This window comes from Spea bombifrons, chromosome 8, assembly GCF_027358695.1.
Source record: "Spea bombifrons isolate aSpeBom1 chromosome 8, aSpeBom1.2.pri, whole genome shotgun sequence".
Taxonomy (NCBI): domain Eukaryota; kingdom Metazoa; phylum Chordata; class Amphibia; order Anura; family Pelobatidae; genus Spea; species Spea bombifrons.
The window spans coordinates 4,767,838-4,912,016 of NC_071094.1; the positions used below are offsets into that span (position 1 = coordinate 4,767,838).

General features: G+C 40.5%; 5 protein-coding genes and 1 long non-coding RNA gene across 7 annotated transcripts in view; 2 read left to right on the top strand and 4 right to left on the bottom strand.

The window, feature by feature from the left end:
- Positions 1-7,872: 7,872 nt before the first annotated feature.
- On the bottom strand, positions 7,873-16,554 carry BARHL1 (BarH like homeobox 1). The gene is made up of 3 exons (XM_053472419.1): positions 15,514-16,554; positions 12,493-12,715; positions 7,873-8,314 (listed from the first exon to the last, which is right to left on the bottom strand). Exons 1-3 carry the CDS (start codon positions 15,977-15,979, stop codon positions 8,020-8,022), a joined length of 984 nt encoding a protein of 327 aa, XP_053328394.1. The 5' UTR covers positions 15,980-16,554; the 3' UTR covers positions 7,873-8,019.
- Positions 16,555-26,179: 9,625 nt separating this feature from the next.
- Positions 26,180-77,006, bottom strand: CFAP77 (cilia and flagella associated protein 77). Its single transcript, XM_053472413.1, has 6 exons — positions 76,827-77,006; positions 46,138-46,237; positions 45,164-45,392; positions 34,576-34,681; positions 31,212-31,313; positions 26,180-26,356 (listed from the first exon to the last, which is right to left on the bottom strand). The coding sequence occupies exons 1-6, from the start codon at positions 76,890-76,892 to the stop codon at positions 26,234-26,236; spliced, it is 726 nt and encodes a 241-aa protein (XP_053328388.1). The 5' UTR covers positions 76,893-77,006; the 3' UTR covers positions 26,180-26,233.
- A 668-nt stretch (positions 77,007-77,674) lies between these two features.
- Positions 77,675-85,749, top strand: TTF1 (transcription termination factor 1). The gene is made up of 13 exons (XM_053472400.1): positions 77,675-77,736; positions 78,177-79,090; positions 79,896-80,298; positions 80,777-80,976; positions 81,448-81,633; positions 82,254-82,332; positions 82,879-83,009; positions 83,109-83,316; positions 83,882-83,971; positions 84,319-84,384; positions 84,796-84,881; positions 85,373-85,461; positions 85,570-85,749. Exons 2-13 carry the CDS (start codon positions 78,190-78,192, stop codon positions 85,690-85,692), a joined length of 2,562 nt encoding a protein of 853 aa, XP_053328375.1. The 5' UTR covers positions 77,675-77,736; positions 78,177-78,189; the 3' UTR covers positions 85,693-85,749.
- A 2,345-nt stretch (positions 85,750-88,094) lies between these two features.
- Positions 88,095-106,820, top strand: SETX (senataxin). Of its 2 annotated transcripts, none has more exons than XM_053472385.1 (25): positions 88,095-88,269; positions 89,602-89,785; positions 90,234-90,444; positions 90,728-90,837; positions 91,202-91,418; positions 91,526-91,645; positions 91,836-92,010; positions 92,250-92,343; positions 92,645-96,487; positions 97,000-97,108; positions 97,399-97,578; positions 97,949-98,178; positions 98,608-98,775; positions 100,299-100,455; positions 100,718-100,819; positions 100,928-101,034; positions 101,342-101,413; positions 102,304-102,453; positions 102,816-102,923; positions 103,106-103,278; positions 103,361-103,453; positions 103,773-103,940; positions 104,658-104,756; positions 104,842-104,929; positions 105,382-106,820. In XM_053472385.1, exons 2-25 carry the CDS (start codon positions 89,606-89,608, stop codon positions 106,006-106,008), a joined length of 7,581 nt encoding a protein of 2,526 aa, XP_053328360.1. In that variant the 5' UTR covers positions 88,095-88,269; positions 89,602-89,605; the 3' UTR covers positions 106,009-106,820. The 2 variants fall into 2 exon arrangements, with proteins under 2 accessions (XP_053328360.1, XP_053328361.1); XM_053472386.1 differs by having other exon boundaries at positions 91,836-92,005; positions 92,248-92,343.
- Positions 106,821-109,245: 2,425 nt separating this feature from the next.
- Positions 109,246-140,246, bottom strand: NTNG2 (netrin G2). Its single transcript, XM_053472406.1, has 7 exons — positions 139,849-140,246; positions 130,354-130,997; positions 124,731-124,903; positions 122,451-122,477; positions 113,748-113,915; positions 111,436-111,570; positions 109,246-110,205 (listed from the first exon to the last, which is right to left on the bottom strand). The coding sequence occupies exons 1-7, from the start codon at positions 140,059-140,061 to the stop codon at positions 109,991-109,993; spliced, it is 1,575 nt and encodes a 524-aa protein (XP_053328381.1). The 5' UTR covers positions 140,062-140,246; the 3' UTR covers positions 109,246-109,990.
- Positions 140,247-140,594: 348 nt separating this feature from the next.
- LOC128502584 (uncharacterized) overlaps positions 140,595-144,179 on the bottom strand; it is a 7,080-nt gene continuing 3,495 nt past the window's right edge. The window contains exon 2 of the long non-coding RNA XR_008355151.1: positions 140,595-140,632. This is a non-coding gene — a long non-coding RNA (uncharacterized LOC128502584). The remainder of the gene's footprint in view (positions 140,633-144,179) is intronic.

The following is a 144,179-nucleotide window of genomic DNA, read 5'->3' on the forward strand; positions in this document are numbered from 1 at the left end:
TCTGGTTAATGCAGCCGTGCCAGTGATACCTCGTGATTTCTTGACCATGACCCCCAGCTCTTTAAAATGTGATTATGCTGTATACAGTGATATAACCCCCCCCCAGCACTGTATACAGTGATATAACCCCCCCCCAGCACTGTATACGGTGATATACCCCCACCATGGACTGGATACAGTAATATAACCCCCCCCCCCAGCGCTGTATACACTAATGTCGGTCGGTGTTGATAAAAACTCATTTTGTTCCAATAAACTCCCTTTGTCTACAGACCCGGAGGCCGCCATTGTTGTCAGTCATGTGATATTTTGGGTTTCCCTGTTCAGATACCACACTGAGCTGATGCTTTACAGTAATGCTAATGAAGTCCCTTCCTCCATAGACTTCCATTAGTCAGAGAGTCCTGCTGGGTAAACAAGACTGAGTCTTTCTATTGCTTCCCACAGGCAGTATGATGAGAGAGAGTAAAAACTCATACAAATGGCTAAAATGCAGCTGCCTGAAAATAATATATTATAGGGCAAAAACTACAACTACAAAAAAAGAGACCTGTAATATTTTTTAAGCTGTTTTAAGTATTTTTAATCTGATAGTAGGTGGGATTCCCCTTTTTCTTCAGTGGCGTTTCCTATAAACTCCAAGACAGACCATTAATGAACTGAATACCTGCATGGAATTAATAAAACCAGCAAGTCGGGGGTCCTTATATAAACACATTCTGATAAATTCCCTGCGGATAGAACGTTGCGTTTCGTTTCTGTTTCGGGCAGGATCTCTCCGAGGCTCCGGGAAGAATTCAATATCGGAGAAACTGATTCTGATTCCCAATTTTTTGGCCGGCTGCGTTCTGCCCATCCCAGAAAAAAAACCACAAGCCCTCTTTTACTTGAACTTTCCTTTTGATAGGTTTTTAATATGTTTTAAAGAGTTTTGTTTTGTCTCATTCTTATTCAATGAGATTAATCTAAATCACTTATCCCCTGGGTTTAAGTCAATCCGTGTTGGATGTTGCATGGGTTTGCTTCGCGGAGCCGAGGGGTTTTTTTTTTGGGGTTTTTTTTGTTTGCAAGCTGCTATATACTCCATTCTTACTTCATTAACCTGATCTATTCACAATCCTTCTGCCAACCGCAGTCCTAGTGAAGGGTTTATCCGTCCTTTTCACATGCAAAGCCCGAGCCGGCCACAAAGGAGCGAGCCTTATTGACTTAATTAGCTGGCTGCGCATTTTGCAAAAATTGTATTAATGCCCTTTAGCCACATTAATGCCGAGCAAAAGGAAACCACGATGGGTTAATAGATCTGGCAGCCGTTAGAAAAAGTGTTCATTTATATTTTACGCTATTTGCTATGAAATGTTTGGATTTCCGTAAAATGTTATTAAATTAACTGCATTTGTGAATTTTTATTTTAAAAAAAATCCTTCTAGGTGTTTCTATATTGGCCAGACCTGTTTTATATCAATAAAAAACATCTATAAGTGACACTTCCTTGATAATAGATATTTTAACCTTCGTTCTTCAGCTTTATTGTGTATTCACATCAGATTTGGCAGCACTGGATACGGAAGGGGGACTCAGAAACGGGGACAACCGATACCCCAAATAAGGTATTTCCAAGCGGCATACTCGCTAATTGATAAAGTTCTTCATTCTGTTATCTTTTACCCCATCTATCAGCTGCCCCCTCAGTGTTTATCTCAGGGAGACCCCTCTTCTTTTGCTACAGTGGGGGGCCATTCACCGGTGAGCCAACATGCTTGGTCAACGTTCACCAAACATCTCAGAGCTCGTGAGTTGAGTTGAGTTCTTTGGGGGCGCTTGCAGAACTCGACCCGGGGAGCTGTGGGCCAAGCGACTCGAAGAGGCTTCTGTTAACGGTTAGTTCTGGGCTGCTTCTAGACGCTGAGAGTCTCCTCTTGTCCTTGAGATGGACCAAAGCTGCCATAGCAAGGGCTTGGCGGATGGTGAAAGATGGGAATTCTTTGGAAGACTCCCCACTGGCCACCTTCGCATGGAGTCAAGTCCTCCAGAGCAAATATAACTCCAAACACTCAGACTACAGAGCCTGAATGTTCACTGATTTGTCTCCCGCTAAGTTATAATTTAAGTGAAAATGTTTCACCGGCAGGAGCCGTACGTTTCGGGGCGATGCGGCTCAAACCTCTTTATAAAGGAGACAGAGAGGAGATCTCGCCTTCCACGCAGACTCCCAAAGACACTCAATGCGAACTTTGGTTATTGAATAAAACATTTTACTTAAAATACATATTACTTATGGACAACAATTAATAGTATTTATTAATTTTAAGTCTCCTGTGTAATATATATATTAATAAATGTGTTCTTTTTATTTTTTTAAATTGTGTTTGAAGAATTTGTTGTCTTTTTTTTTAGATTTTTTCTGATTATTTAGAGCCGTAATGCTCCAAATTCTAAACCGCTGTTAAAAAGCCAAGATCAGTTAAAACATTTTCTTGTTGTTGATGGAGTAGAATCAAGCTCTGCACGTGCCAGCGGGTGGCCACACGTTGGTCTCGTCTTAGATTCAGGAGCCGTATGTCTATCCCGCGCATGTTTAATCCCCTCGCTGTATTCATGAAACAGGTTTAATAGGCAGCATCCCTTTAACTTGATTGGGATCGGAATAGTCTGGCTTCCCGGACGTTACATTGTATGGGGCCGTTGCGGTGGAAACTTTCCTCTAAAATATATGGCGTTAATCATGGGGCATACATGCGCCACCGCAAAGGTTCAATGGACCAGATCATCCCTTGAATGCTACGCGCTTATGAAAAATGCATGTTGCAGGCGTCGTAGGTGGCGAAGAGACCTGTGAAATGAAAAATTAATAAGCGCTCCGCATGAAGCAGTCTCTGTGTTATTGATATCATACGTGTGACGGTTCAAAAGAGTCCTGGGATGAAGACAATGGGCATCGTGGATATAAGGATGTGGAATGCGCATGCACAACGCATTAACGTTGCACTGGAGACCTGGTGACGTTGCCAGCCTACGGGTCACCGTAGCTAACTTTGGCCACAAAAACAAGACATTCATACACGCGATGTGTGGTTTTTGGGGGATTGTGAGCCGTTCCATTCACCTTTCCATTCAAAAGGTTGTCCTAATCCCAGTTTTGCGCCTTTATCACCTCTATTGTCTCTGTTAAAGCTATAAACTTCTAGAATATTAAATAATAACGCTCGCTAGCCTAATTCTTGCAACATTTTGTTTGCTCGTGTGTTGTTTTTTTTTTCTTCTTCTCGACCCAACAGAATGTTTAGGCCGGGCGATAATGCCCCCCCGGCGTGAGATGACCGCGGGACGGAGGACTCGCCGTGAAACCACTTTATTAAAAAGAAGTCAAAACACAATAGAAACAAAAGCGTCTTCAAAGAAGGCTCATCTTACACGCTGTAACTCTTGACACCCTTAATTCAAGGACTGACTTATCCCGGGAACGTCATTCAAAGAGGACTTTTGTCTCTGGTGAAACAGACCTGGACTTTTTTTCTTGTGTGCGTGGAAGCAGACAGCGGCGGGGTCATTCAGGACCCCTCGATCTCGGGGCTGAGAGACAATGGAGGTCCTCAGCCTCCCAGTATGCGTTAATGGGCTGCAGAATGAAGAGGGTACACGGGGATAAGCCTCGCAGTCCATCTGTTGGATGCCTCCACCGGTAGCCGCTTCCAGTCTGTCCTTAGTCACCAGCTGCTGGCTAGCTGGCTGTCACCGATCCAGCCACGCTCAAAAGGACTGGAAACAATTCATCCAGCAAGGCGATCGTTTAAAACACTTAAGCGATTATACACTCGCGCTTAGCATTAATAATTGAGCGGGATTTTTGTTATTAAGACAGAGGTGTGAGCGGCGTCTGTTAGGAGGGGGGGGTTAGGCCAGGTTGGCCGCAGGATAATGGCTTCTATGGTCGACCACATGCCAGCACTTTGTCTTCACCGAATTTGGGGCGGCATACGAGAAATCGGGCTCCCAAAACAGAGGTTCTGAATATGATGAGCAGGGATATGAAACATTCTATTATTAAAGCTTCTGTTCCACTTCGTCTGCTGAATTTAACACTTTTTGAAACTAAATGTGGCATCAGAAGCATCATTTTCCCGATACTCATAAATGACAAAGCCCTTCCCTCAAATGTGGATTTTTTGGGGGATGCTTAATTATCATGTGACCTAAAAGAGGCTTTTGGTTTTTGCAATGCAAATTACAAAAAAAAAGTTTTCTTTGAAGGTTTTATGCTGTTTTTATGTGATAAATCAGAAAGCGACAGAAGTAATACGGTGTGTTTGCTTAACAAGCTAGAGACCCAAAATACATTGTCAATGTGAACTAAAAATATTGGGGGCCCGGGGGGGCCATTAAGTTGATGCAGGGGACAGACCATGGGGGGGGGTAAACATGTATCTCTATATCACGATGGGTTAATGTATTATTGTATTTGTGGGCCCAGATGTAAATAATTTACCAATTTCAGGTGTCCAAATCGGGACACCTGTGTTGGGGGGTGCGGCAAGAGACAGTGGGCGGAGTTAGAGGTGTGGCCACTCACCCACCTTCCACACAACGCTAGTGTCGCAAGGTGGCCACGTGGGGGCTACAGCGAAGCAATGTGTTTACCATTGGTGATGCCCCAGGTCTGACCCAGGACAGCGCCACGCTGCCCACAACTGCGGGACTGAGCCCAAAAACCTGGACTGTTGTGATATATGCCTCCAAATCACGTGTCCGTGGTATGTATAGGGCAGACTTGCATGTATTAGAGTGCGAGGGGATGTATACAGGCGAGTGTGTGCGCATGTATGAGTGCAAGCATGTGCTAGTAAGCCCCACCCCCAATGAAGCCACGCCCAGTGTCCCAAAATCCCTAAAAATGAATGTGGCCCCCAGGTTTCGCATTATAAGAACCATTGAGGAAATCCTATGCTCCCATACCCATTAAATCGCTTAAAGACGACGCCAAGTCCCGATATATTTTATTATAAAAGTTTATTTCGGTTTTTGAGGGAAGAAACATAATTTTAAGAATCTCTGTATGGAGAAATAACTTTGCTGTTATTTTGGTTCCGCAAAACCCATCAGATAAAATAAAAACCCGCTTTCCCCACAAATAAATAATATCTCCGGTTATTTACATTCTATGACATATAGAACGGGTGGCGATTTTCACCCATAGAATGCGTTTCTGCCAGATGTCTTTTCCGTCGGCTTTTTAAGCAGCTTACTGACGCCGGCAGCTGAGAATTTATTTTCAAACTTATTAAACTTTATTGCACCGAGGACATTACCACAAAAAGTATCAGCTTCCATTCCTAGAAGACTAGAAGGTCTCATCCCTTGGCATGATAAAAATGCATACCGGTGCGCGGTATATATGCGCATCTTTATCTTTACAATATTTTACATTATTATTACTATTATTATTATTATTATTATTATTATCTTTTATTTATAGGGTTGATTCTTAGGAATAAATCACGTCAGTAAAGCTGGTATTTTTAAGCCCTTTTTCTTGGAAAACAGGCCAACAGCAAATGTAGAAACATAGAACCTGCAGGCAGATCGGCCCCATTCGGCCCCCTGTCTAGTTGCCCAGTTTTCCTGCTTTAAAGGCTCAATCCTTAATCAGTCGTTGGTCTCGTCTTAGATTCAGGAGCCGTATGTCTATGCATGTTTAAACTCCCTCACTGTATTAGCCTCTGCCACTTCTGCTGGGTGGCTGTTCCACTTATCTACCAGCCTCTCTGTAAAGTAACACTGCCACATTGCAAGAACATTAAATAATTAATCCAATTGTGATGTCACATTTGATCACACACATGCTGTAAATTAATTAAAAAATGTAGATGGTCCAATATTTTGTAGTACCATTAGGGGTTAAAAAAAATAGGTTAAAACCCTTATGATAAAGTTATTAATAGGGTTGCCATGTGGCCATATCAGACACTTAAAGTGAATATCATTAAAAAAACATTTTGGGGCCATAAAAAGCATTTTTTCAGCAAATACTGAGGTTCTTGGTAATTGTCATCAGCACAATAAAAAAAAAATGAATCCGTTTTTTTCTGTTTAATTTTATTTGTTATTTTTATTTGTTTATTCCGTGTTGTCAATAAATAATAAATACATTTAAAAATGGATGTGTTTGTATTATTTTTGGCTGTTACAAAATGTATATACATTCCTTGAATATTTTTTGATTAACCACTTTTGTGCCAGAGGATTTACAAGATCAGACATTCACATTTTCCCACCCATAAATGAATACCTTTAACACTCTGTGTGCCAGAGTGCTGTGAAAAAAATATATATTTATGTATCTGGGTAGTATAGCGCTAATCGGAATTTAAAATCAGAATGTAAAATGTTTACAAGAACGTGGCACATAAGAGGTTAACTAACAATCACCAGTTTGTTTTTCAGAAATTCCGATACGATAGCCAATCATTTTTGTTGGATTAACGGTATTTTTTTTTATAAATAGGTAGACAACAATATTTATAATTTACAAACAAATATGTACAGTATTTAAAAGTCCGTCCATTTTCTTTTTAACCAATTCTGTAACAATTAAAGCAACAATATTCAATTTTATCAATGAAAATAATTTAATTTGCAATTTACTCAAGAGGGAATTCAAAAAAAAAAATCAGTTTTCTTAATAAATAAGGTCGGGTCTTCCCATTATTTGTTTAATTCCCATGGCGTTCCACCAACATTGCTAAGTTTAACCCTTTTGTAACTAAACGCAGCATTGAAAACAATATATTTAGTACTGTTGAATTTCCAAACCTTTCCTAGAAATAATTTTGTCTCATTATTCATGATTTTTCCCGGGAACACTTAATTGTCATGTGTCACAAAGGCAGGAATTAATAGGTTTTTGAATTAGAAACTTAAAATGCTTTTAAAAAGTTTCTGTGTTTTTTTGAATGTGACCTTCAGGGAAAAAACAGTCAAATGAACCAAACAGCTAAGATTTATCATGTAGAGAGTATGAGGAATAAAATCATATTTTTATCTATTATTTAAATTCTTATTTCTGAACAAATTCTTAATTATTTTCTTTCATTGTTTTTTTTTCCAATTTATTTATTTATTTTAGGAAGTGACCTCAATGATAAGCATTTTATTATAGTAAATTTTTAATTTATGGTGAGGCTGTCCACATCCAGTTTCTTGGTGATGCTCTGAATGAATGGAGTAATTGCATGTAAATGAAAGGAATAGAGGGTTTGGGCTTCTGTATAACTAAATATATCGAATTATTTTAAATATGCGTAACTCTAAACGTCCAAAGGTCTCATTTTAAAGGTTGCGATGCTGGGTTCTTCCTAAAATAAATAGATTGCAATCAAACATTTGATGAGATCTTCCCAACCCTGGCCTAGGTGCCATCACACACTGCTAATTCATTCGCTTAGTCTTCGTAAAGGACAGATCCACCAGCTCTGGTTGTGGAGCCACCTGGCATGGGACGAGGATGTCCTGAAAACATGGGATCTTTGGGCACTTAGGGATGGGAAACTTTGTATCATGGGAGCCATTGTTCCTTAAAATGTGAAGTTTCAGGGTTCTAAGAAGTTATTTGGCTCTTAAGGAGCTCATATCCCAACAGATAGCCCATTGTATGGAGCTAATGGTTTGGAGCTCTCTAGATGGGGTCAACTAGGGACCGATAGGTTGAAATTAAAATATAAATGTACCCATATTCACATAATGTCTTTTTCTGCATTTAGATAATATACCATTTCTGAAAAGCAAAGGTTAGGGCTTGGTCACATTGTGTTGAGTATCTTCTCTTTACTCATGAGAGTTCTACAAAATTGTCTTCTCTTGGGCAATGGAAGGTCACTTTGTATCAGAGACTGGAGCGATTCTCCGCACCTAAAATGTTCATATATATACAGTTTATCCTGCTGGTACTTCCATGTCTCCTCTGGTGCTGTCGGTGAATCTCTGTTTTTGGCACCTGGGATGCTGGTCAGATATAGGTGGCATTCATCGTGGCTGTGTGGCCCTGGGCAGGACTCCCGTTAGAGGAGGCAGAGCTGGCGGAGGTTCGTTGCCCCCCTGAAGTCCATGAATGAGAATCCTTGGAACCAGCGGTCTTTGCAAAGCAGGGGGTGGTGCTGTTGGACCCCTATATAAATAAAGGGCCGCTCCTGGATCCAAGTTGGAGACAAGACTTTGGGGATAGAAGTATGGAGAGGGAAACATTCTTTGAAGGGCAGAGTAATTACCAGCCTCTGCCAGAAGTTCAAGTCCAACTGCAGTTTGTCTTTTCCACTTTGTCCTGTGTAGAGAAGGGAAAAAGTCAGATCCTCTACTCCAGATATCAAGAGAAACATAGAATTTGCCAGCAGATCAGACTCATTCGGCCCAATCTAGTCTTAAACCCAAGAGGTTGTTGTAAATTGGAGGACATCCACCATTTCTCAGGCATCTCCCAGATTCTTGAGGGAACCCATATGACATTATTATTATTATTATAGCACCACCATATTCAGTAGCAGTGTACAATGAGTAAACAGAACACAACAAGTAGTGCCATCGCATAACAAAAGGTGAGAAGAGTCTGGCTCAAAGGAGCTCACAATCTACGGTTCAGTAAGACTTCTAAATTAATCCCAAACTATATTAACTCAAGAGCAAAACAGACCGCGTTAGAACTTTAATAAATTACACTCAGGATATCCAGCTGCACAAATAGGATTCATTAATAACCGCCGGAACATATAATAATCAGTACAAATCTGCATGTGTTACAATTAAAAAAACATACAGATCAAGTCAAGAAATGCAGAAATGTATCATTTTTTTAACAATCTAAACATGTAGCATATCTCTATGGTGCGAATATATTGTGCAATAAAATGTGTTGTGTACCCTAAGTATTCCTATTACACTATGCATTCACCTCAACGTGCAATTTCAAATATTAGGGGCAATATTTATATTTATATATATATATATATAAATCATATCTAGTATATAAATATATATATATGAAAATATATAAATATGTATGTACATAAATATATATATATATATATATATATATATATATATATATATATATATATATAATGTGTGTGTGTGTGTGTGTGTGTGTATAATTTGTGTATACAGAAAAAGGAAAGGAAGGAAACCACACAAGTAGTATTTTAGGGTGCAAACACTCAATTGAACACTTTTGTAACTAAATTCAGCATTAGAAATATCATCTATCCTATTGCCTAAATGTCCACAGCCTTCCCAGTAACAATTTTGCCCAGTTCATAATTTTTTGCTGGAATTCTTAATTGTCACGTGACTCAAACACAGGCACTGATAGGTTGTTCCCAATGAAACAAAAAAAAAATATTTTCAATTTCTGGGGTTTCTGTTTTCTTTTTATATGACTAAACTTTTGTAGGAAACGATATGACAGATCTGCTTTGGTTAATTTACTTAACATACTAGAGAATGGATCATAATCATAATATATCTAATAATGTAATAAAAAATTATTTGTCATTTAATAACGTACTTTTATGCACTAAACCCAGCATTATTTGTAATCTTTCTGATACAAAAAGACCAAAAGAGACAAAATGCCCTTGCCCTGATAATTTAAAGTATTAATACATCTTAAATAATAATGTGCCTTATATATTTAACTATTATATAAATAATTAATCTATTATTTAATTCCATTATTATTTTCAAAATACTACTAAGATGTTAAATGTCTTGCAACATGTTTTTTTTTTATTTTTATTTAAATACAGCAAATGGGATAGTTTACATTTTCCAATAGAGTGTAATGCTTTTGTGAGCAAGCTCCATTCTATCTCCTATAGGGTCTCCAATTGTCCCTCATTTATCTATATAGCACTGAAGAATAAATTGATTCATTAATAAAGAACGAATCATCAATTGATATATCATATTAATTGATATATCATATCAGCTTCTTCTCAGATAATGTTAATTAATCATAGCTCAGGATACAATAAATATAAATATATATAATGTATATATATAATGTATATATATATATATATATATATATATATATATATATATATAAAATGTATATAAATATAATGTAATTTTAAGATTTCAAACAGATGAATGGATCAATTATTGTATCATTAACTTCTAAATCAAACACTATATTTATAATAAACACAAGATCGGATATGCTATAATTTATTAAAGTATTAAAGAGTATATAGAAGTATACAGGGAATTTTCAGATTGAAATTTGAAAATTTCATTTGGGATCATTTGTTTTTTTCAGGAGTAGATTTATGGTCAAATATTTTATAATATGATATTAACTCTTTTTTGTGAAATAGGGACTGTAAAAAAACGAAATCAGAAAAAAAGGAAGAAAAGATAAAAATGGGAAAATATCTGGAAAAAAGAAAACTAATTAAAAAAATACTAAAAATGTATGGAAAAAATACAAGGAATACATAAATATGATATTTTCTAAGTCGGTGGGATCCCCTTAGGACACCTTGCTGGGAATGTCAAAATCTATTGTACCTAGACTTTAATAAATCAATTTAATATGCTACATTGGAAGGCTCAGATATTCCCAACATCCCCTTCCCTCGATTTCCTAAGAAATAGCCCTATTTTCAAACTTAAATTATTCATAATTCATAATTATAATAATTGTGTAATTACTCGAACGGGCTTTTAATTATTGATGCCCAAAGCAGTAATTGGTATTTATAATTAATGTGTCAATGTGTTGCACCCTTGTGTTTATTTAAAGTAGCATTTTGTTGGTTTTCCAGGGACTGTTTGACTGGTTTTTATCAAAAACCAGGTCACTGGGAAAGAGATGGAACCATTACAGGACAATTCACACCATCTCATTTCAGCAGGGAAATGGTTAATGTATGTTATATGTGAATTATAAGTGCTGCATGTTTGCAAGAAATATATATATATATATCTATATATATAAAACAATTTTAATTATTAAATTATGATAAAATTAGTCTAATAATTAAAATTGTTATATAATACATATACATAAATATATATGGAGAGACAGACAAACAGAGAGGGAGGGAGTGAAATGTAAATTATATACAGTACTATATACACTATATATATATATATATATATATATATATATATATAGATAGATATATCCACAATTCATATTTATTTCTTAGTAATAGTATGTACGTTCAACACGCTTGACGTAATAATTTCATATATATATATATATATAAATCACATATAGTAATATATATATATATATATATATATATATAGATCTATCTCTATCTATATATATCTAAATATATATATATATATATATATATATATATATATAGATATAGATATAGATATATATATATAGATAGATATTTATATAAAGTATACAGTGGAACAAGAGATAATTTTTATATGGATGATAAAATGTAAAGGAAATGTATAGAAACAAAGTAAAAATAAATAATATATTCCTTATTCAGCTTATTAATTAGTATAGATTCTCGGCAAGTAGTTTGTTAAACTATTAGATAAGATGTGGTAGGTAGTACGAAGAAACAAGTTAATTAATATGATTTTTAATTTTGTAAAGACAACTAATTGCAGAGAAACTAAAACAACATTTCTATGAACAAAAACATTTCTGTTGTATCGAAATATAATTAATGACCCAATATTTCAATGTTATTTATATAAATATTAATATATGTATGTAACAGGGCTTCCATGTTAAGAGAGTAGAGGAAACATTTTTATTATATAGTTTTAAGGATGGATAGAAAATAAATATAAAAAAGAATAATAAGAAGTGTCAATAAATTGATCTTAATAGAAAGCCAAGTATTATGATCAGAATATTTTGAAAATAGGATTATTTACATCTGAAAAGTTTGGGAAAACATCTTCAGCTGATGAAGGAGAATTCTGATTTAAATAAATAATAATACAAAAATAATTCACGGATTGCAGCCTCCGTGTTTCATACAAATATTTTTAAATCGAAGAAACGGGAGGGAGGGGAATATCAACGATAGATATTTAAATATGCAAATAACATGACATCATAATTCCTAGAGAGCCTCCTCTGTGACGTCATGTCAGTGTAAAATAAACCCATATTTAGGATATTGTGGTTCTATTTTTTTGTTTAAAGTTTAGATTATCTCTATACAAAATGTTAGTGTTAGTTCTAAATTTTCAGAACCTAATCTTTTACCTTTTTTCAAATTTAAATTTGAGATAAAAGAAATTGAAATTTTCTTGTTAGGTTTTAATAATAAATAAAATCATATATAGTGAAATCATTTACATTTGACATATTTATAAAATGCAATCTGTGAACCTTGCACAAAGCAATGCTGGGGTGTGTGGGAACGTTGCAGGTTGGGGTGCTCCAGTGTTGGGGTGTCTCAGGGTCGCATTGGGGTTTGTTGCCCTGTATGTTAGCACTGGGTGGGGGGTAATTACCTCCTGTTCTGGTACCAGGTCTTGACCTGGGTGTCTGTGAGGTTGAGGGAAGCTGCCAGCTCCATCCTGTCCTGGACACTCAGATACTTCTGCCTTTCAAAGCTTCGCTCCAGCTGAGCCAGCTGATGGTCAGTGAACGCGGTGCGGGCTTTCCTGGGCTTCTTCAGCCGAACTGGAGGACTATCCCTGGAGCTTGAAATTTCCCGGTCCCCTTCCTCTTTTACTGCAAAAACAAAGAGGAAAATATCATCACTGAGACCAGAATCGTAATTAGATAAGACATATTAACATTATACTAAATCCAGATCCTGATGAAGACATTTCCTGCAGTGGAAACGTTGTCAGGCATATATTTTTGTATATTTATCAATATTGTTCTAAATATATAACCCTCAACTCTTTAACATCTAACAATCGTATTTAATATGTATATTAAGTTAATATTTAATTCCCTATACTCTTATTAAGTACATATCAAGGCCCCCTTTCGACTAGAATTACAATGCATACGCATTTTCAAATTAATATAGAATTTATAAAATTCATAACGAATAAAGGACAGATAAATAGGGTAAAACATTTCAAATAAATACAGTTAACTCAACAAAAGATCCCAGCAAACACTGTTCAAACATAAAATGCCAATAAAATCCATCATCCTCTTCAAACAATTATACCAACCCCTACTAATATATATATATATATCTATATATATATATAAATATATATATTAATAATAATGTGATACGAATAGTAATACATATAATATAGCATATTTCTTCTTCTATTTTCTTCTTCTTTTTCTTCTTCTTCTTCTTTGTTGTATTATTGTTATCATTTTAGTAATAATAATAATAATCATAATAATAAAAATAATAATAATAATAATCATAATAATAAAAATAATAATAATAATAATCATAATAATAATAATATTGATTATATTCCTTCTGCTTCTTCATGATTATTATTATTGAGATACTAATAATAATTCTATTTTTATTTATGCATGCATGTGGATAATTACTACGATTGATTATTTTTATTAAATACAATATAAGAGCCCGCATTGTATAAAGTGATTACATTTCAGCTTTCCCACACGTTTTATTGGGGAATAATGGGAGATTTTGCTAGTGACAGGGCTAAAGTTGATTTCTCTCTGTAGGAAGACGATAATCCATCTTAATTGAGCCACCGGGGAGTCAAATCCTCAACCAGAACCTCAGGAGCTAATAAACCCAATAGCAGAGGCAAAATAATTATATAGATATTTTTATATACATAGCACCCTGGTGCCCATTGCCCGGTTTTAGAGAAGACAAAATCATGTACAAAATATAGAAAAATCCACTTAAAATTAACTATTGATAATGAAAAAGAGATATAGGTTGCGATCTATTCGGCTAAAATACCTATGCAGTCATTATGATATCTATCTATCTATCTATCTATCTATCTATCTATCTATCTATCTATCTATCTATCTATCTATCTATCTATCTATCTATCTATCATCTATCTATCTATCTATCTATCATCTATCTATCTATATATATATATATATATATATATATATATATATATATATATATATATATATATATATATATATATCTATATATATAAATAACCATGTGTTAAGAGGATAAAATACTCCTTAATTTTGTATTCCACTGAAATATCACTTTGTTGCTACTAATAGGAATCCTGTGACAGATACATTCCAATCTAGTCAAGAATGAATTTGCCAAAACCAAATTGGTGAAATTTGTAAAAAAATAAAATAATAATAAAATAAAATTTAGGCTCAATTTGCTCTGTTATTGCTCTGTTATCTTTCTGGGTGCTTAGAATTTGTCTCCTTCTTGTGCATCTCATGTGTAGATTTAAACACACATGTTATGTCTGAGAATATTTATATAAAAGTCTCAAAATTACATTTCCATCAGTAAATGGTAATAATGATGATAATAGTAATTAATGCTATAGTTTTTTTTGGCTGTTTTAGCTAAAAACACGTGATAAATCTAATATGCTTTTGCCTATTTTTTTCACCTGGGTTTTTTCCTTGTGTAGATTCAATAAAATGACTCAATTTGTTATTTTAAATGCAAGTGTGGGATAAAGATGTTTCTAATAAAATGTATTAAAAGTTGAATTAATTGAATATATTTGTAACTATTTCTTTAGCGATCGGGTCTCAGTTTTTTAAATAAACACCGATCCCGATTAGTTAAATTTATCACTATAACTGCCATTTATACATTTCAAAACATTATTAAAAATTCTCATTATATTTCACTCCGTAGGAAAAATAAATTGTTATACATAAAATAAGGGTTTTTTAATAGTTTTAAATTATTCCAGAAAAATAACAGTCAATTTAAACATATTTTGGATTAAATAATCCATACAAAAACCTAAAACTATATTGTAGATACTTTCTATAGTTTTACGTTTATTTCCATATTAATAAATTAAGTATAATAAATTCCTTAATTCATTAATTCGATTAGAATTAATGACTAATGAACATCAGCTTTTACCTTAATTGGTTCCACATTTATTCTTAATATTTAATTCAGACAAAGAAGCCAAAAAGGGAATTTTGTGATCTTTGGTTATTTCTGTTATTTCTTTTTTATTTATTTATTTTTAAAATATAATTATATTTCTGTATATTACCAATTTTTCCCTTGGTGGTGCTAAAATGTGCGATTTATGGATATATTTTGCGGGTAAAATTATTATGAAAAATTACTTTTTTTTGATCCCATTTTTTTTTCTTTCCTCTTTTCAAGCTTTTATCGCTTGATTTCAGAATGGTGGATTAGGTCGCATTACAAAAAAAAATATAACACCCTGAACTCAATTTCCTTAATAAAAAAAGGATACTTTGTTACTAGTTTAGTGTTTATGGGATGTTTATTATCAGGTAGTGATGACATTTAGTTGCCCAAATGTCAGAGTCTGGAAAGGAATTCTAGGTTAATAGTTTAACCGGTTGGTGGAACTCACCTTTACCTTTGAATTCGGAGTCTGATGAGGTTGAGCTACTGCTTTTGTCCAGTTTGTCCCTAAAGTCTTCTCCATTTTTGGTGGACAAACAATGCCCCAAGTCTTGGGTTGGCTGTCCATTGCTAGAATAGGGGGCACATGTTGCTAAAGGTTTGCAGTCTGCTAATATGTCCCTGATAAGGAAGGATGAGGTGACAGTTCTGGATTGAGAAGGAGCTGAGAGGTGGACACCTTGTTGGAGGTTGGAGTCTATAGCAAGGGGGACTCCTTGCCTGGAGCTGACCGACTCTAAGCACTCCCTAGGTGGGGAGGGTGGGGAGGAACAACCGCTGCTCACTTCAGACCTTGGGCTGAGCTCCAGAGGTGACCTGCTGTCCCCCATCAATGGGTCTCCTTGAACAAGCCCTGGGCTCCCTCCTTGGTGGGACAGGATGGTCTCAATCCCAAATCCTTTAGAGCCTTCCATGCCAGTGACTTTCACAAAAACATTGATTGCAGAACCCACAGGAGATAGTTTTGCAGGACAAAAAATGGGTATCTTTCAACAAATGTAATCTCCCAGTAGATTTTATTTTACAAGGATCCAAATAACTTCATCCAGGACCCCATCAGAGGAAGTTTCCAATTTCCCAGTAAAGCTTATTTGTTTTGTTTAAAAAAAAATCCTGGTTGAGGGTACTGAGATTGGGTGGCCAGGACCCCTCAGGAGAAGTCTACTTGGAAAATCAATATAAGGATTGTGCACCTTAACCAGTCCAATGATGGTAAAATCGATCAGGAGGAAGGCAGAGTGATGTTTGCAAAGCTTCAGCTCTGGTGAAGAAGCTGCTGGATGCCAGGAGCAGAGACAAGACTCTGATCTTTCATCAAACAGAACTGCCAAATCAGGGAGGGGGTCATCCACTGACACTTCCCATCATCACAACGACTCCCTGAGGACCAAGTGGAGACCAGTACCTGCAGGTAGCCTGTCTGTCGGTCTCTCAGCTACTTTCAGCACCTTGCAGAGCATCTGAGCTCATCTTCTGACCCAAATGTCCAGGTCCTCTTGCTCCAAACCTCCTGCCACTGGCTCTGGACTTTACTAACCCCACAGTTCCAATGCCCCTCAAGGAGCTCCCCAGCCTCAGACTACCATCTATGGAGCTTTTGTAGTTTGTGTCCTCTTCTAAAGCCACTCAAAGGGCTCCTGATCCTCAGATCCTCTGCCTTTCAGCTGTGAGTTAGCAGTGACCTGCTCTGCTGACACCCTTTGGTGGTGGTGGTGGTGATGATGGTGGTGGTGGGGAGGGGTGGTCCACAGTCTCAGATCTCCTTACACACTCTGTCACTCCCCCCCCTCTTCTCTCTACAGAACTTGTGTCACTTTGCTATGGCTTACAATGTGTCAGCACACGTGTCACATGAGTCTCCTTTTCGATTGGCTGCTGGGGCTTTTTTCTTTTTTTTTTTTGGCTGATGTCTTGCTATGAAAAGCAACCTGATACCCTTTCAGTTTGATTAAAAGAGACAGTGAATTAATTACAGCAGCTCACAGCCCTGTGTTTACAGGCAATTTCCACCTTGTTTGGTTCCATCTCATCATTCAGGAATCATAGTAATGATGCTATTAACCCATTTTCTGCAACCTCCATGTGTGCAAAACCCCCTGCCATCCCTCTTCTTTGCCCCTACCTGGCACTGAATGGGTTAAGAACACACCCACGTGTTATACACAGTTTTAATTGCAGGATTTCTAGACATTTCCTTATGTTTATTCCATAACCACTTTGTTCTCTTATTTTATTCATTTTCATCATTCTGTTCGGGTTGATCTGTGTTCTTAATTATTCTGAAATCTTTCCCTTCCCTGTCAAGGCATCTCAAATGTGTTGATCTATAGATTATAGATTTAATAATCCCATAAAAAAACTATAATACACCTTTAATATTCTGTATATATAATGTCTATATCTATATCTATATATCTATATCTATCTATCTATCTATCTATCTATCTTTCTATCTATCTATCTATCTATCTATCTATCTTTCTATCTATCTATCTATCTATCTATCTATCTGTCTATCTATCTATCTATATATATATATATATATAGATATATATATATATAGTGAGAGGCTTTCCGCTCTCCTGAAGGAGGAGAATTATATATATATATATATATATATCACTCTCAAATATATATTTATTTATTTATATACACACACATATATATTTATATTGATAGATAGATAGATAGATAGATAGATAGATAGATAGATGATAGATAATAGATAGATAGATAGATAATAGATAGATAGATAGATGATAGATAGATAGATAGATAGATAGATAGATAGATAGATAGATGATAGATAGATATATCATTTAACTATTTATATTATATAGAAAGTAAGCATTTAAAGAAAATTGTAGTGAGGTTTTGCAAAAATATATCTATTTTTTTCTTTATCATTATTTTCGGTGATTTGGGGTTTATTTTATAGAAATAGACTCTAGTAATGGTATGTAATGTAACCGGCTGGATTCTGCGGGGTGACGTAATAAATCAATGTCTGCATCAGTATCAAAGTGATGTCACTCTATAATAAGTGAGATCTGGTTTTTTAGAGTGTCGGAAATCGGGAAATTAAAGATCATAGTATAAATTTATATATAATTAAATTATTATATTATTATAAACTCTTATTTGACAGAACAATAAAGGTAACATTAACAATACAGGACAATAAATGATTCTTATTATTATTATAATTATAATAAATAAATAATAATAATAATAACGATAATACTAATAATAATAATATTTAAAGGGGGTCCCAAACCTGGCCTCTAATTTCTATGGCACTGAGGGGATATATTTGTACACATACATATTTGTGTGGGCTGTATACGTTCTAATAGTCCCCTATTGTTGTGTTTTGTTTTGGGGGCTTGGATTGTGTCATATTGTTACATTGTAGACAGGCCAATTGTGTAATCATGAACACACTGATACACTGTTACAATATGATTACATGGATTTCCTGATCAACAAAAGTGACAGCATGTCCAATGAGGTTTTCTTCCAGCCCTCCCAGCACACAGAGGGTTAAAGAGACTGGGTCCCTGGGCTTGGACCTGGATTCTCCTCTGTTTGATCTGAAACTTGAGAATAAGTGGGAGCTGCAGGGACACCAAGAGACTGCTCAGAGCAGAGAGAGAGCGGTCTCTGGCATCAGCTCTGTCTAATCATTTAAAGAGGGGCTGGGGGCAGTCACAAAGTTTGTGTGTGTGTAAGTGTGTGAGTGTGTGTGTGTGTGCATGTGTGTGAATGTGTGCGTGTGTGTGTGTGCGTGTATGTAAGTGTGTCAGTGTGTGTGCATGTGTGTGTTCATGTGTATGTGTTCCTGTGTGTGTGTGTTTATGTGTATGTGAGTGTTTGTGTGTGTGTGTGTTTGTGTGTGTGTTCACGTGTGTGTGTTTATGTGTGTTTATGTGTGTATGTGTGTGTGTGTGTGTGTGCTATTCACTTACTAATGAGTACAAGTCATGGTGTGTCTGTGTGTTACTTGTGAAGTCTGTGTCAGGTTAACACTTTGATTTTTTTTAAAGCCCAAATGTCTTATTTCTTTTTTCCTTCCCATCTGTCACTTGTGGAAGTCAGGAAGATGTATCCCTGTCTGAGTTATCACAGGTACAATGAGCAGACATCACATGGCTTTATTTCTTCTTTTCTGCAGACATTCTGTTGCTTTAGGTAAATTTGGGGGATTCAGAGGGTTTGGCTTCTCATTAACAACCTTGGTCTTTTAGCTGTGCTTGGTTTTCATGATCCCCCTCCTTGAGTACAGATGGATTTGTCATAAACACAGGTGGATCTGAAACACAGATTTCTATCTATCTATCTATTATCTATCTATCTATCTATCTATCTATCTATCTATCTATCTATCTATCTATCTATCTATCCCTCTATCTATCTATCTATCTATCTATCTATCTATCTATCTATCTATCTATCTATCTATTATCTATCTATCTATCTATCTATCTATCTATCTATCTATCTATCTATCTATCTATCTATAATTACATTTGGAAAGTCAGGAGTGCTGTTATACTGGACTAATATATATATATATAATATATATAATATATAAAATCATCCCCTCCAAAAATGGGTGGAAAATGGCACTTTCAGGCCTGGGGGAAAATCCAAGGTGGGTATTTCATCCAGATATATGAATATAATATAAACTGCATAGTGAGGGGTATTTGGGGTGTGCTACCCATGTAGTCGCATCAAGTAACCCCTAGTGGAACAGAATGCTATAGATCTGCTGGTGGGCTGTTTCTTGAGCAGCAACTCCTTTGATTATATAGGCGGAAGGCTTAATGGGGGGTTGTTGACCCTAAACAAAAAATTGTAGAGAACATCCCTAAATCAAGCCCCGGAGTAGAGTAATGTATATTTTATAATATCTCAGCTGTGGTTTTCAGCAGCATCTATGCCTGTTGAGAACTTTGTTGCATTGAATAGGGTAAGGGTCGGTAAGGTACGAGTGGTTGTGTACGGATGGATATATATGTTTGTATATAGGTATATAATATAAAATACGGGGATTCAGAGGCTCATAATCACTTAATACTCATCGTCCCCTCCTGATACAAGAGGGAGGCCTGTGAAACCCTATACCGCTGTGGGTTCTGAGGACCAACGTTTGGAACATATGTCTTTATTCAGTGTTACCCAACAGTGCAGGTTTTTAGGGTATTCCCGAAGGGACACAGGTGGGATAATGAATGACTCAAACCTTTTCATAGGTACACCTGGGATTAAACCGAAAGTCTGTCCTGTTAGGAGGTGATGGAACATTAACGTTGGGAATGATGTCTCCATTCGTGGTCTGCTACAGTTTGGTCAAACAAAGGATCCCAAGCACATGTCGGGTCCAGCATCATTAAAACCCTCATTTCATGGCCGGAGATGTCTAGCTTTCTCCTTCCGCGGTGGGTTTCTTCTAGGAATTGCTTGTTGGACATCAACGGGACTCTTAGATTAGAGGAGAAACTCACTTGGCAAAGATGAAGACTATTAAGATGATTCTCATCAACGGTGAGCAACCTCACTCAATAAACAAGGTCAAACAGGAGCAAAGGGGAACGCGGAGAGAACGTCCCCAAAGTCCAAGCTAAGGGCGAAAAATAGGGGCTTTTATTCCAGGGTATGATGCGGAAAACCAGACGGTGATCACACCTAATGGGTTCATTCTAGGGCCTGTCCATGGCATCGATTAGGAGCAGAGGCCACCATTTGTCATGTAATCCAGGGGAAGAAGCATCGACGGCCCTCAACGACAACGCTTTCATATTAGGAAAAAACTAAAATCTAAACAAAATGTATTGAATATTTTATTGTTTGGACTTGAAATGCAGACAAAGAATAATAGAAGCACAATTAGAAAACTGAGGGAGTCTTGGCCAAAGTTTCTAAAAGTAAAAGAATAAGAATAAAAAATCTCCATTCTTTCTTCTGAAGACCGCGTTAGACGGTTGTTGCCCTGCTTGATACAATTTGTTACGTGTCTCTGGTTAAGCAGGGCATCTGGTCAGCCCATTTCTGGGGAAGTGCTCCTTGAAGACAAACATATATCAATGTTGGTCATGGGTTTTTAGGACACACCAGCAGGGCAGTTGTGGCTGATTTGCCCTCCCTTGTCTCCGACCCTCCCTCGGCCCCCCCCTCCTTTTGGTTTCCAGCAGCTTGCAAGCGGTCATCAACCCCTGACCAAGTCCTCCATCTTCTCCCAGGGGGGTCCAAGACCGGTTGCAAGCTGTCACTGGGACGAGTCAAGGCGTAGCACCTCCACCATTCGTGTGAACACAGAGAGGGTCCTCTCCTAGTTTAGGATTCCCCCTTCAGGGTTTGTTAAACAGACAAACGCATGCGCCCTCCCTGCAACGAGCAGATCTGCATATGAATAGAAAGTCAACCGACCCATATACTGTGATATCTCTATTGTATGCTGTAATTCAAGCTTTACTGAGAGGGTGGTAGATAAGTGCAACAGCCTCCCAGCAGAAGTGGTAGAGGGTAATACAGTGAGGGTATTAAACATGCATGGGATAGACATACGGCTCCTGAATCTACAGCAGGAGAAACGGGCAGACTAGACGGGGGCCGGATGGGGGCCGATCTGACAGACGATTCTCTGTTTCTATGGTGAACTTTGCATTGAAATATGTCTCTGCTGCACATAAAATTAACCCTTTCGGTGTCAGCGCACACTACGTCGCAGTCTCTGTAAATTATTATTTTTGTGAAGCTTTTCCAGACTTTAGATTTGGGACAGGGGGGTCTCTGCCCCTCGGCCTCACTGTGGTTGACGACGAGCGTCTCATGCTCTGACACCTTGTATTTTCTGCTCTTTTTATGCGGTGCTTGAGTAAGCAGACGGACCCCCTGAACACAGGGATAGGGAGACCCTCCTTTTTCTGTCTGGCTCATGAAAAACCCACGAACACTGACCTATGACATCATAACCCAACACACTCAGTGTCCAAGCAGAAGAAGATCTAGTTGCCCCTTTATTCCGTTTCCCGCGATATAATACACGTTCAATCGATAGAAAAATATTTCACTCGACATTTTTATATCTTTTTCTATTTTAACCCATCCAGTGCTGGTGAGGGTTTACCTTGCATTGCGAGAATTTTGTTCATTTTTAGAGCTATTTACACATAGAAACATTGAATTTGCCAGCAGATCAGACCCATGTTTAAATTCCCTCATTATATTCGCCTCTACCACTTCTGCTGGGAGACTGTTCCGTTTATCTACCACCTTCTCAGGAGAATAAAACATCCTTGTGTTACATAGAAGTTCTAAAAGTATATTAGTGGGGTAGATTCAATGACAAAAGGCATGCAGAGCGTTGGATTTTGCTCCAATCTCAGGGTCTCGGGGTGAAGGGGCAGATTCTCAGGGTCACACATTCTGGAACTGACTCCTTCCTATCCATATATATATCATATATAAGACTCCCAATTGGTGTTTTTGCTACTAGTATATTACGGTTGGTATCCCTGCTTGACTGCAGGTGGATGGATTTTTTCAAGTTTCCATGAGGACCGATATTAGAGCCATTTGATGAGCCGCTACATGGAATCTGCGTGATTGGGCAATTAAAGGGTTAATATTTAAAGAGTAGTGGGTCGCCTCTTTTTATAAAGGTTCTCAAGTATAGTTATTGCATCACAGGTTTGGACTATCGTACGAGTAACGAATAAAGAAATCTGCTGGTTCTATTTGGCGATTAAAACTTCTAAAATTCTATTTCCTTGTCCCAAAACAGCTGTCCCTTTAATTAGCGCACGAGGATCTGTCAAAATGACGGCGTCACTGATTGATCCACCTGTGCTCATGTCAAGAGATCCGAAAAGCCGGAACTGGCGTAGAGTCCTGAGTCTAAGCCTTTAATATCAGCCTGTTGCGCGTTCCCTTTAGACCTATTTAAATACCACTAACCCTCGCTAATTAAAGGGACCTGGACATCCGGCAGATGTGCGGAAAACTAAGAGAGAGAACCATTTATGTATCTCTTTTGTTAAATGAAGCCAGGTTCGTGGCTTACGGATAGGATCTCCACCGGTGACGGAAAGGATCTCCACCGGTGACGGAAAGGATCTCCACCGGTGACGGAAAAGATCTCCCCCGGTGACGGAAAAGATCTCCACCGGTGACGGAAAAGATCTCCACCGGTGACGGAAAAGATCTCCACTGATGACGTTAAAGCTCTCCACCAATGATGGAAAAGATCTCCACCGAAGGACAATATTTGATCCATACATCGTTTTAGAATTTTGGAACACACTTAAAGAACGCAATTAGAATGTTCATATTGGAACCATACTTTGGAATACCTGATAAGGCCGTATAACCTCATCATAGTGTCTATCATCACTCGGTTGTCTACAGGAGGAGATACTTGGTGGCATTGGTGTCCAGACTGCAAGAAGCGGTCACGGGGAGCGGTGCTACTACAAGTGACCAGTTGGTGGCAGCGCTGGACAGCATGCCGTGGCAGCGAAATCCGTGATGTCTTGAGCCAAATTTTATTAACCCATGTCTTCAAGGACCATTCATGGGTCATAGATGAATATATCTCTCTGCCTGTACACAGCTGGGCTTATTGATGGATTAGTCAGATAAACAAGCCCACCTGTGCTCAAGCAGAAAAATCCAGAATGCTGATCCTGTGGGGCTTTGAGAATATTCATCCATGTGCTGTGCAGCAACTTTTCACCTAAATAGCATTTACGTACTTTTATACCACAAAAAAGCAATCGGCCTAAGTCTAAGAGAAATAACTAATTTATTTAACAAAATGTTATTGTTTTAGTGTGATCTATAGATTTATCTCAGATTTATGGCGTCCAGGAGGACTGGGTGCGCAGGTGAAGACTCAAAGCATGGTCTACCAAGATGCTTGGCTCGGAGTTATGGGAAAATCCCAAGCCAGAGCTGAGATAGAACTAGCAACTGGTGATCATTGTGAGGTCCTCCTTCTGGTTCAGGAATCTCTTCAGTTCCAGAAGGGTCTTGGTTGTTGCGTTGGCTCCTCTAGAACATCGTTGGCTTGTCCTGTTTTCTCCACATGCCCACCACTAGCATTGAGAGGTTGTACGAAGCGTTAGTCCTGCTAGTTGGTGATGACCTGATGGGAGCTCAAGTGGAATCATCATTTTGCCTCTTCTGCTTGATTATAATGGGATATGAATACATTTCAGCTGAGGATCTGGAATCAGTCTGGAAAACAATTGACCTGGTCACTCGTCATGATGGTCTTGAGCAACTGCCCTTGCCCATTCATCCCTTAGTCTGAATTGGAAAGGGCAGCTGCTCTTCATTGGTTGATGCCAGACGAGCCCCCTGCCGGCGACCAATAGAGTCGCTCTTACGGACCTTTAAATCCTGGCGCCAAAGCCGGGGTTTTCCGCTTAGTGATTCCCCACCCTGATGAAGCCGAGGTGCATCCTGGCGAGACGAGCGGCGGGTTCTCACGCTCTTAGTTTTTTTCGGGTTAGAGTGCTAGGGATACATTTTTCTCACACTATCAGCTTTTTCTCCCTTGTGGATCCCATATTAACCCCTGCTATACTACGGAAGTCTTAAGCTATAAAACAGGCAGAAAACGAAGAGAAAAACGAATATGAAGAGCGTATACGAATATTCGCCCAAAACGATCACCTAGAATACGAAGATCCCCCCCAAAGACCAACATGAAGACTTCACCGGAGCCCAAGTCTACTTTTAACCCATTAATCTGTACAACAGGAGAGACTCACCAAGAAATGTAAAAGCAATTTTAACCAATCGCCCGTCAGCTGCTTCTTGCGGGATTCCATGTTTTTGATAAACATCATGTTCTTTTGGGCCATTTTGTCCCAGTTTTGGAACCCGTGAGATTTGTTCCCCCCCCCAGTAAACACAGCCAAAGGACTTGGTTATAAGACTGATTCGCTCTCTTTATACAGATGTCTCCGGTTCGGTAAATGAAATCCCTTAAGCATTAAGAATGACTGCAATGCGCCGCTTTACAATGCATCGCAGGCCCCCTTAGGCACACAACACAGAGAATAACTTCATAATCCTCCAGGTTTTAAAATCACAACTTCGCAGAAGAAGTTGGGTCTCCTTGACTGATGCTGTAAATCACATCCGCTCAGCTTGTGGCAACAATAAATCTTATTTTGATCTTGGGCACCGCTTTTTGTTTTAATATGATAAACCGGCGCGCTCCGCGGTCATTAATACTTTACGGGGGGCTGGGGTGCTGCGATCAGAACCTATCGGGCTTTTTTTTTTATTTCTCCAAAGCTGTTGGCTGATGCGTCGCAAAGGGCTAAAGAAAATTAACCCCTCGTGAGCCCGGAAGACTCTATATAGCCTTTGGCGGTGAACAAATATTTTATTTGGATAGGTCCAATAACATGAATTTTAGCAAAAGAAAATATAACATTATTAATAATAATAATAATATAATAAAGATATAATAAAAAATATAATAAAGATAATTTAATAATGTTTCCTCTGACATCATTTTGGGTGATTGTGATTCTTTCTTCGGTATTTGAGACGTTGAGGAAGACCGGATTGGATGATGGACATTAACGGGGAACTTTCTAAATGGATGACCCCGAGGCTCTTTAAATATTAACCCTTTACTAGCCCATCTTTCTTCTGATTCCATGGAATTCTGCATCGAGGGGTCTCTCCTTACTACTGGTTAGGATGACATCACCGTCGCCCCTCTACCCTAAGGACTCGTCAGGCTACCGACTGTATTTACGAGCCGTCAGGAGCTTTATATTATTGGGATCCCATTCCTCCCAGTTACAGGAGAGACCCCAGTTTACAAACTCAATAGAGTAAGCATCCTCGTTCAAAGCTGTTAGACAGTTATGATTTATCTCGGACGGGTTAATCAATCACCAGTCATTTTGGAGAGATCTGGGCACTTTGGGCACTTGAAGGTCGATGGAAACCCACTCACTTGGCATCTACAACTTAAATATAATTGAGGCTCAAATCACAGCGGTTTGTCTTCTTCTGAAGCATGTAATTATTGAAATTCATCTAAAAAGGAACGCATAAAATAGCACAATGTAAAAAAGGCCTGAACCCAACCAAAAGCTTTATTTCTTGCAATGGTTTCCAGACGTTTTCGGCTCTCAGCTTATGTTGTATACCCCCTGTCCGCGGAGGCCTCGGTGTGCGATCCCGTCCGAGTGCTGGGCACTAAAGGCTTTTTGACGTGCCGCCTGGTTTGGGAAGGTATCGAGGTGAGGACCGACCTAAAAGAATACAGGGTGACGTTCATTAGTGACGAGAGTTCCATAATATTATTTACATGGCGTAAAAATCTTACAATTTAAATATTTCATCACAGTTCTGTAATCAGGAAGGCTGGATGCTCAAATTACCTACCCCCGCCTGCAGGTGGCCCTGGTGTGTCAATTATACCATCTTTTCTATACTTCCACCACTAGCACACATCCGATTGGCCAGAGAACACAACCAATCACAGACAACCATATGAATGGATTGATAAAAAAAATGTATGGTAAGGAACCTACTACAATGCCTTTAGGACTAATGAAGACCTCTTTGGGGCAACTAGACTCCACTTTGATAATGAAAATATTTACTGCTTCCCTATTACAGGGTAGTTCCAGTCCCATTCAAGACTGGCCATGCCGCTCCAAGGCAGGCCCTCAACTTTCTCCTCGGATGGGGAAGGAGACCTCCAGGGAATGGGGGCTGGAATGATGTTCCATCTTATCCACTGTGGCCTATCCCATGCATGATCAAATTCCTTCACTGTATTACCCTCTACCACCTCTGCCGGGTGTATTCCTTTAATACACATCAACTGAGCGACCATACTCATCTACACACATACGTAAAACAAACATACGGCAAACACGGCCCCATCAACACATGCCGATAACCTCAAAGGCGTAGGACCACACCAAATTCTCTCCAACACACCGAGTGGACTTGCCCATTCCTGCACACATGATGGAGTAGACGCACCATTCGCACACCTACACCCGTGATACACGCGCACACACGCGCAACACATTTAGATGCAAATGATTTTGTGAAGCCGTCACTGTGATGCTTGACAGCGAATAATGAGAAACACTAAATCTTTTATGAGGTCAACATCCTGCCTCGTGAGCAGCTGTCAAACAAGAAAGAATTTAGCAAAGAGCCGAAAAACTTCCATCACCTCATTAAACCCGACAGGCTTGGGCCGCGCGCATTCGCCATCAATACGCCGGCCGTTTTGTGTCAGTAATTTGCGGTGAGAAGAAGAAAAAGGAGAAGTAGAAGGAGGGGAGGAAAAAAAAATTGCATAGACGCTGGGGCCTTGGGGGAGGCTGGGGAATAGAACAGCACTCGGAGAAGCTCAGCTTCTAATTGGAAGCGTTGGGCATTATCAACCAAGGATTTTCCTCGACTCGCTGACAGCTAGCGATACCAGAATGATAGCCCACTTGTCAGTGTAAAAGGCCATTAAAAACAAACAATTTTGATTTAATTGGAGGCGTGCGTTGGGGGCCCAGGTGAGGCGTCTCATCATTCTCTCCTGCCTTCTCTCCTCCTTTCGGTGAATTGATGGGTTTAGAACAATCTGGGATGAAGAGAGGAAAAAGGGAGAAATGGAGAGGAGGGGAGAGATATTCTCGGGAGTGAGTAATGTGTCAGCCGTCGGTGTGACAAGTCTAGGATCTAGTGTTCCTTGTACCAAAAAGGCAAAAGAAAATGGAAACTTTTTTTTATAAGTCAACATGGTGATTTGCAGGCCAAAAGCTGAGGCATGGTGAGGCATTTCACCTAAACGGCTGGCAAAGATGAAAAGAGAGATGTAGGAAACCAGTGCTCTAGGGATCGGTATCACAATCTCATCTAAATGACGAACCAATGAATCATAGCTATATCTAGAAAATGTATTGGGTTCCATAAGTCAAAAAGAGACTATGGAATTGGCCTCCTTTCCACAGCCACACACTGCCTCCTTCCTACCCCCAAAGCCAGCCACACACTACCTTCTTCTCACCTCCAAGGCCGCACAATGCCCCCCCCAACATCCAAGAACACAAGTTACCGTCATCTAATTTCCAAGACCAAACAATGTCTCCTTCTTGACTTCAAGACCACATGCTGCCTCCTTCCCACCTCCAAGACCACATGCGGCCTTCTTCCCATCTCCAAGGCCACATGCATCCTTCTTCCCATCTCCAAGGCCACATGCGGCCTTCTTCCCACCTCCAAGACCACATGTTGCCTCCTTTCCACCACCAAGACTACACGTGGACTCCTATCCATCTACAAAACAACACGCTGCCTCCTTCCCACCTCCAAGACCACACACGGTCTCCTTCCCATTTCCAAGGTCACACGCAGCCTCCTCTCCATCTCCAAGACCAACACGCTGCCTCCTATCCATCTCCAAGGCCACACGTTGCCTCCTTCCCATCTCCAAGGCCACACGCTGCCTACTTTCCACTTCCAGAAATGTTAGTAACCTCTTTCAGACCCCTACAGCATCCCGTTGCCTTCTTATCCTTCCAGGCAGACAAACGGGTTCCAGGAGGCAATATGACGCACGCCCACTGCTAACCGATAACGGCTCATTGTTTCCAGGACACATCTCATAAAATGCTGACCACCACCTATGGTGCTGCTTATAAGTTGGCAACCCTAAGCATGGGAGGTATCACAGACTTATTAAATTAGTACATTTCTGGGTTCTTAAATGAAACACCATTTTTTAGACATGGTAAGACAGGGACACTTGCATTGTAAGAAGAAGCAATGATTTTCCATAAGCATCCTCGGTAAAAGGAGCTTTAAGATTATATATATGTTTTTCCAATGGACCTATTTATTATCCTGTGTGACAGTTGGTGCGTTGGATCTCCTGCCTTTGGGTTTATCGAGCGGTGTATAGCGAATTTCCTTTATCTTGGAAATGTATTTACATGTCTGCATTTCCACTGGTGGCAAAGACGTTGCTTCAACTTCTGAGGATGTCTGGAGCATGCAAAATGAAACGGCGTCGGGATTGACTCGTGTTTATACACTTGTTATCACCCTGCTGCGTCTGTCTATCTGTTGTCAGGGCTGTGTATGAACTGTCAGCAACACACGTGGTGATTGCAATCATTCTCATGCACTCGCGAAACACGCAACAATGTCTGACGCTTAGAAGATGCAAGGAGTCCGTCCACTCCGTCTCCTTCCGCTCAACAATCGAGAGGTGGGGGGGGGACAAGTGTCAGCCCAAAAATCGGAGAGATCTTAAAGGGCAACGGCTTTGGCCGGGCATTACAGAGAATTCTCAACCAGGCTTAGACAAAACATGAAATGGAAAGGAAAAAAAATAAATTTGGACTTAAAAAGTTAATATAATTAGGTGTAAAAAAAAAAAAAACGGAAAAATGTAAAAGATTCTTCGCTTGTATTTTATTTTAAGTCGGTTTTGTTCCTCTGTAACTTTTTTACATATTGTTTGTTTAAATAATAAATAAATGGTTCCAAGGCTCAAGAAAGGGGATGGCGAGACGGCACTGCATCGTATCACCCAAGTGTCTATCTTTATGAGGGGCAGTCCCTCTATAGGACCCAAATTCCCATGTCCCTGTTTCCTCCCCTCTTTTCAAGGAGGTCAGAATGTTTGCTGGGTATGAGGGTATCGCAGGGTTCTACGGCCCTAAAAGCCCCGATAATGTGTATAGAAACAGAAGGAAACGGCTTTATAAATTAAACTGGGTAAATAAAACCCATTATTCCACTTCTAAATGTCACAAAGTCACATAAAAGTCCTGCTTGGCATACAGGTAGCGTGTGCTTAGTGGTTACAAAGGTTTAGTTTATTTTGTGACTGGGGGCACACAGATTGAGATGGTGGCACCAAAGCAGCATTTGCCACATAACCGTAAGTACGATATATCCCGCGCACAACCGCTGGCCGTCCCCAAAACCTTCAATCTTGATGCCAGCGTTTAACTCCGTCCTTCCGTCTGAACCTCAATCATCCCGAAAAGCAAACCGGTACTTTTACAATACCATTTTTCTTTTTGACATTCATCGCCATGATAAATCAGCGTCCACCTTTAGTCTCCTTGTCCTCCTGGTCTCCTCTTTTATCAGATGGATCTCCCCATCCCTACGTCGAAAGGACCAACTGCCCGCATCCGTCCTCGCCTTCCGCGTCCCCAATTGGTCTACCTGTCCTCCTTGACCTTCCTCCCCAGTTTGAGAGACACATCATTACAGCTGCTCCGTACGGGGAGGCGCTCCTCTATGCTCCTCGACACGGTTGTCTTCGATCTCTCTCCCTGCCTGACGCCTTCCAGCAGACAGATTGAGTGCTCGCCTCATCGGCGTGATGTGCAGATGTAAAGGAGTTGGGTCGAGTTTATCTTGGACTGACACCTCACACGCTCCTGCCAGTGTCCCCCCCGCTGTCGGGCTCTGTTCGGAGTGGTACACACAGCAGTGGCGGTGTCTTGTGAGGCTTATAAATAATTACTGACATATGTTAATAGAACGTGTCAAGGTGGTGAACAGCATTGTGCTTTATCAACGCGTAAACTGTTGCCAGATCACAGGAATAATACGCCGAGAGCTCGGTAGAACATCTTCTACTCCTCTTAAGGGGCAGTTGGTTGCTTCGTAGGTTTCCAATCAATATATTTATGGTCTGGACTGAAAAATCACTTAAAGGCCAAACTAGGAACTGGCAGCCAATGTAATATTTAAAGTCAACGACTCGTCTTTGGGATTAACGACTCATTAAATTCTGAAATAGTGCGAGATTTCCAGATAACTTTGCGTCTGTTTGATCACAGATACAATGTGTCTTGGGTTTTGCTACTATTTATATGCCCGGCCTGGGCTCCTCCTACCTCCTGCCAGAACCAATCAGCTTTAGGGGAGAAGTAACGGAACTGTTGATACTTAGCATTTTACCAAATCCCGAACCACCACATTTCATTCTATATGTTATTTGTATGAAGGTCAAAATATGAGTAATATATATATTTGGCAAATAAAGTTGGAGTCTACGCTCCCCCCCGTGTGCCAGAAATGGTTAATTGAGAAAAAAAAGCCCCACATATTGATTTTTGAAGTTACCTTCTGAAAACGAGGTAATTGCCACAATGGCGCGGGATCTTCTGGTGGTTGGTACCTCCTTAGGATCGTTGTCCGTGTGTCTTGCACTCTCTCCTTCTTGATCTGTAAGTCGAAAAAAAATATTCTTAGAATGATCCATTTATTAAAAAAAAAAGAAATTGTTATTTTCTGTATTTATTAAAAATGACTGCAGGCCCGACAGCGACACAGAGCAAACGTACACGGAATCCACACGGAACAAACCACACGGAGAACCCGCACCAGACAAATAATCCATCTCACTACGGAGGGCCAACTTAATCCTCGCTGCAGGTGAAGGTCATTCATAACTCAAGGTCAGTACAGTGAGACGACATATTTAACCCAGCAGAACTCATTGTTTAGTAGATAAACCCCAGAGCCATTTAAAGTGGTAGATCTTGGGGCGGATGGGCAGATTCTCGGCCTGGAGATGGCTTCTTCAGATTCTACTCTAATTTCATGACACCTGAGCATCCCAACGGGTGCTCTTCTCAGTTCTCACCGCTGTATCTCACCTTAAACTCCTGCTTGAGTACAGGTGACTTACTAACACGACGAATAATGCTCGAAATAGCTTAGCAAATGAATACAGCGTAATTGATAGGTTCTTCAAGCAGGTTGGGTACCATACAAGTAGCGCTGAGGACTATCTATAGCCCACGGCTTGCCACGTAGACATGATTGTCCATCCCCTTTCATGTTATTATGTCATCGTGCAAGGAGCGATGCTCTGAATAGATTAACAAAGTAACACAGCATCATTTTTAGGTTCTTCAAGCAGGTTGGGTACCAGTCAACTAGCGTTGAGGACTACGTTTGGCCCACGGATTGTCACGAGGATGTGTGATGGCGCAGAGTTGTCAAAAACTCAAATATTTAATCTAACCGGATATTTCTTTTTTTAGAGCGATGTGCCGGTTTATGTAGAATTCTGACCCTCTGATGATTAGCAGAAGAACGAATGATAAAGACGATGCCGATGTGTTTCATGTCCTTATCAGACGTGGCCTGCCTCCTTTGGATGGAAATTGATTGGCGTGATACATATTTAGAACGCCACGGCTTATGAATTAGTAATTAGAGCGGAGAACAGATTGGAACGGCTGAATCGAGCCCAAAAGTGACAGGCGTATTTATGTTAGGAATCATGCTCGCTAAAATCCCGTTAATGGAGGATGCGGATGTAATAAGAGAGTCTTCCTTCCCACCTGAAAACGTGGGAGGAAAGACTGAGTCACTGGTATAGTGTAAGGGGGTTGTCTTCGGCTTACGGGACCAAAGATTTCGGTTTTACCTGTAGGGGGTTAGTACATCGTTAACACTTTCCGTGCCGTAAATTTTTGTAAAAAAGCTGTGGTTTGTCGGAGAATGTCGAGCGATTGTCGGCGGGAAGAGAAGCTGGAAGTAATGGTGATCTAAAAAAGAATGTTTGAAGAATACTTTGCTTGTTAAGAGTGCTGCCGTTTGAAGAAAGTGTTTTCTGACCCATTTCGTCGGCGACAGAGCGCCATTTTATTGGAGCTCTGTAAAGCTCCTCCCCTTTTCTTGACGCAGAGAGTCCCTGAACCAATCGGCTCAGTTTGCCGTTGATGGTGGGGAAAGTGACATCCGGCCTTTAGCCAATAGTTACACTTTTTGTTTAGAGGCAGTTAAGGAGAACCTTATCTCAACATCTTAAAGGTCCACCACTTGGGCCATCAATGCCCTTCAATACTTTAGGCTCTAGGTATCTCCTCGTTGTAGAAGACGCCGTTCAATAAGTCACTCCTCTGACAGGGTCAACCTTTTGTGAATAAAAGGACAAACTAAGGATTTTTGAGGGGATTCTAAAAACCCTACGCTGTTGGGTCTCTTTCAGGTTCAGAATTGACGTCTATTGTCCTAAATGATGGTCGGATCCTTTTGAAAAGAATGTCTTGATTTTTGGTTTCGAAAAGATTCAATTTAAAGATTTTTTTTCCATTGTGTTTTAGGTTATTTATTCCTTTCAGGGTTGTAAATGGAATTGCCAGATGGAGCAACATAGCAGATATTGTTGTGTATATATATTCATATATTAATATTTAAGAGTGTCCATATTATGTTTGAATCTAGGGGTAATTTTTTCCTAGCCTAAGAAAAATCTAGATGCCGAAGCCCACCTACTCTCAACGTCGGTATTCACTAAAATAAAATTTCCAATGAGGACGCTGAATTTCGCAATTCGGACAATTCCAGGTGGTCCCCTGAACTCAGCAGGGGCTCGTCGGGCAAAAACAAAGAAAGAAAAGTTGTACTCCTCAAGAACGGGAATCGCTGACACCCTCATCGAGGGGTAATCACAAAAAATTGGGTGTTTACTTTTTGCTGGCGCTCTAATAGTTACCCCCTAGCATTATGTGCTTGTCACGATAAAAAAAAAAAAATTCCTGGCGGCCATAAGTAATCTTCTGACGCACGAGCTGTAAAAAAAGAAGCTAATTAAACAAACGGCGCGTTCCTGCACTTACATCGTAAAACACGGAGCGAGAAGCCTATAAACCCCCCAAGAAAACGCTCATTACCATATTAACTCCACTTTTCCAGACGCCATTATCATATAAAGCAGCCATTGGCCGGCGTTAAATGTTACTTAAACATTACCAAACACTTTGCTTTTGTGTCCGCGTAAAATATATATTTTCTCCTTGCAGTCCCGCCGCGGACTCCTTCTTCTGAAATGGATTTCCTTTTAAGTGAGCGAATATTCTCATTATTTTCTATTCCTCCTCTTATTATCTTTTATTATTCGCGTCGGAGCGCTGATTTGCGATTATTGCTCGAGCTATTCCGTATTTAAACTTTTTTTTTTTGCGTTTAATAATGAGCCCGGGTTTTTTTTTTTTATAATTTAGGAATGAGAGACGGGGGTGGGATGGGGGGGTAAATGGTTTTCAGGAGATATAAAGGATTCTTTATTAGAAGGAGAAAGGCAGCTAATTACATTTTTTTTTTATTTCGGAGAAATAAATCCACAAGTTATCCAAATTATTGAAGTAGCTGTTTGAAGGCGGCTTGGTCTGATTCAGAGACATCTACTACTGGGGCTCTACGAATCTGTGGTCATATGTCCCAAGTGTCTCTGGTTGAGAAGGCCAGTCTCTGTTTGGAACCAGAATCCTGGTCTTTCTTTCCTCCCCTGATGTCCATTTGTCTTCTACAACCTCAGTTTGTTTGAGGGTCAAAGCTCTGCCTGTAGCAAGGGGGCTCTACATGAGACTATGGGGTTGTAGAGACCGCATTGTATGTTTTGTGTTGTTGTTTATATGTTAATTCAGCCATAGTAACCCGTACATGGATCCCATTGTACAGAAGCCCATTGTACCTTTTCCTGTGACTTGAGTTTGAGTGCCTCACTCGCCTCTCTCTGCTGCTGGATCCAGACGTATTGGTATTTGTTCTCCAGAAGATCATAGATGGGTGTCGAGGGTCTGAAAAGAAAACAAAAACCAGTTATGCTTTGAGGAGCCAACGTATTCAAACATTAACCATTTCACTGGCAACTACAAAGATTCAATTGCAATGACTGTGAGTTCTAAGATTGGTCTTCATGAAAATCATGAATGGTCAGCAGATGAAGATACTCTGAATGAAGTCACCTGTGATCAAGCAGGGATTTCAGCTTCGGTATAGCAGTGGTCAGATATCAAAGTCCAAATATGATGATGACGAGTCAGCTCCAGACTGTGTGACCCTGAGAATTTGCCCCTTTACCCTAAGATTGGGGGAAGGGGGTACAGGGAGAATCCCTGGGTACATGCATAGCTGCCAACAGTCTAGAATTCACCAGAAAAGTCTGCTGCATCCTGATTATCAGCAGGTACACCTTTACCTCCTGGCAAGCCATGATTTTCATAAGGATTGTCATTAGAGCCACTTGGCTGCCACCAAAAGCGAGTCCCTGAGACAGAACCTTTATGAAGGACAATTAAAGGTAACCTTTTCAAGGACTTCAGGGTCAGAAAGTTCCTAAGTATCGCTATGACATTTCCCTACTAGACGTGTGGAACCGTAAAGTAGTCTACACAGAGAGCAGCGCTAGGCAGGTTCACTTTGATTTTGTTTTCCATCCGTAGACTGAATTAGCCATTTTCTGCAGCAGAATCGTTGACGCGCATGCAAACAACACAGCTTCTCACTAGCGGGTTGCCTTACCCCTGCCGTGACTTTTATTACTTAATTATTGGACGCCGCATGCAACAGAGGCTTCCTAATCTACACCTGCGTTGTTCTAATGATGCGGGGAAGGGGGGCACCAGCACACGCAGAACCCCCCCCCCGAGGGCTTTTTCTAGATCAGATGAGACCTTCTTCTCTCTCGAAAAGCCCACCGCATGCCCCACACCGTCTCAAAACTTCAGGGTTTTAGCAAGAAAAAAGAAAAGAATGCAGAGAAAGATGCTCTGTGTCATTGATTTTGGGTAACCAGATATCACCGAATATCAAGGGATGGTAAGCCAAGATGTTTTCAATACTTTCAAAGTTCCTCTTCCATGTGATGATTGAGTATTTATCCCAATGAGTAGCGCCGGGTCATGCTGGTGTACACAAAGTTTTGTAGGAACGCTGGCGATGTCAAAAAAACCTAAAATTCTATTCAATCCATTAAAAGAATTCAATGTAAGTCCAACGTACAACACATATTACCCGTTTTGGTCGTTAAGTATAGGGAATCAATATGTGTGATTGCAAACGCGTTCCTTTCAGGTATGAAGGCTGCTTTATTACTGGGTCACCTGGCTGGAATTGCCCCCCGGGCTGAATGCTACCAGCATGTCCACAGCCAAGCAAGACGTTGGTTGACTATCTTATCTGGGAGAAGTCGTCCATCATTGGGACTCTATTTTTATTGAAGCCGCGATGTACCATTACTGGAGGTAGGTAGGCTGGGGTTGCCTCCAATCTGCCAGTTGGACAATGCTCACCAAGAACCATGCACGTGCCATAAAACGATGCTTTACAAATATCCGAACTAGCCATTTCTTGGGTCTAGACTGGCCAACTAGCCTGGTGGGCCGCCAGCGTACTTATCTCTACTGTCACTTCGGCAGGAGATCCATTCCCGCAGTGCGTGGCGCTCTATAAAAGAGTAATGTGCAGCACATACGTCATTAAGCGGCAGCTGGCCTTAAAGCGACAGAGACCTTGTTTGCCCCCAGTCCAGGCTTGCCTTTAATTAGGGCAGAATCCCACAGGTATATATTTCTGAACACACAGAGACAAAAATAACCTTATTATGTTTTTTAATCATTAGTACCATTACCAGGTACTCATTTCTCTAATCGTGGAGCTCAAATTCGAATAAATTCCCCAAACTTGTCTAAAATATGTTATAGTTGACTTAACATATCTCTAGCGGCCAGCTTTTTTAAATATCTCAGTAGGACGATGCAGCGCAATAGAAGACGGAGACCATGTAGATGGGTTCTGCCCGATAGGAAGCCCTACTAAAAAAAAAAAGTCCAATAGAATATTTTGCGGCTGTCCGCGGACGCCAAAGGGTTAAGCTGAGCTCCGGCGTGAGATAGCAGCTATATCATGGATAGCATCCAGCCGGAGCGTGCTGGAAGGGGAAAAGCACAAGAGACCCTCCATAAAATGGAAATTATAATCCGAGAAAGTATTAAACTGACACCTTCCTTACGAGCGTGCGCGCGTGGTGTGTGTATGAAACCTGACACTTCGGATTCCTGCGTTAGCTCGCCTCCTTGCCAAATAAAGGCCCACCGAGAATAGAAAGGGGCTCCTTTTATGGCAGGTCATCATCATATCCGCCAGCTCATTAAAACTTTCCGATGGAAAAAAAAAACCACAAAAAACACAAAAAAACCAAAAAAGTTCCGGAAAGGCAGGGAGCCATCAGAGGCTTCGGAGGGAGGGTAGCTACACGCGCCTTGAAAGGTGTTTGAGAAGGAAGCCTTGGGTCTGACAAACTGGATTTTTAGTATGTCTTTCCGTTCACTGTGGGCAAAAATAATTGGTCATCAGTGACTACTAATTCGGTTCAGTAGCCGGAGGCGATTTTTTTCTTCCGAGGAAATCAATGACAGCACTGAGTCCTTTTCAACGCGATTCAGCTCGAGAGCGGGCCTTATTTAGCGCTTGATAAGCATTCCATTCCAGACAGCTATTTTGTTAAAATAACATTTGAATATCTATATATGCATGCGAAGGGGATATACATTTTTTTTTCTCTCCCAGGGTGACACGATGGTTTAGAGTCTCTGGTCACCGGTATCGGATCTTCTTGCAGGTCCTACACATCGTTAAACCAGCGTATTGATTTATAACGGCCAAAAGAATATATTTTCCACAAAGTGTTCTAATTTTTTTTTTTATCTGTGTTCCGCTATAGGTCTCTGTTTTAGGGTCATTTTGTAGTTTTTGTTCAGTATTTCTTGTTGTTTTAGTGAAATTGTGATTGATCTGCTGCTGGAGCGGCAGGCTGGGGAGGGCGTGGCTCTGGCGGCCATTGGCCCAATTGGCATTTGCCTGTTGTGTCAGATGGCCAGTCCGGGGCCTTGTCCTCTTGCCTCCATATCTATCTTCCTACTAGAAGGGAACTGTCAATGACTGACATTCATAAATATTTGTGTTAACACGTTCATCTCTTCTCATTCCATGAAATCTGCTATTTTTGGCTTGTGTACTTGATTATGAGCCACTTGCCCTCTTATAACTCTATAGTAGGTCTTCTTCATAAATTGGTGACCATTGATGTTCAGCAGCCTTACAAATCTAGGGGACTATCGATGTTATTAAAAAAATCCAAACTGGTAGCCCTTTGGGACTTTTGGTGCCATAACTGTCTCTCCGATAACAAGGTTTAGCCCCTGACTACAAAGACATTTTGGACAATGTTCAGCTTCCAACTTTGTGGGACCAGTTTGGGGAAGACCCTTTTCTATTCCAGCATGACTGTGCCCCAGGATCACAAAGCAGGGTCCATAAAAACATGGCTGGATGAGTTTGGGGTGGAGGAACTTAACCGGTCGGACCTCAACCCCATCGAATACCTTAGGGATGAACTGGAATGGAGATTGCGAACGGGGTCTTCTCGTTCAACATCAGTGTCTGACCTCAAAAATGCTCTACTGGATGAACGGGCAAAATTCCCACAGAAACCCTTCCCAGAAGAGTGGGGGATGTTATAGCTGCAAAGGGGGCACCAACTTCATATTAATGTCTATGTATTTAGAATGTCACCAAAGTGCCCGCTGGTGTTATGGTCAGGTGTCCCATTACTTTTGCCCATATAGTGTTTATATGCTCCATCCATTTACCATGAATGCCTGCAAAGAAAAATTCAGGATACCCTACTTTTGCCATAGTGGACAAACCGGATAAAATGAATAAGATTTTGTGCCATTAGTATTCTTTGGATCCATCTAGCTAATGATTATATATCATTCACAAACTGACATGTGCCATCTCCCTAAATCACGCGTGTTTGAAAAGATTGTCTTCTCTCTCTTTTTTTTTTTAGAATCACTGGTTTTATGCATCCGTTTCGCGGAGAAGATACCTGTTAATATTCAGACCTGTCAAATTTCACCCGTCAGAATCACGAGTCAATCACTCCCAAGATTAACCAAATTCCATCAGTCTTCTTCTCCCAAATACATACATTAAACTTTCTTATGGCCAAAGTATTGCTTCCACTTCATATCCCTAAGGGCGATGGTCTGTAGATGTTTGGGGCCAAAGATGGCATGACAACCAAAACGGTGAAGAAAAAAAAAAAAGAAGATACATTTCTAATAAAGTCGCGGTTCTAAAGAATCCTATGTAACTAGTAAATACTACATAATAAAATCTATGCTCTTACTAACAGGCCAACTGTTCTATGTCCTGATCTCTAGCGCTAGAAGCCCAAGCGCGGTCAACTGGTAGAGTCCAGCAAGTGGGTCACAACGTCTTCCATTGATGGTTTCGATGTTGGATTCTATTCTCCGCTGTTTCCCTTTAAAACATGGATCCCATCCACAGACAGATATTTTTTTCTGTCCCATGTATCTCCTACATCTTTATTTTTTAAATCTTTAATCATCCAACTATAAATAACAATAAGTACGCCTTCTGTCTGTCCCCCAGCCCCATAATGTCCCTGTTTAGCCCAGCAGGGAACTATAGGGGATGATTACAGCCCAGGTAGAGACATCCGTTCTCACCTGCAATGTGCGCCGTGCCCCCACCATTTAATTGTTCCCATTTGGCAGGTTGATCTGTCTGTTCTAACAAAAGAGCGAGCTCGGAGAAGTAACTAGACGACCTATCTGCATTCAAGTTGACTCCGGCAGCTAATTAGCAAAGAGGACCATTGGGTTTTCTTTGGAGACGTCTGTGACTTTGTGCATTATTAATTATTTTTTTTGTCTTGTAATTGTTTGAAATGCATGCGTAAGGAAGCCTAACTAATGTAGAGGGAGCTGCACTTATCTGCAAGGCCTCCTTATGGTATTTGTGCAAAGAAAAGGTCACACGTACCGTCGGTTATTCGTGTTTTTTCCTACGCCGGTATCTATTACCATTTCAGTTTGATTTGTTAGAAGATATCGGGGTTGAGGTTAAGAAGTATGTAGTTGTAAGAAGACTCCTGCAGAAAACACAGACTGAATATTTCCCTGTATCCAGATGAGAAAGATGTCTTCTCCAGACTAAAGAAATGGGTCAACAGGTTATTTTCTGCCATCATTGGCATCTATCTATTAACTGTTTTTTTTGTGTGTTTTTTTTTTAGAATAAATGGGTAGTTTCTAAGGGTCTCGCTAGAACCTCATGGGTTTTTCTCCAATCTTGGGGTCTTGGGAAGAAGAAGTAGATTTTAGTCAACAAAGAACCAACCTCTCCACTGATTGGGTGTGACTAGTAAAGGATGAGCAAACTACCCCAAACATTAACTTTTTTTTCCAGTTAGCACCTCCTTTAGATATTAAGTAGGTTCCAACGTTCCGTCTGATAGATCTAAGCCGGCTTCAAATAATATATTTTTATTTGTATGGATTTGGCACAATCTCAGCTATTGGAAGACCTCGCCCTGTCCGAGGCATCCGGGTTCTCGTTCATTGAAAGTTTGTTGAAAAGTCTACCAGATATTCTGATTTCTGAGCCGTTGACATTCAGGGTCTACTGAAAAGACTCCATGTCTCCATGTGTTAAGGTTCTAAGATTAGATTGTCATTCAGTCATAAAAATTGTTCCCATTCTCACCGTATAAAATGTTCACCATGAGCAGAAAACCAGGTTTGAAGAATGGAAGTTACTGAGATGTTCGAACACGCTGGTCTAGGTTTTATTCATTCTATGTTTGTTAGACCAAGGATCTCTCACCCACCATGAGGACACCTGCCCTCTTTTCTGCCTCACAAGACTCCTTTAATTAATTTATTGGTACCACCTAGAAGAAAGCTATGGTTTTCTGACAGTTCTAAACTTCATTTCATGTTTTTTTCTCCTTCTTTCCCCTCTCCTGTGCCTAGTTATTTTTTCTAGTCATCTCTTTAACCTATTGTGAACACTTTCTTCATAGACACATGATCCTGTATGTAGACGTATCACAAGAATCAAGTGCTTTCCGGTGTTAAATGCTTGGTTTCAGATACTGGTTATATATCACATAGGAAAGAATTCACGGGATGCAGCTTTGAAATAAAAAATTAGGTTTGTATGTGGTTTTTTTATATTAAAATTCAATAAAAAGCTACATTTGGATATCCAGAAGACCCCCACATGAAGTTTCATGCCCTTGATAGGTTTCTTCTATGGGATGTCGTAAAAAGGTGGTAGGATTTGGATTTTTTGCCGCTGTTCCGGGATTCTGCTCCGTCCTCGGCATCCGCTGTCACATTCCCTCTTTTCGCGAAACTTAGCCCTTGTGAGGATCCGACCCGGGACCTCGAATCCAAGAATGCTGATTGGAGTAGTCCCTGTAGGGAAATCCAGGACACTGGCACATGCTCGTTAGTGCTGACCTTGGCATGGGTTCTCGTGGCTGATGGATTGGGTACCCAGCCGGACAAAGCTCTCGGGACCCCTCAACGTATCCATTAATGTCCTATCAGCGCCTCCCATGACCCCCTCCCCAGCTCGGAACGCCACGGGCATCAGGAAGAGTATAAATCTATGTCTGATTGAGGAGGGAGAGGACACGAGATGAAAAATGGGATTTTTATGGCTTACAACAAAAGCGGCACGGAGAAGGAAGGATGCTTTTTGTTGTTGTTGTTGTAGGAGGAGGAGGTGTCGATCTTATAGTACATCGAACTAGGAAACAAAATGCCAAATTAACCCTTTAAAAACAAAAAAAATCACAGCTTTTCTTCTCCCAAAGCCAGAACCTCAAGGACTGGAAGCAGGATATAATATTTTTATATCAAGCAATCCGATAGCAATAAAAAAAAGACCTTTTCGACAAAGGCGCTTAATCCTTCCACGCAGTGGGTTGGTTTTCATATATTTTCTTAGTAAAAAATAAATATTTATATATTTTATTTATTTGGTAATTGGCTCAGTTTTTGTTAGCAATGATGGATGATATATTATTATAATTAACCATACGAAGAGTTTCCTTTGTATCTGTGATCCCTATTAGATCTCTCCTTTACATCGTTTCTCCCAATGGTTTATTATTATTATATAGCGCCATCATACTCCGCAGCGCTGTACAACGGGATCCTAACGGATTCGAATTGTATTATTGTTACTACAGGTTCAGTAAATTCCTATGATGATAATCGTTACGGTCGCTTGCTTAGTATCATAGTAATGAGTTCTAGGAAGTCTTCGCGTTTATCTTCCGTCGTGTTAAGCGGAAACTCTGATTTGAAATAAGAATGACATGTTTCCCCGTTACATAAAATAGGTTTGACTCGGATGACAATTCCGATAGGTGTTAGTAGTGCAGCGGCGTTACTGACGCGATTACAGAAGGATTTCTAGTTTGATAGGATATCTTCCGTTCTTTAATTCATCAGGATCCCCATATATATATATATATAATATATATATATATATATATCCTATCCATCTGTAATTGTCATTAGGATAACCATACATACTAATTAAGTGCCCGCTCTGATTGAGTGTGTTGTCATACACCGTAAAGGGACACTCCAGCCATCATATGCACTTTAACTTGAGAGGTCCTATTAAATGTACTTGGTATCCCCCTTGAAAATCCATGGGGGGATTTCGCAGATCCCCCATAGGCATTTGCCCCGTTCCCACCCCCCAAGCTATTTGCCGTGCAGTAGATGGGTCACCTCCAGTGCTGGTCCCGGGAATGTTTCAGGGGGTCTAATAAGAACCCCCCCATATTCGTAAAAAGCTGTACGCAGCCAATTAGCGACGCGATACATCAGACCATGGAGGAGGCTGTGAATCGCAGCTGTCTCCTGATGGTAAGCGATTCATTTTGTTAGCTTTAGTGAATGCACATTAAAGTACATACCGGGTACTTTAATAAGCATTCTTTGTTGAGGATCCTGCCTGGGACAGCGGGGCGTCCCTTTAAATGCCAGAAGGGCTGTAATATCTAAATGGTGTCACTACGGCTGGGTGAGCCATCGTGGGTTCGGGACGACTAAAGCCGAACCACTCATCAGTGCCGCACTGCAGTACGTGTGATGTATTAACTCGCTGTACATGCGCCGGGGTCAGTAACGGGTGATTTTTTCCGAGGCCATGTTGCAATTCTTTTTTCGAGTCCCGCCACTTTACGCCAAGACTGCCGAAACTCAGCCGGATCTCCACTGTAGCCATTTAACCTCCATTTACCAAGAAATAAAGCAAAATTGATGTTGATTTGGGTCTGCTCGGGGGATACTTTTGATCCATAAAAGGCCACTTTGCTTGCAATTTGCGGTGCTGTGCTGTCACGTCGTAGAGGCTCTGGCCGGATAATGATAAAGCTTTATGGCCGGGGTATTTGCTTCTAACAGCAAAGTAATGTAACATTTTCATTTGGCCGCAATTAATGTTAATGTCTGCTATGAAAATTGTCATTAAATACCATTTTAAAATCCATTCGATTTGCATATGCAAACCCAATTTGCCATCAGGTGAAATACGCACAACGTTGTGTCTGATTACCCAATCTCAAGGCATTTAGTGCTTGGCTGTCCCCCCGTTAACCCTGTGTCTTCTAGAGAGAGAGGGTCTCACTTCCTTGGGGTTAAATGGGAATGAATGGGTCGGACTGAAATTCCGCCTCTTGCGCCACCTAGTGGTGCAATATAAAATAGCAAATAGGTTGGACTTTAGTCCAAGAGATGAAAGGGTTAACTAAATAAAAAATATATAACGTTTATTCTTTATTTAAAATAAAATAAATTAAGATTATAAATATATATATATATATATATATATATATATATATATACACACACATACATACATACATACATACATACATATAGTTAACCCTTTCCCGCCAAGTTAAGTTTTCCCGTATAATTTTTTTTTTAGGGTTACCTGCTAAGGAAAGATAGGGCAATAAATCGGGGGAAATTTGCGAAGTCCCTGCAGAGTTGCTGAAATTGGTGCCACAAAAGTGTCCTTTCTTTTGAGCTATACATCTCCTGGTGCCCCTTTTAACTGTTTAAAAGCTCTGAAAGCTGAATGCATCGGGGGCACGGTGCGGATACCCCTATGTCCCTGTCTGGCATCATGGAGGCAATTCCTGCGTCACTAACCCTGCAGCCTTTATTTCTGAAACGATCCTGGAGAAAGGTGACGCAAGCGTACTTTGCTTTGCCTTAAAAACAAATGGGGTACAACGGTCCCTTTAAGAATGTTGGCTGAGCATTGTGAGAGCTGGGTGCCACAGCCATGGGCCATCACTTCCTACGCTCTTCAGACATTGAAGTTGAGTCATGGAAGAGTTGTGTATTTCAAGACTTTTGTGATATCTAAAACATTTTTCCCAAATATGTTATCTTTTCGGCACTTTGCGCTCCGTAGAGGTCTTTCAGCTCCCATCAAAGAAGTCCGGTACCTATAAGAGCCATTATTACAACGCGTGAATCAAATGACTCCCTCCTCACAATATGTACATCTCGATCTCAATGCTAGGATATTTCACGCCATGCCCTTCAATCCCTCTTCTATCTTTTAATCCTGCTGTTAGCCCATTTTTTGTTTTTTTTGGTGCCATTTTTGGCCGGAGTCTTGCCGTTTGCCCCCCGACCGGCTGTCGTTCCAAGTGCTTCGTTTTGCCGAGCTGACGATTTCAAATGGCCAATTTACAGATTTAAGAGCCCACCTTCGTAGGCTCTTAGCTAAAGTGCATGGCTATGTTTCCTAAGAGTACGGACAGCCGGGTCCCTTTTTGCCCCGACAACCCCTTTTGTAAACGCATAGATTTAAAGCCGTAGAGAAGAATTATCGGTACGCGAGTCCGCAGGGAAAATATAAAGTTAGAAGACTTGCTGGGGTCTCAGGAATTCTAGAACCTTTCACACACGTTGGAAAGATCTTACAAACTGTCGGCTATTAAATACATCATATTTTTTTTTTTTTTTTTTGGCTTTTAGGAGAATGGATAAAGTTCACGTAAAACATACTTCAAACAAAAAAAGTATGGAAGACCGAGTGGGGTTTATTCACTAAACCGTAAGTTTGTAGGAAACATTTCATCTATCTTTGATGAAGGGCCAACCCAGGGAAAGCGTCCAGCTGGCTCTGTGTAATTCACATTTAAATTGCGGGGGGGGGGGGGCATTTAAAACATTGTTGCCGAAGGGTCCTTGTAGCAAAACCAACATCTCCTGCCACAAAACTTACAAAGGCTTCCTGAAGCAATCAACAACAATCAGCAACTTAACAATAGTAGAGAGATAACTTGGGGAGGCTTGGATACCTAAATCCCACTTTAATGATGCTATAGATTTTTATTTATTTTTTTTTGTTTTTACCTTGTGCAGATTCCAAAAGTCATGTCGGGGGGGAATGTCAGACTAGGGCGAGGTCCGTGGCCTTCGTGAAGTGGACACCAGATCTGGTGGGTGTTCCGAAACGTCTGATGTTCGGCCGCGGTGACCAGGCCCGATTTCACGCTCTCGCGATTCAAGGCGATAAAGTTTGGTTGGAGTTTTCTATGACGAACCTTGGATTTCTCGTCTACGACGTCCCAGTGACCTATAGCTGCACAGCGACAGAGGAAGCAACAAAAGGCAATGTGGGCGGAACATATCCTGGATGTGGGCGGGGTATATGCAAAAATAAAACGGAGGGTTGGTCCACAGCCAGGAATGATTGGTGCATAGGTTACTCCTAACCCCTCCCTCTATTGAATACATAGCACCCCTTAAAAAAGGAACCCACGTAAATTGTACAGATCTGGTTTCTTGGAAAACAAGGACATTTCTGGCTGTAACTTAATTGCAAAAATGGTTTTCTAACCATTATCCTTTTAAACTTAAACTTGGATCAGCGAACACAACGTGCCATTGGAACACAGGAGTGATGGGAGTGATAAAGGGCCATTGGAACACAGGAGTGATGGGAGTGATAAAGGGCCATTGGAACACAGGAGTGATGGGAGTGATAAAGGGCCATTGGAACCCAGGAGTGATAAAGGACCATTAGAACACAGGAGTGATAGGAGTGATAAATAGTGATGAGCGCCTATGAAGAGATTCCATTAAAAAGCCGCCATTTCCAGCTACAATAGTAATTTACAACATTAACCCTGCCTGCGCTGGATTTCTGATCTATTTCATGTTATTGGAATGGACAAAATGTGCTTTTCTTTTCCAAAACAAGAAAACTTCTCCTTGACCCCAAACTTTTAAATGGTTCTGTACATAGAATTACAAACAGAATGGGGAAAAAATGCGCACTTTTGTCAGATCACTACTGGAAAGGTTAATACTTTTTATAACGTTACCTGTAGCAACGCCGCCCTCCTTTACAAAACTGCTCTGTCCGTACGTAAAATTTGGTCCCGGTAAAGTGTAGCATCTTCTCTTAATTCTTCCAAATTCAGCCTGTGAAGACATACAAGTAGAAGTTACTCCTCTTACCTAAAGGAGATCAATTCTGTAGGACCGTAATAATGCGATCGTCAAGAGTTTATAATTCTTATCTCCCCAAGTTATTTTCACTTTAATCTGTGCAAAAACAATAATATATTCCATAAATAATAACAGATTCCATATTCCAAAACTTGGCCATTATGCAAAATTACCTTTTTTTTTTTTGCCCAAAAATATATTACAGGCTTCTAAGCTCTGTTGAAGCCAAGCCATAAAAAGAGGGCAAACTGTAATGTTTAGTAAGAAAAAGCAGATAACGTTCATATAATTAGTTAAAAGTCAACTAGAAAGGATGAGTAAATTTAATAGATTTCTTTTGGGGGGGGGTGTAGCGTCTCTTTAAGGCCAATATAGGTTTTTTCCACCCCAATACTAGACGTGGTCGATATACGGGTGACACCGCTATCATCGTTAAAGGTAATGAAAAGTTAAACACTCGCTCGGTTTGTATGATTCTAACCTAGCGGTGTTTAACAGTTGTAGACATATAATGGAAATTACCCAGTGTCCTTTGAGACGAAAATCTTTAATTAAATTTGTCTTTCGTCGGAGATTTCCCTTGGGTTTGGGAGTTTTTTAATCTTTCCAGTTTCCGTTGGCTACAATGCGATAAGAAAAATACGGCTAAATAAATAGCTAAATAAATATACCTTGAAAAGCTGAACATTGGATAATTCCAGCTGCACCAAATATTAGATGGTTGGCGCTAACGAGAGGGAACGATTATTATGGGCCAAGTAATCAATATCATTGTAGGAATATCCCGGACGCATATTATATAATGAGCAAAGAAACAAGCCACATATTTCCCAATTAGCTGCCGTAATCCAAATTAGTGTTTCTCTTCCAGAAAGACCACAGGAAGGAAGTTTAATGACCTTGGGGATATGGGGGGGGGGCAGGAAAAATGGCAGGTGGGGCTTCTTTATGGTTGGATTCTCCATTAGGTAAGCTAGAACTGCCTACAGTTTTTATGGCATTATTAAAAGAAGGTAGCTGATAGCCCCCCCATGAAACTAGTTCTGGATCTGCTATATGGACTTGTCCCACTTGTGGAATTTGGGGCTCCAGAACCACTTCTAATAGTTAATTCCGCAAGTTGTCATCATGGTGTCTAGGGTAACTTCCACCAAGGTTCCTAAAGAGGAATTCCTACCTCCCCTCCACCCCAACGCAGGGTACCTAGCAATGAACGCTAAGTAGGTTTCTGTTACTCGAAGCAGAAGAGCAAGAAAGGGCCATAAAGTTTTGCAGGGTGCCCCGGATACAGTTATGTGTTGATTTTGCCAACTGGACTTTGGACGAAGACTGGCCATTTGACGCAACAGGCAAATGCCCAGTGGGCCGCTGCTCGACATTGCTCCGTATGCACCCAACAGATCTAGGGGCAGATCCAGGGCTGTAACGTCCGTTCATATCCAGCCGTCGGACGATGTCCGACACCATTAGGCATCTGCTGGCCTTAAAGTGGCAGGGCCGCCTCGTTGACTAAGAACGCCCAACATCGCCTGTGTCAGAAACATATAAGCAATCACGCCGCGTCACGTGTGCTGCATTCGATGCCGTGTTCCAGTCTACAAGAGGTTTCCAAGTTTCACGAGAACAAACTTCACACATAACAGAGGTTTACAGGTAGAAGAGTATTCACGGTAAACATTATTGAACAATAAACGGACTATTTATGAGACTTTTGCGACAAACAATACATATATATATCTTAGAACCATAGGACGATAACGTACGGATATAAAATTATGGCGGGACTAGATCATTCCTATCGTAAGGTTTGGGCTCAAAGTGTAGTTTTTCGGCTGCCGCATTATTGGGTCGGAAGACAAGTGTGGGTGAAATGAATTCTGCTGACAACAGAACGCTTATGTTGTGATTTTGTTTCTCAGTTCGATGGATTTAATTCCATTTTTTCTCTAATTTATGCACATTTAGTTTGAAACTCATTATACGTTAGGGAATTTCTGCCATGACATATTAAATTGCCTTTCTCCTGATTTCTGTACAAAAAGTATACTAGAAAATAAAAAAAAAAACTACACAAATGCAATCAGGTTTATGATGATAAATTCTGTATTATGTTTTACACCCTGGAGACAGATAATGCGAATGAGCGTTTGTAATTCGAAATATCTTTAACTGCTCTCATATCTAGAACTGGCGTTTCACTTTTTTTAAAAAGAATATTAACCCAACACGTAGCCTAAATAGATGCGATTTTTTTAATTTCAACTTTTTTTTTTAAGCTAAAAAAAAACCCAACATAACATTTTACAGATTAGTGATTCATTTAAAAAAAAAAAAATACTAAAAAAACAAACATTTTCTTAAATAAAAATTTATTTTTCACAGGTTTTTAATTTAAATATTAAATTATTTTTAATTTTAAAATATTTTTCTTTTTTAAAAAAAAGGAAATAATTCTCCCTTTATCATAATTAACTTTTAATATTTTAATCAAAATGTAAAGTATACATTTAAAAAAAAAATATTTTAAGGTTTTATCTTTTTTCCCCTTTTTAACCATTTCAGTTTTTGTTGTTCGGATTCATCCTTTACCCCCTCTTTCTTAACTGCATCAGATTACTGAGTTTTGGATCAAAAGAGCCATGCTGGAAAAAAAAAAAAATCTTAAGTAAGAATGGAACAGAATAGTATTAAGATCAAATGAGTACAAATTAATTGGATTGCAAATTAAGTCCATGTTTTAAACATCTGGGAGGTGACAACACAAGCCACCCTGGGAATGGCCAATAATCCTTTATCGATCAATGGGATGTGAGAAGGGAGATCCTCTGTACGGGTATTTATTGCTTTAAGATCTTCACACCAACATGGCAACAAGGGGAGACAATCGCTGCCTCTTTATTTGGGTTTTCCGAATGAACTCTTTGTCTACTGCTGTGTGTTTCACTTGTGTTCTATCGGTGGGATTAACTACGCTCAGTTCATCACTGTCTTAGCATATCATCACCATGGTGAGGTCTTTAGGGGACTGGCATTGTCCCAAAACCATAAGGGATGCAGGGACCGGTGCTGGGACCTGCTTGGGATTCCTTTCATGTAGAAGACTTGACTAGGTTCAACGGCCAAATTGATAGAGATTTATGGGCTTGGATTCCAAAGATGTATTAATAATGGATTGACCGACTTTAATGAGTGAATCTCCGAAGACTATCACGTAGACTTTGATGTTATCCACCGTTGAGTAAGACTCATCATGAATAAGTGTGTCTTCACGATTCACGTACAGAGACCCCAGTTCCATTCATAACTCCTTCTGTGTCCTCTTGGCCCATTTATAATGCATGCAAAATATGTTGAGAATATCTATCACAAACTTCTCCTTTTTCTTTTGGCAAACAGGAGTGGATGAGCGTCTTTCTAGGGCGATTCTTTAACATTCCATTGGCTTTATTATAGTTTTATGGACAGGTGTGTTACTGTGTTTATTTTACTTTTTAGAAAGTTTGCCACCAGAGATAGAAAGAACATTAGAACATCTCGTAGAAACAATCACTTTGTTACAGTAACGGTTCTAAAAGTCGTTAATGAGATTTTGGATGGTTTTAGATTTAGATTTTTTAGATCAAGTGCAGCTCAGAGGACCATGAAAGGCATACTTGGTGGTGGCTAGAGCACCATACATATATAATAAATGATATCTACATACTAATATAACATTCCCAGTGACCAAAGAGGGGCATTTTTGTTACAGGAGGTCTTGGTAGAGGTGCGGCTGGAGGATGGGGCTTTAACAAGAATTTTGATTTGGCTCCGAGACCTATTCATGGTAGTTCATGTAGCTTTTAGGTCTATAGACACCTGTGATATCCTCATAGCCAGCAAAACATTCTAAGCTCCTAGAACAGAAGGACATCAGGGTAGGAAAGAGGGACACAGGGCCCAAAGAGGGACTATCTACGGTGAGATACATAGATGTTATACGAACAAGGGAGTGCTGTAGTCTTGTGTGTTTTGTCTTCTAAGCATGCCCAAAATGCGGGCATATCCATAGCATGTTACATGGTAGATAAGAGCATTGTGGCTGAAACATGGCGTGGTGGGTGGTGGTCCTGAACTACCCATCACGCAATAGTGCACACTTGCCTGAAGATTTTAAACAGTCATAAGGCTACCTATCTGGAATACAGAGCAGAGTGACAGCTGTTTCCATATATATGCACAGCTTCGTTAAACCTCGTTACGATGTCATCTCTGCGCCTCGATATCCTGCATCTCTGCTATAATTAAAATTAGCTTGTGCTGCCTACCCAGCCGATCCCCTTAGATTTTATTTTTCTAGGCACCATATGGAAATCATCTCTTTTTTTTTTTTTTTTTTTTTTTTTTTTTTTTAACGGCTCAGGCAAGGAATAAACATTGGGCTTCTTCAGTTTTATTTATGGTAACTGCTTCTAAAAAAAAATACATCAAGATTTCAGGAAATGCCCTTATGCAAATCACATTAGCCGATTATTGCCAGAATGGGCTACTCGGATTTATTTAAAGACTGCGGTTCTACGGTATTATTATTTTTTTTTTAATATTTTAACACTTTAAATATTTTATAGATTATTACGTTTGATAATGGCAGAACCAAGTGTAACAGTTAAGTGGATCCTTAAGTGGATCCAAGTTGGCACCATGAAAGATGATGTCATTAGCATGGTAGTGCCAAGTGATGTTGGATTAAATTGCTGTATTTCAGAATGTAGGGCTAGAGAAATCTTTGTAGAATTAAGGGGAATAAACAATGGTTTTAGACTAAAGCTTGATTTCTTTTTTGGTACAAGGAAGGCTTTACAGTTGAATCTCTGGTTCCCTATAATATCTCGGTGGTTTGGGTTCCAACAAGGATGGGCCGTCTCCCCTCCCGAGACAGAATGAAATCCCGATCTCATTAGCATTTACATGATCTTGCTGTTCTGCGTTTGAGATGGGAAGATTTATTTTGCCACTTGGCTTGAAGTTTCATTAATCTGCTCTCTGAACATAGGGAGACAAGAGATATTCAGGGGGTGCTGAGAGAGGGAGAAGAAAGAAGTCCATTATTCAGGAGGACGATCTTGGAAAAAAAAACTGCGGGGTCCAGTGGCCACGTGACATGTGTTTTGTGACTTTAATAGGAAAATAAGACAGCGTGATTACAATGTGTTTTTGTGAAGAAGCCAGGTAGACTTTGATTATACAAGAGTGTGGTGATACAACATAGAACGACCAATGGGGGGATACACTAAAGGCACTGTTTGTGTTGGGTATCAGTGGGCATCTCTTATCTGTCGAGGGTTTGTACACACATTCTGGCATCCCCAAGACCTAACTACTTAATAACATAAAGAAGACTCAAGGCTTGTTGGCTAATAATATGCATGTTATCATGTTGGACTGTGTGCTGTTACGGGGAACATCAGACGTTGACTCTTTTTTGGAAAGGGTAAAGATCTGCGTGAGTTGGGCAGGGTTGGGAAAACCAGTAGACCAATAAAGTTCCCAACCAAGAGGCTCCCATCCGACTGTGTTCAGGGAATACAATATGATCCCTGGTCCCTTCTAGGTATGTAGGTCATTGTCATTAGTTCCCCGTTACTACAACATAATCCAAGCAATGCCATCACACCTAATAGCCTTCAACTGGTCTTCAAGCTAAGGCAGAACAAACAAAGATGGCTGCTTCCAGCACCTAAACCAAGATAACATTATTAATATACATCAGGAAGTTCTGCAGACATCAATAACACTAATACAGGTAAACACAACATACTTAAGAGTATTACTGTATATAATCATCAGTTCCGAGTATAATATTTATAAGATACTAAGGAATATATATAGGAATATATCTGAAATATATAAATCTGGCATGCGATGTGTATCCCGCGGAGGCACAGGTAAAAGTAAATAGTTTATTATGTTCCTGGTCTACCCTTAATATTGTTTTGGCATTTCGAAAACGCAAAGACCTTGCAGCATGCGCAGGCCTCTAATAGACACCTCCTTTCATTAATTTAGAAAGTCCTTCCTAAAGGCTAGAACCAAATTAAATCTCTCTCGTGTGATTAATTAGAACATTTAGAAAAAAAATCCAAAGTAGGTTTAAAAACTAGTTTGTGAAGTAAAGAGGCCCAGGACTTTTACAATATGGAGGGGATTTAAAAACGGAACCAGATTGTACCCTGTAGAAAATTAACCTAGAAATTTCCAGATCCAAATAAGCTTCCTCAAAACAGAAAATCATTCACACCGTTTTTTTATGTACACGATATTATTATTATTATAGTCTGTACTTTAAGTTATTCCTTTATTTTTTCTATGTTTCTCTTTAGAACATATTGACGAAGCTAGCTTATGACGTTACATTTGGTGTGAAGTAGTGACAACACAACCGCCAGACTGGGAGGCTGTTCCACTTATCTACAACGCTTTCAGTAAAGTAAAACTTCCTAACATTCCATCTCAGCCTCGGACCCTCTAATTTTAGATGCTGGTCTCTTGTTCTAACATTTCTCCTCCTTTTAAATTAACTCCCCTCCTGTACTTTGTATTTAAATGTTTCTCTCCCATCTCCTCTCTCTCGTCTCTCTTATCCCCCCCTCTGTCTCTTCTTTTCTATCCCCTCTCTCTCTTCTCTTCCATCCCCTCTCTCTCTCTTCTCTTCCATCCCCTCTCTCTCTTCTCTTACATCCCCTCTCTCTCTTCTTTTCCATCCCCTCTCTCTCTTCTCTTCCTTCCCCTCTCTCTCTTCTCTTCCACCCCCCTCTCTCTTCTCTTCCACCCCCTCTCTATCTTCCCTTCCATCCCCCTCCCTCTCTTCCCTTCCATCCCCTCTCTCTCTTTTCTTTCATTCATTCTCTCTTCTCTTCCATCCCCTCTCTATTCTCATTCCCTCTCTCTCTTCTCTTCCATCCTCTCTCTTTCTCTCTCTCTTCTCTTCCATCCCCCCTCTCTCTCTCTTCTCTTCCATCCCCTCTCTCTCTTCTATCTCATTCCCTCTCTCTCTTCTCTTCCATCCTTTCTCTCTTTCTCTCCCTCTCCTCTTCCATCCCCCCTCTCTCTTCTCTTCTATCCCCCCCCCTCTCTCTCTCTCTCTTCTCTTCCATCCCCTCTCTTCTCTCCCATCCCCTCTCTCTTGTCTCATCCAAGCCATTCATTTTGAGATCCCTTCGTCTTTCCTGATACTTTTTATCCTGCAAACCAATCATCATTTAAATCGCTCTCCTCTGAAATCTGCCCAGAACGTCAACATCCCCTAAAACCTCGCATTAGTCCAGGGTTCTATAGAATGACATCGGAACCCAAACCTACCTTTTTTATCCTTAACTGAAAGAGTTCACCCAACACATGTAGGTGATAATTAATAGTATCTTGTGTTTTTTTTAAAGACACCTGTCTGCTCTGATCTGAGGCAAAGCCCGTAATTCATAGCCAGTCGTTCTCCAAATACTCTCCTAATAACCTGCGGTCAATTATAGTTCTATTTTTTTTTCACTGAGACGGCTGCAGATTCGATAAAAAGCAAAGCCCTCGGGAGCAACGGCACACCTCTCCGATTCCCCAAAGAAATCAATTCTAATCCCTTCTAAGAAGCTTTAAATAATTTGGAGCTGCCATATTGACTTATTAAAATACAGCTTAAAAAGAGCTCTCCTGGCAATCCTTTTACATGGAAGCCGGATATAAACCTGCGCGAGGAAGAATAATAGAAAGGTAGAGCAAAAGACAGGTAAAACAATATTTTGGGCGCGCTCTTACGATAACTTTGTCTGTAAGGAGTGTGGAATGCTAATAAAACAAACCTAAAATAATCAATACAACAAAAATTTGGACCTAGTTGTGAAGATTTTGATGCAATTGAGCCTCAAATCTCACGTGTTTTGCAACTTTTTAAAAAACTTTTTTCAAAAATTTTAAAAACTCTTAAAAAAAAAAAAAGCAGCCAATCAGGAGGAGGGAGGTCAACTGCATGCTGGGATACATCATGGGCGGAAGAACCGTTTGTTTGCAACAAATGTATCGAAAACTGCCATATCGACTGTTGGAAAATATTAATAAAATATTTTATTACATATAATAATTATAAAATATTAATAAAGAATTTTTATATTTTTCTTGTTAATGTGTATTAATAGATCACACGTAGAAAAATAAAGATTGGGCCATATGTAGTTCACAAAAAACTGTTAATGCCCTCTGCCTATCGGAAAATTCCTTTAGGTTGTAAGAAAACATAGGATAATTTATAATTGCATATGAACAATAATAATATATTTTTTAAAAAAACAAAATAAATTTAGTTTTTAATATATATATATATATATATAATATATATATATATATATAATATATATTTTTTTTTATAAAAAAAGGTTGGGTCAAATAATTTTTTTTTAGATTTATTCCATTATGGCACCATCATTCTTTAAAAAATATAGGGCATAGTGGAATCCTATGCTATCTCCATAAGTATGATGGCCTACTTTAGCTTTGCTCTATCAATAATGAATATAAATGGCCGACGAGCACAGTAAGCATGAGGCAGTACGCTAAAATAAATCTGCAATTCCATCATCAAAAACAAAAGCCTGGTTGACCAATGGGAGCTTGTAATGTCAAGGGGATTATATGATGATGTAATCATTTTTTTTTAGATTTTTTTTTTTAACAGAATATTTTTTTAAGAAGATTAATTATTTAAATCGACTGCAATGAGCACTTAAAAAAGTAAATGTTAAATTATATTTTAGTGTATTTAAAAAAATAAAAATAATTTGACAAAAGTAGAAAAAAAATATATATATATATATATATATATATATATATATATATATATATATATAAAGAGAGAGAGAAAAATGGGGGAAAAAATCTATATTTTTTTTACACTCCAGTAAATACATGTCAATATATCCTTTGTTCTATTAAACTTTTGTCTCATTCATCGCCTACTCCCCATTCAGCATCCTAATGATTGAATGAACAAGGTGATATTTTGTCAGTGTCAGTATTAGGGGCTGGTCCTGCGGTTTTACAAGCTTGTTTCATCCTGCCCTTTGACACCTCTATGCAGGGGTGACATTAACGGGGTTGGGTGTGCAGTTTGGAAACAATCCATAATATTTATCCCAGTTACACGTGTCACATCTGTGCTGCCATCTTCCCCCGAGAGGAGCCAAACATCTGACAAAATATTATCAATGGGCTGTATGGAAAGAATGACGGTAAACGAGACATTGATTAATAGAGCCAAAACGCTATTCACTATAAATAAAGAAAAAGTTAGCGATAACAACATAAATATAGGATGTAACGTAGAAATTAAAGTTCTTAGACCAATTTAAATATCCGGGTCCAGTAAAAAAAAAATAAAAAAATATCAACAATAATTTTAGCTTCATGCTTTTAGTTTTTTAATGTAAAGATCTAAAATTCAAAAAGATATTCTATTTTACATTCCTTATTTGTTAAATTATTCTTCAAGAGAAAAAATAAAAAATACTTAGTAGACACTGCAGCTCTGCTACTGCAGCTACCCTCCTCCTTCTCATTGGTCTGCCCATTCATGGCACTTATTGGCTACTTGAAGCAGCCAATCAGAGGCAGGAAATTGCTCTGATTGAAGGCAATGGGAGCATTTTCTGTGCATGAAGACAGAAGTCGCTCTCCTTTTGTGAATATACCCTTTAGGGCTGAAAGAACGACTGCTCTTCCTAATCGGAGACTCCAAGGAAATATGGAAAATAAAGCCTTTTTGGTAAAAAAAACAAAAACAAAAAAAAAAAACAGATATATTTTACACCTAAAAAATGGTTGTTGCTCCAATAACTGATCTTTAATATCAATTTTCCTTCTGATCCCCCAAACAGAATTGGGGGGAAGCCCCCCATATCGTCCTTGTAGAGGCTCAGCTGCCGGGATATTTCCCTTCATTACAGAGATCCGATTGTAAACCTCTCTAATTTTCGACATCACGGCTATTTATTTAAATGCTAACTCGCATTATGAAGCGATAATCCTCGTGCACAGGAGATAATTTATGAGGTATTTAAATTAAGAGGAGCAGCTAATTGGGAGCATGTGTCTTGGTAAGCCCTGCAAATGCTCGCAAACTACAAATGAGGAAAGAAATGGCAGATTATTTTAAATTCTGCTTTATTTCTCTCTCCCGGCTGAGCAAATGAGAGGAACGATTATTTGATTATAAGCGGCTCTTCTGGCGCAAGCAGAAAACCACCTAAAACGTGATTATATATATAAATAAATATATATGGACCAAATTACTGATTTTTCAAGCAATTTAAAAAAAATATTATGTGTTAAAAAATCTAACTTTGAAAATTATTAATTTTCGGAGCAATCAGGTAAACAGTCAAACCCTGACGATGGATCTATATCAGAGAATATAGTTTGTCCGAGTTGGGAAAGGTTCTGTCCAAGGAAGGCCCTCGGGCTGGAGAGGTGCTCAGGTCTCTCTCCCTTGGTGATAGCTTCTATAGATGGGTTCGCTCTGGATGACCTCACAGACGTGTCCAATTTTTCAGCTTTGGGTCTAAACACCTTTTAACGCCAACGTTCCAAGAGAAAAAGTAAAGGTGAGAGGCCAGGTAACACAATGGTGCCTGCAATGTATACATATTCCAGGGCAGAGACCGGAACCCCATGTCCTAACGGGCCGGTGGTGACTGATGCCAGGGGGAGTAAATAATGACCATTAACTATTGTGCTACTTCTTGAAAGTCTTCTCCAGTTATAATATTGTACAAATAATGGGGTATAAAATAACCAGGATGGTGATAGCCCAACATTCATCCGATGTGGCCAGGAGAGACTATCCAAACACTCGTCGGCAATACGGTGACCAATCGGCACCACAGGGTCACGGCCGCTCATACCGATCCATGTTCCAGGTCTGGGGCCGAAGGACATAGAAGGGAAATGGCACTGAGCCTACGTCTGAGGTCCATGTGACCCATTGGCGATTTCTTTTCTTTCCATGCCAAGGCGTTTTTGTTGACCCGAGTCTGGGCCCTTCACGTTTGCAATAATTAAGCACTAAGGCACCACCGAGTCTTTATTAATATTATTTTTTGCAGCGAGTTCGTTTCTGCAAATACCCCGGAGCTTCCGCGTGTCAAGTTACGGCCTTTTACTCCTAACACAGCAACATAGGAGGATTCTCGTAGTCGCTGACATAGGGGAGATCGCAGGCATGGCCGTGGCCCCTGGGAGCCGAGCAAGCAACATCACACAACCTATGTTACAGAATGGCCACGGAGGACCAACAACTCCATACCAACAACGAAGAAGAACTAATTGTAAAATATCTCGGCAAGTTCACCAAAAATGGGTGGAAATCCTCAGTTTTTGTTTTAAGTCACAAAATTTTTTTTAAACAATAATTTTATTATTATCCTGAATCATTTTGGGTTCTCTGATCTCTCTAATTACCCTCCGCATTAACGTACATCTCCCCGTTGACAAGTTGCTGACTGTTGCAGATTGACTCCATGCAGCCTTTGGAAAGGACTATTCAGTAGCTAGCAGGACAGTTAGCAGGCATGACATTTATCAGCTTCCAAAATATAAAATAGGCCCTTTCAAGGCAAAAAGTTCCCGAACGATAAGAACGATTAAGTCATTTAAATAAACGAGTTTAGTGCCACCAAACTTTGTACAGGTAACTGATCTCCTTTAAGAGGCTTAGCTTTGAATCGTTTCCTGTGCTGCACCGACATTACGAGTGCAGAGTTATTTATCATCGCTGGAAAACTTGTAGTAAAATATAATGCGTCGCTTGGGTTCATTCCAGCGCCGTATGATCCAGAAAACCGTGACGATATCTGGGCCGGATTTCACGAGATTCTGCTGTATTTTCCGCGGCCCCCCCACTCCGGTAAGCTGTCTGCGTTGGCCTCGCCGCGAAAGAAATGAAGTATTAGCAACTTGGAGTATAAAGTACTCTCCGGGGCTCTACCCCCGATGGCACGTGTGCGCACATAAAAAACCAAACATACGCTATCTGTAACCTGTCGTCGTGGCCAGTCCCTGCGTCGAGAGTCTTCCTCCCTGCTGGGGTTGTTACCTGCAATACATTTTCTCCTGCACTAAGCACCGTGTATCCTGGGCTAGCATTAGAGTGATTTATAAACCCCATTTCTGCAGTGAAACTAATATATCAAGGCGAGGAAAGGGAGAGAGAGAGCGCGAGAGAGAGAGCGAGAGAGAGAGAGAAGTATAAGCAGCTGGAGGAAAATATCGAAAGATCACACAAAAAAAAAAAAACCCACAGATGATAAACTACTTAGTGATACGTCGGCCGATATACAGAAATCGATAATTCACTCTGTATCGGGAATGCCGTTTCTTCCCGTTAAGGTTAGCTTTACCCATATAGTCATTTTCACGCTGCGGGATCGTCTCGGGTGTTTTACCGGCTAAGATCTCTCCCGGCGGACATATTTATCGAGAGATTATATTTAAATGTTATTATATAATTGCCGGTAAAGTAGCGCGGGGGTAGTCTGGTTTAATTAAAGTCATTATTTGTTCTTTAATGCATGCTATGGCTTTGTGGTCCCTTTAAATTGTCATGGTGTTGCTTTTGCAAATGTATTAGGAGATTCTGCAGAATCCCCCCCGTTATGCGTTTGCCCCTTCCCCTGACCCCCCAGGTATCTTCTATCCCTGCATGCGATATACTTATCCCCAGTCAGCTCCTGTGCTCGTTCGGGGTAGGGGTCTCTACAGACCCTATAGGTGGAAAACGCTCCCATTGACTTCAATAGGAGCTCTTTTTTGCCACCGATTGGCTGCTGCAAGCACTTTTACACTGATGGCACATCGTACCTAATGCCTGCAGCGGCTCCACGGCTAACGTACTCGGCGCAGAGGGTCTTTAAAATGCAGTGAAGTCAAATCCCAGCGCCCGGTGGTGGGTGTTCGTACCCCAATTAATGCCTGGGCACTTCGTTCAAGGGGTGCTCCTACCTGTCGGAAAGGGGGTAAGAGCCACCAGATAATTGGTACCCGAGTTAATCAAAGCTCTTTATGAAAACATTTACGATCCTCAGTGGCTCCTACACACACACACACACACTCTACCACACTCCACTAATCATGTGACCCTGTTGCCTCCTGGCTACATTGACCTCCTGCTGGTGGCATTAGTGCCATAGGGGCCCTCAAAGCTTGTGCCTAGTGTATAATCCTCCACTAACCTCCTTTCTTAGTGATGCCTGGGTGAAAAAAATCTGCCCCTTTAATTTACCCCTTTACCAGATACTTACCATCATCCCCAACACGTTCCTCCAACCAACAACTATACAACTCACTGCGTTGGTACTTAAGGTCGACAAATGTCTCCGCTGTCACAATGTATCGAAGGACCTCTGCTAAAAAGGTCAAGAAGGTCAACATTTTGGCATAAACTCTTAAAGGGTCTTCTTCTTCTCCGTCTTCTCCTTCGGATGGGCTCTACGGTTGCAGAATAAGACACAGAACTCTTAAGATTCTATTCTATGTAAACAAGGCGACTGGAACCTTTCCAAATAAAAAAAAAATGTGTCATTTCGAGATAGCTGAAAGGAGACATTTAGGTCCTATCACTAGCTACATTAATAATGCTTTAGGTCAAGACGTTTGTTAGCCGGGGAGGAAAAAAAAAGAAAGAAAGACTGTTCTTTTTTTTTTTTTCTTCTTCTTCTTCTCAAAAGGGCCTGTGCTCAGCGTTCCAGAAATACTACTGATTCCCCAGGCGGCCTAATTTGTTATCTTCTCGGTTGTTAAATGCCAGAACAATAGAGCAAAATCTATTGTTAGCTCTAAAGAGCCAGGTGATTTGCATCTGGTCATGGGTTACAATTTGACGGCGGCGTTCATTTAGGCTGAGCAAGCCGGATCATCGTCGGAGAAAAAGATCCTCTTCTCCCTTGGGTAATCCGGGAGAAAAACCCCACCTTGAGTCGTCGAGAGACGGAGGTTATTTCTACCAAACCCATAAAACAGCTGCACTCGGCTAAATTGGTTTGCGAGATAAACCCGGATAATTTATGATACCTCTTAATTCGCATAAACTTACGCGTATATTATTCAATTCATTCTCCGGGCAGGAGGGACGGTGCTGGTTTTGCAGTTCTTCCTTGTAACCTACTTATTAGCGTCGTAATTTACGACTGCGCGCCGATTGGCTGCCGCTTACAAAAGGAGCGAAAAAGACAAGACAATAAAGCCCGGAGAATGCTTCACCTATACATATATATATATATGTATTCTTTATTTTCAGCGTCAAGTAGGCAAATCTGGGCTCCGTAACGTATAAGACATGGAACTGAAACCTTGGTGGAGAGGTCAAGAAAGCTATACCCAAAGCGTTACCTTTACATTAATGTATAGAAAGCACTACCTTTACACTAACATATAGAAAGCGTAAAGTTTACAATAACATATAGAAAGTGTAAAGTTTACAATAACGTATAGAAAGCACTACCTTTACACTAACGTATAGAAAACGTAAACTTTACAATAACGTATAGAAAGCGTAAAGTTTACAATAACATATAGAAAGCGTAAAGTTTACAATAACATATAGAAAGCATAAAGTTTACAATAACGTATAGAAAGGGTAAACTTTACACTAATGTATAGAAAGCGTAAACTTTACACTAACGTACAGAAAGCGTAAACTCTACAATAACATATAAAAAGCGTAAACTTTACAATAATGTATAGAAAGCGCTACCTTTACAACCCTTTAGAGCCCCTCGTCCTTTACTCTAAATTTGGGACATGTATACCAATTTTAGCTATTTTTAGTTAGTTGGAATAATCAATGGTTTATGGGCTTTGCGTCTTACACATAGACGGCCAATTTATTAATCAACATTTTTTTATGTTTTCTTACATTTTTTAGGGTTTTCCGAAAGCCTCCGGGTAAATGTCAGTTAAACGTGGTAGCAGACGCGGCACGTGTAAAACTGAGCGTTTGGGGAATGCGACACACTTTGTGATGTCATCATCATACCTGGGAACTCTCCGGGTTTGACCCAGAGATTGCCTGGTGAAGCACTGCTCCTCTGGATCGCGGGGTCTTGACACGTCCCGCTCCCCACCCATTTCCCCTTTAAATGGGGGTGTTTCCCACTGACGTCACGGGACCGCCCACTGACATCAGTGGGCAGTCCTGGTCGCGTCCCGCAAGGGAAGTCTCCCTGTAGTCGGAGCCCAGAAGTCAGCTCACCTGGGAACTTTCTAAATGAGCTGACCCTAAGTGAATATTAACCCTTTAAAAGCCAATCGTGAAGATTCGTAGCGACTCTCAAAATGTGTTACCTGTTATTTCATGATACTTAACTAAGTCACCTGCGTTCAAGCAAGGATATCAACCATAACATACTGGGAGAAAAAGCACCAACTGGGAGTCTTATATATAAGACTAGAAAGAAGGAGTCAGTGCTAGACTGCGTGACCCTGAGCATCTGCCCCTCCTCCCCGAGATTGGGGCAAGAACCCAGAGAGTTCCCAGGTATAGGTATCAGGCAAAACACAACATGATGGGAAAAGCAAGAATGTTTCATGCCACATGTTCACAATTTCTTATATTGCTGGGATGAGGTTTTGCCATCCGCCCCCCTTTATAATGGCGGAAAGAACAGGGCAGAAAAAAAGAAAGAGAAAAACAGTGGAAAAAAAAATTTATTCAAATTATTTTATTTATGACGATCACATTAAAACAGAAAAAACTAATTCAATATTTTCCGATTTCGTAAATTAAGCAGAATTCTAATTGGCTATGAGGATTTTCAACATTAAGGTTGATTCTTAGAAATGGGGAATTATTAATAAAACATATTCAAAAGAAATTATTAATAATAAGTTATTTGCGTTATTTTCACAGTATTTTAAAAAAATTGGGAGTAGTAAAAAAAAAACAAAAAAACAAGAAATGTTTTTTTTTATAGAGATATTTTGTTAGTTTTACATTTCACATTTTTTAGGGTTTTCCGAAAGCCTCCGGGTAAATGTCAGTTAAACGTGGTAGCAGACGCGGCACGTGTAAAACTGAGCGTTTGGGGAATGCGACACACTTTGTGATGTCATCATCATACCTGGGAACTCTCCGGGTTTGACCCAGAGATTGCCTGGTGAAGCACTGCTCCTCTGGATCGCGGGGTCTTGACACGTCCCGCTCCCCACCCATTTCCCCTTTAAATGGGGGTGTTTCCCACTGACGTCACGGGACCGCCCACTGACATCAGTGGGCAGTCCTGGTCGCGTCCCGCAAGGGAAGTCTCCCTGTAGTCGGAGCCCAGAAGTCAGCTCACCTGGGAACTTTCTAAATGAGCTGACCCTAAGTGAATATTAACCCTTTAAAAGCCAATCGTGAAGATTCGTAGCGACTCTCAAAATGTGTTACCTGTTATTTCATGATACTTAACTAAGTCACCTGCGTTCAAGCAAGGATATCAACCATAACATACTGGGAGAAAAAGCACCAACTGGGAGTCTTATATATAAGACTAGAAAGAAGGAGTCAGTGCTAGACTGCGTGACCCTGAGCATCTGCCCCTCCTCCCCGAGATTGGGGCAAGAACCCAGAGAGTTCCCAGGTATAGGTATCAGGCAAAACACAACATGATGGGAAAAGCAAGAATGTTTCATGCCACATGTTCACAATTTCTTATATTGCTGGGATGAGGTTTTGCCATCCGCCCCCCTTTATAATGGCGGAAAGAACAGGGCAGAAAAAAAGAAAGAGAAAAACAGTGGAAAAAAAAATTTATTCAAATTATTTTATTTATGACGATCACATTAAAACAGAAAAAACTAATTCAATATTTTCCGATTTCGTAAATTAAGCAGAATTCTAATTGGCTATGAGGATTTTCAACATTAAGGTTGATTCTTAGAAATGGGGAATTATTAATAAAACATATTCAAAAGAAATTATTAATAATAAGTTATTTGCGTTATTTTCACAGTATTTTAAAAAAATTGGGAGTAGTAAAAAAAAAACAAAAAAACAAGAAATGTTTTTTTTTATAGAGATATTTTGTTAGTTTTACATTTCACATTTTTTAGGGTTTTCCGAAAGCCTCCGGGTAAATGTCAGTTAAACGTGGTAGCAGACGCGGCACGTGTAAAACTGAGCGTTTGGGGAATGCGACACACTTTGTGATGTCATCATCATACCTGGGAACTCTCCGGGTTTGACCCAGAGATTGCCTGGTGAAGCACTGCTCCTCTGGATCGCGGGGTCTTGACACGTCCCGCTCCCCACCCATTTCCCCTTTAAATGGGGGTGTTTCCCACTGACGTCACGGGACCGCCCACTGACATCAGTGGGCAGTCCTGGTCGCGTCCCGCAAGGGAAGTCTCCCTGTAGTCGGAGCCCAGAAGTCAGCTCACCTGGGAACTTTCTAAATGAGCTGACCCTAAGTGAATATTAACCCTTTAAAAGCCAATCGTGAAGATTCGTAGCGACTCTCAAAATGTGTTACCTGTTATTTCATGATACTTAACTAAGTCACCTGCGTTCAAGCAAGGATATCAACCATAACATACTGGGAGAAAAAGCACCAACTGGGAGTCTTATATATAAGACTAGAAAGAAGGAGTCAGTGCTAGACTGCGTGACCCTGAGCATCTGCCCCTCCTCCCCGAGATTGGGGCAAGAACCCAGAGAGTTCCCAGGTATAGGTATCAGGCAAAACACAACATGATGGGAAAAGCAAGAATGTTTCATGCCACATGTTCACAATTTCTTATATTGCTGGGATGAGGTTTTGCCATCCGACCCCCTTTATAATGGCGGAAAGAACAGGACAGAAAAAAAGAAAGAGAAAAACAGTGAAAAAAATAAATGTATTATAATTATTTTATTTATGACGATCACATTAAAACAGAAAAAAATAATTGGCTATGAGGATTTTCCCATTAAATTCGATTTTTTAGCATACATTAATGTTGATTCTTAGAAACGGGGAATTATTAATTTCGAAAGAAATGGGGAAATATTAAAAATATGTTTTTTGCGTTATTTTCACAGTATTTAAAAAAACAAATTGGGAGTAGTAAAAAAAAAAACAAGAAATGTTGGGTTTTTTGTAGAGATATTTTGTTAGTTTTACATTTCACGTAGACCATTATCATTCTTTATTATTATTTATTGATTTATATGGCGCCATCGTATTCCGCGGCGCTGTGATTTATGGAAATCATATTGAGATAAATGAACAAAAGAAAAACAAGGTCGCAGATCACGGAAATTAATGTTCTTGACCTAATTTTGGTTTATTTTGGTCTCCCCCTCGCCGCACCGAACTAATTATAATGTTCTTGTGTGTAGTCTTAATACATTGTCCTAGGCGTACGGCGGATTATAAGTTAAGAGACGTCTTTATGGGCGATGGACAGCGCGTGACAGCGGCCTACGCGGTCCGAAAGAGCGTAAGACTATGTCGGGTAATTTTGTGTCGGGCAAAATGACCATTTATTGTGCATCTGACATTGGAGGGCTTGCGTGTGACACGTCGCGGTGTAAATACTGCGGTTTAATAGGACGCTATGACCTAAGATCTCTAAATACCATCAAGTATCAAGCTATGGTGCGGATATAAAGCAAACTCAGCCCTCGGGGTGAAAATACATTAGTATTACGCTACTAGAGTCCAGAAAAACAATACACGGGGATGAGTTTTAAATCCCTCTTATCATCCTTTTGTTACCAGTCTATATGATTTGTAGAGCTGGCTGCGTTGGGGAGAAAAAAAAAAATAAAAACACACACAAAAAAATAACAAACATTATAAAAGCGCAATAAACACGAGTCACGTGTGGCGGGGGAGACAATAGAAACAGCGACGCGGGAAGAAAAATAATATATATTATTGGAAGAAAAAGGGCTGGCTTATAGAAAAGATCCCATATATCACTGGAAATGAGATCGTGGGGTACTGCAGAGATGATTGGAGCTTTTGTTTTGCTGTGTATTAACCCTTAGAGTAGACTGGGGTAATTAAGCATTTAGAATTGTTAATACCGGTATATCAAACGTTCTAAAAATAGGAAAATTGTAGATCGGCCCCATTCGGCCCCCGTCTAGTCGTCCTTTTCTCCTGCTGTAAAGACTCAAACCTTAATCAGTCGTTGGTCTCGTCTTAGATTCAGGAGCCGTATGTCTATCCCATGCATGTTTAATCCCCTCACTGTATTCCCCTCTACCACTTCTGCTGGGAGGCTGTTCCTCGCATCTACCACCCTCTCTGTAAAGCTAAATGTCCTTACATTACATGGGAGGAACGATGGGGGGGGGGGAATTATAGACTCCCACTCACAGGCCCTCCAAAGAAATAGTTTAGGTCTACAAATCTTGCCGGGACCCTCTATTCATTCCCATTGAGCTCCCGGCAGGAGCCTAGGGGTTAATGAAGCCCTAATGCCCGGTGCAATATGACAGCATGTAGGTTTTAAGAATAAGAGACATTAAAACATTTTGGGTTGATTTCTGTGTGTTTCTCCCCTATTATACTATTCTATCAGCTACTGATTGCTTGACCTACACCTAACTATTTAGGAAAACTCCCCAAAAAATTTGATCTGATATTTGTTATATTTTCTGTTCTAATATAACAGAAAAAAATGGAAAATGCTTCTATTCCTTATTTAAACAGATTTCTAGAAAATAATGAAAACAAAAAGAAGCCTTTTTTTTATAAATAAACAATTTCAAGCTTAGAACACACATATATATATATATATAAATAAATCTTATTTACAGATGTATGTGGAAGTTTAGCAGATTTCCTAACCTATTTTAAATACTATTTCTATTACCACGAATACTAACACTACTAATAACATCTAAAATATATTAGAAAAAATAAAATAATTATATGTCTTTGCTAAATAGAGTACATTTCTATTATTACAAGAAATAAGAACATTTAAAAATAATACAAAAATAAAATGCTGAAATTATGTATATAAAACACACAGTGTATAATTCCAGAGCCTCTGTTATAATATCAAAACAGGTCATTTGTCTAAGAAGAAAACAACATATAGTCTAAAGGGGAAAAAAAAGAGAATTATAATTGTTAATAAATATATACAGAAAAATAATCAAATAAATAAATATTAACATAATAAATAACATCCCAGGATATATATATATATATATATATATAACCTTGGATGGTATTTATATATATATATATATATATATATATATATATATATCTTGATATCTTGAGGTTGGTGTGCTCTTTTATTTTTGTACATAATATATTTCCATTTGTTATCATTATATTTAAAATACATGAATAAAATGTATTTCGAAATATATTAAAAAATATATATAAATTAAATATTGATGATAAAAAAAAAACCCCTAAAGATTTTATTGCAAAGACGTCTACGACGGTGTTACAGCAAGGAGGTAGGACAGATCTGATGTGTACCACGGCATGTATACATGATGGAGATCAAAGGACACCATTAAAAAGGACAAGGAAGGAAGAAAGAAAAAGGATAAACTGAAAAGGCAACAATTTCATTAACCCTCCTGTGTCATTAGCAGTCACAGGGTGAGAAAGGATTGCTTTTAATTAGTAGCTTTCAAAGCTTTATTAAAGGACAATCGCCTCTCCTGCTGCTGCACAGAATACCACGCCGGCTTATGAACACAATGGCCGATCGTTGGAGCTTGAGATGGGCTTGGAAGAACAAGAACCCATTTTGGGTCCTATTTCAAGTTCTTTTCAAGCTTTCCCTTTTTTTTCTATTCATATGTAATCGAAGCATAAGATTGAGATGTACACGACAAGCGGCTGTCTCTTTCCTAAGTCTTTATTTGGAGTTGAAGACATGCGTTCATGGAACTTTAGAGAAAGACAAGAGGAAAAGTGAAAAGGAATTAAGGATGAGAAGAAGACGAAGAAGAAGATCAACTCTCTGGAAAAGAGCTGCATTCAAGATCCTCCAAGCATGAAACAAATATTTAGGCACGACAATAAAATGGCTATTGTCATCATCGAGAAACTTTGCATCATTGGGGTAGTCTTTTGGGGGTAAAGTCATCAAGGGCACGAAAAAAACCCCTGGTATTAATTCACTCAACTATTAAGATTTTATAATAATAATAATAATAACTGATGGAAAGATTAGCCAAAAAGGAATTATCTCAATAAAAATAAACAGTTTATATGAATTATTAGTTTATTAAATTATAAAAATGTAGACCCCCCCAACCTTAAACTAATAGGGGAAAAAAATCACATAAAATGCACTGAAATATTAGGATTCGGACAAAAGAACTTAAAATGCGGCTGTGTTATATACTGATACTAGAAGAGTATATGGTAGATCAGATCAGCATGAAGTAAAATTGATTTAAAAAAAATAACATTATATGATATTTCATTAAAGCACAATTTTTTTTAATTTTAAACCAATTTTGGTTTTGGTTTCAAACAGCGGTGTCCGAAGGAAAAAAAACTTTAAACAATAATTAAAAAAAAGCACAAAAAGTACAATAGTGATAGTAAGTAGTAATAAAACATTTTTTTAAAGAGCTGAGATGGTCACAGAGCCAAGCATTTGCTTGAGAGAAGTTCTTCAGCATTCCTGAACAATCCTGCTTAGAGCTGTGTGAGTGCGCCCCTTGTGGTGAAATGTGGGTATTACACTAGATACACTTAAAGAGTTGAAAAGTACAAGGAGCTGTCAGAGCCAGCAGAATCCTACTTTTTAGAGTTCTACACACTAAATAAACCCTTGTGTTTACAGATTACGCTAGTAAATCTCCTAGATAATCAAGACACAGTGGATAGGATGATGATTCTTACATATGAAAAATCTCTTTGTAAGAAACATGGGGGTATAAACAGTTTTTCTAGAGGGATAGGGCAAATAATTAAAATCCAAAATATAAAAAAAAATTACTCATGGGTTAGGAAACTGAGGGACAAAAAAATAAGTTATTGTCTTGAGAAGAAAGAGTGTCTGGAAGAAAGGGGTTTATGAGATCCAATCAGAATACAGAGTTTCAATTGGATTGCACGCCAGAATTGGATACTTTGAAAACAATGCAATGATGTACTGCATTACTCACTTAGTTACCCAAGTCTGTCTTATTATAGAGATATGGGACACCTATATCAGGTGTTGTTAGAGGCAGGAAGGGGAGGGGTCAGAGTTGGCTGGGCCAGAGCAGGGAGTGGCCAGAATCAGCGGCATGGCCACTCGTCCACCTTAGCTGCGGAGCGCCACAAGGAGGCCATGTGGGAGATGTCTTGAAGGTCTGTCTCAAGGGAGACCAAAGGACCCCCCTAACTTGCCCATTATCCCTACTGCCCACAAAAGTGGGGCAGCTATCCAGGACAGCAGGGACAGTACTTGAAAAGTCAGGACTGTCCCATAAAAACTCGGACCCTTGGTATGTCACTTTGTTTAATCTCCTACAACTGTCAGCTGATGTATATAGCTCCAAACAATCCCATAAACCGAGCACTGGCTGAGGATGAAGTGAGTTGTAGAACATACCAGCTGGAGTGCCATAATTATCCCACATTACAAAGTATCTCAGACTTCTATGTTTCTGCACCCTTTAACTATGAATTCCAAAACAGACCCGCGTTTTACACTATTAAAGGAAGTTACCATTTTTATTTTGTTATTTTAAGAGGGGTGACGCTCTCCTTGCCTCCACATGGAAAGAAAATGGAGCAGCTGACATCTCTAAGTAATATGACATTTTCAAATACGGCTGTCCAAGTATTTGGGTATCAAAATGCTATACGTTAAAGAGCGCCTGGTGAAACATGACATCATAATTCATTAGCAAAAGCTGCCCCATTTAAGACAATGATTTATAGGGCATGACGGTTTTTGGATATAATATATGCAGGTTTATTTTTATCTGCGTGCAAGGTACTCTGGGTAAATTGTTCACCGTGGAGAGATTCTGGTGGCCCCATAACTACTGTAGAGTGAGAAGATGTCAGATTTTACCTCTAGGTAAGTCTAAAATAGAATATGACATCAACGTTCCATACTCTTTTTCCTCCCTCGACGTCCCTCTGTTCTGGGAGCTCAGACTGTTTGCTGGGCATGAGGGTTCTACATCCGTGTGAATAAAATGCATCAGATCCAGACAGGCCATCTGGCGCACCGGGCAAATGGCCCAACATCCCTCCTTACGCACATGATCTGCCACTCCAGCCGCACATTGGGTGTTGTAGTGTTCAGCCAGCAGCTGGATATGCCTGGCCGCCAGCTACGTGAGCATTAAAACGTCATACCCAGCCGCCATTAGGCGTCCGCTGGCCTTAAAGTTCCAGGACCACCTCTTTATCGCCAGCCTGGCCCTGAAATCATTCTTTACTCTCCGTCTCAATTAGGTGAATAGATATCAATAGGTCACTTAAGTCACATAAAACGTCTTCATAAAGTATCTAATCAAACAAATGGCTGTTAATGATTGAAAGTGGTTGAGGCACACGTTGAACGGTCATCATCAACCCCCTCTATTTGTCCTTCAGCAGCACCCCTTAAAAATGGGGCTCTGGCCACATGTTCTATGGGAACAGTCTTAGGGTTAATTAAGAAATGTCCTAAAGGAGAAGTTGCTTGCCCCCCTGTCTGCTTGCAGTCCCATAAAGTAGGACCACTTACATTAGGTCTTCATACATTGGGAAGTCCTTTTGACCAAGACTTCTTCTGATCTTAATCTGCCCATCCATAGGTCTTCTCGACATGTTCGCTCATCACAGCGTCATATCAGCCTATCCAGCTTTTAATTTAGCACCAAATAAAACCCAAACCAAAAAAAAATGTCTACTATTTCTCCTCGGCTTCATCGCCTCGAGACCGTTATATATCTCAACAATACACAGTCACGCAGCATTGTCGGACTATGGTACCTTCAGAACATCGTGAAAAAAATATCTTCTTTTATATCCATTCTTCAACACCGAGATGTAATTTGACATCCCCTCCCAAAACAAAACAAAACAAAAAAAAACAGAAAATGACTCCCGTGGCAAACAAATCATACTCTGCATTTGTGATTTGATTATTTCTACAATTTTCTGGAGAGCTCTTGTGAAAATAAAACATTTTTTTTATTATCTTGATGCAAAACAAGTCTGTCCTATAAATGATGACTGTTCATTGTAGTGATAAATGATTTCATCTCCCGACTTCCGTACTTTAGAAAGTACCGTCCCAGGAAAATGAACGCTGTCCCCCCCCCTCCTCCCACATCGCCTTGTTTCTGTCTTCTGACACCACAAGAGATAATTTTTGGCGGCGGTGGCGGCAGATGAGACGGCACTGACAGCCCAAAAAAAAATTAAATTTTTTTTAAAAAAAAAATGAAATAAATGTGTTTGCTTTTGTTCTCATTTTCTTTAGAAAACAGGGAATATCTATCAGCCGGCGCTCGCGTCTACCCAGCGCTATAAATAACAGACCGTATCTCGCTTACGGGAAAGTCGGAATTTTTACTGTCTTTTCCGGCGGTCCCTGAAATCAGTTCTGATGTACCGCCTGTAAACCAGTAATTATTCATGCAACCAAATAGGCCAATGTACGGAGCCTAATAAAGGGCACTAGGGCTCTCATTTTTGTGCCACCGACTGTAGTGCTTGCTCGAACATACAGAGTGTCCTGTTTCAACAGGACAGTCCCTTTTTGGGACAGAAATCCATGTGTCCATCTTCCCTTTCCTGATGCTCCTTTTTTTCTAGTAGCTTAGAATGTTTGCTTTGTATGAGCGTATCTAAGAATTCTCTGGGTTTAACCTGGAGTCTCCTGGTGAAGCTCTGCTTCCCCGGGTCTCCGGGTAAGTATCTTTTTTCTCTGGGCAGAGGGAGCAGCGTTTGGCCAGGACTGCTCCCCTGTCCACTTCCTGCCGACTGCCACCCACTTCAGTCTCCGTTTGGTCCATTAAAGCCTGTTTGGAGGTAGCTTTGCCCCTACACATGGCTAACCCTACCCGTATGTATGTATGAGATCTCCCCAACCAGCCCATTCATATCATGGAGGCTCCATCCGGTGCTTTAAAAGACACTTTGCTCCTTTAAGTTATGGAGCGCTGGGATATGATGTCATATCATGTCATATCCTGGCGTTCCACTGTGAGGATGGAGGGGGCGCTTGGGGGTGCTGTCCTGGGTCACTATGAGAACGACTCTGGCATTTTGGGTCTACTGCCTGTTAAAATCCAAAAGTCCTTATGGAAGTGTCCGTAGTCAACAACACAAATATAACACAATCTCTGCCTAATGAGATACATCAACGTAACATGAAATAAGCCAAACCCCCTTTATTTATTTTTAAATATACCATTAAATGCATATTTTAGCTCGGAGCATAGATCGGTCAGCCAGGAACATACAACATTTTTTGTGATCTGAAACCAGGGATTCTATTTTTTCTTAATCCTTCTTAATGCGATGAAAAGCAAAAAAGATTCGCAAAGGATTATACGGACGTGATAATAGTAATTATAATGGTAATTCTTGCTTGTTTTCTACAAAATCATACACATAAAAAAAATCACGTGCTATTATTCGCCGAGATGATAGGTTAAGGCTGTAGAAAAACTTTGAACGCATCATCGGATTTACAATTTAAAAAATATATATTTTTAACTAAATTCACAAACTGTAGTTCCAATAATTGATCACAAGACACAAAGTCCTCAAAGCCTGTGAACTGATATATATATCGATAAATGATGTTAATCTCCTGACAAGTCATGGCTTTCATGACCATTATTGGAACGGATAGGACCTCTGCGATGGATGTCAGTTCAAGTAGAACATACCCAGGTACGATAATGGCTTCAGGTGACCTCTAGCTTCATCTACAGAGGATTCCGTGAAGACCAAGTGTTCTCCTGCTTTATTCAAACCAATACAGTATTTCTCAAGATGAGATAGTTTGGTAATAACGGTCCTGTTCCTATTGGCTTTGAAAAAAAATGGAAAATTCCCCCAAAAAACCCAAATGGAGACACGAATCAGATGATTTGGTACATTAATAACATTTTTAGCCTACTGGAATTGTTCCCATCATGCAAAATTTGAAGACAACCACCGACAACTTGCCCGCCATGGCCGAGCTGTCGGCGGCAGTGGAGTCTTCACATTTAAAGGGTGTGAAACAAAAGGACACAAAAAATGGCCACTCTTCTGGTCATTCGCTGAAGCGCCAACTGTCAAGTAGTAGTTTATAGGATCTCATTAACCTCTATGATGCCAAAACAAAAATATCCATTGCTAAACAAAATCAGCAGGGGAAATATGGACATAGAATGAGCTGAACTTCCAGGAATTTGATCCGAACGTGTTACAAACCTTTTATTTTTCTATTAAAAATGACGACTGACTGATAAGAGATGTTCACCATCTAAGAATTGCTTCCCATGTCTCCAAGGGGTTGAAAACGAAATTAAACGGGGGTCTGGATGCATTGTACCGACCGCCGAATTAGAAAGTAGAAAAAGGCCTTAAAAACAGGGGGTTTTGAGCAGGGATGCGTGGAATCGAGCAGAACGAAACAGGCATGAAACTCAAATTGAACTTCCAAACCTCTGCTGGGCATTAGTTTTGTTTGTTCTGCTAAGAAAAATTAACCTCAATCTCTGCACAAGGTCCCCTGATTGATTATCATAGTTATTTAAATGCTGTAATCTTATTTTCAGCATGAGGTGATAGAACGAAGAAGAAGTGGGGGGGGGGAGAGAAAGAGAAGAAGACGGGCAGAAATATATAAAAAAAAAAAAGGAGAGACGGAATAAATTATCTAACAAAAGAGATAAAGCGGCTTGGCAGCTTACAAAGCCTATTTCAGATCATTCCACTCCACTGCAGAAGTTGATGAAGTTTAAATGAAGCACTGAATTAGAAGCTCGGAGACGTGAGAGGCGACAGGGGCCCGAGAAGGAATCGTTCAATGACTGCCGGCGAGAGAGAGAGAGAGAGTCTAAATGCTGTAATCTTCAATCGCATCTAACATCGGCACGGACAAGGGAGGGTAATGAGATGAGGCCGGATCAGGCGTGTTGGTTAAAGAAATTAATCCTTCTTGCGGCTCCGCGGGTTCATCCTTGATGCCTGATCCAAGGACCTGTGTCCTCCTAGTCCATCTAAATGCTAACTAACTGCCAGTGGGATGATCGGGGCTCGGGCTCTTTTTGAGGGCTAATCTGGAGACCATTGTGACTCCGTGTTTATGGACTTCCAAGTTGGAGCTGGAAACAATGGCTCTGGTGGAATGTTAATTCGGTGGGAGATATGATTCCCTTTAAAAAGGCCGATGTTGTACAATAGATATTGGACATTCCAAAGCGGTTTAAGATGTACAATCACACACGGGATAGAATTTACCGGCAGATCGGCCCCATTCGGCCCCCTTCTAGTCGCCCGTTTCTCCTGCTGTAAAGACTCAAACCTTAATCAGCCGTTGGTCTCGTCTTAGATTGAGGAGCCGTATGTCTATCCCATGCATGTTTACATTCCCTCACTGTACTAGGCTTATGCTGGGAGGCTGTTCTACTTACCCACCACTTTCTCAGTAGAGTAAAAAGAGATCTTCTACTCTGCACATATAAAACATCATATAATGTAATGAAAAACATCAGCCATATGACATGAGTAATAATTTTACAAGCAGAACTGTCTCGCTGACGGCATTTCGGATAAAACGTTTCAGACCGTAGCACGAGACGTTCCCTCAACTCTACATGCTATGAACACAGAAGACTAAAAGACTGGTTCGGAGGGTAGGAAATTATTTATAATCTAAATATTGAATTAACTCCAGCTGAGAGCGAAAAACACTTAAAGGGACGGAGCAAAAACGCAGGGATCCCATTCAAATGAACAGAAATTGCCCTAAACACGTACATTTATCAGATTAATTATTAAGGGGATGAATCCCGCGTTCTTCAATAACACATGATTTATGTAAGCATTTACATCGTTTATTTGAGTTTAGATTTTATAATCATCAAGCATTTTAAGGACTTTTATGTTCCCTGGGTTGACTTGGAACGCAAGTATTAAAAGAATATGTCGGGAGCTTATAGAGTCGGGAATTGCCCAAGATGCCCCAAAGAGCTTCTTGGCTTTACTTGTGTTCCTCTATGTTCAGGTGAATGGAGCTGGCAAGAAGGGGGGGCACGTTCTCAATCTTAGAACCAAGCCATAGCCTGAAAAAAAGTGACCAACGAGAGATCGTAATCTTAAATTAGCGGGTTGGAGGCTAAGCTGGAAGTTTTAATTTACTGGGAGGGTGGCAGATAAGTGGAACAGTCTCCCAGCAGAGGTGGTAGAGGCTAATCCAGTGAGGAGATTTAAACATGCTTGGGATAGGCATACGGCTCCTGACTCTAAAACGAGACCAACGACTGATTAAGGTTTGAGTCGTTACAGCAGGAGAAATGGATAGAGTAGAATCTTGACTCAAAAGCTGTCAGGTTTAAAACCCAACATCTGGCTATCCAACCAGGTGATTTAGGATGGTGCTTTCACGCCGTCTTGAAGCCCAAATAAACATAAAATCGGTCGAGGTGGAAAGATTTACTGTCTTCGAGTTTTGAGCTGAGATTTCTCATTCGGCGTCTTGGGAATGGGTCCTTGCCGCATACCGAGTCACTGGCTGCCTTCTACAGAGCTGCACAAAAACTACAAGGAACAGGCGCTCCGGAAATCAGCTCGAGGTAGAAGCGTTCCCTTCTCACATACGCCGACGGTAACATATTTCAAGAAATCAGATCTGCCTGTTCTCTTGGTGCCCTCCAGTGGCCTTCTTTGACAAAGCAGTCTGCTTTTCCGTAACCAAGAAAACGTATAGTCGTAAAAAATGATATCTACACGGTCGTTCAAAAGTTTGGGGCCACTCAGCTGTTTTCATGGAAAACAAGTTAATTTCTGGCTGTAACATAATCGCATCAATTAGCCTTTTAAACTTAAACTTGGATCAGCGAACACAACGGGCCATTGGAACACAGGAGTGATGGGAGTGATTAAGGGCCATTGGAACACAGGAGTGATGGGAGTGATTAAGGGCCATTGGAAAACAGGAGTGATGGGAGTGATAAAGGGCCATTGGAACACAGGAGTGATGGGAGTGATAAAGAGCCATTGGGACACAGGAGTGATAGGAGTGATAAAGGGCCATTGGGACACAGGAGTGATGGGAGTGATAAAGAGCCAATGGAACACAGGAGTGATGGGAGTGATAAAGGGCCATTGGAACACAGGAGTGATGGGAGTGATAAAGGGCCATTGGAACACAGGAGTGATGGGAGTGATAAAGAGCCATTGGGACACAGGAGTGATAGGAGTGATAAAGGGCCATTGGAACACAGGAGTGATGGGAGTGATAAAGAGCGACCCCTGATGGTTTCTCATCATAAACAAACTGTCTCACTTTTCTCCAGTATAAGGAGACTCCTCAAGAATCTCCATGGGAATAAATATTTTTTAACAAGGTCATCAGGGCAAATTTTTTTACTCGAGTAACTTTCAGAAATGTTTTATGACACCGTAAGGCCGTTGGCCACAGGACGACTATACGAATGGAGATAAACATTTTTATGGAAATCAATAAATAAAAAGAGAGAAATAATACTAAATCGTACTGCCCCCAAGTGAATGACACCGAGTATGTATACCGTATTCATGATCGATGATAGATACCTGTACTGAATATCAGCTTCATAAGTCCCTCCACTTGCTCTATTTATACTTTATTTATACTGCAAATTTAGGAGCCAAACCAGTTTTTATGAGTCAGAAATTAACAACCGGGAAATAATCTATTGTCTACTTTAAATCTTTTTTTTAAGCCCCAAGGTGAGTAAACTGTGCCAAAGCGTCCATTAAGGGCCAAAATGGCAACCCCGGTCTTCATCTTGGGAGGTTGGATCTTCTTGGCTCCTCTCGTTCCCCTGCCAACTAAACAAATCTTCAGGGGATCCGGCTCCGCTGTGGACATTTAAGATAGAGTTTTATAAAATGGCTAATGAACGATCCATGGATTATCTCAGGATTAGGTATTCAGATTTTACGTGATGTTGGTACCACATTATTGATCATTCCAAGGATGTAAGGAGTATAACTTTCAGTAGGGTTTGTAACTTTTGTGGTGGGGTTGGCGTCTTCAGGCGGTGAGCCAGCCAGGTGAGCCAGCCAGGTGAACATGGGCGGCTAAGTCGATTCACAGATGCTTTATTCACTAAACCGTGAGTTCTATATTATTCTTCTATGTATATAAGATATTTCATCCCATTGACGTAAACATACATCATGAAGAACCACTCCTATTGAGCTTCTCGAGATATATTAACGACATGATGAAGTTCTGAAAATCTCACCATGCAATACAGAGCGCCAACATGGCGGCCGTGCCTGCGCAGCAACATTAGAAAAAATAACTTTTTGGTACAGTTGATGTCAAAATGGGGACGTCACCTTAACTGTGCTTAATATTATTTCGTACTCACGTACACTCAGGGTGTCCTTACCTTTTGCAGCAGCTGATTATTCTTCATTGAGTCTCTTATCACCCCAAATCTCTCATTCTCCATCATGCTGGCTCTCTATTAGCTGCCTCTCTGCCCTTGATGTTTTGGGGGATCTCTTGTCGCTCTTGTAACTTGGTCACTTTTAATTACCCCTCAGGCCTCACAAGTTGCCCCTAGTTTCTCATCTCCTTGTCCCTTCTCTGCCTCCAGGCAACAAGGTGGCTTAAACTGCCCACCAGCACAACCCATGCCAGCCCTGTAGGGGGGTACTAAAAATGGAAGTCATAATTCACAACATCTTATTCATGTCTTTTAATATTAAAATTGCTCTCGGTGGTATTTTAACAATTAAAAAATACAAAAGGATCAAAACGTGTATGTCTGCGCCCCACAATCATATATAGAACAGGCTAAAAATAAATGGGAACCCCCACAGCGAGGAATGGACGCTCCCGTTGTCATGGCAACGGGACGCTAACAGGAAGCACAATAGAGACGCATGCTTTATGATTGAATTGACTAGATAAATATTGATAGATAAATCGATGATGGTATAAATAGAAAGTTAGACAGATAAAAAGTTAAATTCCTAGATATTTTCCATTCAAGCTTTATCAAAATAAACATTTTTATTACAGGTGCATATATTAAAGTCATATTTATTTTTAAATGAGCTACCTGCTACTTTTTAGAATGTGTAAAATAAGATGAAACGTATGGGAATAATATTCGATATAGATTTAAATGATTCGGGTGATTGTGGTTGGTATGTCTGTTTCTAATAAAGTTGGATAGAAAAAAAAAGTTTGTGAGCGGATGTTGCCGTGGTGTTGCGTTCTTTTGCCTTTGACCCCGTCTGTGTTCACTTCCGGTTACAGATTCAAAACGTGTGGGGACTGTCATTCTGTAGGTATGTGGCGAGAGCTTTATTGAAATAATTTTTAAGGGTTTAAGTTTTCATTTAAGTTAATTTTTCTTCGATGCTTTTCTTAAGAGGGTTTGAATGAGTGTTATTATTATTACATAGCGTATCTAGAGGACTCTGTTTTTGTTTGGGTCGTTATACTAAATAAAGAGTGATATATATATATATATATATATATATATATAAATGGTTATTTTTTTTTATTTTATTTTATTTTTTAAATTTGCAGTCAATACATGAGGAGAGAGGAGAATTACCCAATGAGTCCTTTCTTGGTATAGCCCTAGTCTCTTGGGGTAAAACTTTTTTTTAAGTGAGTCGCTTATACTCCGGTTCTCCAGGCAATTCCCACTAGCCAAATCTTAACTAAAGCACGGTATGAAAGATTTTTTTTTTTTTAACCCTTCTCGTGTTCTTTTTTCCAGCAATAGAGCCCTAATGGAAGACTCAACCCTGGATTATAACAGCCAAGATGTGGATAGGAAACGCGTAAAGAAAAAGACAAAGAAAAAGGACAGGATTCATGCTTTATCGGGTCCAGAGACTGGCGGCGAGGCAGAAGTGGAGGAAGCCGAAACACGAAAGAGAAAAGAGAAACCCTTTGACGCGCAGGAAAACAAAATGCATAGGAAGAAGAAAGAGAAGCAATTTTTAATAAAAGAAGAAGAAGAAGATGGAGAGAATGAGAGAGAAAATGTAGAATGTTTACAAATTAACAGTGAGGATGTCATGAGGAAACCCCAAAAACATAAGAAAAAGAGAAAAGAGAAACTGGTAGCTGAAGAGGAAAGCGGAGAGAATCAAAATGAAGAGAACGACACCGCTGCTGTAGATCAATTGGAAATTATCAAGGAGGCGGATGTACAGGAAAGCAAAACCCCCAAGAAAAAGAAGAAAAATAAAAACCTAGAGGCAGAAGACAGAGATACGCGTGACGAGCAGGTCTTGGAGCTTGTGACCCCCAGTGATCAGACAGATGTCGAGTATACCCAGGAACATAAAGCGAGGCGGAGGAAAAGGAAGAAGGGACATGTCCAAGAAGAGGAGAACGGAGAGCATCAAAATGAAGAGAACGACACCGCTGCTGTAGATCAATTGGAAATGATCAGGGAGGCGGAAGTACAGGGAAGCAAAACCCCCAAGAAAAAGAAGAAAAAGAAAATCCTGGAGGCAGAAGACAGAGATACGCGTGACGAGCAGGTCTTGGAGCTTGTGACCCAGAGTGATCAGACAGATGTCGATTATACCCAGGAACATAAAGCGAGGCGGAGGAAAAGGAAGAAGGGACATGTCCAAGAAGAGGATTCATCTATTTCCGATCCGACGACCTCTTGTATAGGTGAGCAGGAGCCTTGCATAGTCAAGACATTTTGGTAAATCCCCACAAAAAAAAAAAAAAGCTACAACTTGTGTGACAGCGGCTATCTAGTCATTCAAAATGAATTATCATCCATTTACCATTATTGACTGTATTCAGTCTATTAAAATACATATTTTATGCATGTGCCTGTATGCTACCATTTTATGGTGAAAATACCAATTGCCCTTTCAACATCACAGCACATTTATTTGTATAGCGCCAGCATATTCCGTAGTGCTGTTACAACAAGGAGCAGTCACAATAATTTAAAATCCCGCACATAAGGGAAAGCAGGCCCTGCTCTTGGGAGCTTATGATCTAGTCGGGGGGGGGGTAACAGTAGGATAGGGCTGCATGGATAGAGATAAGTTGAATGACTCGAGGATGATCTGTAGTAATTGTTGATTGGATTGAAGATCTGTAAGGGGTTGTTGAGAGAAGGCAGAAGACACCAGAGATTTGAATATTAGAGTTTTGAACCCCAACTTGGCTTTTTGAACAAAAATGTGACATGGCTCAAAGGTCTTTCTACTTACATTTCCTGTCTTTTGTACCAAGAATATATCCCTAGATGTATCTTACTTACCTGTATTATCTCCTGACCGGTAGCTTTGCATTTAGCAGATACAGAAATTAGGACTAGGGTCAAATTAAATATGCACCTGAAAATGTTAAAATATATATATATATAAATATACTAGCGGTGTAGGGTTGTCTCTTATGGAATTACTAGCATATTGTCTCTTATTGAAAAATAAAGGTCATTCATGCTTTATGTTGACAGGGGAGACTACTATCAGCGAGAATACAGATTCTGAGGTTTTTGTCTCTTTGAAGAAAAAGAAAAAAAAACGCATAACTGATGCCCTCCAAGCGGATGCCGACTCGGAGATCCAATCTGCTTCAAAATCCCCTGGAAGAAATGAGCAACTTCAGGACTCGCTACAAGTCATGGAGACTGGAAGTGACTGTGAACCCCAGCTCGGGGAGAGTCCAAGAAAAAGGAAGAAGAAGAAGAAAAGACATTCCCAGCACGGTCACGACGAGCAACCAGAGTCAAGTTACGTAGTGACGGAACATGACAATTCACAAGTTTCTGCTTCGGAAACCAGACCGGAATCTCCTGACAATGATCCTTCTGTCAATGTTGTAGAAGCTCAGCTGACAAAGGGGGATGATGACGACAGGTGAGAGTCAAATGTGTATCTGTAAAGACTTTTAAAAATCACCCAAGACTTGGGTGATCTCAGCTTCTGTAGCCTGGATAAAAAAGGGTGAGGGTGTGTGATAGAAACATTTTAATACGTAAATTTCAAGGGGAAAAAGTAATCTTGGCCTAAAACTAGATGGTCAGAGGCTTAGATGTAAATTAAGGAGATGTGGGTGTTGTAGGTGTGGAGCAGCCTTCCAACAGAGGTAGTCGACGTTAGTACAGTAAGGGCCAATAAAGTTTTAGGTTAAGTCCTGACCTCCTAGACCTTCCGTAACCAGATAGAGTGTAAGACGGATTTACCCCAACGTGGTAGGAACGCGTATATATGGAAAGTCCTATTTAAATGCCTTCTGTTCATCAGTTTGAAGATATCCTTAGCCACGTTCTCTACTCCATTAAGAATAATTTGTTAACATTTCATTTTAATATTGATTATTTTGTGTGTTTCGTAGTACGATTGTTCCAAAGGAAGAAGCTGTTCCGTCCAAGCCAGTCTCTAAGAAGAGAGCACACAAAGCTCTGATCAATGTTCGCAAAAGAGATCTTGGACTTTTAAAGGAGTACTTTCCAAACCTGTCCTCATTCTCTAAAAAAAGAGTAAATAACCTGATTTCTTGTGAACTGGAGAGAGTGAAAGAGGCGAAACAAAGAGGTAAATTAGCAAAATGTTAAAAATGAAAACAGCAGGGGAGGGCTGATACCTACTGGCCTGGAGGGACAGGTAAAGACCCCCCCAGTAACTTGCATATGCACTGCCACTTTTGTGGCACACACACTGACACTTACACAAACTTACACACTCAAGCTAATGCACACTGTCTCATGCATACACTTACACATTCATGCTAAAAGACATACTTACAGATACTCTCTCAAGCCATCATACACTCATACATACGCCCTCCTTTACAAAAACAAAAAAATGTGTCCAATAAACAAACACAAATAGGTGGCGCAAATAAAGAACTAAGAGTATAAACCATTCCCTTGTGGTAATCACGTTCTCATATGGAAGCAGTCCTCCTCATCAAACCGTATTTCCAAGATTGTCGTTCCCTTGTGCCGAGGAAATTTTCTATTCGTTTTAACAACTTTGGTTTTACCGACTGTTTTACTGTTCCAGGAGTCCTTTTTAACAGAGGCAGGTTCACCGATGAAGAAAACAAACAACTCACGGAAAACGTGAAAAGCTTCTTGAAGCTCAGTGGGATAAAGAATGAAGAAATGCTATTTCACAGCTATCGGTATCCAGAGAAGAAGAAGATTATAGAGGAGATTAAAAAAAAATTCAACTTCCGCCTGAGAATTTGTAAGGATTTTTTTTTATAGTTCTTCTACGTTTAGAGTGAGGACTTTATCTGAGAACTTGGCTGGTTTCTCATGGAGTCTTCAAGCGAAACGCCGCTTCCCCCGGGGCTATCACAAAATCTGGACAGAGAAGTGACATTTGGCTACATTCAATGTTCTAGCCGCATTCTGACCACTCTCTGACCATTTAAAGTGTACCTGGGGCTAGCCGTGTCTTTTATTGGAGTCATACCTCCGAGATGTAGGAGGTTCCCAGGTATGGTGGCAACCTGATAAAACCTACCATTTCTTTAAACCTGGGACTAATTTCCCTATGGCAAAGAAACACTAAAACCCGTAAAAACACCCAATGGCGCTAACAAAAATTAGTATATAAATACTGTAATGAAAAGCTCGCCAATGTTCAAATAATACATTATACATTGGAGAACTTTTCATTACGGTACTGATGTATTTGATTAGCACCATAGGGTTTTGAGTGTTTCTTTGTGTTACTCTTTCTCTACTAGTAGGATGTTGTGTTCTATTTTCACCATAGCGGTCTAGTTTCTCTTGTTTGATTGGCCTTTTCTTATACTTTTTATTGACTCATTTTGCTATCCCCAAATATTTCTATTACAGCAGAGGGGATACCTCGGACAGTGGAGGACATCTGCCACAGGGGCGTCAAGTTGTTTGACTTTTCCGGAAACAAGGGAAGGTCAGTATCTGAAGCAAATTCCCAAAAGCGACTATTCATTCTAAGGGAAGTTACATGGCAACTGCTGGGGAAACCTGGCATAACAAGGAGTTTGATGCTCCTGAATACTCTACGTTCTCCTTGTGCCACCCATAGTAAAAACTGCCACCAATGAGGGCAGGTGTAACTTCATACAGTGCTGTTATATATATATATATAATTATACATACACTTTCTGATCCACTGATCTCATGATAACAAAACCATAACCAAGCTGTAGTTCTAGGTAGATCGGAGGCAAAACATGGTCATATGATTAACAGGAAGGTGGAAAAGATGTTGATTAATTTTAAATACTATATGTTTTGCACTTCTGTCTTTATAGATCATTATAAAATTTTTAAACGGGGCTAGCTAACAGTTTTATGGTTGCCGTGGAATGTTGGCACCAGTGATCCACTGCAAGGCTATCTATTAGCTGGCTCCTTCTAAACCAGTCAATATCCTCAGAACCATACATACCGTTGCTCAGTAAAGATGTCTCCCATGCTTCCTCTCATTATACAGGTTCACCGATGAAGAGGTGAAGCAGTTAAAGAAGAACTGGAAGATACACGGGAACAATTGGATTGCAGTTGGGGCTTTAATGGGAAGAAATAACATTAAACTCCAGTTAAAGGCCTCACAGCTCAGACGAAGTAATTTTGGTTCCAAATGAAGGACTATAGTCTTTTAATGTTTGGTTATTCTGTCACTGGTTGTATTTTAAGATTTTTTTTTTATTATTTATTTTTAAGAAGTCAATAAGGGCGCCTGGAGCGTAGAGGAAACCAACCTACTGATCAGTGCTGTGAAAGAATATATTCTGAGCTTGGAAGAGCATGCCACAAGCGGAAACGAGTCTGATATCATCATCCAGAAGCCAAAACTCTACAAAGGCATCCCGTGGGTTCAAATCGAAGAAAAGGTCAAAACCCGAAACTGGACACAGTGTAAAACTAAGTGGTAAATCTTCTAAAGTGCTAACTTCAAGCCAAATTATGTTAAAAAGGAAATTTTAAATGTAAGTTTCCAGGGGGGTACAGTAATAACCCCCCCGTTCTGTGTAAAGTAACAACCCCCCTGCGCTGTGTACAGTAATAACCCCCCTGTGCTGTGTACAGTAATATAGGTCAGAATTGACAAGAAAACTTTTCTTTAATCTGATTTCTGTTCCAATAAACTCCCTTTATCTGCTTACCTGGAGGGCGCCATTGATATTTTGGGTGACTTTCCCAGCTCAATCACCACACTGATGCTTTATAGCAATGCTGACGAAGTCTGTTCCTCTATAGACTTTCGGTAGCCCACACGTCCCCCTGGGTGATTTAAGAGCCATTCTGCCGTTTCTGACAGCCAGTAGGATAACGAGTCTAGTAGATCGGATAACAAAGCAAGAAAATATACAAATGACTAACATACAGCTGCCTGATACTAGAGCTGTTTTTTTATTATTATTATTATTTTTAAAGAAAACTGCACAATTTTAATGAAAGCTTAATTTTATCTGATATTTTTTATTTTTTTTCAGGACGGAAATTCTCTTTTTGAGAATGAATAATGGGGTTAGCATGTTTGAAGGGATTTCAGGTGTGGAGTCACAAATGAAAATCATTCAATGGTAATTATTCTAGAAAGTATCATGATAGCTTTGTTATAATGTCTTTATATCTTACTGCTGTATTATGTTATAACTTGCTGCTGGAGATGTTAAGTTTCCTTTGGGGCCAAGGACCATTACGCTGTAATGAAGGGTTGAAGGTGCATGAAGGGAGGCTGCTGAGTGTGTGGAACAATCTGATTTTGGACAAATCGGTATAAAATTTAGGAGCCAGTTTAGTACAAAATGTCGTGTCTCAACTATAACTTTTTGTTGTATTTTTTTTATGGATTTTTGCCTTCCAAGGTGTGGCCAACACCACCTATGTGTAAATTAACATCATTGTCTCCATGGGCTGATTTTCACAGGCTATATGAAAGTGGACCAAAAGAAAGCGGACAAGTAAACTGGGAAGAATTGGCTGACCATATTGGGTAATTTTTTTCCCCCCTTTTTATTGTATTAATACCAAAGAAGTCCTGAAAGAATTCCATATATGTGTGTGTGTGTATATGTGTATATGTGTGTGTATGTATGTATATATATATATATATATATATATATATATATATATATATATATATATATATATATATATATATATATATATATATATATATATATATATAAGCAGCTCTGCTGTGAGGTTAGGAAGGTAAAGTAAAAAAAAAAAACATGAGAATACTAAAACGACGAAGTTTTATTCATACATCAATTTATTTTTGTAACACTTTTTAGATGAAAAGGCATACCTCCTTTTTTTAGATCAACGTAGAGAGATGTATTTTCTCGTTTGTTTGTTTGTTGCTGATCCGTCTAAAAATGTATGAATTTTGACCCCCCAGGAATGTCCCACCAATGATCCTTCAAATCAAATATTATAACTTGAAAACTTCGCATGTCCCAGACTGGCAGAAATTGAGTTTTAAAGGTAAAAATACATGTTTTATTACCAATGTTGATGGTTGCCATGAATTTTGTATTTATTTATTGTGGAACTTTTTAGTACCCTGAAGACACCTTTTTTGTCTCATTATTGTCCTTCCCAGGCTGCCTGTGCTGAAAGCAGGAAGTGTACCTAAGTATACTTCCTGCAAATGCTATGTCTCACTCCCATGCAAGGCATTGGTCATTGCAGCAGCCAATCACAGCAGCCCATCCCGTCACTCCTTACTCCCATTGATTTCTGTAGTATCTCTACAGATCATGTGTATTATTACCCAACGATAAATGTAACATTATAGGTAATGTAAAGAATTACACTTTTTTAATCCACACATTTGCTAGCGATTAACATCACATGATGCTGATATCAAATTGTCTGCGTTCTCCTTTATTTTTGCCTGATGTGCACTTTTCATGCATTGTACCCTATGCTTGTTATTTGTTCCCATATAACTTTTTTTGTGTTTGTTTTTAAAGAAATTGTGAATTATCTGTACACCGAGGTGGTACCAATGTTTGCAGAAAAGCTAAACGCGAATCATGGCAGACAGACAAAACATGCCGAGGTAAATATGGATTTGGGGCTGTTTCATAATTTTCATTTTTGAATCTGCTCCAGTTTGTGTGTGTGGGGGGGCTGACATTGACCAATGCTTTACTTTATGCTTTTACAGGCATTTGAGAAGAGAGATGACTATTCAGTTAGCGAAATATTCTTTGAATATACTGATAAAGAGAACGTAGGCTCTGAAAAAGTTAAAAGAAAAAAATCAACCAAGAAATTTTATTCGATGTGAAGAAAAATTGACACGGCATCCACCGTATTTTCTCCTTTGCTTTTTAACTCTGTCTTTTGGCTCTCGTTTCAGAAATATATATTTTTGTTACATTTGTTTCAAGAACAAAAAAATGGTAAATAGGGAAACCCCCCCCTTTTTTTTTTTTTTTACATTGTCAATTAAATATCTTTAACAAGGAAATGTATAGATCGAGCAAAGGATTTCATATTTGGTTTTGTCAGATTTTATGCAAAAAAAGTACACAAAAATATTCTGCCCTGGGCCAATTTTATCTGATTTACAACATATAGATTTATGTAAAGAAAAATGTTAAATATTTTTTTATTATGTTGTATCCATTGGGATTTATTTCTGCTAGCGAGATGTATAGTGGTTTTATGCTATGCTGTTATACAGTGTCTTTTAAACACTTTTGCTATGTAAATATATGAATTCTTGGGAAGAAAACAAAGATGAGAATGATCAATAACGTTTGATACAGCATGAACGGTACAAAAAATTCTAGTTTTAAGTCCATCACATGGTAGAATGTGGAGGATCTTATCTTTCCATTGAGGAAAATTCAGAGAAGCCTCCTACGTGTTTCTCAGGTATGAAAAGCTTTTATCAGAAGTATTTATTCCTGTTTATGAGCCTTCTCTGCTGGACTTCAAACCTAGAATTCCATTCGCTTCCAAACCTGTTCAATAAAGGTTTCTTTGTTTTTTCTTCAATGTGCTCTTTCCTTCTTGGTGCGCTTATGTAGAGGATCCAGGGATTCTGGGTATGGAATAACTATAAAACTATCAATCAAGGTACCTCTGCAGAACATTCCATTTATAGAATATCTCAAAAGGAGACTCGGAGTCTCCTGATAAAGCACTCAATACGGGTCTCTGGGGCAGATCTAATATACCTCGCCGGTCGTCGCTTAAGATGCATAACCCACTCAGTTTAATATCAAAGAAAAGAAGATTTATAATAAAGGTGATAGATCATTTCAACACCGATGAAACTGGACTACCTGTGGCATGTTACCAGAACACAAGAGTATCTGTTTCTTGATGTTTTTCAAGGGTGGGTGAGATTCTGATTCTTTTCCTGGACTATGTCATTCATCTCTCACCACATTCTTCTCGCATGGATTTAATCGGTCTGTTAAACGTCTGACCCACGAGTTACTCTGTTGAGCATTGCTTCTCCAAAACTTGTCATAAAGCTTTTGGTCCAAAAGAGACTCCGCTGACCAGCGTACCGAACGGCAAAATAGATTTTAGGTCTGTGCTTTGCGGTTCCCACGTGACCAACGTTTGGTGCATTGAGGGCCACAAGGTTGGCGGACGGCATACTCGGGATCGATCCGGTGTCTCAAAGTCAGGATGCTGCTTCCATGAGTCTCAGGTTAGCAGTGGGTGACCACGCCCACATTCTGCCTCCTACACGCCCACATTCTGCCTCCCCTGCTAAAGACTGACCCTAGCCCCACCCTTACACAAAGCCACACCCCCAAGAAGAGAGGGTGCTCCGAGGGGGCTCTGTCAGATATTTTATCCCGGCTGATCTGTATATCATAACATATTATATGTCACGGAAAAACAAAAAGGAACCGGAGCCATTTGGTTTCCTCTAAAATGACAATAAATTGTTACATTCTTTCTTATACGAAGAACAAAGAAGTTCTTGTTGAAACTTGATGTCCTAATTAAATGCATGACCTATTCACTCCAGACTATTATCAGTTTTTATATACTTGCATGTATTTAACAATAATAATATAATTTATTTTCTTATTGAATAATAAATAATTGTATATACGTGCAGATAATATAATAGCATTTATTATATAATAAATAGTGTATACTTGCATATAATAACAATAATAATAATGCATTTCTTAAATAATAAATAGTGTATGCTTGCATTTATTAAATAATATAATTGCATTTATTTCATAATAAATAATAGTGTATATCTGCATATAATAACACATTTATTAAATAATAATAAATAGTGTATACTTGCATAATAATAATAATGCATTTCTTAGATAATAAATAGTGTATGCTTGCATTTATTAAATAATAATATAATTGTATGTATTTTATAATAATAAATAATAGTGTATACTTGCATATAATAATGCATTTCTTAAATAATAAATAGTGTATGCTTGCATTTATTAAATAATTGCATTTATTTCATAATAATAAATAATAGTATATACTTGCATATAATAACACATTTATTAAATAATAATAAATAATAGTGTATACTTGCATATAATAATAATAATAATAATAATAATAATAATACCACCTGACAGGTTCTCTTTTAGACACAGATGCGGTAGCAGACACGGACCCCTGGGACAGTCCCCGCGGCGGGGAGGGATTAGCAGGGCGCACACAGCAGAGTAAACAGAGCGCCCGCTCTTTACGTCACTTCCAGGTGGGAGGCGCTGGAGGGAATCGTTGTGCGGGCAGTGTGCACGGGTTGTTGTTAAAATTAAACGCGAGTCTCCGGCTCCAGTTGCCGGGGTAGGCCGCCAAATCACGAGAGTGGAAGTCATGCCAGAGGCGGGCAGCCAAGAAAAAGGTGACCGGGGAGACGGGGGAATATGGCAGCTGGCGCCACACATTTATTACCTCAGGGGGTTTGACAGGAGCTGTTGGGGCATGGCGGTCACGTGATTAGAGACTCACTCACTGTGAGGTGTAAATAAAGGCTTGTCTCGGGGTATATATACATATATATTTTTATATATATACATGGCATGGAGTGTGAAGTCACGGGGCAGGGATGTACGTGTGTGAGGTTAGGGCAAGAGTTTAATGCGGGGCATTGTGAGGGGGGCAGGGGCATGATAATCCCCCCACAGTGCACTCATGTTAAAAGGGACTGGTGATCATAGCCTAAAGGTGTCAGGGAGAGCTGGGGGCGATACAGTCTGAGGTAGGAGGTTTGTGGCAAATGACAAACTTTAATGCATTTGAATAAAGCTCAAAATGCTTCAAGGAGATAGGGTGAATTGAAGAAAGACGCGTGTAGCTGTGGGTAGAAACAGGGACATGGGGCACAGTCTGTAACTGTGTTTATTAGTACAAAAGAAGAGAGCTTATTATATGTTGGGGTAACTTGGCTAGTAAGGGGGCAACTTAATTCATGACTATGAACATAATTCATCTATGTTTTACTAACCGCACAGATATCTGGCTAGCATCTCGCACTCCGTTACAGAAAATTACCCAACGTTTGTTTGTAACCGTTTTCTGCCTATTTCCGCATAGTTTCAGGATTAACCAATTAATATACTTTACCTAACCTGACGTCCCTCTTTCCGGACACTATATAACCTATAACATAAACGTAATTAAACAGAGTGATTTTGGACCTGACCCAGAGTGTATTGTGTGTCTAATTTCTCTCTCCGTGCACGTACATTTATATTCACATAATTTGGAGCAGTTCAACAATTGAAGAAAGGCTTCATTGGAAAGCATCTAAAACATTCCAATGGCCCTTTATCACTCCCATCACTCCTGTGTTCCAATGGCACGTTGTGTTCATTGATCCAAGTTTAAGTTTAAAAGGATCATTGATGGTTAGAAAACCCTTTTGCAATTATGTTACAGCCAGAAATGTCCTTGTTTTCGATGAAAATAGCTGTGACCTCAGACTTTTGAACAAGTGTGTGTATAGTATGGTTCCATAAATTATAATTCCCTATTTTTAATTTTAATCCCTTTCTGTGACTTTTCTCTTTTTTTTTTTTTTTTTTTTACTTTTTTGGTAATATATAATTTTTCTTATTTTCCATAAGCTTTGTTTTTACATCCAGTAGAGTTACAAGCAGACTTCTATACCGTCGCAAGGATGTCTTGAGAAGCGACTGTGTACTAATGTAGTGTTTTTATTGTTTGCGAGCAGGACAATGAGTACGTGCCGTTGGTGCACGCCTGGTGGTTCTGCTGCCACCGATCTTCTCAGGGGTTATGCTGCCGGAGAGCTACACATACAGGACGTCCATGAAGCCAACGATGACCTCAGTTACTGCATGGAGTGTGTGTTGGAGTACCACCGAGCTCGGGATGAGGTTCCGCAGCTCCACAAGGTGCGTTTAAGGATTCCAGGTTTACCTTTTACATTTTTACAGGGACCCTCCAGCCATTATATGTACTTTAATTCACACTAATTCAATTCTATTTGCAAATGCAGTGCATATTTATAATGTCTTCCCATTGGGAGCACTTTCATTGATTGGCTGTTTATGCTGTCTATCAGGGACAGGAACCTACTCCCATTGATTTCATTGGCAGTATGTTGGCTGCTTAATCTGTCAGTAGTAGTAATCAGTGGCAAGAAATGTCAGATCGTGGAAGAAGATTTTGCAGAAGTGTCGTGGACAGTCTGTACAAAAAACATGGAGTGAACCAAGTGTTCTCTTTTTAATTGTGGGATGCATCAAATGTTGGTTTTCTAGCATAGGGAGAATAAAAGGAGGATAGGGCTAGAATATTAATTTGGAATTAGCACTGTTAAGAGCATTTTTTTTTTGGCAGGCACTGTGGGAGATGGAAACATCCCGCATCATTGCCTGGCTTGAAAAGTCCTTGCAAGAAGAAATAGAGGAAGACGATGAGCTCTTTTTGATTGAAGAAGATGGAGAGAAACCGCTGTTTGGCTACACAGATCCCAACTTTGAGAGCAAAGTTCGCGTACCACTTTTAGAATCCCTCAAGTACCCATATTTACTCCTCAACCAACGAGTCAGTAAGTGTCCCATGTCTTCGTATATTGTATAGAAGGAAAGAGTTGGCTATGAAGAGAATTTAAGTGGCATTTTTTGGGGACAACCAGGTTCCTTTTTATGCAAGAACCCTTGTAACCCTCTAACCAGTGCAGTGCTGTATCTTGACTGCTTTCCATGTCAGTAAACGGCATTGGTAAAAGTCACAGCTCAGTGTTTACAGTTTAAATAGATGGTATAAATCTTCAGAAATCTGTGAGCTGTTTGTGTTGTAGGATACTCGTTTATGTGTATTTTGATCCGTAGGCCAGCTTTGTGCTGATGCATTGTGCAAGATGGAACAAGTGAACAATTCCTTTCAGGTGTACGAGAAACTTCCCGGGGTATATCTCCTGCTAGTGCATCCCAATGAAACTGTAAGTTTTTTTTCTTAATGCTTTTTTCTCTCTCACTTTTTAACTCAACCACAAATAGCAATGATCATAGTGTGGGTAGGTGAGGCTGCTAGCCGTTCGTCCTGCATCATGATGCCTTCTGACAGAGTGCTTCTGGTGCCTGTGAGAAGATCCCTTTTCTAGACTTTATGTAAGATGTTGTTTATATTATATTAGAGGCTGGGGAAAAATATTTGTTAATGCATGATGGATACACTTTAATTCTTCGAAAAGCTCATTTGGTGACAGATGTGCTTTCGGTTTCTTTGACAAATGACATGCTCTCTGCTTGGGCTTATGACGTTCTTTGTGCATTGATTAATGTTTCTCATCTCCCCTTTTTCAGGTCAGACGTTGGGCCATCTTGACCGCAAAAGCTCAGGGAAAGGTAGACAGAGATGACTATTATGAGCTGCAGGAGGTCTTCACTTGTCTGTTTAAGGTTATTGAGCTTGGCTTGTTTGAAAACCCTGATCTCTACAGTACAGAATTGGAGGAAGGGAAGCTAATCCTTCTGCCTTCACACCTGTATGATACAACCAACTACAAGAATTACTGGCTAGGTGAGCCTCGACGTGTCTGCTTGCGTTTTTTTTTTTCTGTGTCTCATTCTGTATTCTGTTTTGGATCGTGACATGTGTCTTAAAGTGGTCCTGTTTCTCTCGTGTAGGAATTTGCATGCTTTTGACTGTCCTTGAAGAACAAGCCATGGATTCATTGCTGCTAGGTCCGGACAAGCAGAATGATTTAATGCAGTCTATCCTTCACATTATGGAAAAGTATACTGAAGGTATTGGTATTATAGATCCGTCTGATTGTTCCTCCTTATTGGAAACCTTTGTGAGAGTGGTGTGAGGAGACTATATAGGACTTCACGATAGGGAATCGTCATGTTGTTTTTAGCACCTTACTCAGCTTCCACTGTTTGGACGGATGCTGTTGTGTTCACGTCAGCATAATCCTCTGGTTGTACATTTCAGATGAAAGCCTTAACCCCTTCTGGCCTGCTCTTCATTGCTTCATGATGATCCTTGACCGTTTGGGCTCTAAAGTCTGGGGGCAACTGATTGATCCCATACAGGCATTTCAAACCATCATCGCCAGCCCAAGTTACAACAGAGAGATTGAAAGTGTCCGGAAAAGCTGCATGATGAGGTCTGCATCTACGCCATCCACGTTCATCCACAGTGCATGAGCTCACTTTACAAACCCATTTGCGCACACACATACATTCTTGGGCAATGATATAATTTCTATTTGAGCAGGACATCCCTATTAATTCAGTATTATTAAATATATAAGTATTATTTTACTTTGCTTATGGTGTGCTCTTGTGGTGGTTTGTCCAATGACGTTTTTTTTTATTTTTTTATTATTTTGTTGCTTTCTGGAAGGCCGAGCAAAACTGAGCCAGACCCTAGTGATGACGATGACCTTGTGACATGCAGCCAGATTGTTTACAGCATTAATACAGAGAAGAAAAAAAAAGTACGTAAAGAAAAAAGTAATCTTATTATGATGGAAGTTTCTTTCCCAGGTATGCTGTATTAATTTTTTTTCCAGATTCTGTCTCCTTGCCTGTCTACTTGTTGGTGAATAGACCTTTTTAAGGTCTGTGTCCTTCTAAGTTAAACCCATTTGCATGAGGCAGAAATTCCATGTTTGTTTCTCATTAGACTTTAAATCTATGTCCATGTTTAGATGTGTTCAATTTCACTGATGTCCCAAATTATTCCATTTTTTTTTTAGTTTTTATTTAATATTTTGTATTTTTTGTTTTTTTTTGTAGGACACAGGATGGAGGAATGCAATCTGTCCTGACTACTGCCCCAACATGTATGAAGAAATGCAGTGTCTTGCAAGTATCCTTCAGTCTGATATTGGTCAAGACATGCGGGTCCACGACAGCACCTTCTTGTGGTTTGTCCCATACGTTCAGTCTGTGATGGACCTGAAAGATTTAGGGGTCGCCTACATCATTGAAGTGATTCACCACCTGTATTCTGAAATAAAGGATGTTTTCAATCAGCGGACCCCACAGTGTGATAAGGTTACAGAACTTTTCATTTTGGTCTTGGTTTCAATCATTGAATTACACAGAAATAAAAAGTGCCTTCATATGCTCTGGGTGAGCTCACACAAATGGGTTGAAGCCATTGTGAAATGTGCTTTGCTTCCAGCCAAAGACCAGCAACTCAGGAGTAATCCTAGAACAGCCACGAACTATTCCTTGTCTTCCTCCCCCAACTCGCAGACTGGTGGTTCTGTCCAAAGTGCTTGCATCCAGCTAATTCGAAGCCTCTTGCGAGAAGGTTACCAGCTCGGACAGCAAGGCACTTGTAAGCCGTACCTGGACAAACTCAACTTCATCATCAGAGGCAATGTATGTCGAAATCTAGAACTCAGCAAAACGGAAACTCAAGGTTTGCAAACATGTTTGACGCAGATTATTAAAAGTGTCAAGGATAAAGCATTATCTGCCCCAAGTTCTACTTTGGAGCAAAGTTCAACAAGTAAAACACAGTCTGTGCCCTTCATAAAAATTGAAAGAATGGACGATGATGACGACATGTGGTATGGCTCCAACTGCACGTCTCCGCTTTCCTCTGTAGATACTAAAGCTGGCGCAGCATTAAGCTCATCTTTTGGCGTGGAAGGCTGGAGTGTACCTACTGTTAAAAGTGAACCTCAGGAGACACGAATTTCAGAGCTGAATCCCTCTGCTCTTGGGTGTAGCTCCAGTGCCAAGACGTTTAAAAAAGATCTTTCTGCAGGCAAAGGATGCGCGTCATCTGCCGACACTGTGCTGGACGCAGCTGTGGAGCTGAATCCAAAACCCAAAAAGGAGCTAACGGGTTGGCAATCCAAGCTATCAAAGGTAATGGAGAAATCATCAAGCCGGAAAATTAGAAGAGAAAGTTCAGTCTCTAGAAGAAATATTAGTGACGGTGATCTCGGCAAGGGCTTTACTATGGAAACCAAAGCTGGGTCAATTAAGACTGAGCCATGTGACCCAGGGCTTAGCGAAGTCAATGGTAATTCTGTTCCTTTATCGGGTCTCAAAAGAAAACTCAAAGAAGAAACTTCTGAGAACCTTCCAGTAGCTAGACAGCTAGAAAGGCTTTCTTTAGAAAATGAGCATCCAGAAGCTAAGGGACTTCTTAAACCTCATTTAGATGAAGAAACGAGTGGTGCAAATAGTTATGTTAAAATTGATGAAGAGCCAGAGGATGACGATGACCTTCCTTTGACTGAGATTAGAAAGAGATTGTTAAAGCAAAGTGCGCGGCGTGCAAACCTTACCAATTCTCAGGTTGATCGTGATCTTGACGGTTTGTCTTTGGCTGCCCATGCTAAGTACCTTTGCTTTTCTGAGGACTCTAGCCAGGACAAGGTTGCTCCGCCAGAGCCCTGCCTAATTGAGAGGAAGGTGAAAGGTTCAAAGAGATCTTCCGTCTTTGAGAGTTCATCGTCTGACACAGAGATGTCCTCGGATCAGATCATAACAATCTCGGACTCCTCTTCAGACGAGGAAATTAAGCCAGTCCTTAAACATTTAAAACCTGAGAAACTTGAAATTCGCAAAGAGGACCCACCGTCCACGTCTTCCTCCCCTTCCAAACCAACGAATGAAGTTCAGATAAAACCCGAGAGATCTCCTCAGACATGTGATCAATACGATTCACAGTTATTTGAGTTTGAAACAGCTGATGATGTGTTTTCAGTTTGGCAAGACTCTTGGGTTGATGAGAAGAAGCCCTCTCCTGACCAGGCACAAAAAAATGAAAGTTCTAAAGTGGAAGCTGATGATAAAAAATGTAATGACTTTGAATCGGACAATGACTTTGACCAGTGGGGTTACGACACGGATTACATTTGCGATGATGCCATTGAAAAAGCAGCACAGGATGCCGAGAAACAGTTTCGATTGTCTATGCCTCACCAAAAAGATCTTAAAGAGAAAAGCCATAGTCGTTCAAATGAAAGCTTAAGTTCTGAAAAGTTTTATGGTAAAAAATCAAAAACCTCTTCCGAAAAGAGTAGTAAACTGTCTGTAACGAGTAAGACCTCAACCGTGCCAAAGAAAACACCGTTATCCTCCTCAAAGACCGCTTTAAACAAGAAAACAGAGACTGCCGCCGGTCAAAAAATCTCATTGAAGTCAAAAATAAGCAGAACAAAAAGTCCAGTGAGAGCATATACTGAAAATAAAAAGCACAACAGTCCCCGTAAACCATCGCTTGCTGTGGTTCCTCCGAAGAAGATTCGTGTCTGTCCCGAGCTACCTTCCACCGTGGAGAAACTTGGCCTTAAAAAAGCCCCCCGCAAAGCATTCGACTTGTCACAACGTTCTCTAGACAGCTTAGCAGAACTGCGTAACTATGGCAAATCCGCTGGGAAGGTAGAGCCTAACAAACAAAAGACAAAGCTGATTTCGCCACAGTCGTTACTGGTAAAAGGGAACAAAAGGCTTCTGGCTTGTCAGGACCGGCAGTTTTACCGTCAGTCGAGACCCAAAGAGAAAAGTGCCGAGCACTCAGAGAGTCGCAAAAGAAAATTGGAGACCTCAAAGCACCCTGGAAAGGAAGAGGAAAAGAACGTGTCGCTTTCAGGACAGAACAAACACACTCGTAAGAGCAGCTCTGACGTAAGTCCAAGTAGTTCTAGCAGAGAAGAACCAACGTATATGCCTTCTGAAGCGGTTAAGTCATCTGAACAATCTTCATCTACTGCTAATGGTGAGAGTTCTGCTGGGAAGGTAGCTTGTGCTTCTTCACCCGTTGAGAGTACCATCAGGTCTCCGTCAACCGTAGTAAAAGAATCTAGTAATAATGAAGAGGTTGATGACGATGACGGTGATTTATTCTTAACCCAGTCAGATCCAGTTGACATGGAAGAATGTTCTCAGATACAACATGCCATTCAAATTGGGGCCCCAGAAGACGGTAGCACACCCAACACTGTGCATTCCTCTCCATCGCTCCCAGAAAAAGTCGAGCACTCAGTGTGTAAGTATAGCGGCTGTTCGGAGACCGTTAGTGGCAACGGAGAACATTGTGCAAAGCATTCTGTACCAGAAAAACCAAGCGATCACTTGTTTGCGAAACCCGGTCTGCCGCCTTCTCTTCAGAAACCCATCAAACCTTCCACGGCCAAAGTTTTTGGTTCTGGTAACATTTCAAGGACTGCTGCTCTTACTAAAGATCTGGAAAACGTACCAAAGATCCACGGTGTTTCTAAAGCTAAAGTCCAGCCACCCAAGCCTGCGTTCCAGAGACCAGCCATGTCCTCAACCGGCCAAAATAAGCCTTCAGTTCCACAGGTTACAAACAGCGTACTGCAGCCGCTTATCAACCAAAATAATATCCCATTACAGACTGGTTCTTCTCCTGTATTTCAGAAAGGAAACTTTCCTCATCATCAAATGGGCCTTTCCCAAATGCGTGACCCAGGTTGGCTAATGAGGGAGGTTCTGAAGTGGAGATATGAAATGTTTAATAATGTTTCTCAGTTTGGACCTCCTAGGGACCTCTGCGAATTACCTCTAATGAAGGTTCCTCTCAGGTTTTCTGGATACGATGAATATTTCAATGCTTTCTTCCCCCTGATGTTACTAAATAGCTTTGAATCGGTAAGTGGGGTCATTTTCAAGTTACATACAAACTTCTTGCAGATGTTATCCAATACGTAGAATACATATGCATAGTTCAGTAATTATTACTCAAGTTTTGATAACCACGCCAAAAAAACGTTGGCACTTAGCTCAAAACTAAGAGCTGAAAGAGGTAAAGAGAAACTTTTTGTCTGGGGAAAGAGCGACAACAGGGAACTAGACGCTGGCTCAAAACTAGTAACTTTAGAAGTGGTAGCGAGAGAGTGAATAACTGTAGGATTTGTCTTGTAAAATAAAATACCGGTGTAATATATATATATATATATATATATATATATATATATATATATATATATATATATATATATATATATATATATATATATATATATATATATATATATGGTAACTAAGCATGAAACGTTTGGTTTTGTCTTTTCATCTGTTCTGGCATAAATGCAAAAATACATAATAACCTAACTAATGACCGCTCCACCTGTATAATTTTTATTTTTATTTTTTTTCAACAGTTGGCTCAGGATTGGTCAACTAAACAACAGACGATAAATTCCCATCTATGCAGGCTGCAGTTACAGAATTTTTGCATCGACAGTCAAGTAAACCGGGGAGAATTTCAAGGTCAGTTCATGGAGATAAAGCCCGGTCTTTGTCTTAAGGCAGTGAGATGATTTCACTTGAAAGACGAGGTTGCTAGCTGTCCAACATGAATTTGCTACTACATAGTTATTTTAAATATGTTCTAGGCCTTCATGATAGTAACCATGGTTTTCTGCAAATGTTTTTTCAATGACTATTTCATAGAAAAAAAAATTGCGGAAGGATTCACACTACTCTTGCGTTATTGGTTGTGGAAAATGTGCATGCCTTGTTTTCTGTGTTTGTAACAATTATTTTGCGTGCTCCTGCAGCTTGGTTTAGGGATGCAGATTTTAACAAGCAGCGCCATCCCAAGGAAGATGACTTGGTGTTTCTACTTACGCCAGAGTCGCATAACAGCATGACAGGGGAGGAAGGGGAACAGCCAACTTCCCTAGTGTATCACACGGGATACATGTCGCGTTTTATTCGTTCCCAGCGCACACAGATCCGTAAGTCCCTACCGTTTAGTAGAATCCGTATTACATCATGTGGGCCAAGGTTTGTGTGATCGCTAAGGTTTAAATTGAACCTGCCTCATCTGGGCACCCCATGGGTGATGAGTCAAAACCCTTCCCATGAAGGGGCCTTGATGGCAGATGAGAGTATGAACTTTGGCTAAAATATGGAACTCTAAAGCCTTATTTTTGTGTTATATCTACATTTGCAGGTTTGCTGGAGATGTGTTTTTTTATTTCTCTTTAAATGCTGCATTTCATGTAAATCCCTATGGGTGACATGATGTGGCGCGTTGAACCAATTAGAGTCCCCGGTTTGGTATGCCATTTTAATATCAAATCTGCATTGTTATTTTCTCTCTAGAGGACAAGGAGCAATATACGCTGTGTGACTTTTGTATCCACACCTACGGAAACCTTTCTGGAAGCCGCAATCGGCAAGTGCAGTGCGTGGTGGTGGGCAGTCTGATTACTACGCAAAGGCAATACAAAGCGTTGCTTAATCTGCCAAAGTCACCGCTCTTCAAGCCCATCATCCATCCCAGTCCCTCACATTTCCTGCCAAGGGATAACCTAAGAAGCGAGATCAACTTGGTAGGTGGATTTCAAGATTCCTATAACTCTTAGATGTCCGATGAGATAATACCAAACCAGATGTTTTCATTTGTGTCCACCCTGTCTGCAATTTTCTACCACGCTCGGTGAGTAGCAGTTTGCGTATTCGTTTGGCGCTTACCGTGCACCTTGTAAATCTGTTCATTATTCTCATGTAAGGCAGTGACCCGAGTATATTTACCTTGATGCAACATGACAAAATAATTTACATTTTGTCTATGTAATTGGAATAAGACGTAGACATTAACACACATGAGTTCAGTAAAAATGCATGTTTTGTTTCATTTAAAAAATAAAAAATTCTTAGAAACCGGAAAATATCTTCTAGAACTTTCTTGCATAGGCCATGTCTGCTTTTCAAGGTGTTGGATGCACAAACACTGTGAAAAGTTTCTTTCTGCATCTCAGTTCCACAGCCTGAAGGAGTATAACAGCGATCAGAAGAATGCCATCGAAAAAGCTTATGCTATGGTGAAACAGCACCCCAAATTACCCAGAATCTGCATGATCCACGGCCCGCCGGGGACCGGAAAGTCCAAGACAATAGTGGGCTTTCTTTATCGAATTCTTATGGAGGTAAGAGAACGGTCTGTGAGCGTTCCTGACAATGAATGTTAAAATGATTTAATCACGTTTTCTGGTTTTTTGTTACGATTTCAGTTGGAAGGAAGTGTCCTGGATCTCTCTTATACTGATAAAAAGGTCATGTTATGGGAATTGGAGAAGATTTAAGTTAACTCCTCCACGTTTCTCTTTGGAAACGAGTTAGTATGCAGTGTTTGTCCATGAAACAAAGATAAGCTCTGTAGATACAAAAATAGCTTCGAATATCTTTAAAGGCAGGGCAACGATACTGTACGATGTGTTACAGGACACGGGTTTACTGAGAAAGGCCTGTGAAAAATAGCACAGGGCTGCATGTGGTTGTTGGGGACCATAAGTTTGTGTAAAGGGTTAAGTCATAGGGGTCAGGGAAAGGACAGCAAGGTTTTTTTTCCAGAATGCGCCGCTTAGTCTTGCCCGCCTTTTTGTGTTTTTGCGCTCGTGAGCAGCTTGCGCCGCTTAGTTACCCGCCCCTTTTGCATTCCAGTTGCGCTCGCGGACAGCTCGCGCTATACTTTAGGCGGGATTCTAGGCTATTTAAGGGATGTCTCTGAGGTACTTATTTCACTACCCGGGCTAGCGTTAACCGACTGCACTGACCTTTCGAGTCTGGTGAGCGGCGGTTCTCAGCAAAGCTTCGGGGGCAGCATGGAAGAGCTGCTGAACTGTCTCCCGCCCTCCCTCCCTGTATCATTTTATGTTTTTTATAAAAAAAAAAAAAAGAAAAAAAAAAAATTGTTTTTTATTTCATGTCGTGGCTTTTATTGGGGCAAGTTGCTCTCTTAATAGGGAGTGAACATTGGGGGTTTTGTTCAGTGTCAGGCTGACAGGCTGTTGGGGCAGTCGGCCTTGATTTAAATTATTTTATAACTCTGTGGTTTGGACCAAGAGTTGTGGTTTGTTCTAGTTTTGATACAAAGTTGTTTGTTTATGGTTGGAAATTTGTGATAAGCTAAATAAAAGACCACGGCCTTTGTTCATCCAAAAAATGGTTTCGTTGTCTTTATTATGTATCGTTCAGTTGGTTACAATCTTTGCACCATACAACCACATGTATTCTAGCTTTATCGCATAAGCACAACTAATTGATATTTTAATTTTGAGTTTTATGCAGAACCAGCCTGTACCTGTGCCTGGTCGTAATTCACAAAGTCCATCTATTCGTTTGACACGATTGTCTGCTTTGCGCATTTTATGTTGGATTCTAATTACTTTTTTTTGTTTGTTTTTAATACGTTTTGTATAACTATTCATAAAATTAACGATTCCAGCTGTCTAACCCGCCCGTTTGAATGTCTACCAAGAATCTTCTGCAAATTTGTTATGGTGGATTAACGATTTGGTATGAGACGCTGGTGCAATAAATTCTAAAGCAAATTAGATTTAAATCACTTTACTTGTACTCCTTTTTGTAAACTTGATTTGCTTTATTTGTATCACATTTATACAGTTCGTAGCTCTTGGTATATTGGTGAACGTTTTGTTCTAACCCGCAGAAGAGCAGCAGCAATGTTCCAGATCAAAACTTCAATGTCAAAAACAAGAGGAACAGAGTTTTGGTTTGCGCCCCGTCCAACGCAGCTATCGATGACCTCATGAAGAAGATCATACTAGAATTCAAAGAGAAATGCCACGACAAGAACAACCCCGTCGGTGTGTGTTGGATTTAGTATACGGCTTTATTCATTATGCAATTAAATGTTTATTAGTATTGCGTAATATGTCTAGCCGGTAATGTAGCTTTAAAAAGTAGCACCAAGGCAGAAAGACAACTAAAAAGCTTATTTTTCATACCAGTTTGCCTTATACTACTTACTGTCTTTGATTATGGGCAGTTTCTTATAATTGTTACATAAGTGTGTATTAAATATGATGATTATTTTCTGTGATTGAGATGTTTTTGCTTCACACGCAGGGAACTGCGGAGACATAAATCTGGTTCGCCTGGGAGCGGAGAAAAGCATTTCCAGCGATGTTATAAAGTTTAGCCTGGACTGTCAAGTAAACTACAGAATGAGTGAGTGTGACCCAGCTGTTTATGTAATAAAAGGGTTTTGGGGAAAATAACTTTAGAGCGGTATGTTGGCGTCTGCCTCGCCTACTGAATTATGAACTTGATTTATAGATCGCGCGCAGCAGGATCATAACATGATCAAACAGAAAGAAGCTTTGGATAGGCAGCTGGACGAGCTGTCCCGCCAGCGAGCCATGGAGAGATGCAACAAGAATACGGTAAGAGGAGCAGTTAACTACCATGACTAAATGGTTAATACTGTTCCTGAATGTTCATGAAAATGTATTCCAGCTCTGCTTTCTTGTATAATACCATAAAACTGAGTATTACCTTAAACTGTGGAATAATGCCTCTTAACATTTTTTTCTTAACACTGTAAGAGATCACATTGTTGGAAGAATGGCTGTTGGTCTTGTGAGCTATTTGATCGTACTGTAAACCTTCATAAGGATCTAATGAGTTTGAATGTCTTTATATTCCATCTTGGTGAAAATGCTAATCTGCTGTATCGCTTTCCTCTGTCAGTGTGAACAATTGGAAGAGAAGATTGCCAAACTGTCCAACGAAAGACAGCTTTTGGCACATCGCCTAAAAGAGGTAAGGGATCTAAGCATTACAAACGGAATGCTTTTTCTTCAGCCATCATATGCACTTTAAAGATCCCTTTAGATTTTCATATAGTTTACTCTCCAATTGCATGGGGGGATTCAACAGAGTCACCCTAAATGTATTTGCCCCTTTCCCCAGCTAAATGTCCTGCCGGAGGTGCATTTGGCTGACGGCATCTCCTTCCACACGATGTACTCGCCTCTTATCAGCTCCGCATTGGCTCTGCAGAACACTCCATGCAGGGGCCGGCTTAGTCCCCGATGCGCATGTGTAAGATCTTCCCTCCTATTTCAAATAGGGAGAACATTCCTGCCACTAATTGGCTACTCAAGCCAGCCAGTGGCAGGACATGTTCCCGTTGGTTTTATTGGACGGGCTTACTGCCACTGAGTGACAGCTTAAGCAGCCAATCAATGGTAAGATCATGGGGCATACAGCTGCTGCTGCTACAAGACACTCTCTCTAGTGAGTCAGGTGAGAACATTAATTGAACGCATATTAAAGTACACAGAGTTAGGGTCGCTGACATAGTACTTTAATATGCATTGTTCTATAGTAGTCAGGGAAATTAGCCTGTCCCTTTAAGTTTGTTGGCAGACATATAAACAGTTTCTATCTGAGATTGATGAAATATTATTGCACGCAGCGTTGCTGGTCTTGCGTGGTAGAGCAATGTGTGGTTTTGTAGCTTGAAGTAAGTTAAATTGCTCGTAAACCTGATGCGTCTTTAGCCTTCACGTACGGAACTTAAATATATCCGAATAAGAGATTTCCGCAGCTTTCAGGCGGTGGAATAACTTGTGAAATGACATATCCTCGTAGCTAAATCGTATCGGCGTCCCGGAGTCTGTTTTTAAATTTTGTGATGTCACTGAAAGTTCCGCAGGCGTCCGCAAGAGGTTCAACGCAACATTATCCTGGAGTCCCATGTCATCTGCTGCACGCTGAGCACAAGCGGGGGGTTCCTGCTGGAGTCTGCCTTCCGACAACTAGGACAGGAGCCTTTTAGCTGCGTCATTGTGGATGAGGTCAGTGATTTGTAAACTGCTGGAAATGGTCATTTTGCTAAATTGTTTAGCCAGATAGTGGAGGTTTTTGTTGTGTCAACCTGGATGGGGAAATAAATAATTTAACTAAAGGCACGAGAACGACCGTAAAGTTATACTGAATTGTTCAGATCCTTTACGACAGTAAACGGGATTCATGGAATATCCTAAAGGATGGCCTCCTCTTCTAAGACTCTGTCCATGAATTCTAATTTGCTGTTCAATTTGAAATAAATACTACTTTTTGGGGGATTATAAGCAATGCATTCTTGTAAGGTGGTACGGCTGATATGGTAAATGTATTGATTGATGTATTGTTTTTTCTTTTCATATCTTCTGCTCAGGCTGGACAGTCCTGTGAAGTGGAGAACCTTATTCCTCTTCTCCACCAATGTTCTAAACTGGTGCTTGTTGGGGACCCGGAGCAGTTGCCTCCAACAGTTATCTCACTGGTAAGAAGCCTCGCCAAGGAAGCCATGCAATTTATTCTATCTAGGGAAAATAAAGCATTTAGGTACTTTACTGGCTTATTTCAGACTATCTTCTATAACTGTAAATGCTGGTGGATTTTTATGTATTTGGGTAGACACTGATGTACTAAAGACTCACTGCCATATTTTATTTTTATCTCCAGAAAGCTGGGGATCTTGGCTTTGGGCAATCACTGATGTCCAGGCTTTGCCGGTATTTGGAAACCGTAACGGCCGACTCCCCGGTTCTTCAGCTGACTGTACAATACCGCATGCATCCTGACATCTGCCTCTTCCCATCAAATTACTTCTACCGGCGCATGCTGAAGACAGATAGGTAGTTATTGTTATGAAAATGTAAGTCCGCCGGGCGTGTAGAATATTCTTGGAGCTCAGGGTCTTCCTTGTGCGTTCTGCAGGGTAACAGAAGAGGTCCGCTGTTCCTCAGACTGGCCTTTCCAGCCGTACATGGTGTTTGATGTGTCGGATGGATACGAGAAGAAAGAAAGGGAGTACGTATCTTCCTTTAAAAAATGAATGTAGCCGGTTATAGCGCTTTATTAGACGTGTTGGAGATTTTAACTGCAGCGAACTATAATTCAGCATATTAGACTCTGAAACCTTGCAGAAATTCTCAGCTAAGCTTTCACTGTCACATTTTTTTTTTAGTGTAAACGGTTACTTTTTTAGGTTTTTGAGGCTGGTGTAAGGACTGTGGTTTACAATGACTTTGCGGCAAACTTTTTTTTTTGGTTCTGATTATCTGGAACTCTCTCACCCAGTGCTTGTTGTATGTTAAATGTTGTTGATTTCTTTTCTTTTTCTTTCCAGATCATTTTTCAACCCCCAGGAAATTAAAGTCGTTCTGGCTCTCATAAAGCTCATTAAAAGCAAGAAAAAAGAGTTCTGCTTTAGAAATATTGGAATTATCACTCCATATCGTGCTCAGAAGGTGATGATTATTGATGCACTTAGAAAAGCATTTGGAAACGATAACAAGTAAGGACAAGTCACTGAATTTTAACTAACCTTTTTGTTTTCCTTCTGTAAATGTCATTATCATCCAGTTTTTATTGCGGGGGATAATTAGTGATACACAACTTTGTCTCTGTGCTATCCAAACGGATAGAACGTTTGCAGACCACAAGTGAGCGTCTTTGGAAGTAATTTAAATCAGCACGAGGGTCCGTTACAGGCTTACTCACAGTCTCGCTATTCTCTTTGCATGTAGTCTTGGTGCGCTGTAGCTTTTCTGCGGTTTGCAGCGTGTAGCTTAAAACTCTTTTGAACATTTTTTGCAAAAAACGACACCAAAACAGGAAGAAGGTGGTTTTGAGAGGCTGCCCATACTCGTTACTAAAACATATTCAGAATTTTTCTATTTTTTTTTTTTCTTTTGAGAATGTAGAATGTAATAGATGCTGTAGTTTAGATTTTGGTTACAGCAAAGAAGATGTGTTTTATATTTCTAAATCCTCTTTTATCCAAGGTCAAATTCTTTGCAGTATTACAAGCCGGTGCGTAATAACACTGCGTATTCTTATGTACAGCAACCACGCGTTATCTTATGCTGTATTGAGCCACACAGGCCACTTGGTGCCAGTAAAGTCCCACAAGCACAAGGGTGATTTTAGTTTAGAATGGTCTCTAACCACTTGGATTTGTTGCACCGTATTTAAAACTAATCCATCATCTGCTTAATATTGTCTCTTCCAGGCCAGGGGAAGTGGACACAGTAGATGGTTTTCAGGGTCGTCAGAAGGATTGCATTATTGTTACGTGTGTCCGTGCCAACGCCGCACAGGGTTCCATCGGGTAAGCCAAGTCTCATTAGACTTTTAATCAGTTATTGGTCTGTTTGTTTGTTTTTTAATTGTGTTTCTCGTTCGTTTTATTTTAGATTTCTTGCAAGTCGACAGCGCATGAACGTGACGATCACCAGAGCCAAGTTTAGTCTCTTTATCTTGGGAAACCTCAGAACCCTTATGGTAAGAAGAACATTTAAGTTCCAACTTTTCTGTGACTCTAAGTAGGACTTAATTACCAGAGATATTCCAGTAACATTAGCTCTTGCGAGAAAATTGACGGATTTTACTGATGTTTCTAGACTGTTCCCCAATGCCGCCCTATGATACGTGCAGCTGGAGGTTTATTTTACACAGTTATGTTTCATACACCCATTGAGATCCTATTAAGGAAAATCCTGAAAACTGTGGCAGGTCTTAAAATATAGTTAATAGTTGATAGAAGTATAAATACAAATTTAAGGCAAGACAAGTGGATTTGGAGTTGTAAATACCCAGCAGTCTCCTGTTTCTTATGCTTCAGTGTAGACTTCTTGCGGTTTTCTGAAGACCCCCATTACCGGTGTAGTGCGTACTTTACACGCCTGAAGCGTGTTTGGGCTTGCTTAACAATACTTTTTATGTCTTGGGTACAGGAGAACAACGATTGGAACCACTTAATCCAAGATGCCCAAAAAAGGGGAGCTCTTATTAAGACAAAAGAGGACAACTACCAAAATGATGTCAGTAAGATCCTGAAGCTTAAGCCCGTAGCACAACGCACCGCTCACATTCCTAGTGGAAGAGCAGATGAGAGGCATAGGGATAGTTCCCATAATCCGCCCCAGAGTAAGGTTTCAAGGGAGTCTGCTAAGCCGTATGGAGGTACTGCCCCGACACCTTCACGGCCTGTGGTGCCTCCACCTGACGATTCCAGAAGGGATTCCTCTAAAAACTTAGTGAGCCCCTCTACAGCGTCTTCTGCGCCCCGAGAGAAGTTAAAGGACCCCAGGTTAGCTCGTCGACTGGAGAGCACAAAGGAACCACAAGGACCCAGTCCAACATCTGGACCTTCCCAGCACCGATTCATTCTAAATCGGGGACAGAACAGCAGCCATCGACCTCTGTCCATAATACATTTCACGGCTGACGTTCGACAGCCTCCGCAACCAACCCCGGGCTCTCTCAATAGGAGACCAACAAGTAGCTTTCTCAGCGACAAAGATCGGGCTGGTAAGCCAGCTTCGGAAGGAGACCATGAAGCAAAGAAGAGGAAAGTTTGATGAGAACTCCATTGTGCTTCTGTTAACAGGTGGAACGCTGCAGGCAGATGGAACAGTCCTATTCTGTACAGGCCTTGGAAACCGTACCTTTTTTTTGTATTTAAAACATACTATGCAAGATTCACTCACACAAATCCCTGTGCTGATCAAAGGATGGCTACTACCTGTTGATATGGCAAAAAGGGGGTCATTATATAATACATGTATCTAGTAGTGTAAGATAGTTGTGTTGATACTGTGAACAAACTTATTTTATTATAGACAGAGAAATTTTATAATGGCTAAAAAAGCCAAACCTTTTTTTTTGTTTGTTTGTTTGTCGTATAATTTCTGTTCACTTTGTCTGAATTCATTTTACCATCCTGCATCCGATACGATGGCGCAGTTCTGGTCTGTATGTAACAAAGCCTCAAATATGTTTTTTTCCTAAGTCGCTTGTGTGTGTGGTTAACATTACCTCTTCTTGAGACTAAAAGTAACTTAAAGTAATTTACTTTGACCAGCTGATTCTCAGTTAGATGATGGAATATATATATATATTTGTGGCTGGAAAACATCTGTATTTTACATTAGGCAGGAGGCAGGGAGTAGTATATTCTAACGCTCATTCCTTGGAATTATCAGCTTGGTTCTAATTGTCTTAAAAACCCAAGAACTCAAATGGTTTTGTGAAAACATAATTCAGTTTATACTTTCATTTACTTCTGTTACTTTTTATAAGTGCGGCGGTAGGGGACAAAATGACAACGTTCATGGTTTTTGCATACAAAAACTTCTTTTTTTGTGGTTGTATAAAATATAAAAACCCCTTACGTTAGGATTTTCTCAGATCTGTGGGAGGAAAGAACATGTTTGTACCTAACAGCAAGTTTTACAGGTTATTTGTTATCTCATTTTAGGGTGTTCATTAACTATGCTTTTCTATAAGTCCTGGGTGTCCAATGCATTAGGTTTGCCACTGCTGGGACATAACAGAGAGGTTTCTTTGTGATCCACTGATTCCTGACGCAAAAACAGAATCTGAGCATTACTTGCCCACCATCCAGCTACCTTTATTTGTCTGAAACCAACTGCTTTGAGCAACTTGGCCTGGAAGGAACAGGGATTTAGCCCCATCTCACAAAGGGCAGGACAAGGTACACCTCGTAGCAACTTGGACTGGGAGAGCAATGGCTTTGGCGCAAGGATTGAAAGGTTCATAAGAGCGACTCTATTGGTTGCCTGCAGGGTGCGCATCTGGCACCAACCAATGAAGAGCAGCTGCCCTTCATTGGTTGATGCCAGAAGAGCTCCTTGCTGGCGACCAATAGTCGCTCTTACGGACCTTGGCATCCTGGTGTGATCCTATGGATCCTCGCTGACCTCTGCTATACTATGGAAGACTTAGGCTAGAAAACCGGCAGAAAAAAAGAGTAAAACGAAGAAGGTTTACGAATATTCGCCCAAAACGAACACGGGAACGGGGGAATATTTGTAGAATACAAAGTTGTTTTTTTCCTCTTGAAGATGAACACGAAGACTTCGCCGGTGCTCAACACTTCTGGTTACCTGGAAAGGTTTGGACCTCGCAGACACTGAGAAAACTTGGCTTACCCCCTCCGACAGTACGGCCTGAAAATTTTACACATCTAAGGCTGTTTTTTCCTATATCTGTTGCGTCTCCCCCCTTACATTTTGTGGTTCAGCTCAATACATATATGCAGCTGTGATTACAGATTAAAATAAGTATAAATTAGAAACCTCTTCTGTGTATAGAATTCCTTGTTTTCAGCGTCTTCATGGTTATTCCTCCCTGTTAAGCTCTGTCCCCTGTTATTAAGTTACTGATTGTTGTCAGAGAACCTGCTATAGGATAGGGAGAAGGGTGAGAAATTGATCAGGTAATGCTGGTTCTGCCACAGGCTGCCGTCCATCTCGGTAGCCATAAGCTGAACTTCCAACTTACACAGGCTATAGGTAATTTTGTGAAGGTGACGGTGTCCCATAATGCAAAGTTTCCACACTTTTGGTGGCGGAGCCCCAAGGCAGTCTCCAATGGGTAATAGATCTTGTAAAGATTTCGATGAGAAGCTGTTTCGGCCAGCAGAGGGTGCTTTATTTCCTTAATGAAGTGGTTCTTGTCGGGCTGGTTTACTCCTTATTACCGCATCAATCAGGATGAACTATTGAGATTTATTTCTCTCTTGATCTATACATCCGCTTGCAATCCCGCGAGCGTATGAAAATATTTAACACACAGGTTTCATATTATTACATCACGCTTAAAAATAAAAAATAAATGCGTATTTACTTAATTTTATTAATCACTGCATTGCCTTAACGAAAATTTTTTATTAAAGGCGGTGTGCTTAAATTTTGCATTTAGGAATAAGTGAAAGATTTTGGGGGAAAATGCCTTATCATTTTCGCTCAGGGGCCCTACAAGCCCAGAGTCTTGTACGCCTTGTGTAAGAATTCATTGGTCGCCGAAGAGTTAAATATTGGAACGTATAGACATAATTAAGAGCCGTCAGACAAAGAGCATTTGTTAATACACAATTCTTTTTTTTACTTTGATTATTTTTCATCGTTTCCAAGTCTTCTGGATAAAGCCGTCTCTCTGATCCGTAATATAACATTTAAATCGAAACAAAAATAATTCTCTACAAAAGAAAATTTCTTTTCAATATACAATATAATCAATATTTTTTTTATTTTCTGATATAACGTATATATTTCCTCTTTCCCTGCCCTGTGCCTTTAAAGTGAGCGTTTTATATTTGTGCAGTCCCACTTAACACTTTAGTTGCCATAGAGGACTTATGCTTATGATGATTTGGGATATGTCACAGTGAATGTGATTTAAATATTTCATTTTAGTAGAACGTCCAGGAAACAGGGAAAAAATGTATTCTAACGCTTTGTGTCGGAATGCAGAAAATATCCTCAGAAGTGGGAGTTGCTTATATATGTATATATATATATATATATATTTATATATATTCATATACAATATATATATATATATATATATATTATAATATATATATATATTATATATATATATATATATATATATATATATATATTTATATATAATATATATATATTTATAAATAATATATATATATTTATAATATATATATATATATTTATAATATATATATATATATATATTTATTATATATATATATATTTATATATAATATATATATTAATATATAATATTTATTTATTTATTTATTTGGATGAAGCTTGGTGGAGACTAGGAAGTGGGACTGCACATTAAGAAAGAACTCTGTGAAACGTGGTAAATATACCAAATAAGTTAAAAGGCAGCAAATTCCCATCACAGAAACAGTCATAGCCAAAGATTTTTTTAGTTCGGATGCCTGCCTCCGCATGGACGCGCTCAGAATCCCACCGCCGAAATCCTATACGTTTTCTTTCTATATATTTATATGTATATGTGCAGTCCTTGTTTTTGGCACGGGGTCCGGTCTCCACGCTGCGACTCCAATGAGGTGTAGAGATGACCCCCTTTCTTGTTAAGCATTGTCTTTGTCCACCACGTGCCCCCTGTTTATACTAAAGAGAGGTAGGCTTATTATGACCACCTTCTTGCGTAAAAGCATTGACCAGCAGCTGGTGATCGCTCCAACATCCATCTGTCGGAGTCCGTAGATGGGTGTAGGTAGTGCCCTTGGCGGAGCCAGTCCAAAATATAGCTGGCTATCATCACGCCATGAGAGAGGGGGAGAGACTCTTCCACCTGAGGGCCAACTTAATGGCACTGTTTTGCACATGGCCGCCAGTGACGCCAGTGTGCTTTTACAAGCTCTCCCAATGTCCCTTGTAACAAGGCAATAAGGCACTGCAGAAGTTGAGTTACCATCAGACATCAACTGCCCCCCTCTTGACTATCTAGTGCTCTGTAACAGGAAGATTGACTGATACGTAGACACAGCTCCTGCGGTGTGCTCAGCCTATGACATTCAGGGCTTTAACCGTCTACCGTGCTCATCAAAAGTGTGCAAACGAGAAGAAGCGCCGAGCTGACCACAGTGCTGGAGGCGGAGTCACAGTTCCTGTGGGTGGAGTCACATTTAGCATCCTGGCACAGGGCTCCTTTGAAGCCGGCGGGGCAAATACATTTCTGTCCGTGGTGGCAAGTCCCGCCATTGTGGCAGATCAGAAGCTCTTCGTCACATACATTGGCTGGTGGGGGGGGGGAAACAAAAATCGTTAAATCGTCAGTCGTGTGAAGCCGAAAGTTACCAAAAAATTCTATACAACTAAATAAACTTTAAAATCAGTAAAAAAAAATATATATCATTTTAACTTAAAAAAAATTACTCAACATTTTGTTAAAAGAAGGATTTTACAGCTAAACAGAAGAAATTGTGATCATTCCATACAAAATTGCCCCAAATCTCAGCGTCCCCTTTATCATTTTAAATTCACCGTTTTTTAAGTTACTTTAGATATTTTTTTGATTGAAATACTTTATGGTTACATTAATAAATTGAATATGATATTTAATATTTTTTTAACATTTTCTTTTGGGGGGGGGCTGTCTTTAACACATCTGAATATTCTCTCTCCCTCTCCCCACGTACATTAATTCCACCTTCTTTTTGTAATTTATCTCCCGGTTTCGCTCTGTTCCTGGAATCTATTATACTACAGGCTGAACGGCGTCCTATTTAAAATCCGTTAATTTAGGCGAAAGTAATTCAAATGCTCCTTACGTACCCAGAGCAAAGGTCATCCTGAAATCTGGGCAGATTTAATGTGCCTGCATTATTTAATCATTCGGCAGTAAAAGTCGCTTCTCCAATCTTTTAACTCAGAAGGAAGGAGGGCGTTGCGTATAAAGCACTTGTATTTATATCTTCGCGTTCACCGGATCTTTTACACATTGACAGATCTACGTCTATCTTCAGAATAATGTATATAGGGCAGCCGTATTTATCATTTTGCTCCTTGGATTCATGCCAATTATCAACCTCGGAGAAAGGATTACAGGTCGAAACGCGTCGGGGCAGCTACGCTTTACATGCCGTAATATGATCTAACTATCTGAGATGGGGGATTAGATTGACTACCCGATCTGGTCTGGCCGTAGCCCAGAAAGACCAAACATCCAGTAGACCCTTCCATGATGTGACACGGATCACTGACTGACAGCTTGACCGTCATGGGGCAAGAGTGATAATTCTCTGCTCTGGCCCTATCTCTGAGGTTCCTTTTATCTTTATGTAGGAGCCTGAGCTTTATCATTCTTTCATCATCAACTACAGATTGGGGGGGGATCACTTGGCCCCCAATCTTGTTCTCCTTCTCCTTCCATCCCTGGCAAACGAGGAAAAGTCTGATCTTTTTTGGTCCACGCTGGAAGTTGGAGCCAAAAGGTCACCTTGCCTCCCCCACCGCGTTCCTACTCACGTTTGCAGCCCTGTTTCCAGTGGTACCCAGGCAGGCAATCGTCACACTTGGGCCCGGCGGATCCCGTTCTGCACTCGCAGTGGCCCGTATCGTTGCATCGATCGTGCAGAGATCCCAGCTGGTTGCAATTACATTCTGCAAGGACATTCAAGGTCACTCAAGGCAGCTTCACTTTATTACAGATACCGTACATGTCAATGAAGGTCTTCTCTACTTACAGGATATTGATCAGCTTCATCTATATAAAAATAGTTTTTTTTAGCTAGTAAATCAAAGACAAAATTACCGTAATAAAAAAAATCATTTAAAAGCTGAAATATAAGAAAATGTAAAAAGATATTTATATAAATCAGTTTAATGATATGCAGCATTTATTAGAGACATCGTGTCAGCTACACAATTAGACTCATTACCATTTGTTCACTGACAGTATGCAACATTATTGCTTTGCATGACATCATCAGCTCCCGAACTGTAAAATAGCATCACAGATATTGCCTCAGGTCATTGGCTGGCAAGGCAGCCAATTAGAGATCAAGCATGGTTCCAGACAAGAGCAACTGATGGGATTGGAGAGATCAACTGAGTATGTCAAATGAATTTAAGGCTAATACATGCATCATATTAAAACCGAGAAGTTACATTTCTCCCCAACAACCAAAATAATAGATACAAAAGTATCTACTGAATTAGGAGGAGAAATGTTAGAACAAAGGGTCATTATTGAAAAGTAGAAGGTCAGTGGTTTATATATAATGTAAGGAAGATTTACTTTACTAAGAGGGTGGTAGAGAGGTGGAACAGCCCCCCAGCAGAAGTGGGGACAGGCATATGGCTCCTGAATCTAAGACGAGACCAACGACTGATTAAGGTTTGAGTCTTTACAGCAGGAGAAACGGGCAACTAGACGGGGGCCGAATGGGGTAGATCTGCCATCAAATTCCCTTTTTTTTAAAAAATATATATTATTACAGCTAACAATAAAAATGAAATTGGTCAATGGTTTAAAAAAATACTCTTTGGGAAACAAATTGCCCCATTAGCCGCTTTCTGCTAGTGGTGCCAGAAGGATCTGAATCAGCTCGATGGCGCGCCGACCACTAATTCGGTGTAAGGATAATGTATTGAAGTTATATTCAGCTGAACTCCAGTCCATGGAGAGGCTTTGGCAGCAGAGAACAAGCAAATGGTTCATTTTAATCAAATTACCAAAGAATTGTGACCTGTTACTCAGCAGAGTGAGTCTCCGCTCGCCCCGGCGTGATGCGAGGAGTCTAATGCATTTAAGACCTCTCCTCGTACAGTAGTGAGTGAATTACTCCCGGTCCCATGACAGCGGGGACACTTATTAGAACTGACTTAATAATCCGAGTCACGCCGAGCAGGCGGAGGAACCCTATCGCTCTGTCGGAGTTCTCGTGGTTTATTATTTCATACAGCAGCAAGATTCCAAAAATAAACCTGGTTCCAGACGCCTATCGTGAGGAGCGGTGGGGTTTTTTTTTTTTTTTGAGCGGCCAGACACCTCGTCTCTCTAATCTCATGTTTGGAAAATAATCAAAGCAGGGTACACGTTAAATATCATCATTATTAGTATTGCAGGTGACGGTATTTGCCTCTTGTAGAGCAGCCCTGTAGAGTTCTTGGTTTTGGAAGAAGAAGCAGGACGGAGGGTCTGAGTAGGAATATTTGTCTCCCCCACCGCAGCATTCTCCCTATCTCCCCACCTCAATGTCCACGTTCCTTTCCCATCTTTTACCCTTCCGCAACATTCTTTTATTTGCCTAACCCTACGTTCCTCGTATGGACTGGCAGCGGGGGCAATTTTCATTGTAGGCCCAAAAGAAAAGCCTAAACATAACCATTTGGTGAAGCCCTAGATTGTAAGCTCATTTGATCAAGGACCTCCTCAACTGTTGTCTCTGTAAACCAAACTGTTATGTTATAGACTACTTGTTCTGTCCTGTTTGCCCATTGTACAGCGCTACAGAACATGGAGGCGCTACATAAACCAATAAATAATGATAATAAGCTGTGTAATTACACAAAAATGTATCTTCTGCTGTCACCAGGTTCCATCACCAGGCCCTGCTTCTAAACGTAGCAGCTAAAGCTCAATTTTCAGTGATAATCGTGTTTTTATTAAACATGTCCCATCCTCTTGTACTTAGTAAGAGTAGGTCATTGGTAGGATACCCCGAGGCACCCCTTAGGCTGGAGAGGGGGTTATGAAAAGAGCTGGAAGTTGGGCAGGTTGTGTTCCTTCTAAACAAGACCTTTCGTCAAGACCTTAAGGTCTTCTTCTGACTCACCTATGCAGACATTCTCGTCGTCCAGCTCGGCAGAGACATTCCGGTAATAGCCGAGCCGGCAGTACTGACAATGCTGACCTCGAGTGTTGTGTTTGCAGCTGACGCAGGTCACCACATTCAGGAAGTCGATATAACTGCAGCGGTTAGAGTGTCCGTAACACTCGCAGTCTGAGGACGGAGAGAAAACACGTAAGATGGAGAAAAAAAACCCCACCAACTCCATCAACTCCAATCACCCATCTAAAACGCTCCTGATATTCCCGAGCCTCCGCTATCAGGGATATAATGTTGCTTGAAGAGCACCAAGAAATGTTCTTGGAGTTTAGAATCTTCCAATGTATCTCAGAACAGCAACGTTCTCCTCTGGAGAGGCCGGCTACCGGTTCGCGGCCTTGCCGAGGGCTAGGAACAATGTTACCGGCAGAGTGATTTCCTCACTAGTAAGCGTCAATTTCCCACCGGCGTAGCCGGAGGGCAGACTTCTATGTTTAGTAGAGGTCATGGGATCTACAATATATTCAGGAAGACGCTTGATCTCCTCTAGCCTATAAATACATTTCCAGAAGGTATTATATAGAAATGGAGGATCATATATATATTTATAAATCTACATATATGTTATGGTGATAGCTGGATAATTGTAATATAATACTTTATATATTATGCTATAGATTCTAATCCCGATCCTATTTACAAGAGGGACAATAACAAAAGAAATGGATATGGCCATACAGAGAGAAAACGGAGCCGATACCTTTTATGGGACCAACATAGAAAGTTATATGAGCTTTTGTGGCCTCGGAGGTCTCTTCTTCACAAGCTTGTCAATTTTCCCTACCCTAGAATCACCCCCAAGCACTGAGATTGCAGGGCAGATGGACAATGAAAATGAGATGAGATAGCATGCGGAGGACAAGGAGATGATATGGAGTAAAAACATATGACGTTAGTCCTCTAATTCCCAACACTCACCAAATGGGCTGCTTCTTTGTGTTGTTTTTCTTGGAAATTGGATTTTACAAAAAAAATAGCACCGTTAAATATATTCATGGCTGTGTGACAGCTTTATTACTTTTGAAAGGGTAGTAGATACATGGAATAGCCTGAGGAAATGGTATAGGCTAACACAGTTCCAAAATTATCGGCACGCACATAAAACTGTCTAAAAAAAAAATAAGTAAAATAAAATGTTATCCAAAATGGGCTGATTTCAGGATTTTGGCTAGTCTAACGTTCTCTATGTGGACTTTTTAAAATAATAATTATAAAAAGAAATGTCGTCCCCTGAAATATAAAATGATAAAAAATGCTAAGTGTATAGATCAAATGCATATTTTGCCGACTTTTCCTGCTTACACCTGTAAATATGTCCATGCCTGAAGGTACCCGATGCCCGGAACGATTGGTCTCGGTATCCTAGTAACAACGTTACAACATCTTATTTTTTTAATATTGATTTTAAGATTTATTTGGATTTGCGGTGCTCAAAGCCGGGGATATATTGGTTCCATAGATCCGCTGACGCTATAAATGTCATTTTTAACGCACTGCCACGTTGCGCCCGGAGCCGTTATATTCTCCGCTTCGTTTCTAAGGTTGAAAAGTTCAGAAAGTTGTTTGTCTTACTCCAGAACAACGATCTAGATTCTAGAATACCGTCCATCAACCTCCTCTATGCATCAAAGCCTAATTCAATTCACTATTTTACTGCTGGACTCCTCTTAAATCCTCAAAAATCGCTTAAAAATCAGTAAAACCATATGCTTAATCAATTGACCCTTTGGATGCTGGAGGGCACATAAACTATAGAGATGTAGATATACATCGGACGTGAATGTATATCCACAAAGATATCTATCTACGTCCCTTACCTTCAGAATCCTTTACCGGAGTCTCTTTGACACGGGCCGGTGTGGGTTCAACAGTAACTGAGCCCTTTGGGGAAGCTTGGGTGAAAAATAAAACAATTCCCGCTAGTAAGTTCTGGATAATTATCTATTTACAATTATTTAAGACTAGAAGCCAAGAAAAAAAATATTCCTATTCTATTTAAAGTTTTATTAAGTAATCAACATAGACATATATATATATATATATATATATATATATATTACAGGTAATTGAGAAAGGGTTATGAGTCTATACACAAAGTGTAAGGAATCTTTGGAGTTAATAAATGGAACCTGGTTCCAGAACCCGGCAGACCATATCAAATATGGAGAACTTCAACATTTCTATGAACATTAGTAGGAATTGACTGGTTCTGGGTTGGCCATTGGGTTCCTGTGAGGTTCAGCTAAAGTCCAGAGGCCAAGAAGATGTCTACAAGAACGTTGGAAGAACTTGGTTTCTGATATCTCTTGGCCTAGGCCTATTCGCATACCCTGTAGGTAAAACTTATGACGAGAAGTCACAAGGGGAAAAATGATCTAAGATTGTGGGTAGTCTTTCACTGAGAAAGATACCTCAATATTATTTGGTTCTTGGACAACTATGGTATCAAAAAACCCATAGCATGACCAAACCATCATTTTAAGAATTAGTCATTGGTCGCCTCCTCTATAGGATAATGGGTCCCTTAGACAATGGGTCACATGTGCATGGTATTTAGCATCTAAAAGAGATAGAGGGATCTGAATGACCCAGAAGACAATCCATCGGCACGCGCTCCTCTAAGAAGAAACTAAGGTCCAACTTAGACCTCACATTGGAGTGACTTTGAAGTTGAGTAGGTACCTGTCTTGGTGAGTCTCCTGCTGGGAGAGGGTGTCAGAGGCAATTCTTTTTGTATAGGAGGAGCCGCTGTATGAAACACAAAGGAGAACTGAACACAAGGTGTGTTATCTACAACACAGTAAATTTGCAACCCAACAATGCTTGAGCGAAGAGCGTAGATTTACGTAGAGCGTAAATAAATATCTCTACACTGCATTTATAATGACCCGGATGGAAATAAACTGAACGTCTACCATCTCCAGCCATTCAGTGAAATCAACACCCAACCCTCATATGCAGATGAGTGCTCTTATGTAGATTAATTGATTTGCATAGGGGGCATTGATGATGTCACGAAGGCAGTGAGCAAGTACAGTTCATTTTCTCTCAACTGTAAGTTCTATATATACGTGGCCGAAATATTTCCCCCCAAATGTTTCGGTGGGCAATCTATGTTAATGTAAGCCTATCAGCAGCCGGTCTAGTAATAGAAAGTGCGTAGTTTTCTTTTTGACTCTCTGCCACTCTCATTTCCGGCTTTCTCAAGTCCCATAACTTTTACAAAACTATTTAAACTTCCCCAAAGCGTGCAATCTTCTCAAACAGCCATTTTTTATCCCGGCTTAACCGCTCTTTTAATCATTGCAGTTCTGGCATCATTTGCCAAACTGCCCCTTGAAAGCTAAAATGCTAATTAAGCTTCAACGTGGCCTGGAATACAAAACCCGGCGAGTCGGTTTGGGGCGTAGACAACGATTTATTCATCTGACAGGCGAGGGGTTAAGAGAATTCGCCGGGTGGTGTTGAACACGGCAGAGGCTGCAGGGGTAATCTCACTTTAATAGAAAGAAAGTCTTTTATTGCGTTCCAGCTTCCACAGATGGACGGTTACAAGTCAATGTAGAATAGCATCGGCCCCGAGGCTACTAAATGCCATTGGACAGGTGGCAGTAGCTCAGGGCAATATTCCTAGCTCTGCGTTTCCACGGTAACAGCCTCCTAACTCTGTCTGTTGTTACCGTTTGATCAGCTGTGATAAGAGAGAATGGAAGATGGGCAGAGAGTCTGCAGACCGAGAGAAATCGGAACGTTTGTCCCCCTTACAAAAAATTACTGCAGTTTTACTGCATTTGTACTTCACTGTACTGCAGTTTAACTGCACATTTACCGCACTTTTTTTTTATATTGCAAACCTACAGTTGTAATTCAATGTACTGCAACTTTATTGCATTTGTACTTCCTTACAAAAATAACTGCAGCACAACTGCAGTACAGTGAAGTACAAATGCAGTAAAACTGCAGTAAATGTGCAGTAATACTGCAGTAAAAGTGCAGTATTGCAGTTTTTTCATGTCCAAAAAACTGCAGTATTACTTCAGAAAAACTGCAGTAATTTTTTCACAAGGGCTCTCTTCTCTCTCCCACCATACTTTCTATCCAGGTGAAAAAAAAGCCAGCTGTCCCTGTCCACCGCCTCTTTCCACCCCCGTTGGGCTCCATGGGCAGACGGGACCCTGGGTCCTAATCCGCCAATGTGCCGGAGTAAACGTGTTACTAAATAACAAGGGCTTTGGGGTCAGAGTTCTATTCCTGGACGACACTTTGATGCGTAATCAAAACTTTCCACGTTCTTGCTGACTACGCTTGGGCAGCACATCTCCTACATCTGCCCCACCTGGGTTCAAACGATTTCATCCTGGACGCTTTCTGTTTCTATTTTTCTATCTACTCAAAGATACCAAAAAAGCGTTATTTGTAGAATTAAATGGGAAATTCCTAACAATTCATGACTAGTCTAGAACGTGAAACCAAAGAAATGAGTTTAGATTTTTAGAATCTGGATTTAAAATTCAGATTACATTCATCCAAAACCAAGTTTTCTATTCGTCCACAAATCCCCTGTATTCACACGTTCCCACTCTATCATCTAAATTAACACCCATGGATTAGGGCGACCACGTGTCCTTCATTAGTCTAGAATGCCTCCAGGTTCTAGGTAGTCAATTTCTAAAACGTGCCAATGTTTTTGGCTGTGAAGCTTTACATCACGTTACATCGGAACATGGGTTCAGGGACCAGTAAATAGGGGCCGAGCCACATAATATCAGCATCCATCGTCTGATTCTGCGCTTGGAGAAACTTGCGTCATGTGGAATTAATGGACCTCATGCTCTACAGACTTAAAAATGTGGTTTGGTTTTCAGCAGACAGCAAATCTTTGGACACGCGGCTTGAATTATTAAAGCTAAATGCTGAAAAATGGACCGGTGGCCGGGGTCCAGAGTCTACCCAGCTGGATTTTATACAGACGCTCTTTTGAAATATATATACGTGAATAGCAAAAAGGAAACGTGGTCACCCTAACCCTACTAAAAGACCTTTCAGCTCGAATGTAGCGACCTAGTCTAGAATCCGCCAGACACAGACATACCTCGGATTTTCTCTGGAATTTCTGGGAGCTGGAGTTTAGCCTCCAGCATTGGGGGGCTCGCAGGGGCCCGGGGAGCTTGAAACAAACGGATTTCAGAATGAAACAGGAGTAAAAAAAAGGACTTTAAAGGTCATCGGAAATGATGTTCGTTTCCGCGCTCACCCACCAATCCTTCAAATTGAGAATATATCCCTACACAATGGCCATGGCACTCTAGATGCCGAGGACTGGGGAACCCCCAAAGAACAGCCATTTTTTTGGCTTATACAAATATCTAATATCCAATTTTAAAGCCCAGTCCTGAAAATGTTTAGTAAATGGACTCCTTGATTGCCCATTACATTTTCTATTAGGGATGTACATCCATTCATCTTACTGGATCTTAGTACATGTGCATTAGCTAATTCCTCTAGAACTATGCAGCAAGCAATTAACCTTGACCCAGAAGGAGGTAGCTCCGCATCTCGTGTATTAGCTGTAAGTATTAGTGTGCAAGCTTTGTGTTGATCATGTTCATGATGTAGGAAACCATTGTGTGTTTCCACTGTCTAGATAAACATATCCAGATTAATAAACGGGGATCAAGTTATTTGTTTTAAGATTAGGACCTTGAAGGGTATTTTTCTAACTTAATGAGTAACCTTTATAAAAGGCAACTTGGGATTCCTCCAGATGGAGCAAGATTTGAAGCCGCTTAGCCTGGCAAACCCTGGAAGGGTGTTACAAAGAGGAAGGATGCTTTAAATTAAATACAACTTTCATATGCTGTTATACCAAAGCATGGTCTAACGTGCAACTAATGTACAGGCGGAGGAACAGCTGAGGAACGTCATCTAAGTAGGGTTTCCAAGCCTGACCCAAGCGGGAAAAGGGGACCTACCTTCTGTGTGGTCATGAAACTTTCTTGAGAAAGGTGAGACCACCTGCAAAGGGTTCGCACCTGAAGAGCTGGTGTGCTCTGGTAGCAAAGCTAACATAGGAGAAGTTGGGTCTTACTAATTGTGATTGACCATTGGTAGCACAGTAGAAAAGAGATTGTTATAGGACCTTATCGACATAATTAGCCATTGCGTCTCAAAAATAATGATAAAATACAGGACTTTTGGAGCAAAAGAGGTATTTTGACATAGCTTGCATTTCACAAACAATACTTAAAAAAGCAATAAAAAAATGATAAATATTTTTTTCTCTGTAAACAATTGGCCAGAAACATAAACCCCACCTATGGACCATTACTCCACGGTTCCCAGAGGACCTGTTGAGCTGATCTAGATCTACTCAATTTTGAAATAAAAAAGATAAGGAGTTTTGGGTAGTTGAAGAACACGATCAAGAAAATTGATTTCATTTAAAGGCTAGGACAGACACAGAGCAAGATCATGTCTAAACTACATAAGGCACAAGGGACTAACGAGAAGGATTATGGGTTTTTAGAGTACCTGCTTTCTCCTCGACCTCCTTAACAGGAAGGGAATGGGAGATCTGATGTACTGGATCCACTGAAGGCCGTTATAAAATGATAGGGTGTAAAAAACACAGATCAACATAAAAACACAATTGCAATGGCAGCTGCTATGGCTTTAAATACTACACAAACAATGGCCAATGTGTGATAACGGGTGTTTTACCCAAAACAAGGTTTTATTCACAAGTTGGCCACCTCCGACCTTCGATAATGAAGCTTTTCAAGCTACTTGCACCTAAACCGGGGTTCTAGATCATCTAGAAGTGTACAGCGTGTATTGAACCTTCAGAATCGTTCTACATACTAAGCCAGGGGCAACCAACCCAGGGCTCTCCTGATGTTGGACTGCAGACGTCGTTAAAGGAATTGGCCTGGCTCTGGATATGAGATATATGGATATGGATATAAGTCCAACACCAGGTAGGGAGCGACAGGTCAGTTACCCCTCTATCGAGTCATAACGACCTCAAGGTGTAATTCCACTCTATTGGGGGGGCAAGAGAAGCCCGGTGGGTGAAAATACTGCAGAACCTGCAACGCCTATCGACAAACCTTTTGGAGAGGAGGGAATTTGGTAGACCACATTGTAGGCGTTTGAATCGGAGGTTTGTGATTTTCTGGTCGTTGTGATTTCTGGCATGGGTGTATATGATACTACTGAGACACAAAGACAGAGCAATGAGATTCGTCACGCTGGAAGCGTCTCCAAAAGAGCCAACATCTCATAGCCCCACCATACAAGGATCAGCCTTCACCCACAGTCGTGTCATTTCGGAACCTACACATATACAGAATGAGGTCATAAACGTATGAGGTCATTAATGTATGTCTCTTTCCAATGCTATACGTTCCAAACTGAAAAAAGCTTTTAGGGGCTTCACTGAGACTTTTTACATGACCTTGTGGCCTAATTCTGTAACTGAACGAGGCATTTAGTAGACGAATAATGTATTTTATCCACACAATTTACAAAGCCTGTAGAACCCTGCGATCCCCTCATACCCAGCAAACATTCCGAGCTCCTGGAAAAAAGGGGCATCAGGGGAGGAAAGAGGGGCATCAGGGGAGGGTAAAAGGGGCACAAGGATTTGAGTCGCAAAGAGGGTCTATCATTCCACAACAGGGACGCTTTGTTGGCTTGTAACAGTGTTTCCCCCAAACTGTACAAATGCGGTTGATACATTTGAAGTAGATATTGTGAAGTAACCATTTGGTTTCCAGAAAGTAAGAATTGCTTTCCAAACACGCGTCGTTCTTATTTAATTCTGATATGAAATGAATCTATAAATCTATAGGAACCATATCTTGATATTCTAGCCACGAAGTCTGAAAAAATAAAGTAATGGGGGGGAAAAAAATGTATCCGATGAAGCTGGAAAAAAAGTGTAGTCAATTATAGCAAGTTTCACAGGAACGCAGATGGCATATTAGAGCGATAATATATTTTCATATGTGTATTAAAAATCTGGATCTATGACATCACCTAATGTTCGAGTCTCAAATGGCTTAAATAAGGCCCACCACTAATATTATATATTCAAACAGATGCTGCCCATGATCTAAATAGAATAAAATGATATAATTATATATTATATATCTCCATGACAACAGATTTCTACCCAGAATTCTACCTTTCTAAATCTTAGAAACCCCTAAGACCATTTGAATAGACCTTTTTTAGAACATTGCTTTTAGGTTAGAAAATGAAGGATTTGGGTCTTGCTCCTCATCTGCTTAGACTGGTCGAGTTTTGGTGGAAAGCCCACTTTGCAGGTTATAAACGTGACATGACATTGAGATCATCAGAAGCTCAACTCATCTGAATGCTGTAAGACCTGGAGAAATTTGTCCAAGTATCTCCATGGTTTTGAGGTCTCCGGAGAGAAATCCTAGAGCTTGGTAAATAAGACTGTCAAGGTGGACGGAGAGTGTGGGATAAATCGCACAAAGTCTATCTACGAGCACAAAACACTTACAAAACACAACATCAAAGAGTGATGAGGGAGGTGGAGGGTTTGGTGGAATGGTGGAGGCATGTGGTGGAATGACTTTGGAAAGACACAAGACATGGGATATAGAGGGATCTACTCACTGCCCAAGGCGGAACCAGCCGCTGCACCTGGAAGGGAAAAATAAGTAATTAGCTGGGAAGCGCGAGGCTAGCTGGTACGCCAGAGGGGCCACAGTCATACCTGGGAACTCTGGTGGTGTGACCCACAAGATTCAGCGGGCAGCCATTACTTCCATTGGCACAAGACATTGGTAGAGAATGGGGAGTGGAGCTATACCCTTCTCCACCTGCATGCATACCAGAGGTCTCCTGTTCATCTCCATATGGGATCTCAGGAGCCAACTTAAACTAGGGTATGGCTAAACCTGAAAACGGGGGGATAAAACTGTTGATTGGGTGGTTAGAAAGTGGAGCCAAGCTCCCCAACTATAGACCATAGGTGGCCAAGTAACACCTGGAACCTCCAGGACAGAACTGATGGTTAAATAGGTATCTACATAACATTAAGATGCTGTCCCGAAGTCCTGATGGGCTGTCAAAGTAGGGACCCCTAGAAACCCCTAGAAACTAACCAGAAGGTTCCCAGTTATGTACAGTACATGGTAGGATGAGACATTCAAGCCAAAAAGCCGTAAAAAACCTATAAGACAGGAAGGCGCAGGAACTGGATAGCACGGAGGTCACCAGGTTTAGGACAGGGAAGAAAAACAACAACCGCAATAACATTCGTTGGTGTTTTAGAAATCCAAAATATGACATCTCATGATAACGTAACATAGTGGTATGACAATAACTCCCATCATCCACACTACACACTTAGCTAATCCAACATCATGAGAATTGGGATCTTGTAACATGAGCGACAAATATGTGTCCAATTTAACCTTCTCCTTTCTGGATTCAATGGACAGACGTTTGTTTCGAGAACGATATATCATTGACTTCATATTCTCCATGAGCTTTTGAGCTGAGGCTCGACCTTCTCTTTCCCTTGAAGCGTTCTAGATTTTTTTTTTCCAGAACCGGCCAAGCCTGACGTTAGATGAGAACCCATGCGTTTTGGGTTGTCTGAAGCTTGGCGTTACATTGTATCAGACAATATAAGGGTTAAGGATTCCCTGGCGGAAGGGCATGGAGACTAATAGTCCTTGAGTAATAGATAGAGCGAGGATATCTGTCTGAGCTCGGCGTGTCTTTGTCAGGCCCTTTGATGGAATCCAGGCTCTTGGCTCTATCTGACAAGCTTGTTCCCTTTGAAATCTTCTTCTTCTCCACGATCCTGGTGACACTCCAGTCACCGTCCTCGCAAAGCTTTGATCAATTTAAAGTGCAGATGTTTAAAGATAGGAAGAAGAAAAAAAATGAAATATCCGAAAAAAAAAAAATGCGAGTCTCTTTGGAAAACTCCAACGGGATCGGAGCTTGAAAGAAAATGTGGAAGTACATATCTTCTGAATGTTTAAAACGTTATTACTTGTCTTTGATTGTGGGGGGCCGGAGGGGATCCAGAGAACCGCAGGGGAAAAAATCCCGACTAGGTACGAACGCAAGTCAATATTCGTAACATTGGGGGGGGGGATTTTTTAATTATTTTATATGATTTTTCTAGAGCAATATTTTTTAAAAAAATTGCTAGCGTCTCTAATAAAAGGTTAAAAAAATTGAGAAATATGACCCAAAAATATTTATTAAGATGAAATAAACAGAGAATGTATTTTGGAAAATCTCCAAAATTTTTTTTTGGGGGGGAAATCTGATGGATGATATTATTTTGTTATTTCCTATTCGTCAAATGCAAGTCACTCATTGCCATTGAGGCTACCTGGAGACTATATGGCCAGTGATTATATTAGTAGCCGGCCAGGGAAAAAAAATATATATATATGGTCGACAATGACCCTATAAAATGTACCCAAATTTCTTAATTTTTTTTGTAGAAAAAAAAATCCTTGCATGAGGATTTATGCTAATTGCCAAATAATTCATGTGTAAAAAATACAAATTCATGTCTGTGCATTGTGTGGCATGCAAGTGCTGCATGTACTAAGAAACACCAATCACGCAGCCCGTGTATAACACACATAGACCAATAAAATAATGTTTACATAAATCATCAGGCAATGGCGACACGTGGTCATTTTCTAGCAGAGATCAGGGGGCGGGGTTTCAAGAGACAAGATGGCCGCATACATTGCCAGGATTCTGCATCATTAAAAATAGTGAACTTGTTACTTAAATATCGTAAATCACTGAATTACGAGACAATGTCCTAGACATAAAATGTGAAGAAATGAAGAAAAAGAGGAATTCCATAGTTACGTAGATTCTATGAGTGCGGGCGTTCACGTGAAGGTCACCTACATGCATTGGGGGATCCATGAGGGGTAGGGGTGTAGGAGCCAGCTCGCCAAGACTTGGTGCGGAACCTCTTTTCACACCTGCCGCAGTCCTGTCCCGTGGTATTATGTTCGCATTCGCACTGCAGACTGCCGTCCCGGAACGAGCATGCGTTGGCATGTAGATTGCATTTACACCTGAAGGAGACAGAGAGCGTAATGAGAATATGACGGATGAGAGCGCCGGACGCAGGTATCTGCCTGCATGAATGAAATAAATCCCAGACGCCACATTAATCCATCTGAAGAGCGCCGCGACACAATCCACGGGGACCTCAAACAGCCGCACGCAACTATGACCATTTCTACTTCCTTAGCACCAAAAAAAAGCATTTTAATCCCCATCCGGCCCCCGTCTAGTCGCCATTTCTCCTGCTGTAAAGACTCAAACCTTAATCAGTCGCTGGTCTCGTCTTAGATTCAGGAGCCGTATGTCTATCCCATCCATGTTTAAATCCCCTCACTGTATTACCCTCTACCACCTCTGCTGGGAGGCTGTTTTGCTCAGGCTGCGATCCTATTTATTGAATTCCTTTGCATTGCGGCCGTCTGCATAACTGAATGAATTTATCGTGTTACGTATATGCCAGCTACTGAGTTTTACTTAGTTTCCCAAACGCAGAGTTTTGTCCTTGGGGCCCAAAAAATAAATATATAACTTTTGTCCTGCTTTTTGAAATTTAGCAAGATTTGCATTCCTGTCCCGATCACTCGGCCCGGCAACAATGAAGCCCTGAATTATTTAGCGGCCCGTGGCCTGCAGACTCCCTCACCTGTCACTTTAATCAAAAGAAAAGGTTATGGGGGGAAAAAGAATGTAGCAAAATCCTTAAACGGTAAAAGCATTTTATGAAATCAACATTCTCGGCACAGAACATCACGCGCTGGGAATTCTTATCATTTCCTCCTCATTTACATATTTTTGTGTTACAAATAAATAAATAATAGTTACCGTACATCCAACTCGTTTTGGAATATATATTTTTTAAAGGAGGTGTTGAAATAATTATATTATATTTATTATATTTTCTCTGCCCAGCTTTTATGAAAAATTATATTTCCGCCAAGTTTCAGCTGCTCAATATGTCATGAGTGTACCGCCCGAGTTCTATCCCCAGCCAATCGGGATACCAGGGGGCGGAGCTTGGGAGGAAGAGTGTCAATCAAACTGGCAGCGCCACCGTGCATCCGCTCAATGAAATGGGGACCGCGGGGGTGGAGCTTAGCGGGAGAGCAGGAAAGAGTGGAAAAATGGAGACTGTCCATGCAAAGCGCGACAGTCTGGAGGCATGGGTGTGCGTTTTGAGGCATGAGAGGTCTCTTGAACAGTAAAAAAAGTCACAAGGTCCTTGTAGAAGGAATCTTTTCACCCATTTCAGGCAAAGAGCCCCCTAGAATTAAGATGCCTACTGACACGGTCCCAAAACCGAGGGGGCACTCAGCCGTAAGGATGGGAGCCACAGACGTGAGACCTGTTGGCACGGAAGGCAGTGCCTTGGGCCAGGCCTATGGCAACGCCCAAGGTAAATACATCACGGCCCTGGGAAAGTATACATTTAACCCAGCACTTACCCCGGGTTGTAGCCTGGGTTGTCTGGTGTATGACGTGCCTATGTAGAGTCCTGCTTTATGTAGAGTCCTGCTGTGTATATGGGGGTTTATAGCGTTAACATTCTGATGAAGCCCCCATAGTGTTTGTGAGAATAAAGCACACGGCTCTGGTGATGCTCTCACCGCCGGCTCTCTTCTGGTACGAGCGCATGCTAATTACTCTCCGATTGATTCACTTCCCTCAAATCAGATTGTGTATAAGTGACTCTATGCGCGTTTCACCCCATGCCTGATTAACTTCAATTAGCCTCTATTAGGCTGTCGGTGACAGAGCGAGGCAGGAAGGAGAGGAGCTCCCAGCGATCACGGAAAATCGAGCCGGGAGACAAACGACCGCTCGGAGACTCTAGAGAGGTGGGAGCACGGGGCTCGTTATCTACCTGGGGAGGTTATCGACTTCACAGAAGCCTTACACGTAGACAGATAAACGGATGGGGTGGACGAAATAAACTCTCCAACTCAGGGTAAAATAAAGTCCCAGAACCCACAGCCCATTAGTATGTAAATAAGGAACGTAGGGTTTCTCCTAACATTCCCAACAACCCAAGAGGGTTCCTTCCTGGACTATCAGATAGGTCATTATGAACTCTCTATACAGCAGTATGGGAACAGTCATGGGATCCTCAGTTTTCATAACTATCTATACAGAAGATATGTTTTGGAGGCTCTACCATTGATGATCTAGAAGGAAGGTAACTTAGATATGCCATTTTCTGGACTTGAAGATAGTGGGATGATTGCGAGAAGACAACTCAAGTGCCTGCAAGACTGCTGATCAACGGACTTCAATGCAGAGGACCCCACATACCTGAACCTGGTGGACATGTGTCTTTTTTCAACCTAAATATTATGTCACTATGCTATTTCATACTTCTGCAAGAACATTGTGAAAATACTTGTGTGGTCCCATATTTTGGGGGTCCCGTACCAATTTAAAATTCATTTTATACCACACAGTTTAATTCTGTGGGCGATAAAAATCTAAACTGTATGGGTAAGCGTGTGCTGGTGGTTGTAGATAGAAACCGGCAGAAACCGAAATGAAGGGCAAACGAGAGGCATTACCCGAGGGCGCTGCAGGATAAACCAACATTTATTTGAATAATTATCATCTTACACGGTAAGACATCCAGAGGCACCCTGCCCAAGGCATTCCGACGAGCGTATCTACATAAATAATTACCGGCGTGAGTATTAATTCCCAGCGACTCGTGTCAAAAAATAGATAGACCCTACTGTTCAAAAGTTTGGGGTCACTGAGCTGTTTTCATGGAAAACAAGGACATTTCTGGCTGTAACATAATTACAAAAAGGGTTTCTAACGGAACTTACCAAAAAATGTATAAAAACGTTCTAAGAAATATATAGATTGTACATACAGGAAAATATGAATTTCCTGTAGCCCTACAGAAAATGTATAACAACCACTTAAACATTCTAAAAATGTTAAAACAATGGATTAAGAGATACATATCGACGATGATCAATCTCTGGAGGTTCTGCCCCCACAAGGCATTTTTCGTACTCTCTTAAGCGTTCTCTTTTATCTTCTCTCCCGTCTGTAACCGGCTCATCGTTTTTCTCCCTCCCGTCTCCGCCGCGCAGTTTTTCTTCCCAGTTATGGTCTGTGTCTCTCTCCAGTTACTCATGGGATCAATATTAACAGGACACGTATTGACATGCCAAAAAGATGGAAACAATAAGGAGCTGGCAGGCCCCGGAGCAACGCAGAGACATCTTCCACATTATAGCCGTCTACGTTTCTCGAAGCTGTGGAACCTTGATTCCGCGCGGTTGCCGTATCGTTGACCAGATAACTGCCGATAGCCTCATTCATTGATAAAGATGGACTGGAACCTTTAATAGACACAACATGGCAGATCTTCTTTGGACTTAAGGTCTTAAGAGGACCCAGGGGCATTTGACTAGGGTCTTGTAGACCTGTCTACTTAGACTAGGCCAGAAGGAGGAGACTTTAGTGCTTTGTTAACGGGGAAGGGGCTGTTGTAGCATTTAGGGGTGTTTTAAGAGGGACCGGATAACGTGAGAGCTGGACTGACCATCTGGCACATTAAGCCGCTGCCCGGGGTCGCTCCACACAATCCCGATACGATACTCCAGCGGCAGATCCAGTGTTGACGTGTTCAGCAGCCCAGTGGATCTGCCCAGCCACATGCTACCTGAGCACACGCCATATCTGGCCATGGGCCACACTTACATCATTAGACGGCAACCGGCCTTAAAGTGCCAGGTCCACCTCGTTATGCCCCAGTCCGACTTTGGGGGTCTGTAGTTTTGTTAGCTTGCTGTAGGGGGCGCTCTGGAGGCCAGCGTCCAGCGATAGAGCTGTGGAGGGCTACAGGGGACATTTAGTGGCAATGGGGAAAGAGGAGGGGGAGGACTTCCAGAAAAGGTTTATTACGTAGTTAAGACTGAATCCTCCTGGCACTGGGAAGGTTTAAGCCGCTCTCAGTAATTTTGGCTGTGATGTAAATGTTTGGTCCCGGGGGTGTTCTCAGGTGTCAGCCGTCTCAGCATCGCGCTACGGCTTAGCCCAGCATCGATTTCCGTGCTAACAATAACCCTGCTCTAATTTAGCTGCGTGCTGATTTTTTTTTTTAGTTAACATGCATTTTATCAGATTTTAGGGAGAAAAGAAAGATTTTTCTCGGAGGTTGACGGGAGAGATTGACGGGAGATCAGACCCACTCGGCACGTCTCAGAAGTTAATCAGTCCTTGGTCTACATGAGGACAACGTAGAGGCAGAAAAAAAAACATAATTTGGGGTGATTTCTAGGTTTTCTCTTATATTGACAGTCGTTTTGATGATAACTTCAATTCCAAAATGGAATCTCATGCTTGGAATCTGGGAATACCCCGGTGTCCTGTATCACGAGTGCCTCCCAGACCGAGGGTCCGACACTTTCTACTGAAGGGGGCTTTGGTATTGGCTGCACCTTCTACAGCCTGGACATCAAAAAATTAAACAAGTCTTCCAATTTGATAAATTTCCCATGATTTGACCCTGGAAATCCCAAGATCCAGCGGGAGTTACAGGGAATATTACAGTATTTTGCCTATTTTCGCTTAGGAACGACTTGCACTCCCAAAAAGAATTGCGGAAACGGCAAATAGCCACTTGATGACATCACAACCAATGCAGAGTCTCTACTCACTTACAGAATCTTGGCAAGCGTCATGATGTAAGAAGCATTTTCCGCCATTTTTTTTAGAGAACTGGTGAATGTTTTTGCCCATCTCTACTCATGATATTGACATATTGAGTGTATGAGTAGTACGATAGGAAAGGTCGACCAGCAGAGGCGCGTATTACAGGAGAACCTTAGTGTTCTCGCAGCCGAGCGCTGTAGAATTCGTCATGGTTTAGTGACGCGCGCCGATCGGAGACAAGGCTGGTGACCTTAGCGTGTGTTTTGGGAATTCCCTGCAGGTTTGGTGCCATGTCAGAGCTTTCCGCTCTCCAGCAGATGGGGTCCACGGCACGAGACGCTGCGAAGCGTACCGGCTGCGGAAGTACGGCTGGCTCTGCAAATTTTCTCCCTTACAAGACGCTTTGCTTACGCCATGCAGCCTACGAGGCATGATTCAATGAGGACACTCATTAGGATATATAGCAGGTATTTAGTGCCCCTGTCGCGTTTTGCAGAACAAGCTTCTTATTCTGCAGAATCCTACATACAGGTCAGTTTTCCTCTTGACTTAATACATCTCATAAGGTCAGGGGCTTACAAGGGATTTTACTTTACTAAGAGGGCGGTAGATAGGTGGAACAGCCTCCAGCAGAAGTGGTAGAGGTTAATACAGTTAGGGAAATTGAAACATGCATCGGACAGGCATATGGTGATTTGCTATCCATCATAATGGTGCCCCTGAGGACCTCCATAGACATTATTCAGGAGAATTTACAGTTTACAACAATAGGGCGATCTCAATGGGCGATAAACCATTCTCTTACCTGGCAGTCACTTCTATATTGGAGATGGCATAGAAATACTTTCTCAGGTTGTCTCTCTGAACATAGGTTCCACCCAGTGCCGGGCGTAAGAGACGAATCCGTAGATCGGTGAGCGTGAAAAAGTCCTTCAAACCCTTGGCGCTCTCCATCCTTGTGTACAAGTTCTCCATCTTTTTAAGATCAGGACCCGCGAAAATGGCAAAACGTTCTCTAACATCAAAGCGCACGTTCTTCTCCTTCTTGGAACCCGCCCAGCGGGAGTACTCCTCGGTGCATTGTACGCGGTTGGCGTTGGAGGCAGTGAGGTCCCTGATCTTCTTGGCCGGCATGCCAAACGCTTCCATACAGTCATCCGCATAATACTGGTAGGGGTGCCAAGTCCTTCCATAGTCCAATGACTTTTCCAACATCATGACCGTAGGACGTCCATATTCAAAGGTCACCACAATGTCATCGGTTAACTCAACACTCTTATTCCAAGACAACGTGATATTAGCAACCAGCGGCTCGGGGTATCGTTTCCACGTGACGCTTTGCCAGTAGGTGGCCAGGCCTTCTTCTTCTTTGTCGAACATCAGGCTTGGTGGATGGGCAAGGTCAGGATTGGCAGCGTCACACTCATCGCTGCAGAGGTATGGGTTTTCCTGGAAAAAGAAAGGATATTTGGTGGATTTTAGAACTTTGGATCTTCAATAACATCCTATAAAAATGATTATAACAAACCAGTGGAACATCTTCCACTTGAATTTACCCAACTCCAATGTTTTCTGTTCTGTAACCCATAACTAACCTATTGAAAATGTTAAATTAAAGCTGTTGAGTCGATAGCTCCAATGTATGTAGCTGGTCCGGCAACCTGTCGCATACAACTAGTCATCTTGTCTGTAGATTTAGTAAAAGCTGCCCCTTTCTGCACAATGAGCTGCTCAAACTCTGCGGCACCAAAGTAAATTTGGTTTGGTAATTGGCAGTATGAAAAATGTATTTGTTAAAAATGAGACAAAATGCCTTGAACTAAAGCCAACGTCCTAAATCAGGCCGAGACAATTAGTTTGGCAGCAAATTTTGTGAAAGCCTGGATTACTTGACCTTTGGAAACAAGTCAGTTCTTGAAATCTCATAAAGCTTTGGGCACGTTGATGAAAAGATTTCCATATGGAAATAGCACGCGAGGGGGAAGCTATTTTCCATTGCACCGTTCACTTCCTGCATAACAATTTATCACGACCTGCTCTTAAGAACAAACACAGATATAATGTGTTCCCTCGAGTTGAAAAAAAGAAATAATTTTAAATATTCTGAGCTTCAAGTACGCAGCAATGCCCGCTGACCCAGATTGTGGGTAGGTGCATTGGCATTATTGGTGTGCAGCATCAGAAATGGACCACATAGGTCACAAAAGGATCCTGAAAGCAGAGCCGCCATCAGGAATCCTTGGGCCCAGCACAAACTGAAAGACCGGACCCCCTTTGCCCATCTCACCCTCTGCACACCCTGCTGTCCTGCCCAGTGCTCCTCAAAACTGCCCAACCTAATGCTCCTCAAACTGCCCAAATTACAGGTTCCAAAGTTTGCAATGGGGGCCCCAGATCCTAATCCTCAGAAAGAGGCCACTGTGCCCATATTTCCAAAAAGCCCATTCCTGACTGGGCCCTCTGCTTACCTGGGCGCCATACATAGGTACTTGTTGAAGCCCACTGATGGCGGCCGCGCCTAAAAGCCATCGAAGGTCCTTGGTTCTTGCATTGTAGCGCGTGTGTGAGATGAGTTGTGTATGGATGTTGTGTATTGATGTTGTGGACACGTTGTGGACACGTTCTGTGTAATTTCAGATATCCAAGTTATTATTGGAGTGGTAGGTAAGTAGCCATAAAGCCACAACAGGGTGATGTAAACAAACCACGTTGTCTCCACCACTCCGTTAATTTGCATTTGGGTACGCAGTGTCTGGCATTTTTTCTTTAATTTCAATGTACATTATTGAGCTCATGTTAGCTTCAAAATAACATAAGATTAGTTAATGAGTCACAAAGTCTGCAAATGTAGCACATGGCTGATTGACAACCTACCTTGGATGAACCGCACACATTATCACCAGATACATAACAGACCTCGCACATCTCGCCACAACACATATGGCTTCCACAATTCAGAAAACAATAACGCTGAGAGCGTTAAGCGCGAGACTGCTCATCACTGACCACGGAGGAAATTACATGCAAAGACCTCCGGGTTAACCCTGCGAGGTAACCCCACTCCGGAACATAAAGGGTAAAAGTCTTGGAGCCAGGCAGCTCGTAGCTACTGAGCTGTGCCAACCTCATGTTCCCTTAATCACTAGAACAAGAACCCGAGGCTCGTAAACGCTTCTGAAAAATGTATCATTTAGCGTAGCATTAAATTTAATGTCATGTAGAATATGGCTGTCCATACGTTTTTGAAGCCAATTACAGAGGGGTTAGGCGTAAAAAAACGAATTCTGGTGCACTGCTTGAAAAACGGTCTTGTAACAACTGATAGAATGTTCCTGGTGACTAGACAATTCTATCGCTATGGTGATAGTAGCATTTTCCAAACTTTTGACCAGAATTAGTGTTCATAGATCTCACGTACTCTCGGCTCTTCATAAAACAAAGTCATATCCAGAGCTACTGGGGTCTGTGGAGGACAATTTAATGATGTTCTACGGACCTTCACAAACCCTGCCGCGGACACCGGTGCCCTCGTACGGACCCTTTGCCTATCCCTGATCATATCTGGGAGTGTAGAAAGTTCCCAGGTAGGGATATCAGTCTTGAACATGGTCCACCATACTTAAAAAAGGAGAAATGACCATAGAAGTGATGAGATGAGAAACATGAGAAGAACTAATGCCCCCAGAGAACTTTAGTAGAGAGTGCAAGAGATGGTTCCTTATCATCAGGTGAGACATCCATGACAGTGTTGGGACAACACATTGCGTGGAGAGTCACAAAGCCACCAGTTAGAGACACTCCAGCCATCCTACACACTTTAAAGAGTATGATAGCTGAGAGGTCCCTTTAAATTATCATGGAGGGATTCTTCAGAATATCCCCTATACGCATTTGTCCCTTTCTCTTGCTCTGGAGCTGCAGCTTCTCCTGATTTTATTTATTTCTGCCTGTAGTAAATGCATTTTAAAGTATTTGCAAAGTACTTTAACCCCTTAATGACGATGAGGTCCAGCCTGGGTCACCTGAGTGCCACTCCAACTATTTGGACTACCACATGCATTTAGAAAAAGTGTTTGGCGCCAAGGGAAGGACGCTATTTATAAAGCCCCAGGGCTTCGAGTGGCCTGTGTGCTGCCATTTGGCCAGATATGTTTTATTGCTCGGTCTGTATACGTGGAGAAAAGCACGGTACAACGTCCATGAGACGCTTCAAATATTAACCCTTTAATAGCTCACTGCGGAGAACGTATTGAATAGTTAACGGCGGCAGCCACATGGTTCCAATAGCAGTTCGTAAGAAAAACCATGGCTTGTCAGGAGGTAAAGGTTTTCAGGATGAAGTCACCTGTATTCAAGCAGGGATTTCACCTGTGATACAGCAGTAATAAAAGGGGAGATCGGAAAATGCCAGGAGATCTCAAGAAAGTGATACATGTCGGCAAACTGCCTGTGAGCATGCGTCGCTCTGGCTGCCCCGCTCGTTAGCAGGAATATCTCAGGCTATCTTACCAGAAGAGATTTCTGGCCGTGAAAGGGTTAAAAAAACCCTAAAAAACCCCCTTCTTCTTAGCTGGTCTTGAGCTGCACAATAAGCAGAAAAGGGTCGCAGAAAGAGACTGTTTCCTGCCCACTGGTAAGAAAACTCTGAGCCGAGATAAATTATTCACGCAGCGGAAATGGGGCGCTTGTTTCGGAGAGTTTCTAAATCTGGACTCTTCTAATGCTCTCTCTCTCTCTCTCTCTCTCTTTGTGGCTTTATTGATTTTTATCTTTTCTCTGGCATCTGGTTGTGTCCTCCGTCCTCCGTCCTCCCCCCCAAACCAAATGTTATCAGGCTGCAAGGTCAATAAGCACAAGGACGTCCTTCCGCAAGGGTACGGGGCCACACACACCACCGAATCGTCACCTTTACTCCGACTGTACTAGGCTACAACATCCGCAATGCCTCGGTGTAATGGGAGTTTACATTAGATCTGACGGAATGCCACAGGCTGCCTTACTCTGCTTATTATATAAAAATATTTATTAGCGTCTCCCTAGGTATGGACATCCATCGACACCATGGCTCAGCACGATGGTAGTTACAGTTGCTTGGTTGGCTAAGTGCGTGTTGACTTTGTCTGCAATTAGAGTGTGGTGTAGGTGGCTGTGTGTTATGTGCGGCTGAGTAGTATGTGCGGCTGAGTATGGTGTAGGTGGCTGAGTGGTATGTGTGGCTGAGTGTGGTGTAGGTAGCTGGGTAGTATGTGTGGCTGAGTGTGGTGTAGATGGCTGAGTGTGGTATAGGTGGCTGAGTGGTATGTGCGGCTGAGTGTAGTGTAGATGGCTGAGTAGTATGTGTGGCTGAGTGTGGTGTAGATGGCTGAGTAGTATGTGTGGCTGAGTAGTATGTGTGGCTGAGTGTGGTGTAGGTGGCTGAGTAGTATGTGCGGCTGAGTGTGGTGTAGATGGCTCAGTAGTATGTGTGGCTGAGTGTTGTGCGGGTGGTTGAGATGTGTGTTTGAATTAATGGTTGAGGGCTGGATTGTATTCAATCTACAGACAAGTTCAGTGCAGTACCCCTGATCTCCAGCGATCGGCACCACTGAGGTGTGGGGTAGTAAGCTGTAAATATACCTCTGTGTGATAATTTTATGTTTCTCAATTGATTCTCATTTTCACCAAATGCCTGATTACAAATGGAGCTTTCTAGCGCTGTATGCATGCCGCCAGCGACATAAAAAATGCAGGTGTATATTTTATTTATCGTACGAAATAAACAGGAGGCAGCTCACGAGAGACAGAACGGAGTACATGAAAGGTTTATTCCCTTCCGACGTCTCTGAAAACCTCCTCTAAACTGTATTATAATGAACGTCACATTTAATACAGAATGCAGCGATATCACAAATGGAATGCTGGGAATTAATAACATAGAATGTTGGCCAATGTGGGACCAAACGACTGAATGTGTGCTTTGCAGCACAATCTAGCCACGCCCACCTACTTCCTGTACCGTCATTAAAAATGGCGTCCACCCATGAGCCGCCATCGCATTTTATTTTCCCCTTTTTTCTTCTGTTTTTATGCCTCCTATAGTCCAAGATTTTCCTTGTTTCAGAATATCTGCCGTCCCGAGAATACACATTTTTTGCTTCGCATTGACAGGGCCATCTGCATTTTATTTGGCATAGAGAGGTCTGTAATTAAGAGAATTTTGGGTTCTCCTTTGACGTCCTCTCTCCGCTGCTTCTGTTTTGTAGACAGCTGTGTTCGGGGACGGCGCTGATGCTGAATTTGGTACGTAAAGACGGCAGAGCTCTTTAATAAGGCCACGGGGATTAGTGATCCTCTTACATAGTTATTATAATTCACTAATCCTGTAGATGAGGACAGTCGGCACCAGACGCAGAACCCGGTGTAAACAAAGAGACAGCTCCTCGTTTACCAACCGGTTCTTCACACCAATCACTTGCGTCCCTGGGAATCTTTCCTAAAAACTCTCCCTGAGGCACTTAAACATATATAACCCTTTACGAGCTCTAAATACAGATGTGGTAACCATTGGTCTTCAGTGAGCCACGGTGGTCTTCATTGAAACCATCGGTTACCTGGATTTAAAGAACTCCTTCTGAGCAGGCCCGCACTGGCCATCTGGCACACTGGTGATATGCTGGTGCGTCAGTGGCCGACGGTGCCACACACTCGCCCAATCAGACCGCCAGGACCGCCTCAACATCACCAGTCCGGTCCCTGTGTCTAGTCTATTCAAGCAGGGATTCTAGCTACAACATATCAATGATATACAATTGAATCCGATTCCAAGTCAACTCCAGACTCCATTGACCAAGAATCAGACACGACACTTAGGCTTCAGCTGGCCTAAACATACCTCCCACTGCATGCCCATGTATGGATGTATGACATCACTCAATGGCGCATCAACCCAGCGGTTTACAGCGTATATGTTTATCATGTGTCCATTAGTCTTGGTTTATTACTAATTTCGACGAGATGCGGGAGAGGCCATGGAGTCGGCATAAAGGCTCCACCAACGTCTACTCTTTAGCGTCTAGGACCCCCCCCATGCTCAGAGCTATTCCCTCACACAACACATTAAGGATGTGGTAAGGAAATTTGCCACACTAAGGGTTATATATCAACACAATTATATCTCTTCTGTTGTGTATTACCCCATTTCCGAAGCCTGATACATTGTAGTATCTTTACCTGCAGCAACATTGTTAATGTGATTTATTGGTCTAAAAGGGGATCGGCTTGTAGAATAAGCATTATTCAGACTCAAAAATGGGGTATTCCGCTAGTGTATAATTATACTAGAAATCTCCAGAATCTTCCCTTCTGTACTGGGTAGCAGATCTTTAGAAATAAAATAAAAATACAATAAATTAGATCAGGTTTCCTGCCCAATTTGGGTTATCTAAAAAATATATATTTTATTCCTTATACTGGATATTTATCAACAGGTGATCATAAAAAACTAGAGGGTCAGAGGCTTAGATGAAGAGTAAGGAAGTTTTACTGAGAGAGTGGTAGATAACTGGAACCGCCTCCCTGTGTGTGTGTGTTTTCTACAGCAGGGATAAGAGCGTAATCCCCATGTGTCTGAGTGCTGGATGAGCCTGCAGGTCAGAATCCACCCCTGCTTCCACCCAGTAATCCCAACATTAGATGATGCGTGCAATACCCTTCAGTGCCCTGCACCCATCTGCCAGGGTCTCCATCTGTGCTCAGCGGTAAGCAAAGGGGCAGAGTTTAAAGGGGAAAAAATGGTATTTGGGTTCTTTAAAGGGAACACAAGTTAGCCTCCGCACGCCAAATGATTAGATGCAATCATACATCCTCTAGATTGGTCCTATATTAATAAAAGAGAAGAAGAAAGAAGAAGAAAGAAGAAGAAAGAAGAAGAAAGAAGAAGAAAGAAGAAGAAAGAAGAAGAAAGAAGAAGAAAGAAGGAAGAAGAAAGAAGACCAAAGAAGGAAGAAGAAAGATTTTTTTTTGTATTTCTCCAAATTTCAGGAAGTCAAACTAAATTATGTATCACTGATCAATGTGTATTTATCTAAATAAATATATATTTATCTAAATACATAGATACATATATATATAAATTAAAGATAATAATAATAATAATAATTTTTTATGTGACCCGTGAGCATGGTTGGAGCTGCGGAAGGACCACTTGGCTGATCCAAGACAATTAAGTCCTCCTCCTGTAGGGCCGATTTACTGAATTAAACAATGTTTTATTCTTTTTTTTTGTTATTTCTCTAAATTTTAGCAAGTCAAACAAAATTATGTATCACTAATCAATGTGTATTTATCCTAAAAACTCAAGATGTTTCTTCAACGGCTGACAACCTTTCCTGTATCATTGGCTTCGTATGATGAAACATTCTAGCCTAGCCAGGTCAGTTGATTGACTAGAGGTCCCCCTGTTTGGGACTACAAGCCCCATTATCCTCAGCCCAGTATATATGTCGTAGAGCCCAGTCTGCAAATCCCAACGTGAATAAACCGGCCGATACCGACCCACCTTCCTCCAAATACTTTCGATACGTACAAAGATAATAACATAAGATTTTTGCCGGCCCAGAATGCTAGCAAAAGATCTAATGCATATTCTTGCGCGGATGCATATAGACCATTTAATGACCTTTTATGGGGGGGGGGTTGAAGGAGCATCCTTCTAGATGTTGATGGAAACGTGTCCTTAATATACTTTGTCCAAGATCTGCTACGGACAGACTATCGCAACGCCTAAGTGCAGTATCGATTGGAGACTCAAGAAAAGAAAAAAAAAATGCCTACTAAGAAGCGAAAATGTGTTTAAAAGCTTGTGCTGGATGAGAGCTGGACGCGCGGAGACATCTAAGAGAAGACCTCGCATCTCCAGCATCAATATTTCAGCATGGAAAAAAAGAAAGATCAGCTCAATTGAACGGCAGATTATTGAAAGTGGATATCGGCCATAGAACTTAAAAGTGTGCAGCGCCCATGCCGAGTCAGGTCGATATATTCGTAATTCAGAAAAAGGGGTTATTATTACGGATTTAATGGCGCAGGGCATAGTTATACATTAAAGCTTCGGTTCCACCTACCCCAAGCATCACTTACACTCTCTAGTACGCTAAGCAAAGAACCAGCAGATCTGGCATTTTATTCCTTCTTCCGATGGGTTAATCATACAGAAACAACAAAAGGAACTTTTAGGAAACGTTTTCTGCTTCTATGGCAACGGCCTATCAGTGCCTGCTATGGGGTCACACGACAATTAAGAGTTCCCAATGAAAATTTGGAATGCGACCAAAATTGACATGATGAAAGAATTATTTCTGGGAAGGGTTTGGGGCATTGAGCAGTGTTTAAAATTGTTAAATTCATCTCTTTTACGTAGAAGCCAGAGATCACGTACTTAATGAATAAGATAATTTATGCATCAACCATCAGGGACCTACAACACGACCCGTACCGATGCATATCACGACTCCTGCGTTGCATGTTTAATGCTCTTTAGGACAGTAATGGGCTTAATCCGGCACCGTCCTGTCCTCCGGTATAGCAGACGATTCATCGTCAAACATTTTGTTCCTACAATGTTACATCTGTTACACTGCCTGCAACAGACAGGAGTCCTGACTTCTGTCTGCGTTCTTTTAGCTTTTATTGTATATCACACCTTGGAGATTAGATCTGGAACAAGGAGCGGATAGTTCTGAAGCAGCAAGTCAAACCTTCTCATCAGAAGTAGCAGAACTGCTGGTCAGTTTGGTGGCCACGCTACTGGTCGCCTTATGTGATTGGCTGGTCTGTTCAGAGGCTACTATACCGTTACCGATAGCCCCTTTTTATGCGGAGGCTATCTTTGAAGTTTTTGCCCCATAATGTTTTCAGGCAGCTGCATATCAGCCGTTTGTATGAGGTTCTCGCTCTGTTATCTGAGCCCCGATCTACTAAACACCCGACTCCTTATCATACTGCCTGTGGGAAACAATAGTATATCTCAGTCTTAATCACCCAGCTGGAGACTCTGACTAGTGAAAGTCTATGGAGGAACGGACTTCATTAACATTGCCATAAAGCATCAGCTCAGTGTGGTGATTGAGCAGGGAGGGTGGTCCAAAATATAACATGACTGACAGCAATGGCTGCCCTCAGGTCTGCAGATACAGGGAGTTTATTGGAACAAAATGAGATAAAACCAGGTCTTTGTCAATTCCGGCCGACATTACTGTAGACAGCGGTGAAGTTTATGCTCGAGGAGAAAAATATTATCTTTTTATTCCCATCGGGTACTTACATGTGTGCAGAAATACTCGGCGGGGTCCCCACAGGTTATTCCAGGGGGGTCCACTTTCACCATTACGTAATCCTTCATCGCCATGGGCTTGGGTTGGCAGGCATAATATTCCCAAGATGGTCCATCATCAGACGCCACCCAGGACTTGCAAATGTCATAGTGTCCCAAAACCAGAGCGAGGCAGTGTATGAAGAAGGTGGCCAACCGCAACATGGTGACGTGAACCAACGATGGAGTCCTCCGGAAGAGGAGATGTTTACTGGCCCTGGAATGTAAGCTTCAGGGAGCTTGGCTGTCAGGATCAGCATGGAAAAGCCTCGTCTACAGGTATAGGGATGAGTCAGGGTGCCTTGCACCAAGAAGAAGAACGACCATTGTTGGTGAAGCCATTCATCTGGTTGCAACCACTATACCATCGGCGAATGAATAGTGTAGTTTTTAAGGCCTTGTCTCTTTTTGGATTGAAACATCTAATCCTCACCCCCCCCAAAAAGAATTAGGAATATTTCTTCAGTCTTGACTTCTCAGCTTCATATTTCTCAGAAAGTTCCAATGAAAATCCAGCTAGGTTTCCAGAACTCAACTTGAAAATGGTCCGGCATTGGAGCCTCGTGAGGATAGAAGAAGACTTTGATGTGTAGGACGTATAGGAACGGAGGAGCTCAGCTACTGTAGAGATCCAGATGGTCGGGGTCTTGATTCTTTTTGTTTCAGAAGGACAGTTCTTTCATCCATCGCAAGGAATGTTGTTTTTTTGAAGCGAGATGCCTTCAACCAACGATGCCTGCAAGAATTTAATGGACAATGTTATATATCAACAAAAAAAAAATGTTTTTTGGAATTCAGTTTTTCTTGTGTTAAAGCTGCCAACACGATCCACACAACAGATGCTTTGTCTTTTGTGTAGGGTGGTTTTTGCTTTTTCCCTATGAGAAGTTATTGTATTTATTTTATAAAAAAATATTGAATTATTCGCATTTTACTAAGAAAGGGATCCAAAACATGAGAAGTCATTATAGAGTTGTGACAAAAAATATGACAACATTTTTCATTATTACATAGAAGCAAAATACAAGCCCGTGATGGTCTAAATCTCTTGATATACGAATCTTCTGAAAAGGGGGAGTTCATTTTTTTATTCTAATTTCTTTTTTTTAAAATATTTTAAAAAATATTTTAATTAATATGGAAAGCATTTTAGTGATCAGACACTGAACTTTTCTGGATTGAGCAGGAAGAAGAGGGCAATCTTCAGTGTGTCTTAAACAGAAAATTCTCTAAAGTGCTCGTAGGAGCAAGTGCACCGAGAAATGGCTTCCCCCATCTGCTAAATACAATTAGATCCTAGAGTCTTATGTATTAAAACACGGTCGTGAGCAGCTTCCTTTTACTGCGGGTAAAGTGTAGCATAAACTGGGCTGCTAAAACGGTCCGTGACTTAAACTTCTCCCGAGGAATGATATCACATCGCTATAAAAGCATTCGGATGCTCTTTTTTTGTCCTCGCTTTGGTAGTATAGAGCAGGAATGTGTTACAGCATATATCAGGATGATTTGTGAGACAGAAGACTGCATTTTGTAACAAAATACAAATAAAACATCAGTATTTTTACTACGCTCCATTTTGTGAACAGCTTGCAACCCGTTGTGGCTCTGCCCTGACGGCACCACCAGCCGCCCCCTTCATGCTGGGAGTTGAGATATGATGTCATATCCCAGCGCACCGCTTTTTCAGGATGTGCGGTGTCCCATTCTCATTAAAGGAGCTGTTCCACCTAACTCTGCTGAATTCGGCTCTTTTGCAACTAAATAGGGAACATTATTCCCAGCACTGTGTTCAATGCCCATCCCTTCTTAAAAATAATTCTTTTAACATGTAAAATTCTTCGTCTGGAACACTTAATTATCATGTGACGTAAAGACGGCAACTGATACGTTGTTGCCATAGACTGTTTTTTTTTTTTTGCTAAGGTGTATTTGCATAACATTAGACAGTTCCATAATTGTTTTGTATAAATGGAACATGTAAGCATCACATAAATCCTACTAGTAAAACATAGACTTTGCCGGCAGATCGGCCCCATTCGGCCCATCTAGCCTGCTTGCTTTTAAAGACTCAAACCGTAATCAGCCGTTGGTCTTGTCTTAGATTCAGAAGCCATATGCCTATCTCATGCATGTTTAAATTCTCTCACTGTATTAGCCACTACCACCTCTATTGGGAGGCTGTTCCACTTATCTACCACCGTTTCAACTAAAAAACTAAAAAAAGCAAATAAAGAAAGGCAAACTTTACATCTTTATGAAAAAAATGTATCGACAGGGTTGTCTGCATAGGCTGCAGGAACCTCTGCAGATGGTGGTCTTCTGGGTAGCTGTCAGATTTTGTGTTGTTAAATATTACTAGCCTTTATTGATTGTTTTCTCACAATGAGGATCTCCCTGCTTGAGTGCAGGTAACTGGATATGTTTAATGGATTTAGCACCAGAGTTCAGGTAGATCAGATACAAAGAATAAACCTATAATTAACAGAAACACAAAGCTAGTGGGACGATCCATTATCAGTCCTGAAGAACAAGCGATGCCCTCGTTACAAGATCTTAAGTAACTACAAAAATCCATTAGGAAATATAAAAAAGGGACTTTAAGTAGCAGGGATGCAAACCCATTTTCTAATGGATCTATATATATTACACATCTCTATTTGTTTGTTGTCAATGGAAATTGTATTGTTTTAAAAAGACGGGGGAAGTTTTTTGTTGTTACACCTTGCACTTCTGGAACAGGAAGTAGTGTTTTAATTTATAAGACACAACAGGAAGTACAGGCAATACATAAAAAATGTCTGCCCCCAGTTAAAATTGTGAAATTTCAAATACCTTAAATCAGTAAGGTATGAAAGGATATATATATATATATATATATATATATATACACATACAGTATATATAACACCAAATACTTTATGTTAAGGGTTTTTTAACATTTATTTTTATTTTTACAAAGATAAGTATCACGATTATGTGCATTCATAGCATCTTTTGCCCTCATAAGGCGACCTTGACAATTAAATGGATGCGTTTTCTCTGGAAACTTTTAGAATTAGGTAAAACAAGATTTGGATTTTTTATAGGCTTTTATACATTAAATTATGGATAAAAAAAAAATTAAATCGCCTTTAAATATTAATATAAAAAAAGTTTGAAATCTTGAAATTGTTATTATTATTTCTAAACAAATTCCGCTTATTTTTAGAAAGCCGAAATGGGAAGAAAAATCCCGAAATATATATTTATTAGCGCTCAGAGCCTAGAAGCTGCGGGGATTGCACGGACACATTGATGTGAGATACGGCCTTCATATATCCGCGTTAAAATCTCTTTCGCCCCCTCGCAAAGATGAAGTCCGGTTGATTGAGACAAATGACTTGCAAAGGAAAAATCCATCTTTCATAGCGGAGGTCTGAATGTTATTAAGACGCCCGGCCCTGGTCTCGCCAACCTAATACAGATCCTTCTTCTAATAAGCTTTGGACGCTTCTTCTGGCCAAGGCTTTGTTGGACGTTCCCTTCTTTTTTTTTTTTACTTTTTTTTATTTCATGTGGTTCAAAATTAATATAAAAGTTATTTCTCCCTCCACGAGTGTTAGTTGCGTAAGAGGGAAAAACCGTCAGGGTGAAAAATCTCATTAAATTTCCGATAATAAGACAATTAACCCCCAATGCGCCAGAAGCCCCTAGCAGACTTCGCCTCGAAGCAGCGTAATGCGGCGAATAAAAGCTGAATTTTGTTTTGAAGTTAAAATTTTAAAATTTCAATTTTGTTTTGATGGATCGCCTCTAATCTACGACCTTTAAAAAAAAATTGTTAATGAGAAAATATCAATATTAAGATGATTAACCCTCAATGCGCCAGAAGTCCTACCAGACTTTATCTAAGATCTGTGTAAAATGATGAATAAACACAGAATTTTGGATTGAAATTGTGGGTAAAGATAGGATTTATGTAATGTATGATTTTTTAAAATAACGTAACATATAATATATATATATATATGTTAGAAAATAAGCAAATAATCAGCATTAATAGTTCTACCAATCCAGCCTATATAGAAATTGCAATAAAATAAATAAAGTTAATTACTGGGTTCAATGGCATTTAAAAAAAATAAAAAAAAAATGGCTTGTTGTGTTTGGCAGAAGAAGCATAATTTTAAACAGAGGTTTTATGCTTTAAGATCCTGTATTCAACCCTCAAAATGTCATTAAAAAAATATCACCTGCTCAAATAATAAAAAAAATATATATTTTAAATTGCAATAATCAAGTTT

Excerpts from the sequence above, each read along its gene's own strand:
- BARHL1 (XM_053472419.1), bottom strand. The coding sequence starts at position 15,979 with ATGGAAGGCTCTAAAGGATTTGGGATTGAGACCATCCTGTCCCACCAA. Across the intron at positions 12,716-15,513 it reads CTCCGAATTCAAAGGTAAAG|TAAAAGAGGAAGGGGACCGG; the intron begins GTGAGTTCCACC and ends TTGTTTTTGCAG. Across the intron at positions 8,315-12,492 it reads ACCTGGTACCAGAACAGGAG|GACAAAGTGGAAAAGACAAA; the intron begins GTAATTACCCCC and ends TTCTCTACACAG.
- CFAP77 (XM_053472413.1), bottom strand. The coding sequence starts at position 76,892 with ATGATGGAGAATGAGAGATTTGGGGTGATAAGAGACTCAATGAAGAAT. Across the intron at positions 46,238-76,826 it reads ATAATCAGCTGCTGCAAAAG|GCTGAATTTGGAAGAATTAA; the intron begins GTAAGGACACCC and ends ATGTCTTCACAG. Across the intron at positions 34,682-45,163 it reads ACTTTTGGAATCTGCACAAG|ACCCTCGACACCCATCTATG; the intron begins GTAAAAACAAAA and ends TTTTCTTTTCAG.
- TTF1 (XM_053472400.1), top strand. The coding sequence starts at position 78,190 with ATGGAAGACTCAACCCTGGATTATAACAGCCAAGATGTGGATAGGAAA. Across the intron at positions 79,091-79,895 it reads TCCGACGACCTCTTGTATAG|GGGAGACTACTATCAGCGAG; the intron begins GTGAGCAGGAGC and ends TTATGTTGACAG. Across the intron at positions 84,882-85,372 it reads GCAGAAATTGAGTTTTAAAG|AAATTGTGAATTATCTGTAC; the intron begins GTAAAAATACAT and ends TTGTTTTTAAAG.
- SETX (XM_053472385.1), top strand. The coding sequence starts at position 89,606 with ATGAGTACGTGCCGTTGGTGCACGCCTGGTGGTTCTGCTGCCACCGAT. Across the intron at positions 92,011-92,249 it reads CGGAAAAGCTGCATGATGAG|GCCGAGCAAAACTGAGCCAG; the intron begins GTCTGCATCTAC and ends GCTTTCTGGAAG. Across the intron at positions 104,930-105,381 it reads GAAACCTCAGAACCCTTATG|GAGAACAACGATTGGAACCA; the intron begins GTAAGAAGAACA and ends TCTTGGGTACAG.
- NTNG2 (XM_053472406.1), bottom strand. The coding sequence starts at position 140,061 with ATGTTGCGGTTGGCCACCTTCTTCATACACTGCCTCGCTCTGGTTTTG. Across the intron at positions 122,478-124,730 it reads TCATGGATCCCCCAATGCAT|GTGCAGCGGCTGGTTCCGCC; the intron begins GTAGGTGACCTT and ends TTTCCCTTCCAG. Across the intron at positions 111,571-113,747 it reads CGACGAGAATGTCTGCATAG|AATGTAATTGCAACCAGCTG; the intron begins GTGAGTCAGAAG and ends ATGTCCTTGCAG.